Source organism: Tasmannia lanceolata, unplaced genomic scaffold (genome assembly GCF_043159265.1).
Source record: "Tasmannia lanceolata isolate RefF3 unplaced genomic scaffold, GAP_Taslan_0.1 ptg000019l, whole genome shotgun sequence".
Classification (NCBI taxonomy): domain Eukaryota; kingdom Viridiplantae; phylum Streptophyta; class Magnoliopsida; order Canellales; family Winteraceae; genus Tasmannia; species Tasmannia lanceolata.
This window is the reverse complement of record NW_027518696.1, coordinates 13,428,799-13,557,007: the sequence shown is the minus strand read 5'-3', so window position 1 is coordinate 13,557,007 and position 128,209 is coordinate 13,428,799. Positions and strand designations below refer to the sequence as shown.

General features: G+C 41.6%; 8 protein-coding genes across 12 annotated transcripts; 6 read left to right on the top strand and 2 right to left on the bottom strand.

Moving 5' to 3' along the window:
* The first annotated feature begins 6,617 nt into the window (after positions 1–6,617).
* Positions 6,618–13,033, top strand: LOC143852332 (exocyst complex component SEC8-like). The gene is made up of 4 exons (XM_077361719.1): positions 6,618–6,680; positions 12,276–12,371; positions 12,455–12,504; positions 12,584–13,033. Exons 1-4 carry the CDS (start codon positions 6,618–6,620, stop codon positions 12,672–12,674), a joined length of 300 nt encoding a protein of 99 aa, XP_077217834.1. The 3' UTR covers positions 12,675–13,033.
* Positions 13,034–14,272: 1,239 nt separating this feature from the next.
* LOC143852666 (uncharacterized) lies at positions 14,273–64,335 on the top strand. 4 transcript variants are annotated; one of them, XR_013236825.1, is made up of 5 exons: positions 14,273–16,259; positions 16,373–16,682; positions 19,706–19,956; positions 20,041–20,808; positions 23,092–23,230. XR_013236825.1 is itself a non-coding variant. In XM_077362184.1 (3 exons), the coding sequence occupies exons 1-3, from the start codon at positions 14,543–14,545 to the stop codon at positions 24,200–24,202; spliced, it is 3,138 nt and encodes a 1,045-aa protein (XP_077218299.1). In that variant the 5' UTR covers positions 14,285–14,542; the 3' UTR covers positions 24,203–24,466. The 4 variants fall into 4 exon arrangements, 1 of the variants encoding a protein (XP_077218299.1); XR_013236823.1 differs by lacking the exons at positions 19,706–19,956; positions 20,041–20,808 and adding exons at positions 25,064–25,355; positions 64,202–64,335 and having other exon boundaries at positions 14,285–16,259; positions 23,092–24,273; XR_013236824.1 differs by having other exon boundaries at positions 19,706–20,808.
* Positions 63,669–71,151, top strand: LOC143852667 (uncharacterized). Of its 2 annotated transcripts, XM_077362186.1 has the most exons (4): positions 63,669–65,509; positions 65,624–65,936; positions 69,592–69,682; positions 69,713–71,151. In XM_077362186.1, the coding sequence occupies exons 1-4, from the start codon at positions 63,871–63,873 to the stop codon at positions 70,709–70,711; spliced, it is 3,042 nt and encodes a 1,013-aa protein (XP_077218301.1). In that variant the 5' UTR covers positions 63,669–63,870; the 3' UTR covers positions 70,712–71,151. The 2 variants fall into 2 exon arrangements, with proteins under 2 accessions (XP_077218301.1, XP_077218300.1); XM_077362185.1 differs by having other exon boundaries at positions 63,681–65,509; positions 69,592–71,151.
* Positions 71,152–81,115: 9,964 nt separating this feature from the next.
* Positions 81,116–92,197, top strand: LOC143852744 (putative glycosyltransferase STELLO1). Its single transcript, XM_077362320.1, has 3 exons — positions 81,116–83,413; positions 91,250–91,376; positions 91,465–92,197. Exons 1-3 carry the CDS (start codon positions 81,720–81,722, stop codon positions 91,936–91,938), a joined length of 2,295 nt encoding a protein of 764 aa, XP_077218435.1. The 5' UTR covers positions 81,116–81,719; the 3' UTR covers positions 91,939–92,197.
* Positions 92,198–94,079: 1,882 nt separating this feature from the next.
* GUN5 (magnesium-chelatase subunit chlH, chloroplast, putative / Mg-protoporphyrin IX chelatase, putative (CHLH)) lies at positions 94,080–101,072 on the top strand. The gene is made up of 4 exons (XM_077362252.1): positions 94,080–95,608; positions 95,861–95,943; positions 97,876–99,678; positions 100,087–101,072. Exons 1-4 carry the CDS (start codon positions 94,207–94,209, stop codon positions 100,939–100,941), a joined length of 4,143 nt encoding a protein of 1,380 aa, XP_077218367.1. The 5' UTR covers positions 94,080–94,206; the 3' UTR covers positions 100,942–101,072.
* A 1,568-nt stretch (positions 101,073–102,640) lies between these two features.
* Positions 102,641–111,526, bottom strand: LOC143852922 (small COPII coat GTPase SAR1A-like). Its single transcript, XM_077362576.1, has 3 exons — positions 111,338–111,526; positions 110,517–110,648; positions 102,641–103,305 (listed from the first exon to the last, which is right to left on the bottom strand). The coding sequence occupies exons 1-3, from the start codon at positions 111,509–111,511 to the stop codon at positions 102,985–102,987; spliced, it is 627 nt and encodes a 208-aa protein (XP_077218691.1). The 5' UTR covers positions 111,512–111,526; the 3' UTR covers positions 102,641–102,984.
* A 2,538-nt stretch (positions 111,527–114,064) lies between these two features.
* LOC143853520 (putative 3-ketoacyl-CoA synthase 21) lies at positions 114,065–115,618 on the bottom strand. Its single transcript, XM_077363318.1, has one exon. It carries the CDS (start codon positions 115,486–115,488, stop codon positions 114,133–114,135), a length of 1,356 nt encoding a protein of 451 aa, XP_077219433.1. The 5' UTR covers positions 115,489–115,618; the 3' UTR covers positions 114,065–114,132.
* A 590-nt stretch (positions 115,619–116,208) lies between these two features.
* KCS7 (3-ketoacyl-CoA synthase 7) lies at positions 116,209–118,626 on the top strand. The gene is made up of 2 exons (XM_077363280.1): positions 116,209–117,264; positions 117,738–118,626. Exons 1-2 carry the CDS (start codon positions 116,462–116,464, stop codon positions 118,309–118,311), a joined length of 1,377 nt encoding a protein of 458 aa, XP_077219395.1. The 5' UTR covers positions 116,209–116,461; the 3' UTR covers positions 118,312–118,626.
* The last annotated feature ends 9,583 nt before the right edge of the window (positions 118,627–128,209 follow it).

The following is a 128,209-nucleotide window of genomic DNA, read 5'->3' as shown; positions in this document are numbered from 1 at the left end:
AGGGTATCGGTAGCAGTTACAACACTGTCAATAGTAGATTGGATTCCATCTAATTGAGGATTTGTGTCATTGGATTGGATTTCATATACTTTAATTGTGGTTGATGATTATTGGAATAGTGCTTAAAACTGTGTAAGTAGTGATTGAAAATGTATCAATAATAGTTGTAGCACTATCAGTAGTAGTTAATGTGTGTAATGAGTTGTTCAAACTCTTCCCAAACTGGTTCATGGTTGTTAAATGTTGTTCATTAGATTGAATTCTATCTAATTGAGGGTTTGTGTCATTGGATTGGATTTCATCTACTTTAATAGTGGTTGATGATTATTGGAATAATACCTAAAACTATGTAAGTAGTGGTTGAAAAAGTATCAATAGTAGTTGTTGCACTGTCACTAGTAATCAATGTGTGTAAGGAGTTGTTCAAATTCTTTCCAAACCGGTTCATGGTTGTTCAAATGTTGTTCATTAGATTGGATTCCATCTAATTGAGGGTTTGTGTCATTGGATTGGATTTCCTATACTTTAATAGTGGTTGATGATTATTGGAATAGTGCTTAAAACTGTGTAAGTAGTAGTTGAAAAGGTATCAATAGTAGTTGTAGCACTGTCAGTAGTGGTTAATGTGTGTAAGGAGCTGTTCAAACTCTTCCCAAACTGGTTCATGGTTGTTAAATGTTGTTCATTAGATTGAATTCTATCTAATTGAGGGTTTGTGTCATTAGATTGGATTTCATCTACTTTAATAGTGGTTGATGATTATTGGAACAGTGCTTAAAATTGTGTAAATAGTGGTTGAAAAGGTATCAATAGTAGTTGTAGCACTGTCAATAGTGGTTCATATGTGTAAGGAGTTGTTCAAACTCTTTCCAAACTGGTTCATGGTTTTTCAAATATTGTTCATTAGATTGGATTCCATCTAATTGAGGATTTGTGTCATTGGATTGGATTTCATATACTTTAATAGTGGTTGATGATTATTGGAATAGTGCTTAAAACTGTGTAAGTAGTGGTTGAAAAGGTATCAATAGTAGTTGTAGCACTGTCAGTAGTGGTTAATGTGTGTAAGGAGTTGTTCAAACTCTTCTCACACTGGTTCGTGTTTATTCAAATGAACAACATTTCAAGGGGAAGAAATTCTACTTCAAATTCTGTCTGAATTACATTATAACAAAGTGATTCGTTTACAATGTCAGTTACATTTCCTAATTATGATGCACTTGATATATATATGAGAAGAAAACAGTGAACTTTACATTAAAAAGCATATATAAGTAGTTAAATTACATACAACAACGAACCACATGTTCTTTAATAACAAATAGCCCAAACTGGTCATGGTTGTTAAATGTTGTTCATTAGATTGGATTCTATCTAATTGAGGGTTTGTGTCATTGGATTGGATTTCATCTACTTTAATAGTGGTTGATGATTATTAGAATAATACCTAAAACTATGTAAGTAGTGGTTGAAAAGGTATCAATAGTAGTTGTTGCACTGTCACTAGTAATTAATGTGTGTAAGGAGTTGTTCAAACTCTTTCCAAACCGGTTCATGGTTGTTCAAATGTTGTTCATTAGATTGGATTCCATCTAGTTAAGGGTTTATGTCATTGGATTGAATTTCATCTACTTTAATAGTGGTTGATGATTGTTGGAATAGAGGTTAAAATTGTGTAACTAGTAGTTGAAAGGGTATTATTAGTAGTTTCAACACTGTCATTAGTGGTTAATGTGTGTAAGGAGTTGTTCAAACTCTTCCTAAACTGGTTCATGGTTGTTCAAATGTTGTTCATTGGATTGGATTCCATCTAGTCGAGGGTTTCTGTCATTGGATTGGATTTCATCTAATTTAATAATGGTTTATGATTGTTGGAATAGTGGTTAAAACTGTGTAATTAGTTGTTGAAAATGTATCAATAGTGGTTGCAACACTGTCGATAGTGGTTAATGTGTGTAAGGAGTTGTTCAAACTCTTCTCACACTGGTTCGTGTTTATTCAAATGAACAACATTTCAAGGGGAAGAAATTCTACTTCAAATTCTGTCTGAATTACATTATAACAAAGTGATTCGTTTACAATGTCAGTTACATTTCCTAATTATGATGCACTTGATATATATATGAGAAGAAAACAGTGAACTTTACATTAAAAAGCATATATAAGTAGTTAAATTACATACAACAACGAACCACATGTTCTTTAATAACAAATAGCCCAAGGTTGGCAAAGTCTTATACATTCACACGCCCATACACACCCTCTAAGAATTCATTGAGCAGAGTTCTTCTCATAGCAATAATATCACCATGCCAGAAGTCCAAAGCTCCATCTCTGCTGAGGCAATTCATTTCCTTAATAACAAATAGCCCACAGTCAAACCTGCAAGAAGGTAAGATTAGATGAAGTTAGAACTGGCCGAATTTCATAGTTATAGTGACCAATTCAAATTTGGTTACATCACCGGTTTTTTTTAATGGGCCGATGAGTAGGTTCAACCACTTGAAATATATCTACATTTTGATTGTGCTGATAAGTAAGTTCAATAAGTACAGAGTTGAACCACTATTTAGATAATTTCAACCACTATTTACATAATTTCAAACAATAAGTACAGAGTTCAACCACTATTTTAACCAATTTCAACCATTAAAACAGAGTTCAACCACTATCTTTACCAATTTCAACCACTACTAACAGATTTGAACCATTATTTCCACCAATTTCAACCACATAAACTGATTCCAACCACTATTTCAACCAAAATTTTATAGATTTCAAGCCCATTTCAAACAACAAGTACAGTGTTTGACCACTATTTAGATAATTTCAACTATTATTTAAATAATTTCAAAAAGTAAGTTCAGAGTTTCAACCACTATTTCTTTATTGAGTTTTTATATAATGTAAGGCCTTAAAGTCCATTATTTTTCAAAAAGTACCGTACGGCCACACCATAGGATGATCCAAACCGTCCATAAGATGGGACACAACCTAAATAGGTTGTGCCCCACAAATCATTTCCATAGGTTGATCCTAACCTTCCGATCTATGATCAACCCTCTAATGTGCAGTCCCTCTATAGATCGGATGGTTATGATCAACCTATGGAAATGATTTTTGGGGCACAAGCTATTTAGGTTGTGTCCCATCTTATGGACGGTTTGGATCATCCTATGGTGCTGCCGTACAGTACTTGTTGAAAAATAATGGACTTTAAGGCCTTTTATTATATAAAAACTCTTCTTTATTCAAAAAAACTATGCGATGAGAGAGAAATGTCACTTTCAAAGGAGAGAAAATTGACAGAGAAACGTCACTTTCAAAACTAAAGGTAAAACTAAAAAAATTATTTCTTTATTCAATAGGATGAAGGGTAAAAGGGTCCTAAAAAACATGAAAAGTGAAAAGAACTGCTTTTTGGTTGTTTTCAACTTGAAATTGCTTTAGCGTCAATAGTGTTAGAAAGAGCTTTTTTTAGGTCATTTTCCCAAATAAAACTTGGTTTGATGGGAGTGATAACCCAAACTGGTTAAAAAAAAGAGTAATGGTAAGGAGACCGAGAGTCCCATGGAACAGGGGACCTAACAAATGGTTTATTGCCACAATTTCACAAATGACGTAATCCAACCCTTAAGTTTAGGAAAATAACTCAAAAGTAAAATTTTGTTGGACACATGGCATATTTTTATTGTAGCCATGGAAAAAAAACTTGCCATAACTCAAGAGCCCTGACTTGTAGCCATGGAAAAATGATTCTAGATTTCTGGTAGGGTCCATTTGCATGTACCAAAAAGTCAGAAAATGATAATAAAAATATACATTTTTCATTTCCTAGCATTGTTCGGTGTGGGCCCCGATCTGAGAGAATAGTGCTGAGGGACGCGAGATCCCCCGGCAATCCTCAAAGATCTCCACAATGTGAAGGAGAGCTCTACCAAGGAACTTTCGAAGCGGTTGCCACCCTCATAGCATAGCACGAGTGGCGATATAAAATGAATGAGATACCTTTCGATTCAGGAACAAGTCCAGATTCGAGACATACCTAAATAAACTCAGAGTTGCCATCCATGGATACGCCATGGAACCAAAAATAAACAAATGCTCTATTTGCAACTGATAACCAGAGATACAAAAGGGCTCGTGCCTGATTACGAATGGAGAAGGTCCGAAGAGCACCCCCAATTCGCCCTAGTGCGAACACTTGGTCTCTTATGCCATTTTTATTAACTCCAAAGAATTCTGGACGAAAATCATGTGAAATGGGAACGGAATATCCCCGAGGAAAACGTCTACCTAATCATGCATGACTCGGGGATGAAAGAATAAGCACACACAAAATAAATGGATGAAGTGTTACCTAAGCATTACTAGGTTATGAGTGACATGCCTAACTGGTGTCTAAGTTCTGGTGGATAAACACATGCATGCTACAGCTAAAGGTATAAGGTCTGCACAGGATGAGAAATCTAAAACTAGCAATTAATCATGAAATGAATTAAGATACAGTAAACGAAATAAAGAATAAACAGAAATACAGGCAGATAAAAGAATAAGCATGTGAGTAAGCCAAGAAATAAACACACACTATCATGATCCTATGCAAAAGTCATAATCGATATACAAACACAAGCCCTAAGTGCTAACAACAGACCCTAAGACTCTAATGCTTAAGTCTGAGTCTTTAGATGATCTGATGTTCATCCAAAGAAGCCTACGTATCCCCGCCTCTACGAGAATCAAGGCAACATAATTCTTCGCACCTATTCTAAACTAGATGCCTAAGACATCTAGACCTCTATCCTAGACTCGACCTAAAAGACCGGACTAGTTATTAAAGCTTCTTGTGCGATTATTTAAATCCCAGTGGATTGTGTATTCAATTCTTGACTAAGGAGATCCCCTGATGAATGACTTGCAATTCTAAAGCTACAATCTTTCCAGATTCAATTTTTATGGACAATAAACCATGAACATTACCCTTCGAATCTCTGATTATTCCCCCTAGGCTTGCACCATTAGATTCACAAGAGGCGTCACTATTAAGCTTGAAATGTTCCTCCTCTGGTTTTGTCCATTTGCATTTTTTTCTTCTCTCTTTGGAGACAACCGGAAATGACTCCCATTGTTGAAAAACTTCTTGTAGCCATGGTTTTAAATTTTTCCAAAACGACCGGAATGTTTCTTTGTCCATCCCCATTGAAACAAAATCTCAATGAATTCCTTCCACGTCATGATTTCCCCGAAATTTCGAACAAAATTATCGAAATTCGACCAAAATGGTCAGAACGAGATGCCATGATCTGCATTTCATTTCATTCCATTAATGTAGAAAATAATATTTGGTAGGCATCTTTGAACTGCATAGCAAAGTAACTGTGTCTTATGCATGCGATGTTTTAGATTGGCATGGGGCCAATAATACCTCGTAACTCTATGTGGTATTGACATAGAGTTGGGGTCCTTGGAGGGGAGACTGGTCATTGCACTTTCTTATGCTTTATTACATTGTACTTCTTTATTGACTTTACTGGTCTAGACATATGCGACAATACATGTCACTGGGTGTTCAATGTTATTAAACCCAAGGTTTTAAATTTTAGTTTTGGAGGTAATTTCGGGGGTAACCGAAACCGAAATTTCAACCGAAATCCCAAAATTTCAGCCGAAATTCGGTAAAGGCACATGAAATGTCGTTCTTTTGGGCTATAATTTCAGCTGAAATTTGGTAAAGGAATAAAAAATTAATATTTTATAAAAAAATTGGCCGAAATTTCTCAAATTTTGACCAAAATTTGGTAAATTTCGGTTTCGGTCCTTACCGAAACCCAAAATTTCGGATTTCGGATTTCGGCCGAAATTTAAAACCTTGATTAAGCCATTATGAATGGTTTTCTTTCTTATGCGATGGTTTTTAAGTATGTATTTGTGCTTCTTTTAGCATTTCCCAAAGTTCCATCTTAAAATTTCATCATTTGAATATGTTTCTATAGGTTTTCGTAACTTTACAAAAAATTACCGAAATTTTCACTGAAACCAAAATGTTTCTGTTTCCGTACCGACCAAAACCGAAATTTAAAACCGTGCCTATAGTGGCTCATCAACTTGGTTGCTTCTATTCGGCATGTTCAATTGGATTCATATGATATGCTGCCAAGTTAGGCGATGGCGATCCGGACATCAAGTCAATGACATGTACATCATGCATAGGGGATTTGGCATTTTATCGGGAATCACAGCGGCGAAGTCGGATAATACTTCAATAGCTGCTCGGATAATGGTTCACTAACTTTGGGAGCCACTTCCAGTTGTTTCCCTTTGTCAGTTATTTTAACTTGGCGATCACAGTGACGATCAGCCCATTCTCCTTTCTAGACTTCCAACAAGTTAAATCATAACATGTGGGCTCTTTATAACTTAACCAAATTAAAAAAACACTAATCTAGAATAAGCCCCACTTAAAACTCACAAAAAAAACCCTACTTGTGGTGGAGCATAATAGGCCCCACAAGTAGACTCCATCTCAACTTTGAAATTACAAAGTTTTGAATTGACTATTCTGCGCTTTTTTGTTCTTCCCATTATAGGTCTTAATTTGATCCCTATCACCTGACTATATGAAAGTTATCAACCTTTTTGGGGTCGAGCAGATATGCCGAAATTCGATTGCATTGGAACAGGTTTGCACTATATATATTTTTTTGAAAATTAGGTTTGCACTATATATCAATAGTCTTTGCAATATTGTATTGGATATATCCAATACAATTTCACATAACCATTTTACTTAGAAGTAAATATATTTGTTGATAGAGGTTTAGCATCTTAATGTAAAATTGATATGCTAAAATTCTACACATCTAAAATCTTGGACAATGTATAATTATTAATTTTTGATCTGTTTTCCATTCTACAAAAGATATTATTGCACTATAAGGTATATTCTGTGAAACTTTCACTTTCTAAATATGGAATTAGTAGATATCATCAATTGAAATAGAGAATAATTAGGAACAACATTCTTCAAGATTAGGAAAATTTAATTATCTGTTCTTACATTGTTACTACCAAATGAATGGCATTGAATGCACATGAATGTCCATGCCTCGTACCTAGAATTTTATGGACCATCCACGGTTCCTCTATCGGATATCTTCCTTATAGCGTGTTCAAGGAACATGATATTTCTAATATTGTATTTATGGATTAGTACTCTCATTATTGATTATGATATTATATATATATATATATATATATATATCGAGGAACGTGTTGGTGAGCTTAAGCTCACCAAACTTATGGTGAGCTTAAGCGCCCCAATCACATGGGTCCCACATTTTCTGTGGTGATTCAAATCATTCATTTGCAAGGCCCTATCATAGATAGGGTGTGTACCAAAAATCAGCTCCATAGGATCATCATAACCCCTCCATTTGTGGAGGACAAAAATGGGCAGATTTGTGGACAAATAATGTCTGTCCATTTTGACCTCCACAAATGGATGGGTTAGGATGATCCGATGGAGCTGATTTTTGGTACACACCCCATCTATGTAAGGGCCTTTCAAATGAATGATTTGGATCATCCTAACAAAGTAGGCCCCAATGTGATTGGGCGCTTTGGTGAGCTTAAGCTCACCAACACTTTCCTCATATATATATATATATATATATATATATATATATGCTAGAAATAGAGTTAGGGTTAGAGCGAGGAAGAAGAAGAGGAGTAGAGATATGGAGAGCCTCCACTAAGGAGCTCCTCATGTAAATGATGTGTATATAGGCCCCAATTAAGGCAACAATGTACAATGAGTGTAATACCCCGAAGACTATAAGTAATGACTAAACTGCCCTAAATACATGTTATTCAACACTTTCCCTCAAGCTAGATTGTATATACTATGGAACTCCAGCTTGCTACAAAGGAGACTACAACAACCAACTACAAATAACAAAAAATACAGTAAGCTCATACACACATCCAGCTTGGTTGATCACTCCTCAAGTTGGTGTGGCGAATACATAATGAAATACGTAATAATAAAAGACGACGACCACAATGAGAGTACAATCGTCGAGATCAGCATCCACTAAAAAGGAACAGCTCCCCCTTAAGCAACACCACGGCGAGAGCGATCAGAATAAGGCCTCCCACTGAATAAGAGGTCGGCGAATAAATCTGCAAACCTCGAAGGATCGAACAGAGACACCTCGGCAGGGAAATAACAACAAGCACCACGAGCAGGAACACCAGCTAAGTAGCACAACGCCAGTAGAAGAAGAACAAGAGATGGGGAAACCATCGGAGACAAGGTCGACGGGGAAATGTCGCATAGAGATAAGGAGACGAAAACTAACTAACAATGGGGAAACCATTGGCTAGATAGAAGGTCGGCGGCATTAACATCGTTGCTTGAAGAGAGGTCGGGTAAACCGTCGCCTGAAGAGAGAACCAACCAACGATGGGGACACCATCTTTTGGAAAGAAGGTCGACGGCATGAACTTCGTCGCCTAATGAGAAGTCGACGGGGAAACCGTAACCTGAGGAGAGCCAACCAATGATGGGGACACCATCGTCTGGAAAGAAGGTTGCCGGGGACACCGTCGCTTGTGAACCGACCAACGATGGGGAAACCATCGCCCGGTGAACCGACCAATGATGGGAAACCATCGCCCTGTGAGACTAGGTCGACGGGGACACCGTCACCCGTGAGCCGACCAATGATGGGAAACCATCACCCGGTGACTAATAAGGCATAAAGCCGGACAATAATGCGTAAACCTACGCAAGAGAAGACATCAAAGAGGAAACAATGAACAAGAAAAATTGGCACAATGGAAGAACAGCCACACAGGAGACGGACGAAGAACATAAAGAGAAGAAGAAACTCACATTACGAAGGAATGGTGAAATACATTAAAGAGGAGACATCATGAAGAAGGACGAAGAACAGAATCACCATTAATACTCCCCCTCAAGTGAGACTACATGAGCCCGGAGACAACAACACAAGAAAAGATGACAGGAGACAACAAAAGAGGACAACAACAAGAAAAAGAACAACATAACAACGCTAGAACATGACAAAAAGAGAAAATAAAGAGATTTGGAAATGGAAAAGGATTTTGGGGAGTAGATCTACAAAAGAGAAGAATAAAGGAATTTGGAGTTGGGATTGGGATGCCTAAAAGGGATTTGGGAAGAATATTTTGAATTCAAAAGAGAAATAAAGGAAAGATTTGGAGTTTTGGGTGGAGATTTGGAGATGCCGAAAGGCCTTCAAATTTAATTCAAAAGAGAAAGAAAGGGAAGATTTTAAGGATTGGAGATTCGGGATTTAGTTTTGGATTTGGGGTTGAATATGGAGGATTGAGATTATAGATCTGGGGTTACTGCAATCAAGAACTGAGATTTTTTTGGTTGGAACTTACGACAAAGGGGACGGACATAGATATTGCACAAGAGTGGAGGATTTTGGCTGTGCGATTACATGAAACACAAAGTGATCGCATCATTAAAGAAAGTAAAAAGGGATCGCATCGTGAAAGCAAGTAAGAGTAATCGCATGATCTATAATCACAAGAGCAGAAACTTGCGATTAAGAAAGTTAATTGCAACTTGCTCGGGTAATCGCAAGAAAATTTGAGGGATTGAGAGGATGTGCTGATTCGTTAATACCAGTTGGGTCCGGGGAGAAATTTTAGGATTTAGAGATAAATTTTTGAGGGACGAGTATTCGCATGTTTTTATGTTATTATACGGCGTGAATGGAGAGAGATTCTAGGGATAGGGAGAGATTTTAGGAGAAAAAGATCTGACAGAGAGATTGTAGGGATTTTCCGAAAACAAAAAAGAAGTTGCTGTGCGCAAACAAGGAGAGTGAGAGAGAGAGAGAGACACATGCGAGAATGAGAGAGATTTTAAGGATAAGGAAAGAGAATATAGGTTACTCTCAAATACGCAATGCCCTGGAAAAAAAAGAGAGAAGGGATTACGTTTCTGCAAATAAAAAAGGGTGCGAGAGTGGTTTCCGAGAGAGAGAGAGAGAGAGAGAGAGAGAGAGAGAGAGAGAGAGAGCTTGGGATTGCGCTTCTTCTTTCTTCTTCCTTGGATCTCAGCTCTGATACCATGTTAGAAATGGACTTAGGGTTAGAGAGAGGAAGAAGGAGGAGTAGATATATGGAGTCTCCACTAGGGAGCTCCTCATGTTAATGATGTATATATAGGCCCCAAATAGGGCAACAATGTACAATGACTGTAATAATCCTAAAACTACAAGTAATGGCTAAACTACTCTAAATACATGTTATTCATCAATATATATAGAGAGAAAAATGTTTGTGCACTCGAGCGCATATAGGCTTATATGCGCTCGAGTGCACAAATAGCATGGGCCCACATTTTCCCGATGATCCAAAGCATTCATTTGAAAGACCCTTACATAGATAGGGTGTGTACAAAAAATCAGCTCCATAGGATCATCCTAGTCCATCCATTTGTGGAGGTCAAAATGGATGTCCATACATCCATTTTGACCTCCACAAATGGATGGGTTAGGATGATCCTATGGAACTGATCTTTGGTACACACCCTATCTATGTAAGGGCCTTTCAAATGAATGCTTTGGATCATCATCCTTACAATGTGGGCCAACATGAGTTTTGTGCACTCAGACGCATATAAGCTATATGCGCTCGAGCGCACAAACGTTTTTCTCTCTCACACACACAGATATATATATATATATATATATATATATATATATATATATATATATATATATATATATTGTACGCGCGAGCATCCACATGTATGATTTACATGCCATATGAAATCATCCATACTTGGGTGAACTCTTTTCACACATGTTTTCAATTATTACATACATTATTCATATCAATGTATATATATACACAACTATTTTGTGTACAGTGTACCTAGATCCATACATAGATGTGTGCGTTATTAAGAAAGGAAGGGGTCTCCTTTTTCTTTTTCTGCTCATATTCAGTAATCCATATAATATTCTAAAGGTTGCTGATTGGCCTCTCTCTCTCTCTCTCTCTCTCTCTCTACTTTGTTACTGTTCCTACTCCTTTACTGGCTTCTAGTGGAAAGTGCTGACCATGAATCAAAACAACAGTGCCAATTCAAAATATCCTCTTGCTTATGTTAAAAAATTCCTAGCTGGGATAAGGATTGATTTTTTATTTTTTTATTTCCGAATTCTTTATGCACTCTCAATGGATTTCAAATCCATGACTTTGGTCGTCTTCTACTCTAGGCTTGGATTACCTCTTGGCAAGAGGATTTTTTTTTTTTTTTGGGGGGGGGGGGGGGGGGGGAGGGGGGGGAATAGGGTACATGGGTGATTTGGTAGAATGATGCCACAAGTGATGAAGATGTCGAGTTTCTTTGATCCTGCCAAGGGTTGGGATTTTCCTCCATGGGCATCAGTAATTCTCATTAATGACATTCACTGCATAGAGTGAATCCGATTCTTTCCAAACATTTGCGATTCTCATTTTCTTGACTAAGAAGATCCCCTGATGAATGACCTGCAATTCTAAAGCTACAATCTTTCCAGATTCAATTTTTATGGACAATAAACCATGAACATTACCCTTCGAATCTCTGATTATTCCCCCTAGGCTTGCACCATTAGATTCACTGAAACTGAAATGTTTCCGTTTCCGTACCGACCGGAACCGAAATTTAAAACCGTGCCTATAGTACTCATCAACTTGGTTGCTTCTATTCGGCATGTTCAATTGGATTCATATGATATGCTGCCAAGTTAGGCGATGGCGATCCGGACATCAAGTCAATGACATGTACATCATGCATAGGGGATTTGGCACTTTATCGGGAATCACAGCGGCGAAGTTGGATAATACTTCAATAACTGCTCGGATAATGGTTCACTAACTTCGGGAGCCACTTCCGGTTGTTTACCTTTCAGTTATTTTAACTTGGCGATCACAGTGACGATCAGCCCATTCTCCTTTCTAGACTTCCAACAAGTTAAATCATAACATGTGGGCTCTTTATAACTTAACCGAATTAAAAAACACTAATCTAGAATAAGCCCCACTTAAAACTCACAAAAAAAACCCTACTTAAAACAGTCGTGGAGCATAATAGGCTCCACAAGTAGACTCCATCTCAACTTTGAAATTACAAAGTTTTGAATTGACTATTCTGCCTTTTTTTGTTCTTCCCATTATAGGTCATAATTTGATCCCTATCACCTGACCATATGATGTTGCAGGCTTTGGCAGCCATCCCATCAATCAACAACGAGGCCATCCAGCAGAGATTGGATCGCGTCCGGACTTTCTATGAACTTTTAAATTTGCCATACGAGGCAATTCATCTTACTTTGACTGTGTCCTTATATCTTATTCTTCCCTTCCGATCATTTTGATAGATGATATTCTTCTGTTGCAGGCCTTACTTGCCTTCATGAAAGAACATGAGTACTTATTTACGACTGCCGAGTAAGTAAATATGCACTTTATCATCTTGTTGATTTTCATAAATGAGGAAACAGCTTACAGCTGAGCATTGGTTTGGCAGGTATTCTAGTCTTCTAAAAGTGAAGGTCCCAGGCAGAGAGATCCCTATTGATGATCCAGAACAGTTGGTAGCTGAGATATTGTCCCATTAACATTTTGATGAAAGCTCAATCTGGAGAAATATGAAACTTCAACAATTTTCAGCTATTACTGTCATTGCAGTTTTGTCAAAGAGAGTGCAGAAAGGATGTTGGAAGAAAAGATGGTGGACCAGAAAGCCTGTGAAGGAATCAAAAGCTCTGCTCTGTTTAGAGAGAATAATAGTAGGACGAGAGACTCTTTTTCTTGTTATTATCATTTGTTTGAAATATCCTCTTCCATTTCTTTGTATTTAATCTTTCATGGATACATACATCTGTTAAGAACAGAGTGGTGGATCAAGAAAAGAAGAAAGTCTGATGTATTCTAAACATGAAGCAAACAACTAATGCTCTTAGGTGATTTCTAAAAACAGCTTTCTTATGTAAGAGTCCTCAACACCTGTCATTTTGGATCCTAGCTTTATCTAGGCTAGAATGGCTCTGCAGCCTGATATATGGGCCAGATGATAAATAAGAGAATACTAAAGATTCGAGCCATAGAATTTCTCAATTCTGACACAAGATGCTTATTAGATAGTAATAGAATTATTTCGCCATTAATGTTTGCCATACTGGTCGATATGTTTTAACAGTCAAGTCTATCTGCTGAAATTGGCAACATATGCCTCTTTCAGTTTAAATAGTCAAGCCTTAAACTGTGTCATTGTGTCCACTGAAATCATGCAAAAAAGGTATAGTGGGGCCACCTATTTGGATGATCTAAACCATTTAGATAGGTCTTCCCTCAAAGATTTTCTTCATATGATGATCACGACCCTTAAAATTGTCGAGGTGTCTGTAATATTGTTTTCTAACAGCAGCAAGGAGCCATCATTAAAAAGTGCATTTATTATTCCTTAACTGCTACATTTTTTCAGTTCTTTTATAAATGCACTGAGGGGATGTGATCCAATGGTGGCACCCACGCCACTGATTTTTGCAAGAGCGCCCTTCAGTTTAGCATTCCTTTAGTCTTTTTTTATGAATAAATGTGATACACTTTGCAAAATGGGGATTTAGAGGTGGAAAATTTATGGTGTGTTGGCCCACCATAGGTATAAAATTGATCGGGGCAGTTGAATTGGATGATTCTAAGCTTTTGACCGTTAATTATATGAAGACTTTGATGAAAGGTTCTGATTAAAAATCTTACTCGTCCTATCTATGTGCCACGTGTACGGCTACAATTAATTAAAATAAAAATTAGGAAAATGCCTTACCATGATTAAAGGGGAACGAAGAGAAATAACACGCTTAGTCGCTTACTGTGTTTGATTTTTCTGCTATTAAAAACAAAAAAAAAAACAAAACACTTGGTTTGATTTTTCCACACATAATTCAACAGCCTCGACTTGTAGTCATGGAAAAATAATAAAAATATACATTGTTCATTTCCTAGCATTGTTCGGTTGTCATTTTCTATTCACATGACAAAAGTTAATACATTTTTGGGGAATGCTAAATTGAAAGGTGGCCTTGCAAAAATCAGCAGTAGGGGCGCCATCATTAGCATTTGATTTTTTTGCAAGAGTGTCCTTGACTTTAGCATTCCTCCTACCTCTCTTATAACTAAATTGGTGATTTTGTGTTGACCCACCACAGGTACAAATGCCATACCGTACCTGAATGAACAGGAGAAGAAACCTCCACGAAAACGCAGTCTGTTAGATTTTCCACACGTCATCGTGGAAAAAACATCTCTCTACATTACTGGTTCCTTCTTTTATAGAGGACATGGAAGAGAATGGATGGACAGTTCAAAACAAAAAAAAGATATTAGATGGTGTTTTTGCAAGAGAGATTTGCATTCGACCAAGGAATCTCTAGTAAAATGGCGATTAGATTCTGGGAGTTTTAGGGGATGATTGGTGTTTGATGCTATGGAGGAAATCCAAGTGTACCCAATCGGATCTGGGTCCGAGACAAATGCCATATGGAAGAAGAAGAAGAAGCAGAGATTCCAATGGAGAGCAGTCTCTGATGAGAATAGAAAGGAGTCCACAAAGAAGTGGGTCATTCGAACTTTTTATCCAAACAACACCTCTGAGAAAACCCACTCCAAATCTTTTGCTCTCTCTGATCATCAAACCACAAGCTCCCATCATCATTCACTTGCTGCTCATCCTATTTTGACAGATACTTGTCATCTACCCAATTGTCAAAATCCTTCAATTAATTCACCATCCATGTCTTATGCAGAAGCCTTCTTCCAGAGGAATCAGAGTAATTGGTATCGAAAAAGGGCGGAGAATAGGAAGAAGGAACCTAAGCTTCCTCCTCCTCCAAAGACTTCGCTTTACGCAGGTGAGCCCGCGATTTACTTTGATGAATCAGTTATCAATGCAAAAGCTGAGAAATTCAAATACTGTCTTGTTGGGAAGTTCCCCTACTCATTTCCAAGCTTGACACAGATTAGAGAGTGGGTTGCTAGAGAATGGAAACTCAGAGGGGATTGGTCTGTTACCTTACTGGATTTTAACCACATTTTCATTAGGTTAGACAATGAATCGGACATGATCCGGTTGTGGGTCAGCAATAGATGGTGGATTAATGGCCATTTGATGAAGGTTTTTAAATGGACTCCTCAATTCCGAGCAGGAAATGGGGAACCCTCTTCTGCTGCTGTTTGGATTGCACTCCCTCGTCTCCCTGTTGTTTTCTTTGAAGAAGATGTCTTATTCTCTATTTCATCTCTAGTTGGAAAACCACTTGCAATTGATGTTCCAACAAAGATTCTGTCTCGAACCAATGTTGCACGAATCTGTGTAGAAGTTGATCTTCTCGTAGAGTTCCCTCGTCGAGTATGGATTGGAATTGGAGAAGGAGGCTTTTGGCAACGCATATACTATGAGAAGTTACCTTCCTACTGTCTTAACTGCAACCGCCAAGGGCATTCTACAAAGATCTGCAAGTTCAATACAAGCAATTCCGTAATTCGCAATTCTAGTGGCAAGGTAACAAACTCCGTCCGGGAAATCTTAAAGGCTGAAATAAATCAACCCACCAAACAGGATAGTTGTGGGACTTTTGATCCAAATAGAGGATATAAGGCTGCTTCTAAATCTTTGATTGATGATGAACCTCGCTATGGTTCTCATAATCCGGGAAGTCAACATACCGATGTTAAAGATCTTCGGAAGACTCAGATAGATGTATTCAACTCTGACGAATTCAGATCAGACATCAAGTCCCTTGTTAGCATTCGATCGTCTGAGAAGTTGGGAGATCATCATTCAGTTGATGAAGTGACCAGGTCCAAGTCAGCTGATCTCAAATTCTCAAGTAACTGGATAGTAGATTGGCACGCCGAAGAAGAATATAGAACATCTAAGCCTTCTGTCCACAAATCTATGGAAGGAGAGAGCAGCGAGATAAAGCATGATCAAATATGTGACCTAAGTAAAGATAGAGAGGGACGTAATCAGCTTATCGCAGAGGCTCCATCTCTACTACCATCAAGTCCAAGTCTTGCATTTCAACATAGAGCTGGACATAGTGTGCCTATCATTAAGGATTCTTCTCAGCTACCATCGAACCGGGTTACAATTGTCGAAGCAATGACCAGAAGCTTAGGAACTACGGAAAACATCAAAACAGGTAAGAATAAGGGTAGGGAAGTAACTGATCTGAAACCATAGAATGGTATTATTTTCCAATCATTGAAAAAAAATCTTAACCTCACTATTTTTCTTCCTTTTTTCTTTTGGTAGGTAGACAGGGTTTTGGTGGAACTTTTTCTACTTTATCGATGATGAATGCAACATTTCTTTGTACCTCAACAAATCATGCCAGGGATGATGGGAATAAAATAGAGAAAGAAGTAATGCATGTGCTAAAAGTGGGAACAGAGCGAGCAAATTTAGATGAAGAAATCATTCGGGTTGGTAGAAGCATCTTAGAAGAAGAAGAAGAAAAGAAATTTCAAAGCCATCTAACCGATCAGCATAAGCCACAAGAACTACAGCATTCGAAGAACAATAAAAGTAAGAAAAGCCTGATAAAGCAAACTCCTCCCACCAGGTATGCTGCATTACCTTTGTTTAAATGACTTCAAAAATGTTTTAAAAAAAAATATTACTGTGATTAGCAATGACTCATCTAGAAGATATCTAGAGTCCATGCTTAGAGAACAAAATCTAGGAACACTTGGTATAGTAGAACCAAAGATTTCCTCTTTACTGATTAGCAACACAAGGTTGGTGATCTTGGTTTATAGAATTGCTTCACTAGAAATAGAAAAACAATCACTCTGATTATCTTACCAAAACATTGAATATTATAGGGATTAGCAACAACCACTCTAGATGATATCTGGACTCCATGCCTAGAGAAGAAAATCTAAAGATTCTTATTAGGGCGATGATATTTTCACTCGCCCTTGCATTATGCATTCGCCTCCCTAATAAAGTGATTTGACGTCAAGAAGCGTTAAAGTTGCCCACTTTCACGTCAAATCACGTTTTAAGGGGAGTGCATGCGTAATGCAGGGGGAGTGAAAATATCATCTCCCTTCTTATTATAGCAGAACCAAAGATTTCCTCTTTACATACGAGGAAAACACAGTGGGTTCAAGAATTGGTTGATTACACATATGACAAACTCTCATAATCAAGTATTTTACACATGTTGAATGAAATTTTATCTCTAGGGCATGGGTTGAGAATAGAGCGTACAGATCTGGAGTCTTTAACATCATTGCTGTTTGCTTAAACTAGGGCCCATGCTGGTTGCCTACTGATTCTGCTCTTCAACGTGAACTTATCTCGGAATGCATCAATTTACATATGATTTCCAAACAGGGACTTTCATGTGTTGTTTAACCAAATAGATGCAAAGAATAACCTAGAATTTTTTTTTGTTCATAACCTTAATTTCTAGAGTGACCATAATCTAGAGGTACTGAAGGTTTGTTTGATCAGGTTGTGTGATTAGATTACAAGTTGAAGAATTTGTTGGATCAGGTTGTGTGATTTGATTACAAGCTGAAGAATCTGTTGGTGTAGGTCTTCAAAACTCGGTCTAACATCTTTATTCCTCTTTAGTGAAGGAAGCTTCAGTAATGATTATTAACCTTGATTTTCTAAATTATCAATTATATCGTACTCAAGCCCTGGCGCAACGGTAAGGTTGCTCCATTGTGACCTGGTGGTCACGGGTTCGAGTCATGGAAACAGCCTCTCTGCAAAGCAGGGGTAAGGCTGCGTACATCTAGCCCTCCCCATACGCCGCAATTGCGGGAGCCTCGTGCACTGGGCCGCACTTTTTGTCGTACTTGTGCACTCTCTTATGATTTCTAAAAGCTAATACTTGATGGAATGCTATTGGTTTCTACCATGGTTTTAACGAAAAGGCACCGAAACCGAAATTCCCAAAATTTACCAAATTTCGTTCGAAATTTCGAAAATTTTGGTACTTTCGATTGAAATTTCGTCCTAAAAATCCGGCTTTTCGTTCGCCAGTACCAAATTTCACCGGAAATTTTGGGATTTAGGCTGAAATTTCGGTTTCAGATAAGTCCGAAATTTTAGCCGAAACCGAAATTTAAAACCATGGTTTCTACTTTCTTTTTGTTTGTTGATTTACAAGGAAGTGGAAGAAAGAATTACATAAACAAATTCATTTTCTTTTAATATGTTTTTAGACCTTGGTTATTTTAATTAATACCGGTTATGATTATGTAAATTTGCATTTTTCTTGGAAACTTTAAAGAGAATATATTCATTTTCGTGAATGTTGTTGTTCTTACACTGTTTTCCCAATACACTGTACTTTCAATCTCCTTAAAGAAATGTTTTAATTATGAAAAATGAAAGAATATCATTTTTCTACCTCCACTATTCAGTTTTAACGGAGCTCTTCGAGTGGCATAGTTTTTTTTTCCCTTGAATGAGAATAAATTCATTAATGGCTGTAATCGGAATACATCAACGGGACTAGGCGTCCCACCAATGCAAACAACACTTGTACAGCAACAATCTAAAAAACTCTAATCAAAACCCATTGAAAAATTTAATAGTTTAAGTAAATATAATTTTTTATTTTTATATATAAAACTAAGGACGGATAAAACTCAAAACATATGGTGTTTGCAAAGTTGTGGTAGTAGTATTCAGAAAAAACAAGAAACCAGGAAGTGTCCCCATGAATCATGAAGTATTGGATTCCAAGACATGTCTGACATAGGTACGTCTCCCATTCAGAAGAATCCGTGTAACATAGGCCCCATCTCAGCTAACAAAGCAAAGTTCAGTTCTGTTCAGAACTTCAGATACATTGCAACAACATAGACCCATATTGTATCTGAGCAAAAATGCAGGAGCATCCTCATTCCAGCACCCGTTTGACTCACTTATATCAATCATTAATGCTCCTAAAACAAAGGTACCTACACCATAATCCGTGTTAATTCCACATCCAAGCATATTGCTGCCATCAGTCAATGATCCTCCACTAGGAGGAGATTGTGAATCGAAGAGCGGATCATAATATCTCCTTTGGTCATGTAAGGAGATCAGCAAACAGCGATGGATAGACTCACTAGGATGGGAGTACAGAGACAAATCTTGGAAATTTTCGATTTTCTTCCTCATTAGATTCCCATTTTGTTTTCTCTTTTCTTGCTTTTGTATAATGACCATCTAGGTCGGATGTTCTTTTCTTCTTAATATATTCATTCACCATTCAAAAAAAAAGTCATGAACCTCTTCTACCAGCCAGTGATTTCATTAACAGACAGATCATTCTTGGCTTGAGATATCTGTATTGCACCTCTAACCCAGGTTGGCACCAATTTGCGTCCGAACATTCGCAACCAGTATGGATTGTCAATTTTTGGCTAATATTTCCATTCCATGTGAACTTTTTGGTGCAGGTTCAGATTTCATATTCCTTAGATTGAGCCTCTCAAATGCTTAAAAAGACTTTCAATTCCAAAAATATCATCCCTTCCACTCCTGATTTAATTACTTTCTATCTTTAATGTGCATTAATTCCTGATGGTTTGATGGCAATAAAAAAAAATTCTAATCTTATTCTTTCTACAGAATGAAATTGTCATTGATGAATCCTATCTTCATTTGGAAGAAGAAAAGGGAGAATATTCAAACTCAGGAGATTTTAGACAATTATATGTACTACCTCGCCAAAAAAATATACAAATATTCAGATATCAAGGCCATGACCATGTCTTTTAGGGATAAAATTGGCATAGGAGGTTTTGGTCCTGTGTTTAAAGGGATGCTTCCTGACGGCCGGCTGGTTGCAGTTAAGGTCCTAGACAGAGAGTCACGTCAAGGTGAAATTCAGTTCCTTAATGAAGTTGAAATCCTAAAGAGGGCTGACCATGTTAATATTATTAGTCTCCTTGGTTTCTGTTCAGAGAAGTCCAAAAGAGCTCTGATATATGAGTTCATGCCCAATGGATCTCTTGATAAGTTCATCTTCGGCATGGAACCAACAGGAGCCCGTCCTCTAGGATGGGAAACACTACACAAAATTGCAGTTGGCATTCTCGAGGGCTCGAGTACTTACACTGTTGGTGCAGAATGCATATTTTGCATCAGGATATAAAACCGTGTAACATTCTTCTAGGTCAAGGCTTTTGTCCAAAGATATCTGACTTCGGGCTTGCGAAGGTGTGTCCTACAGAAGAGGGTTACTGGACGGATGATTGTGTCTGTGGGACTCTAGGTTATATTGCACCTGAATGTTTTAGGGCATACATGGTCTCTAACAAGTCGGATGTTTATGGCTATGGAGTGACATCGCTAGAAATGGTTGGAGGAAGAAGGTACGAAACATTTCTGAGATAGGCTTAGGCAGCTTGCTTTATAACCGTCTTGATCTAAAAGGTTTAGGACTGGAAGGGCTTACTGGGGTTGCAGAGGAAGAGATTGCAAGGAAGATGATCTTGGTTGGTCTGTGGTGTACACAGTACGAGGCTGCAAATCGTCCTTCAATGAGGAGGGTAGTGGAGATGTTGGAAGGAAGCATTGACAACTTGCAAATGCCTCCTATGCATTCATTGGCATATGAGGACTTACATAGCTCAGCAGATTCTGTAGATGTGGATTCTGGAGCTGCAGATGTTGATCTGGTTTGCGGTGCAAAGACAAAATCATAAGATCAACCATAAGCAACTACGATGGTACATGTTGAAGTTGGGATTTATTTACAAATAATCTCATTTTACCATCAAACATATTTGCAAATAGGATATTTTGCGTCCATGAGTGTGATTAATATTATCATTGGAAGATAGGTTTTTACTCTTGCCGTAATTATCTGTAAATGAGATTATTTCTGCTTTTTGAGCAACTTATTACTCCTTCCTCTCAACACTTGTCCTCTTTTCGCCGACCCCCAACTCTTCGCTTATCCTTGATTTTTATCATTTTGGGATTTTTTATTCTCTTCTCCTTGGATCTAAAATCCGTATAAACATTTTGTTTCTTTGCAAACCATCTTTTCTCCATGCTATTTCCAAATCTCAACAGCTTTTCGTCTCTCTTCTTTTTGTTATATTTTACATATTTTCAGCATGATTTTTTTGTAGTTGATTTTCAAAAGAGAAGATGAGAGTGACACATTCTTTCTCTTAGCACCCAACATTAAGAGGGAAGCTCGCCAAGTAATTCGACAAAATTCTAAAGTCAGTATTGGTATCAATTCTTCATTTTTATCTAATTTTTCTTCATGTGTTTTTGCTTGATAGAGGTGGTCAACTCAAAAAGGGAATAGAAGCAGTAACAATCTTTTGGGATTTGGGATTTGGGATTTTTTTTATCATTTGAAGATGATATTCACGTAGACATGTAAATTATCATTTGGTAAGATGATCTATCTTACCAAAAATTTGAATATTATAGGGATTAGCAACAACCCCTCTAGATAAACTAGAGTCCATGCTTAGAGAACAAAATCTGTGAATTCTTATTATAGCAAAACCAAAGATTTCCACTTTAAATCTGAGGAAAATACAGTGGGTTCAAGAATTTGTTTATTTCACATATAACAAACTCTCAAAATCCAGTATTTTACACATTTGAATGCAATTCAATCTCTAGGGCATGGGTCGAGAATAGAGCCTACAATGCAAACAACACTTGTGAGTACAATGGGTATCAAGTGCCTCAATCCTTGGTGCTGTAATCGGAATACATCAACGGGGACTAGGCGTCCCACGAATGCAAACAACACTTGTACAACAAAAACCTAACAAACTCTAATCAAAACCCATTGATACACCCCAACCTATGTTGCATCAGTGTGAGTACAATGGGTATCAAGTGTCAGATCCGGCAACTATCAAAATGAAAAATTCATGGATTCTACAAAACAATTTAAGAAATTTTCAAATTTTAATTATAACAATTAGTATATTTAAAATTTTAATAGTTTAAGTAAATAAAATGTTTTATTTTTATATAAAAAGCTAAGGACGGATAAAACTCAAAACATATGGTATTTATAAAGTTGTGGTCGTAGTATTCAGAAAAAACAAGTAAAAGAGACCTAGAAGAGTCTCCATGAATCATGAAGTAATGGATTCTGAGACATGTCTGACATAGGTACCTCTCTCATTCAGAAGAGTCCGTGTAACGTAGGCCCCATCTTAGCTAACCAAGCAAATTTCAGTTCTGTTCAGATACATTGCAACAACACAGACCTATATTGTATCTGAGCAGAAATGGAGTCCTCATTCCAGCACCTATTTGACTCACCTATATCAGTCATTAATGCTCCTAAAAAAAAGGTGCCTACACCATAATCTGTGTTAATTCCACATCCAAGCATATTGCTACCATCAGTCAACGATCCTCCACTAGGAGGAGATTATGAATTCTAGGAGCGGATCATAATATCTCCTTTGGTCATGTAAGGAGATCAGCAAACAGCAAGGTGGATAGACTCACTAGGATGGGACCACAGAGACAAATCTTGGAAATTTTCGATTATCTTCCTCATTAGATTCCCATTTTATATTTTTTTTTCTCTTTTCTTGCTTTTGTATAATGACCATCTAGGTCGGTTGTTCTTATCTTCTTAATATATTCATTCACCATTCAAAAAAAAGAGTCAATGAGCTTCATCTACCAGCCAGAGATTTCATTAGCAGAACATTCTTGGCCTGCGATATCTGTAATTTTGCACCCCTAACCCAGGTTGGCACCAATTTGCGTCCGAACATTCGCAACCAGTATGCATTGTCAATTTCTGGCTAATATTTCCATTGCATGTGAACTTTTTGGTGCAGGTTCAGATTTCATGTTCTTTAGATTGACCCTCTCAAATGCTTAAAAGACTTCCAATTCCCAAAATATCATCCCTTCCACTCATGATTTAATTACTTGCTTTCTTTAATGTGCATTATTTCGTAATGGTTTGATCGCAATAAATAAATTATTCTAATCTTATTCTTTCTCTACAGAATGAAATTCTCATTGATGAATCCTATCTTCATTTGGAAGAAGAAAACGAAGAATACTCAAACTCAGGAGGAGCTTTTAGAGAATTATTTGTACTACCTTGCTCCAATAGGATACAGCTATTCAGATATCAATGCCATGACCATGTCTTTTAGGGACAAAATTGGTGAAGGAGGTTTTGGCGGTGTGTTTAGAGGGATGCTCCCTGACGGCCAGCCGGTTGCCATTAAGGTCTTAAACAATCCACCATTCTTTCAAGGTGAACGTGAGTTCAAAAGTGAACTTCAAACCTTGCAGGGGACCAGACATGTTAATATTATAAGTCTCCTTGGTTTCTGTTCAGAGGGATCCAATAGAGCGCTGGTATACGAGTTCATGCCCAGTGGATCTCTTGATAAGTTCATCTTCGGCATGGAACCTGGAGGATCCCATCCTCTACGATGCGGTGGATGGGAAACACTACACAAAATTGCACTTGAAATTGCTCGAGGGCTCGAGTACCTACACTATGGGTGCAGCATGCATATTTTGCATCGGGATATAAAACCGTCTAACATTCTTCTAGATCAAGACTTTTGTCCAAAGATCTCTGACTTCGGGTTGGCGGGGCTGTGGCCTAGCAAAGAGAGTTACTTGGTAGATCGTGTCTGTGGGACTTGTGCTTATATGGCACCTGAATATGTTATGGAAGGCAGGGTCTCTGACAAGTTGGATGTTTATGGCTATGGAATGACACTGCTAGAAATGGCTGGTGGAAGAAGGCACTTTGATCATCTTGGAATAGACTGTTGCGAGATATGCTTAGGTTGGTTGCTTAATAAGCATCAGCGTCTTGACCAAAGAGATTTAGGGCAGGAAGGGTTTGCTGAGGTTGCAGAGGAAGAGATGGCAAGGAAGATGATCTTGGTTGGTCTGTGGTGTACACAGTACGAGGCTGCAAATCGGCCTTCAATGAGGAGGGTAGTGGAGATGTTGGAAGGAAGCATTGACAACATTCAAATCCCTCCTCTGCATGCATTGGCATTTGAGCACTTCCATTGCTCATCAGATTCTGTAGATGCAGAATCTGGAACTGCAGATTCTTCTTATACAGACTCGTTGGACGGACGATGATCTTGGTCAGGTTTGTGGTACAAAGACGGAATAGTAAGATCAACCTTAAAGCGACTGCTGCGACTAGGATGGTAGGCATGTTGAAGTCGGGAAATATTTACAAATAATCTCATTTTAGCATCAAACATATTTGCAAATAGGATATTGTATTTTGCCACCATGAGTGTGATTAATACTATCATTTGAAGATAGGTTTTTTTACTCTTGTAGCAATTATTTGTAAATGAGATTTTTTCTTGAGCAGCTTATTACTCTCCTTCCTCTCGTGACTTTGTTTTTTTCTTTTCGCATACACTCAATTCTTCCCCTCGCCTTGATTAATATTATCATTTTCATAAAGTATGGTGCGGCCCACTCCGTAGGATGATCCAAACCGTCTGTTTGTTGGGCCACAGTGCAAATAGGCTGTGCCCCAAAAATCATTTCCATAGGATGATCATAACCCTCGGATCTATAGAGGGACTGCTCATTAGCGAAACTTTTATAGATCAGAGGGTTAGGAACATTCTATGGGAATGTTTTTCTGGGGCACAACCTATTTACATTGTCGCCCAATAAATGGACGGTTTGGATCATCCTATGGAGTGGGCCGTACCGTACTTTTTAAAAGTGAACTTGTGTGGTTGCTCTCTCATAGAACAGCCAGCCCCGAAATGTCTTTTTGCGAAAGTCCATAGCAAATCCCTCATATAAGATTATATGAAAATAGTTTCTAGTGGCATCCAATGAGGCCCTAAGGCTTGCAAGTGCCTCTTGAGCCTTTCATATCGGTCTGTTCAAGATAAAAAAATGTTCATTTCGAAAGATAGTGACTTGGATTCTACGCTGAAGCTGTGATTCTCTTAACCACATTTTCATCAGGTTAGAGAATGAATCGGACATGCTCCGGCTGTGGGTCAGGAATAGATGGTGGATTAAAGGCCATTCAATGAAGCTTTTTAGATTGACTCCTCAATTCCCAGCAGGAAATGGGGAACCCTCTACGGCTGCTGTAGGAAGAAGAAGAAGAAGAAGAACTGGAAGAAGAATTACAAGAGGAAAAAAATAAATTTCAAAGTCATGTGACTTATCAGCAGAAGCAGCAAGAACTACAGCAGCAACTGAAGAAAAATAAAAGTAAGAAAGGCCAGATAAAGCAAACTCCTCCGACCAGGTACTACAGCACTAGTCGTGTTAAATTTTAAGGTGTATTTTATTTTTATTTTGAGAGATGTAGTGAGTTTAATATTGTAATTTTGTGTCCATGGGCATTGTTATGGTCAAAATCTAGTAGATGCTGAGCTAGGGGCAAGGAAAGCTCATTTGTTCTTCAGTGCACAATTAGAAGTTCAAAGCAGAAGTGTTTCACAATCCAGTCTATTACCATAACAACAGATATTCAAAATCCCAAGAATATAGTAAGTTTTCTTTTGAGAAAATGTCTCTCTTACATAGGAGTTATTGCCCGCTATTTATAGTGAATAAAGGATAGAGGGGCATAATGTAATTTCCCTTTCAAGCGTATTACCATATTACCCCTGATGTGTGGAGGTCCCTGATTGGTTATGGTTACTTTTCAGGTATTCCAGCTTAGGAGGGGAAATTACTTGGATGCCCTTGTGTTTAGCAAATACTTTCATGACAGATGTCTACAGCTCATTTGGCCGTTGTTCCTATCCCCAACAGTTGCCTCCCACTGCCCTAAGCCGTACTGGGGTTAGGGAAGTAGAGTTTTCATCCTTTTGGGCATTTTCCCGGTGGCCTTTCGGGGTTTTACGCCCCTCCTTTTTAGGCCTGTTCATAGACCCGAGGCCGGTTCGTAGTGGGCGACCTAAGCTCATTGGATGTCCTGCCACGATGCGAGTTAGAGGGGGACCCACAACCTCCCACGTCGGCCTTGTTTGGATGAACTGGGTTTTTTGTAAATCTCTAGAATGTTTGCTCTATATTTAGAACGGTCTTTACGAGATGATCTCCGAAAATTTCATGTCATATTTAGGTCAGTTTAATCGATATCTACGATTTCACCGATCTACAACTTGGAAGTTTTCCGTACCTCAAAAACATTGTGAAATAGTCAGGACGTCCATTTTCGGATGAGCTCCCAATCAATCCCGCTCAGATCATTCTTTTGAAGACGATGTGGGATTTTATTGATCTACAACTTAAGAGATTTCTGGGGCCTCAAAACGTTGCAAAATAATCAGGTCATCCATCTTTAGACGAGCTCCCAATCAATCCTGCTTAGATCATTCTTTTGAAGACGATGTGGGATTTTATTGATCTACAACTTAAGAGATTTCTGGGGCCTCAAAACGTTGCAAAATAATCAGGTCATCCATCTTTGGACGTGCTCCCAATCTTTGCGCTATTTTAGGCTATTTTTGGAGGGGCTAAGATTTTGTGCCTGGCCTGGAGTAGTCTCCGGCTTTAGGCCAGTCCAGCCTGAGTTAGGACTTGGGCTTCTCGGACTTGAGTGGGTGTAACCGAGTGGATCAGTTTTGTGTCTGACCTGGAGTAATATCCGGCTTTAGGCCGGTCCAGCCCGAGTTAAGACTTGGGCTTCTTGGACTTGGCAATTCTTTGTTGATATGCCGCTGTTAGGCCTAAAATCGGTAACAGGTTATGGTAGGGCTGGGTGGTCCGACTGAGGGGCTGGTTGAGTCCTGCGCTGCACAAGAGTACAGACAAGAGAAAGAAAAGAGTCAGAGGACCAACCCGGAGTGATACTCCGGACGGACGCTTCGACACTCAAGTCAGTATGAGCAGGAGTGCAGAGCAATGTCAGAGCAAAAGCTTAGAGTTTTGGTTCTCAGATTTTCCAGGACCCTCACCTTAGTACAAGTGAAGGCTATTTATAGTGATTCTGAGCCACCTGTCTAGGACAGGTGGTAGTTCTGAGCCAGGTGGTGGCCTCTGTATGGACCAGGTCTCATACCTAAGGAGGGCAGGTGGAGGTCCCTGATTGGTCCAGGTGCCACACCTAGTGGAGACAGGTGTTGGCCTTCCAACGGTCCTTGTGAGGGCCACGTGCCAGCAGCTAATTGGATGCTGAGTCCGGATTCCCTCAGTGCTGAGTCCGGATTCCCTCAGTGCTGAGTCCGGATTCCCTCAGTGCTGAGTCCGGACCCCATCAGTTGCCCCCTGGTTCTTCAAGCCATGAAAGTGGCTAGAAGAAGCAAAGAGAAGGTAAAGACAGCGTCGGGCCGGCCTTAAGGCCTCCAGGCAGCTTAGGCCGGCCTCAGACTCAGCTAGGAGAAATAGTGGCCGGATAGGAGACTCCGGGCGCCCTGGCCTGGCCTTGAAGTTTGGCCTGAATGAATAAGGCCGGGCAGAAGGCATTCGGCTATCCAGCACGGCTAAATTTTTGACCAGAGGTCTGGGCGGCCAGGCTTCCTGGACGTCCTTGGTTCGGGAGGTTATGTGGTCCTGTTCGGCTAAGGCTGTGAACGGCCAGCCGGGCAGGTGTTTGCTTGTAAAGCTTTTTGTCGTCTAGCGCTTTTGTCGTCTAGCGAACGCGTCATATCCTGTCCGGACAGCCGGACAGGTCTTTTGTCGTCTAGCGCTTTTGTCGTCTAGCGAACGCGCCATATCCTGTCCGGACAGCCGGACAGGTCTTTTGTCGTCTAGCGCTTTTGTCGTCTAGCGAACGCGCCATATCCTGTCCGGACAGCCGGACAGGTCTTTTGTCGTCTAGCGCTTTTGTCGTCTAGCGAACGCGCCATATCCTGTTGTGGAACCCGATCCGAGAGAGGCGGGGGGACGTGCCCCCACGCGAGTCTCGGGATCATCCACGTGAAGGAGAGCTCCACCAAGGAACTCTCGAAAGAGTGCCCCTCACAGCATGAGCGGCGATGTCAAGTGAGATACCTCTCGATTCGGGGACCAGCCCAGATTCGAGACGCACCTTAAACAAAGAAAGAGTCGCCATCCAAGGAAGTAGGCCCTGGATCCCATGCTGTGCTCTGTCGCAACAGATAACCAGAGATATAAAAGGTCCGTGCCTGATGACGAATGGGGAAGGGATTAGGCGCCCCCGATTCGCCCAAGTGCGAGCACCTGGTCTCTTATGCCATTTATTATTAACTTTGAAGAGTTTTGGGTAAAAATCATGTGAAATGGGAACGAATATCCCCGAGGTAACGTCTAGCTAATCATGCATGTCTCGGAGATGAATAAGAAGCACACACAAAAAGAAATGAAAGATGTCACCTAAGAATAGCTAGATTATGAGTGCCATGCCTAATTGGTGTCTAAGTTCTGGTGGGCACACACATGCATGCTACATCTAAAGGTATAGGATCTGTACATGAAAGTAAGAAAACACAGCAAAACATACAGCACAACCAATGACTCGACACGACACACCCTAAACTCTAAGGTGATAATTGACTCGGACCAAGATGGCCATACATCTTAGCTGCACTACGTATCCCAGCCTCGGGAAGAATCAGAGCCAACGTAGTTCGGCGACCTATGCTAAACTACAATGCCTAACCCTCTAGAACCGCTATCCTAGACTCGATTAACTAGACCCGACTAGTTTTTAAAGCTTCTTGCGACATTACTTAAGTTCAAGTGAATGGTGATTTTAGGACTCCCTGTATGCCCTAACTAATGCCAGTGAACCCTACACCCTAGGTGTGACTAGGCTGTGTGTCCTAAGGAAAACCGTGGGCTATCTAAGCGCGTTCTAGTCTAGCCATCGGCTCGACTAAGTGTCTAACCGACCACGACCTGAGGCCTCCTAACTCTAGGGACACTCACATGACCGGACATGACAAAGCAACACGATCAGGACAGACTCCCCACTCTACGACACCCCCAAACGCCTAGGACTGACTCCTAACTCTATGGGAGGATCTTTTGAAAATTGTTGGTAAAGTTATTTTGAAGAATTTTTGTAGTTTTGGAAGGTTTTGAAGTTGTGAAAGTTATGAAGTTGTGGGAAATATTTGCAAAATGGTGTAAAAAGAGTGGAAAAAATAATGGTGACTGAACTCAGGGTGCCAGCAGCACGCCTGAGCTGCCTACGTACCCCTCAGCTAGGGATCAAGCCATCCGTAGTTCGGACGGAAAGGTGAGAAATAATGGTAAAGTGGTGTGTAAAGGGTGAAAGAGTGTAAAAAATGGTGACTGAACTCAGGGTGCCAGCAGCACGCCTGAGCTGCCTACGTACCCCTCAGCTAGGGATCAAGCCATCCGTAGTTCGGACGGAAAGGTGAGAAATAATGGTAAAGTGGTGTGTAAAGGGTGAAAGAGTGTAAAAAATGGTGACTGAACTCAGGGTGCCAGCAGCACGCCTGAGCTGCCTACGTACCCCTCAGCTAGGGATCAAGCCATCCGTAGTTCGGACGGAAAGGTGAGAAATAATGGTAAAGTGGTGTGTAAAGGGTGAAAGAGTGTAAAAAATGGTGACTGAACTCAGGGTGCCAGCAGCACGCCTGAGCTGCCTACGTACCCCTCAGCTAGGGATCAAGCCATCCGTAGTTCGGAACAGATTTTCCTAACTACACTCTAATGACTCGAGATTTTTGAGATTTTTGATTTTTCAGATGTTTTTGATTTTTTCGACACAAGAGGACAGAATCCTATCATCACAAGGGGAGGACAGACTCCTGATATCCCGCAAAGGTTGGACAGCATCCTATGCTTTGCGGGGGGAATGAACAGAATCACGACTCTGCAAGGGTTGGACAACATCCTATACCTTGCAAGAGCAGATAGAAGAATATGATCTGATAAAGGGTTGGCTGGAATCCTAACCCCTATGATGATAGGACAAGCTTCAGAAAGACTGAAGGACTGACTCCTGTGCTAACGACTGTTATAATTACTATTCATAATTACTATTCACAATACTATTCATGATTACTATTTAAAACTACTATTCACAGTAGGACCCACCAAGTACTATTCATACCTCAGCGGGCTCCACACCAGCGGGCCCCACATCAGCGGGCCCCACGTCAGCAGGCCCCACATCAGCGGGCCCCACATCAGCGGGCCTCACACCAGCGGGTCCCACCACCAGCGGGCCCCACACAAGCGGGCCCCACACCAGCGGGCCCCACACAAGCGGGTCCCACATCTGCCTAAAGAACCCACAACCATTGACCTATAGACAAGTGCGACAAATGGTAAACAGAGATGGAAATTTACAGACAGATTTAAGAGCAGCATGCCAAAGCGAGATCTGAGACTAGGTGCAGCTTTACCTTAGATTGAATCCTGATCGATTGATGCCTTTGATCCCCTTTGATTTTTCTTTTAGCTTCAAGCAGCTGATCTTTGCAAAATTCTCAAAATGGGTTGAAAATGAGAGGAAGAACGATGATGACGATCGGACCTCCGGTCAATTTGCCGGAGATGGAGATAATGGAAAATGCTGATTTTGGGTTAGAAGTGAAGGTGGAAGGAAGGTGATGGTGGTTGAAGTGAAAATGAAATGGGTTTGTTGGTAGAAAATGGGGAAAATCAAAATGAGATGGGTTTTAGACCTAGGGACCAAGGAGATGGGTAAGATGGAGGAGGGTGGTCGGTGGCGGTGGAATGGGATGGAGATGAAGGTGGAGGAAAAGAAATGGGGGGGGGGTGCTGTGGATGGGATTCGGTGAAAAACCGAATGATTTTTTTTTTTTTTTTTTTTTTTTTGAAGTGGGTTTTGCTCAAACATGGGTTTTGGGTAGAGATGGGGATGGAGGGGGGTTTGGAGGTGAAAATAGGGGGGAGTAGAATGGGGGAGGTGGCGGCTCGGATTCCGGTGAGTTGCCGGCCGGAGATGGGTTTGGCCTCGCCGGATTCCGGCTGGCCGTGGTGGTGGAGAGGGTGGCTCGGTCGGATTCCGACCGGGTGGGTGTTTTGGGTGGGGTTCGGTGGTGGAGAAAATGGGGGAAGAAGAGGTGGAGAAAAGGAAGAGTGGAGAAAGTGGGGGTGGGAGGCGGCTTGCCGGATTCCGGCAAGCTTGCAGGAGAAGATGGTGTTGGCTGCCCCTCTTTTTTTTTCTTTTTTTTGGAATGGGTTTTGTGAGTTTGGTTGGAATCGGTTTTGGGGAAGAAGGCTAGGTGGTGGCTGGTGGCGGTGGGGAGTGGCTATGGAGGAAGATTTTCGAGGTGGGTTTTGGGGGAAAATGGGTTTGGGTTTCGGTGGTGGAGGAAGGTGTAGGTGGAGGACGGTGGGGGATTTTCGAGGGGTTGGGCGGTGGTGGAGCCGGAGGTAGGGGGTGGCTGTGGTGGTGCCGGATTTTCAAAATGCCGAAATGGGTTTCGGTTTTTGGGGTTGGGGAAAATGGGTTTGGGTTTCGGTGGTGGAGGAAGGTGTAGGTGGAGGACGGTGGGGGATTTTCGAGGGGTTGGGCGGTGGTGGAGCCGGAGGTAGGGGGTGGCTGTGGTGGTGCCGGATTTAATGGAGCTCGCCGGATTCCGGTGGTGCTTGCCGGAATCAATGGCAAAGGGAAGAAAAGTGGTCGGTGGAAAAGAAGGTGGGATGGGATTAGAGTTGGGGAAGAGATGGGTTTGATCTTGGGGTTGCAATGGAGGAGGGTTTGGGCGAATATGGAGGTTGGATCTCCGGCGAGACCGCCGGAGAAGATGACCGGAGTGGTCTCTCTCCCTCTCTCTCTCTCTCTCTCTCTCTCTCCCTCTCTCTCTCTCTCTAGGTTTTTTTTTTTTTTTTCACAGCAGATGCTAGCCCCCCCTCCATTTTGCCATCATTCGATGGTTATGTAAATGGGAATGATATTTTCGCCCCCCCCTTTTGCTCCATGGGCAGCCCTCTCTTGTGCACTTGTGACTACTTTTGTACCCTATAGGGGGGGTGTCTAGGTTAAAAAAAGATGGGAAATCAAAAGGGCAATGATAAACTTGACCTTGCTTTTGCTATGGACAGCCACCTCATTAGTGAATTTACCTTATTTTCGATTGGGAAGGATGGTCCATAAAAAAAAAATGTTCAATGAAAATTTCGAATATTTATTAGACCCTTTAGTTTCCCGCAGGTAACCCTTTTCTGCGAAAATAGCCTAATTAGAACACCTCCTAACTAGATAAATCGCTCTTCTCTCAGGATACATTCACCCCCCTTTCTGGTTTACACTACGCACATTATCTTGGCTCGTTCGCTAGGCAAACGCGCTCGGATTTCGACGGAATTTTGCAGGGGCCTTGGTGGGACCCAAAGCTAGCCTAGGGTTAAGTTTGGGACCCTAGCTCATTGATTTGGTGGGGTTTTGCACAAAATTGGAAGGTTTAAGGCACGGTCAAAATGGGGTGTCTACAGATGCCCCTCTTTGGCAGAGCGTGATTGTCGCGCGAATGTCAAAGCTGAACAGACAACACATTTTGACGGGCCCAAGATTTCGAACAGAAGGGATGCAAAGGGTGACGAGATGGATCGACGAGACAGATTCTCATCGAGAAGGAATGATAAGATGAATTAACGAGACAGAATCTCAAAAAGAAAACTGAGGTGGACTCTCAAGCGGTAATGAGACAGACTCTCACACAATGCAGAATGGAATGATTAGACAGCATCTAATTAAGCCACTCAGGGATTTGGAGATTGTAAAGCGGAATGATTAGACAGCATCTTGATCAAACCTAAATTGGGATCTGAGAAGACAGCATCTTGACAGATGAACAGGGCGGAATGATTAGACAGGTATCATGATCAAACCTGAATTGGGATCTGAGAAGACAGCATCTTGACAGATGAACACGGCGGAATGATTAGACAGCATCATGATCAAACCTGAATTGGGATCTGAGAAGACAGCATCTTGACAGACGAACGTTGCGGAATGATTAGACAGTTATCATGATCAAACCTGAATCGGGATCTGAGAAGACAGCATCTTGACAGATGAACACAGCGGAATGATTAGACAGCATCATGATCAAACCTGAATCGGGATCTGAGAAGACAGCATCTTGACAGATGAATATAGCGGAATGATTAGACAGTTATCATGATCAAACCGGGATTGAGATCTGAGAAGACAGCATCTTGACAGACGAACGTTGCGGAATGATTAGACAGTTATCATGATCAAACCTGAATTGGGATCTGAGAAGACAGCATCTTGACAGATGAACACAGCAGAATGATTAGACAGTTATCATGATCAAACCGGGATTGGGATCTGAGAAGACAGCATCTTGACAGATGAACGAAGCGGAATGATTAGACAGTTATCATGATCAAACCTGGGATCTGAGAAGACAGCATCTTGACAGATGAACGAAGCGGAATGATTAGACAGTTATCATGATCAAACCGGGATTGAGATCTGAGAAGACAGCATCTTGACAGACGAACGTTGCGGAATGATTAGACAGTTATCATGATCAAACCTGAATTGGGATCTGAGAAGACAGCATCTTGACAGATGAACACAGCAGAATGATTAGACAGCATCATGATCAAACCTGAATCGGGATCTGAGAAGACAGCATCTTGACAGATGAACACAGCGGAATGATTAGACAGCATCATGATCAAACCTGAATCGGGATCTGAAAAGACAGCATCTTGACAGATTGACAACAGCGGAATGGGTGCTCTAAGGGAGACTTTAGTGAGGTGCTCTCAGGGAGACTTTGGTTGGGTGCTCTCAGGGAGACTTTGGTGAGGTGCTCTCAGGGAGACTTTAGTGAGGTGCTCTCAGGGAGACTTTAGTTGGATGCTCTCAGGGAGACTTTGGTGGGTGCTCTCAGGGAGACTTTAGTGAGGTGCTCTCAGGGAGACTTTGGTTGGGTGCTCTCAGGGAGACTTTGGTGGGTGCTCTCAGGGAGACTTTAGTGAGGTGCTCTCAGGGAGACTTTGGTTGGATGCTCTCAGGGAGACTTTAGTGCGGTGCTCTCAGGGAGACTTTAGTTGGGTGCTCTCAGAGAGACTTTGGTTGGGTGCTCTCAGGGAGACTTTAGTTGGGTGCTCTCAGGGAGACTTTGGTTGGATGCTCTCAGGGAGACTTTAGTGAGGTGCTCTCAGGGAGACTTTGGTTGGATGCTCTCAGGGAGACTTACACGGATGATGCCTCAGGGGTCTTACACAGATGGGATGCCTCAGGGGTCTTACACGGATAGGATGCCTCAGGGGTCTTACACAGATGATGCCTCAGGGGTCTTACACGGATGATGCCTCAGGGGTCTTACACAGATGGGATGCCTCAGGGGTCTTACACGGATGGGATGCCTCAGGGGTCTTACACGGATGGAATGCCTCAGGGGTCTTACACGTATGGGATGCCTCAGGGGACTTTGGAAGGGATTGATATTTCTTTTGATTTTGATTGATTGATTTATTGATTCAGATTGATTCCTTTGAAAATTATTTTGTCTCTTGCCGAGAAAATGGGAGTGCGAGTTCTTTACTGAGGACCAGGCTCACATGATCTGCTGAGGTTCTGAGTATTGACCACTTCTTCTGAGAGAACTGAATTCTGCTGGAGATTGAAGGCTGCGTGAGCACATTCTAGACTTCGCTAGGGAAACTGATTTTCTTGGAGAATTGACTCTTCTGAAGAGTGGAATCAACTGAGGAGTTTAGAGGTTTGGCTTGAGATGTGCTCGTACCCATCTTATCTTAACTTGCTGGAGGCCTTATTACTGATTGCCTTTGTGTGCTTGACATCTTTTATGACGCGAGTCATAAAAGATGCCCCTAGTATATTGTGTTTCCATGACAGGAGTTTTAAGGAGGCAGGACAATGATGGTTGAAGAAAAGATGTTTCATTTCATGAAGGCTTGAGGTTGCACAGTTTTTTTTTTTTTTTGTATGGAGAGAGTAGGACAATCACCATGATGGCCGAGTCTGAGAATCCCTTCTTTCGTATTGCTAACTTTTGGAGGCTTAAGGTCTCTGGTAGGTTTGAATAAGATGTCTCTCGCCCCTTCTGATACCTAAACCAGGATTTACTCTGAATTTTCTTTGCATTTTGGAAGACACGCTCCCATTCTTCCAGCACCCGACAGTTTGGACTTTGCAAGGAAAGGGAACACAAATATGAAGGAGGAACAGATTTCCAAGGACTCAATCAAAGAAGACTCTTTTTGCTTTAAGGACTCGACTCGCTTTCGACTCACTCTTGGATCTGATGTGTTATTTTTCAAGGGTATGGCTTAGCCACTCTTAGAGTATTTCGAAGACCATGTCAAGAGGCACTACTCTCCTCTTTCGGTGTTTCCGTCATGGTTATTATCCCTTTCGGATTGCTCGGTTTCAATGCCCCTAGTTTAGAGGAATGTTAAAGTAATCTTGCTGGCACTACTTGGACTCCGAGATTTTGCCCTGGTTGAAGACTGTTTCTCCATCTTGATGATTCGCTTTTTCGTTGGAAGTCATTGCCATTGACCAGATTGCCTTTTCAGGTTTTCAATCTGACGGACCGCTTGCCCTAACTTTTGCCTGGTTCGCCCTTTCGGGTTTTCAATCCAGCGGGCTTGATACCCTAATTTTTGCCTAAGCCGACTTTTCAGTTGTCAACTTAGCGGGTGAATGACCCTAAATTTTGCCTAGACCGCCCTCTCGGGTTTTCAGCCTAGCGGGTCTTCAGACTCCATCGTTTTTTTTTTTTTTGACTTTGAACCTCTGCTTGTTCACCAGAAGGACTTTCTAGGCGGGATTGGGTTCAAAAGGGTTGGATATTTCCTTTGGATTTCAAAGTTTCAACCGAACCTGGATTGGTCAGGTTGCCTAAGTACCCCAAAAATGGAGGATCAGGTCCGCGTAGTTTGCTGGGGTTTGCAACACAATGATTTGGCTTTAAGCTCAAAAGTTGAAAGGGAATAATTTGATTTTTATTCCAAAGGTTGAAAGGGAATAATTTGACTTTTATTCCAAAGGTTGAAAGGGAATAATTTGACTTTTATTCCAAAGGTTGACCGAACCTGAATTGATCAGGTTGCCTACGTACCCTATAGAAAGGGATCAGGTCAGACGTAGTTCGAACATAAATGCCCCTGGTTTGAGGGTGTTTGAAAAGAATGTTTGATTTTGTTGAGGCTCGAAGGTGTTTGCAAAAGGATTTTTTTTTAAACTTGGGATTTTTGGCGTTTAAAGCGCAGGCGTCCAAGGATGGCCTTCTGGTGTTTTGGCATATAAGCTTCTTGAATGGCCAAGGTTCAATGGCTTTGAACTTTTTCTCTTGTTCTCTATTTTTTTTTTGAGGAGTCTGGCGGCATTTCCTGGCAAGACTTCATCTGCACTGTGCAAACTAGACTGATTGAATTCCCACTTTTTCTTTGGGATCTCGCACTGATATTCGGGATTCTACGACTCTGGGTCCTCTCTGAATGCTGAAGATTTTGAAATCTTTCAATCTATTTATCAGCTCTGCTTTTTGAGATTCTGACGTTCTTGAGGAGTTGACGTGGGGCATGCTCCCTTCTTCTTTCTTCTCGGGATTCTATCTTTTTTTTATTGGATGTCGGGGAGGCCCCTACTCCTTGAATGTTCTAACTTGAAATTCCATCGGAATGTATAGCCCAAGTATTCTTTTTGGGGTTCATGTTCTATGCTCATGACTTTGTTGTCCGAAAGTCTTCTCTCAATTTTTCATTAACTTCACTTGATGTCTGGTATTCTTCGTTTGAAATTTTCACTTTTTCGACCCGATGTCTGAAGCTGAGGGTGACTTACGTTGAACAGTGCCAAGGCATGCTTCTGGTTTATCCTCATAGGACCAAGCAACACTTATTTGAACCCTCTAAATAGGTTTATCGATTCTTTGCGCTCTTCGGGAGATTTTGCCAATCCTTATTTCCCGAGTTTCGGATTTGGATACCACTATCCACGGTATCGATTTCATCTTCGAGTGGCTTTGCTCGACGCTCTTCCCCTCGTTTGATCAGCTTTCAAATCTCGAGGAGAATTTCATCGGCATCCTCGTCTGAGGAGGGTGTCTTAATTTGTTTATTAACATTAGATCCAAGAGTGAACATATACAAGAATAATGACGACACTGGAATCAAATGTTCGTTGCATTGAATGTTTGAAGTACATACATTGATTTTTGACGCGCCACGATAGGCTTTCCATCAAATTCAACAAAAGATTGGACATTGGTTCACAATGAGAGAGACCAATAAACACAACGTACGTAGAATTGATATTGACATGGTTAGGCTTACCAACTTTGACAGGAGGGTTGGTATACACTCTTCCAAACAAATTTCAAAGATGAGACACTTCATCGGAGGCAACGGATTGGCGCTGAAAGTTCAAGGACAACGTGCTTTCATTGATAATGATTGGAGAGAGCAATCCTGGAGTTAGAATCTCAGAAGAGAGGGCCTCTTTGGTTTCTGTTGATCCAGCTCAAATTGTCCTTTAGCACCTGACAATGGCAAGGCTTTCTCTGGTATAATGTTTTCAAGGAGTTCAAGCTCTGACATTTTTCTTTTCCCTTCCTAATCATTTTCCAGCCCAGAGGTGGTATAGGTAGAGGTGGTAAGATCTGTGAAGGGTTGAATGAGTTGAATGGTTCCCATGGTGGGTGAAAGAAGTGCAACACGGTTATGTGCAGGGTTCTCAGAAGCATTTGAGTTCGAGAAGACTGAGGGGATCCCCGTCTATCAGGTCATGGATGTCATCACCATCTCTCTCATTTCTCTCAAGACGAGACTTTCAGCATACTCAGCCATCTGGGCAATGTGAGAGGAAAAAGGTATAGCGGGCTAGACCAAGCGAGTTTAGAGATGAAAGCTTTTTGGGGTTGATGGTAGACGAGTGACTAAGACTCCTTTCATGGACACCACAAACACTAAGCTCAATGAGAATTAATCACATGGCAATGCAATGCGCAAGTTGAGACAAAAGGTAGCACAAACACATCCTTCCCCTTGGATAAAAATCCTACAGCATAACAACTGTACATGAAGATGTAGTACGGCAAGTACATGGTTCGTCAACAAGCCTAAAAGGATGATGACCACACTCAAGGTATTTGGAAAAAATTCGGCAGCATAACGGCCATACTAGGAGGGTCTCAGCAACTAAATATGAAGAGTATGCCGTCATGGTCAAGATAAAGCAGGGCTCTCAGCAAGAACACATTCCGGTAATGATAATGGCAAGATAGACTCATAACCGACATGCGGAGTACATCTGATCAGGATCAATCAAATGATCAAGCACATGGGAGATAGATCATGGCTAAAAGAGCCAAGCATCTGATGATAATCCATAAAATGGAGAGAGAGGAATAATTGATTAGATTATGAAGGAAAACTTAACTAGGAAGTAAACCCTAATCTAATAACAAATATGTATACATATATATACATCCTAACCAGGGGCACCAACCCTAGTCTAATCTAGCGGAGCCAAGGAGGTCTCGACTCGAAAATGTCTGTGAGTGTACTAGACAACGCGGCGAGTAATCACAGTGTGACTTACCCTTCTACACTACATGGGTAGGCTGACTTCTATCCTAGGCTCACACATGCTGGTCGCACATGTTCGTCCTATATGAGTACATATATATAGTGTCCTAGCAAGGGTTCCCTAATTTTGGTTCTAAAGGGAGCAACTAATATATATATACATAATATAATGAAATGAAAGTAGGGCCCAGGCATTTCTGCAGGGTACTATGCCTATGACCATACCCTTGATGTATAACGCCAGCACACCCAGCATTATACAGAGTATGTTCATTGCTCATCGGCTGCTGTAGAACACCAGCACACCCAGTGTCTACGGCTGCAGCTCTGGCGCATAGCTCGGAAATAGATACAACGGCTCCCATCTGGTGCGCGTCATATCTATTCCCTGAGGCCAATAATGAAAATAATGAAAGAAATAAAGAATATGACAATGCATGATGTGCAGTGTGTGAATCCCTTGTTTTATTTACGCACCTAATTGGTGCCCCTGGATTTCTAACGATAAAGTTCCCATTTAACTTGGTTTTGACCCAAATTTCTTCAAAATTAATAAAAATGGCATTTTCACAGAGTTAGGCAATGTTTCAAAAAATCCCCAGCAGAGTCGCCAGTCTGTGGACCCCGATCCGGGACGGGCGTGAGGGGACGGGCCCCCGCGCGAGTCTCTCTAGATCGTCCACGTGAAGGAGAGCCCCACCAAGGAACTCTCGAAAGAGTGCCCCTCACAGCATGAGCGGCGATGTAAAGTGAGATACCTCTCGATTCGGGGACTAGCCCAGATTCGAGGCGTACCTTAAACAAAGAAGAGTCGCCATCCAAGGAAGTAGGCCCTGGATCCCATGCTGTGCTCTGTCGCAACAGATAACCAGAGATATAAAAGGTCCGTGCCTGATGACGAATGGGGAAGGGATTAGGCGCCCCCGATTCGCCCAAGTGCGAGCACCTGGTCTCTTATGCCATTTATTATTAACTTTGAAGAGTTTTGGGTAAAAATCATGTGAAATGGGAACGAATATCCCCGAGGTAACGTCTAGCTAATCATGCATGTCTCGGAGATGAATAAGAAGCACACACAAAAAGAAATGAAAGATGTCACCTAAGAATAGCTAGATTATGAGTGCCATGCCTAATTGGTGTCTAAGTTCTGGTGGGCACACACATGCATGCTACATCTAAAGGTATAGGATCTGTACATGAAAGTAAGAAAACACAGCAAAACATACAGCACAACCAATGACTCGACACGACACACCCTAAACTCTAAGGTGATAATTGACTCGGACCAAGATGGCCATACATCTTAGCTGCACTACGTATCCCAGCCTCGGGAAGAATCAGAGCCAACGTAGTTCGGCGACCTATGCTAAACTACAATGCCTAACCCTCTAGAACCGCTATCCTAGACTCGATTAACTAGACCCGACTAGTTTTTAAAGCTTCTTGCGACATTACTTAAGTTCAAGTGAATGGTGATTTTAGGACTCCCTGTATGCCCTAACTAATGCCAGTGAACCCTACACCCTAGGTGTGACTAGGCTGTGTGTCCTAAGGAAAACCGTGGGCTATCTAAGCGCGTTCTAGTCTAGCCATCGGCTCGACTAAGTGTCTAACCGACCACGACCTGAGGCCTCCTAACTCTAGGGACACTCACATGACCGGACATGACAAAGCAACACGATCAGGACAGACTCCCCACTCTACGACACCCCCAAACGCCTAGGACTGACTCCTAACTCTATGGGAGGATCTTTTGAAAATTGTTGGTAAAGTTATTTTGAAGAATTTTTGTAGTTTTGGAAGGTTTTGAAGTTGTGAAAGTTATGAAGTTGTGGGAAATATTTGCAAAATGGTGTAAAAAGAGTGGAAAAAATAATGGTGACTGAACTCAGGGTGCCAGCAGCACGCCTGAGCTGCCTACGTACCCCTCAGCTAGGGATCAAGCCATCCGTAGTTCGGACGGAAAGGTGAGAAATAATGGTAAAGTGGTGTGTAAAGGGTGAAAGAGTGTAAAAAATGGTGACTGAACTCAGGGTGCCAGCAGCACGCCTGAGCTGCCTACGTACCCCTCAGCTAGGGATCAAGCCATCCGTAGTTCGGACGGAAAGGTGAGAAATAATGGTAAAGTGGTGTGTAAAGGGTGAAAGAGTGTAAAAAATGGTGACTGAACTCAGGGTGCCAGCAGCACGCCTGAGCTGCCTACGTACCCCTCAGCTAGGGATCAAGCCATCCGTAGTTCGGACGGAAAGGTGAGAAATAATGGTAAAGTGGTGTGTAAAGGGTGAAAGAGTGTAAAAAATGGTGACTGAACTCAGGGTGCCAGCAGCACGCCTGAGCTGCCTACGTACCCCTCAGCTAGGGATCAAGCCATCCGTAGTTCGGAACAGATTTTCCTAACTACACTCTAATGACTCGAGATTTTTGAGATTTTTGATTTTTCAGATGTTTTTGATTTTTTCGACACAAGAGGACAGAATCCTATCATCACAAGGGGAGGACAGACTCCTGATATCCCGCAAAGGTTGGACAGCATCCTATGCTTTGCGGGGGGAATGAACAGAATCACGACTCTGCAAGGGTTGGACAACATCCTATACCTTGCAAGAGCAGATAGAAGAATATGATCTGATAAAGGGTTGGCTGGAATCCTAACCCCTATGATGATAGGACAAGCTTCAGAAAGACTGAAGGACTGACTCCTGTGCTAACGACTGTTATAATTACTATTCATAATTACTATTCACAATACTATTCATGATTACTATTTAAAACTACTATTCACAGTAGGACCCACCAAGTACTATTCATACCTCAGCGGGCTCCACACCAGCGGGCCCCACATCAGCGGGCCCCACGTCAGCGGGCCCCACGTCAGCAGGCCCCACATCAGCGGGCCCCACATCAGCGGGCCCCACACCAGCGGGTCCCACCACCAGCGGGCCCCACACAAGCGGGCCCCACACCAGCGGGCCCCACACAAGCGGGTCCCACATCTGCCTAAAGAACCCACAACCATTGACCTATAGACAAGTGCGACAAATGGTAAACAGAGATGGAAATTTACAGACAGATTTAAGAGCAGCATGCCAAAGCGAGATCTGAGACTAGGTGCAGCTTTACCTTAGATTGAATCCTGATCGATTGATGCCTTTGATCCCCTTTGATTTTTCTTTTAGCTTCAAGCAGCTGATCTTTGCAAAATTCTCAAAATGGGTTGAAAATGAGAGGAAGAACGATGATGACGATCGGACCTCCGGTCAATTTGCCGGAGATGGAGATAATGGAAAATGCTGATTTTGGGTTAGAAGTGAAGGTGGAAGGAAGGTGATGGTGGTTGAAGTGAAAATGAAATGGGTTTGTTGGTAGAAAATGGGGAAAATCAAAATGAGATGGGTTTTAGACCTAGGGACCAAGGAGATGGGTAAGATGGAGGAGGGTGGTCGGTGGCGGTGGAATGGGATGGAGATGAAGGTGGAGGAAAAGAAATGGGGGGGGGTGCTGTGGATGGGATTCGGTGAAAAACCGAATGATTTTTTTTTTTTTTTTTTTTTTTTGAAGTGGGTTTTGCTCAAACATGGGTTTTGGGTAGAGATGGGGATGGAGGGGGGTTTGGAGGTGAAAATAGGGGGGAGTAGAATGGGGGAGGTGGCGGCTCGGATTCCGGTGAGTTGCCGGCCGGAGATGGGTTTGGCCTCGCCGGATTCCGGCTGGCCGTGGTGGTGGAGAGGGTGGCTCGGTCGGATTCCGACCGGGTGGGTGTTTTGGGTGGGGTTCGGTGGTGGAGAAAATGGGGGAAGAAGAGGTGGAGAAAAGGAAGAGTGGAGAAAGTGGGGGTGGGAGGCGGCTTGCCGGATTCCGGCAAGCTTGCAGGAGAAGATGGTGTTGGCTGCCCCTCTTTTTTTTTCTTTTTTTTGGAATGGGTTTTGTGAGTTTGGTTGGAATCGGTTTTGGGGAAGAAGGCTAGGTGGTGGCTGGTGGCGGTGGGGAGTGGCTATGGAGGAAGATTTTCGAGGTGGGTTTTGGGGGAAAATGGGTTTGGGTTTCGGTGGTGGAGGAAGGTGTAGGTGGAGGACGGTGGGGGATTTTCGAGGGGTTGGGCGGTGGTGGAGCCGGAGGTAGGGGGTGGCTGTGGTGGTGCCGGATTTTCAAAATGCCGAAATGGGTTTCGGTTTTTGGGGTTGGGGAAAATGGGTTTGGGTTTCGGTGGTGGAGGAAGGTGTAGGTGGAGGACGGTGGGGGATTTTCGAGGGGTTGGGCGGTGGTGGAGCCGGAGGTAGGGGGTGGCTGTGGTGGTGCCGGATTTAATGGAGCTCGCCGGATTCCGGTGGTGCTTGCCGGAATCAATGGCAAAGGGAAGAAAAGTGGTCGGTGGAAAAGAAGGTGGGATGGGATTAGAGTTGGGGAAGAGATGGGTTTGATCTTGGGGTTGCAATGGAGGAGGGTTTGGGCGAATATGGAGGTTGGATCTCCGGCGAGACCGCCGGAGAAGATGACCGGAGTGGTCTCTCTCCCTCTCTCTCTCTCTCTCTCTCTCTCTCCCTCTCTCTCTCTCTCTAGGTTTTTTTTTTTTTTTTCACAGCAGATGCTAGCCCCCCCTCCATTTTGCCATCATTCGATGGTTATGTAAATGGGAATGATATTTTCGCCCCCCCCTTTTGCTCCATGGGCAGCCCTCTCTTGTGCACTTGTGACTACTTTTGTACCCTATAGGGGGGGTGTCTAGGTTAAAAAAAGATGGGAAATCAAAAGGGCAATGATAAACTTGACCTTGCTTTTGCTATGGACAGCCACCTCATTAGTGAATTTACCTTATTTTCGATTGGGAAGGATGGTCCATAAAAAAAAAATGTTCAATGAAAATTTCGAATATTTATTAGACCCTTTAGTTTCCCGCAGGTAACCCTTTTCTGCGAAAATAGCCTAATTAGAACACCTCCTAACTAGATAAATCGCTCTTCTCTCAGGATACATTCACCCCCCTTTCTGGTTTACACTACGCACATTATCTTGGCTCGTTCGCTAGGCAAACGCGCTCGGATTTCGACGGAATTTTGCAGGGGCCTTGGTGGGACCCAAAGCTAGCCTAGGGTTAAGTTTGGGACCCTAGCTCATTGATTTGGTGGGGTTTTGCACAAAATTGGAAGGTTTAAGGCACGGTCAAAATGGGGTGTCTACACCTGTCCGGACAGCCGGACAGGTCTTTTGTCTTCTAGCGCTTTTGTCGTCTAGCGAACGCGCCATATCCTGTCCGGACAGCCGGACAGGTCTTTTGTCGTCTAGCGCTTTTGTCGTCTAGCGAACGCGCCATATCCTGTCCGGACAGCCGGACAGGTCTTTTGTCGTCTAGCGCTTTTGTCGTCTAGCGAACGCGCCATATCCTGTCCGGACAGCCGGACAGGTCTTTTGTCGTCTAGCGCTTTTGTCGTCTAGCGAACGCGCCATATCCTGTCCGGATAGCCGGACAGGTCTTTTGTCTTCTAGCGCTTTTGTCGTCTAGCGAACGCGCCATATCCTGTCCGGACAGCCGGACAGGTCTTTTGTCGTCTAGCGCTTTTGTCGTCTAGCGAACGCGCCATATCCTGTCCGGAGAGACGGACAGGTCTTTTGTCTTCTGAATGCGTCATATCCTGTCCGGACAGCCGGACAGGTCTTTTGTCGTCTAGCGCTTTTGTCGTCTAGCGAACGCGCCATATCCTGTCCGGACAGCCGGACAGGTCTTTTGTCGTCTAGCGAACGCGCCATATCCTGTCCGGACAGCCGGACAGGTCTTTTGTCTTCTAGCGCTTTGGGACCTGTGCCTTGTATTTAATGCAGGCGGCGCATTTAATGCGGTCGGCGCATTTAATGCGAACGGCGCATTTAATGCGGAAGGCGACGTGGCGCACTTCGGCTGGCGGAAAGGGGCGGGATTTTTCCCGCTCTTCCCAGCCTCTCTATAAATACTGAAGTTTACTCTTCATTTCTTACTTTTCATCTTTTACTCTCCTCCTCTTCTGTTCGGCTACTCAAGTTTTCTGCCCGCTTCGGATCAGTGAGCCCGGAGGTCCTCGTCCAACACTTCAGTTCGGTAATCTTTTTTAGCTTTTAGCTTTTCTTTTCTTCCTTTTTTATGTCTAGCACTAGTTCGGAGACGGACTCCAGCTCAAAGGAGTCCGGTTCGACCAGTACCACCACGGGGTCCGGGGCGTCGGAGAGGGCGGTGCCGGCCTCACCTATAGTGGAGGCCGGTGTTGAGGGCGAAGAGCTAGTGATCGTAATAGACGAGGAGAGCGGTGAGGAAATGAGTGTGGACTTAGACACAATCCCGGCCTGTGGGGACGGACCGGACCGGGTAGAAACCAGCGACGATGATGAGGACGTCGAAGCGGCAGTTCCTCAATCGTCGCGCATGCCAGTCGAGGTGATAGCGGAGGCACAGATGGAAGCCAACCCACAGTATAACATCGGGGCCCTATACGAGGTGAACCATCTGTGGCCGAACAGGCTTCAGATCGTCAGGGACAAATACTGTATTCCTAGCCGGTACATTCTGAGGGCGGCTGTCGAAGGGGATCGGGCCAGCAACGATAGTGCAGACCTCTGCGTATATGAAGAGGCCTTACGGGCCGGGCTTAGGCTCCCCTTCCACCCCTTTTTTGCGGACGTACTGAATTATTACGGGCTGGCGGTTACACAGGTCGTCCCAAACTCTTGGAGAACGCTGATCGGCTTCTTGTACCTTCTTGAAGTCCGGCTCCGTAGGAACCCCACCGTGCCCGTCTTCAGGATGTGTGCGCACCTGAAGAGGCATAAGGACGGCGGCTGGATCTACATTAGCCAGAGGCCTGAAATGAAAATGATCACTGGGATACCTTCTTCCATTCACACATGGAAGAACAGGTTCTTCTATGTAAAGGACACCGTGCCGGGCTCGCACTGGCCGTTCTCATTACAATGGAGAACGCCGGACACTCGCCGCCTTAGTAAAAAACCAGCCCTCGAGGACTATGACCATATGACCTTCGCTCTGATCAAAGAAGAGCTCAAGCGAGGTCCAATACACTGCTCAGAGTTCGAAGAAGAGGCCGAGCTGGTCGCACTCGGGGTCAGTCGTGCGACGCCGGCACGTACGTAGATCTTTTAGGATAACATTTTGTTTTTCTGAAGTGTTCTTCAATTTTCACATTTCTGACTGCGCTCCGTTCTCTTTTGCAGAAATGGTGAAGCAGATGTCCCTTTTAGACAGAATCAAGCAGACCTCGGGCGCGTCCCCAGCGCAGGAGCAGCCCCAAACAAAGGGCAAGAAGAGGAAGGTGCCGGAGTCGACCCCGCCGATGGTCGCACTGGCTAAGCCTCTGAAAAGCAGCCGGGCGACGCATAAGCTTGCCCTATCGAGCCGGGCAGATACCCCGGCTCAGAGCTCAAAGTCCGGAGCGGCGACAGGGCCAAAACACGGCGGGGCAGTACTGGGTATTCCGGCCGCCGCATCAGTTGGAGGCGACAACGTCTTCCGCCCGAACTGGGCCGTGCAGAAAACGGACACCGGTCTGGGGGATACCCGGGTGGCCACAGAGTTGATGTACAAGGGCGTCCTCCCACGCGACCGGTTAGAAGTCGAAAAAGAGGTGCCGGAGACCTGCGAACCGGCAATCAGCTCCGCCCTCTATCAACTCCAGGTCTACTCAAGGGATATGGCTAAGAAGCGATATCTCTTCTCTGAGACGATCACAAGGATCGAGTCTGAAAAGGCCCAACTCCAGAAGGAGAACGGCGAGCTCAATGAAGCCGTCCAGATCAAAGAGGCCGAACTCAACAGCTTACAGGACGAACTGCAGAGGGTCAAAAACCAGGCCGTGCAGGATCTCCTAAGTTCGGCAGAGAGGGCCGGAAGGAAGGAGAAGGCGGCCGTGGAGAAGGCCGTGAAGGAAACCGAGGAGAGGAAGGAGGCCCAGCACTTCGACTTAGGCCTCCAGGCTTACAGGGCGGGTTTCCTTCTCTGCTCCGAGCAGGTGAAGAGGCTTCACCCCGGCATCTCCTTGGACGGGCTAACCGTCCCGTATGCACCTCCGGAGGAGGAGGAAGATGAGGAGGAAGACGAACCAGACTCCTCCCGGCCTATTGAAGTAGATGCGGAGGTGACTGTGGCCGCCGTCTCCTCTGCGGAGGGCGGCGAGCTTGCAGCCCTCACTCCCACAGAGGTCGTCACCGAGGTGGTGGCAGACGAGGAGGCCTGAGTAGCAGCCTTCTTTCTTTTTGGTAATATGTTTTTTTGCACAGTTTGTAATGCCCATTCTTTGTAAGCCAGCTCGGCGAAGAGAGCAATTTTGTAATATGAATACTGAATACAAATACATTTTTGTTCAACTGTCTGTACGGCATTCTTATTTTTTGTACGCATTATTTCTGTGCTGCGTCGAGAACCGAGCTGGAAGCTTGGTACTCAAACACTTAGGAAATATTTGAAGGTGGTTTCCACTACGGGCGTCCAGGCTGGAACTGATCTCCAAGCCACTAGGATGAGCCGGAGTGCACCACTACTGCTCGTCCTAAGTCTGCGAGAACCGAGCTGGAAGCTTGGTACTCAAACACTTAGAAAATATTTGAAGGTGGTTTCCACTACGGGCGTCCTGGCTGGAACTGATCTCCGAGCCACTAGGATGAGCCGGAGTGCACCACTACTGCTCGTCCTAAGTCTGCGAGAACCGAGCTGGAAGCTTGGTACTCAAACACTTAGGAAATATTTGAAGTGGTTTCCACTGCGGGCGTCCTGGCTGGAACTGATCTCCGAGCCACTAGGATGAGCCGGAGTGCACCACTACTGCTCGTCCTAAGTCTGCGAGAACCGAGCTGGAAGCTTGGTACTCAAACACTCAGGAAATATTTGAAGTGGTTTCCACTGCGGGCGTCCTGGCTGGAACTGATCTCCGAGCCACTAGGATGAGCCGGAGTGCACCACTACTGCTCGTCCTAAGTCTGCGAGAACCGAGCTGGAAGCTTGGTACTCAAACACTTAGGAAATATTTGAAGGTGGTTTCCACTGCGGGCGTCCTGGCTGGAACTGATCTCCGAGCCACTAGGATGAGCCGGAGTGCACCACTACTGCTCGTCCTAAGTCTGCGAGAACCGAGCTGGAAGCTTGGTACTCAAACACTTAGGAAATATTTGAAGTGGTTTCCACTGCGGGCGTCCTGGCTGGAACTGATCTCCGAGCCACTAGGATGAGCCGGAGTGCACCACTACTGCTCGTCCTAAGTCTGCGAGAACCGAGCTGGAAGCTTGGTACTCAAACACTCAGGAAATATTTGAAGTGGTTTCCACTGCGGGCGTCCTGGCTGGAACTGATCTCCGAGCCACTAGGATGAGCCGGAGTGCACCACTACTGCTCGTCCTAAGTCTGCGAGAACCGAGCTGGAAGCTTGGTACTCAAACACTTAGGAAATATTTGAAGTGGTTTCCACTGCGGGCGTCCTGGCTGGAACTGATCTCCGAGCCACTAGGATGAGCCGGAGTGCACCACTACTGCTCGTCCTAAGTCTGCGAGAACCGAGCTGGAAGCTTGGTACTCAAACACTTAGGAAATATTTGAAGTGTTTTCCACTGCGGGCGTCCTGGCTGGAACTGATCTCCGAGCCACTAGGATGAGCCGGAGTGCACCACTACTGCTCGTCCTAAGTCTGCGAGAACCGAGCTGGAAGCTTGGTACTCAAACACTCAGGAAATATTTGAAGTGGTTTCCACTGCGGGCGTCCTGGCTGGAACTGATCTCCGAGCCACTAGGATGAGCCGGAGTGCACCACTACTGCTCGTCCTAAGTCTGCGAGAACCGAGCTGGAAGCTTGGTACTCAAACACTCAGGAAATATTTGAAGTGGTTTCCACTGCGGGCGTCCTGGCTGGAACTGATCTCCGAGCCACTATGATGAGCCGGAGTGCACCACTACTGCTCGTCCTAAGTCTGCGAGAACCGAGCTGGAAGCTTGGTACTCAAACACTCAGGAAATATTTGAAGTGGTTTCCACTGCGGGCGTCCTGGCTGGAACTGATCTCCGAGCCACTAGGATGAGCCGGAGTGCACCACTACTGCTATATGCTGATGTCTACATAAGTTACTCAAAGAGGGACACTTGTTCGGGAAACTTATTTTATTCATTCCAGAACTTGGATGATTACAGCAGTTCTTTACAAGCCTATGAAGGCAAACAAAATTACTGATAGTAGATCCGAAGATTTCTAGAATTCCAGGCGTGTGGTAGCATGTGTTCGTCGAGGGACTCTAACCGATAGCTTCCTGGGCGGATGACTTCTTTGATTCGGTACGGTCCTTCCCAGGTCGGAGAGAGCTTGCCCACGCTTCTTGGCTGGGAAACGGAGGCTTTCCTCAGGACTAGGTGGCCGGCACGGAATTCCCTTGGTCGGATCTTGACGTCATGATATCTGGATACTTTCTGCTTATAGGCCGCCGCCCTGATCTGAGATTCCTCACAGACTTCTTCAAGCAAGTCAAGGTTGGCACGGAGTCCGTCCCCGTTGAGCTGCTCACTGAAATGGACGATCCTTGGGGAGGGGACGCCGATGTCAACCGGGATCACTGCTTCTGTTCCGAAGGAGAGATTGAAGGGTGATTCGCCTGTGGCCGTACGCGGAGTAGTCCGATACGCCCAGAGCACATGATACAGTTCATCCGCCCAACGTCCGGCCTTGCCATCCAGTCTCTTCTTTATCCCCTGCAAGAGGGTCCTGTTCGTCACCTTTGTTTGCCCATTAGTCTGAGGATGTGCCACAGATGTGAATCTCTGCTCTATGTGCAGGTCAGAACAAAACTTTCGGAAGTTCCTCGAGTCGAACTGCTTGCCATTGTCCGTTATGAGGACCCTGGGGATTCCGAACCTGCACACCACTGATTTCCAGAAGAAGTTCTGTACATTCTGCTCTGTGATCTTGGCCAGAGGCTCTGCTTCTACCCATTTGGTGAAATAATCAATGGTGACAACGACGAACTCACGGCCTCCCGAGGCCGGCGGAAAGGGGCCCAGAATATCCATTCCCCATACTGCGAAGGGAAGAGGACTGATGATCGGGGCCATCGGAACGGGTGGCTGGTGGACGGTCGGAGAGAACTTCTGGCACTTCTCGCACTTTTTCACAAGGCTGAGCGCGTCCTTCCTCAATGTAGGCCAGTACAGACCTCTCAGGAGGATTTTAATGGCCAGGGCCTTGCCCCCGAGGTGCTCTCCGCAGATTCCTTCATGGGTTTCCTGAAGGGCTAACAAGGCATCACTGGGGCGAAGACACTTCAGATACGGGAGGGTATACGACCTCTTGTATAGAGTCTCGCCATCCAGTGAAAACCTCGCTGCCCTCTGCGTGACCTTACGGGCCTCCTTTCTCTCTCCCGGGAGCTCTCCGCTGCGCAGATACCTGATTATCTCATCCATCCAGCACGGTTCATCGTCAATCTGCATCACCACGACGGACTGGGCATCGATACTGGACCTCTTCAGAAACTCCATGCGAATTTCTCTGAGGGCGGTGTAACCCGATTCCGCAAGCTTTGATAGCACATCTGCCTTTACATTCTCTGCTCGGGGGATTCTGACGACCTCAAAGCGCTTGAAATGAACGGCCAGACTGCGGACCCTTCCCAAGTACTTGATCATTCGCTCTTCACGGGCTTCATATACTCCCTGGATCTGACAGACGACCAGCTGTGAATCGCAGTACGCCCGTAACCTCTGAGCACGGGTCTGCACAGCGAGATTCATCCCGGCTATGAGCGCTTCATATTCTGCTTCGTTGTTGGACGCACGGAAACCAAACCTCAGGGCATAGTTCAGGACGAAGTCCTCTGGTCCAGTGAGAACTAGTCCTGCACCACACCCTGTCTTGTTCGATGACCCGTCCACATAAACTTCCCAGAGCGGCTCTTCATCAAAAACTGGGTGCGCGATGACGGACTCAGTCCCGGGGGGTGGTGATGCTCTGGAAACGACTCGAGGCTCCGGTAGAGCCAGCTCTGCTTCTGGAGACGGAACTGCTACCAGCCCGGGGTCTGGGTCCGGAACTGTGCACTCGGCTATGAAGTCAGCGAGAATCTGAGCTTTGATCGCCGGCCTGGGTAGATACTTGATATCAAACTCACTGAGCTCCACGGCCCACTTGACAAGTCGGCCCGAAGTGTCTGGTCGGTGGAGGATCTGTCTGAGAGGCTGCCCTGTCAAGACCTTGATTGTGTGCGCCTGGAAGTACGGCCTTAGCTTCCGGGCCGCCATAATGAGGGCGCACACGAGCTTCTCTACTCGCTGATATCTGGTCTCTGCATCGTGGAGGACCTTACTGAAATAGTAGATCGGCTTTTGCTGGTTAGACTCTTCTTTGATCAGTACTGCTGCAACTGCCAAGGGTCCCGCTGAGAGGTACAGAATCAGCTCTTCTCCTGGCTCCGGCGTGGACAACAAGGGGGGGAGGATAAGTACTGCTTCAGCTCCTCGAACGCTGCTTGACATTCCGGAGTCCAGGGCGCGGTTTTTATACCTTTGATAGCATTGAAGAACGGGAGGCATCTCTCGGCGGATTTAGAAATAAACCGCCCCAGAGCTGCCACCAGTCCGGTCAGCCGCTGTACTTCTCTGATAGTGTTGGGAGGAGTCAGCTCCATTACTGCCTTGATCTTCTCCGGATTCGCCTCTATTCCTCTCTGGCTTACCATGAAGCCCAGGAATTTGCCTGCTCCGACGCCAAACGTACATTTGGTCGGATTAAGCTTCATGTTGTGTTCCCTCAAGACTTGGAAGGCCTCTTCGAGGTCGGAGACGTGGTTGGAAGCACTTCTGCTCTTCACTAGCATATCATCAACGTAGACCTCCATGTTCCGACCGATCTGATTTCTGAACAGCTTGTTGACGAGACGCTGGTAAGTGGCTCCTGCATTCTTCAGTCCGAAAGGCATCACCCGATAGCAATAAGTCCCCTGGTCGGTAACAAATGATGTCTTCGGGATGTCTGACTCGTACATTCTGATTTGATTGTATCCTGAGAAAGCATCCATGAAACTGAGCAGCTCGTGACCTGCTGTAGCGTCAATGAGCTGGTCTATTTTTGGGAGTGGGTAGCTGTCCTTTGGGCAGGCCTTGTTCAGGTCTGTGAAGTCTATACAGGTCCTCCACTTCCCATTGGACTTTTTCACCATCACCACATTCGCGAGCCAGTCCGGATACTGGATCTCACGGATGAAATCGGCCTTCAAAAGCCTCTCCACCTCTTCTCTGATGGCTCTCCGCCTTTCTGGTGCAAAGTGTCTCCGCTTCTGCTTCACGGGCTTGCATGTCTGATCGACACCGAGCTCGTGGGTGCTAATCGATGGGTCAATGCCGGGCATGTCTGAAGGAGTCCAGGCAAAGACATCTGCATTGGCTCTGAGGAACTGAACGAGATCCTGCTGCGCGGCCTCTGGCAGGGCAGAGCCGATCTGGACAACCCTCTGTTCGTCATCGATGTTCAATTGAATAGAGATGAGGTCCTCTGCGGGCTCGTTGACTGTGACCTGCGCTTCGTCTCTCAGATCGTACAGCTCGATTGGAAGAGACTCAGACGCATTCTTCCCTCTCAGCGCTGCCGCATAGCATTGTCTTGATTGGGGCTGATCCCCTCTGACTTCACCTACGCCTCCTGGCGTAATGAACTTCATCTTCTGATGATAAGCGGAGGGAATAGCTCGGAGGAGGTTCTGGCCAGGGCGTCCTAGAATGGCATTATAGGCCAACTTGGCCTTAACCACCAGGAAGGTCACCATAGCGAAGGACTGGCGGGGAGGCTCCCCGATAAGAACTGGAAGCTCAATCTGCCCTTCGACCTTGACAACTTCTCCCGAGAACCCGAACAGATCTGAGTTGGCCGGCTTCAGACGGTCAGCTCCGATCATCATCTGTTCGAAGGCGTGATAGTAGAGGATGTCGGCGGAGCTCCCGTTGTCGACCAGGATCTTCTTCATTTCCCAGTTCGCCACTAGCATGGTGACGACCAGGGCATCATCGTGCGGGAGGATCAGACCGTCAAGATCTGCCTCCGAAAAGGATATCTCATTTTCTGGCTCGGCCCTCTTGCTGCAGGCATGGACGGCGTTGACCTGCCGGGCATAGGTCCTGCGGGCCGATGAAGAGGTCCCTCCCGCGGTCGGCCCTCCTGAAATGGTACCAATAACACCATGAGGTTGAGGTTGAGGTTGAGGTACCTGAGGAGGGAGAACGGCCGGGGCAGGAGCCTGGATGCGGTCGCCCAGAGGTTGGGCGTCTCGAGGGCTTCTGTCTCTGGGCCTCGGGTTGTCCTGGCGCTCCCTTCTGTTGTCATTGTTTTTTAAGTACCTCCCGAGGTACCCTCTGCTTATCAGCTGCTCGATCTCCTCCTTGAGATGAATGCAGGCATTGGTGTCGTGGCCGTGGCTCTTATGGAACCGGCAATACCTGGACATATCTTGCGTGCCCGCCTCTGGTGTCTGCTTCTTCGGCCATCGGATGAAATCTTCTTTCCGAATGGCTGCCAAAATTTGAGCCCTGGATGCGGTGAGCGGCGTGTAGCGCTCCCTCGTCGGGGGGCTCCTCTCCTTTCGAGGCCGGGGGGAGCTCCTTTCCTTCCGGGACGGACTGCTCTCCTTCCTCTGGGGCCTGTCGTCCCTACGTTGCTTGGCGGAGTTCTTCTCCTCTGGTCTTCTCTTGCTGACGGAATCCAGGGCAGCGAGAGTTTCCTCGACGGAAATGTACTCTTCCGCCCCGGTCATCAGATCTGCCAAGGACTGCGGATTGCGTCGAGCGACTGCTCTTCTGAAGTCGGTGGACCGGGCTCCGGCCAGAAGAGCATTCGTTGCCGCGGAGGGATCCAGGTTGGGTACCTGCAGGGCCTCCCTGTTGAACCGGCCAACGAACGCTTTTAAGGCCTCACCGTCTTCCTGCCTCAGGGCCATCAGTGAAGCCGTTGTCTTTCGAGGTCTTCTGCTGCTCATGAAATGCCGGGCCAGGTCGTCCCCGAAGTCGTCGAAATTGTCCACAGACTTGGGCTTCAGCCGTGAGTACCAGTCTCTCGCGGCTCCAGTTAATGTGGTGGGGAGTGCCCTGCAAAGGAACCCGTCCGACGCCCCGTGGAGAAGCATCGTGGTCCTGAAGGTCTGCAGATGATCCACGGGATCGGTGGTCCCATCGTACTGCGGGATCTGCGGCATCTTGAAGCCCAAGGGGACTGCCGCACCGAGTACCCTGTCTGTGAAAGGGGGATTGCTACTGAAGATCCTTGAAGCAGGGCGGCCATGATCTCTAGCCAGCTCTTCGATTCTATTATCGATCTTCTGGATTCTCAGTAACATCGGATCATCCCTCTGTTCGGCCAGACGGGCAGGTCTACTCCTTACGGCTGATGGGCTCCTTGCGGATCCGGACTGGCTGAGGGGACTCCTTCGCCGGTGCCGCGATCCCTCTCCTTGCATAGGGTCTCTCTTGCTGCCACGTTTCTGCACGGAGGGAGATCGTGACCGGTGATGCTGACGAGGCTCAGGGCGCACGTTCCTGTCCCGCGAGCGGTGGTCTCTTCTTGTGGAGTGACGAGTTTGGTCCCGGGGTGGAGACGCGCGTTCTCTGCGGGAGCTTTCTCCCCTCTGAACGGGTCGAGAAACCTCGACTGGGTGTTGCTGGAGTGCGGGGGCCGCATTCCTGAACTGCGCAACTACAGCAGTCATTTCTTGAAAAAGGGCCCGCATCTCCCTTGGGGTCGGGGTAGGGTCTGAACGGTCCGAGTGGGGCGAAGTCCGCTCCACGGCCGCCCCGACCTCCACCTGTGAGGCCAGCCGCTCACTTCGTCCTTCACGGGGGGCCGTAGCCCGGGTAGCCCGGGAAGTCGGAGGTGCTCGCTTGCCGGTCTGTCCTACCATTTTTATCTGAGTGAGATTTCGAACAGCCTTTTGTTGCGTAGTCCCACGGATGGCGCCAAATCTGTTAGGCCTAAAATCGGTAACAGGTTATGGTAGGGCTGGGTGGTCCGACTGAGGGGCTGGTTGAGTCCTGCGCTGCACAAGAGTACAGACAAGAGAAAGAAAAGAGTCAGAGGACCAACCCGGAGTGATACTCCGGACGGGCGCTTCGACACTCAAGTCAGTATGAGCAGGAGTGCAGAGCAATGCCAGAGCAAAAGCTTAGAGTTTTGGTTCTCAGATTTTCCAGGACCCTCACCTTAGTACAAGTGAAGGCTATTTATAGTGATTCTGAGCCACCTGTCTAGGACAGGTGGTAGTTCTGAGCCAGGTGGTGGCCTCTGTATGGACCAGGTCTCATACCTAAGGAGGGCAGGTGGAGGTCCCTGATTGGTCCAGGTGCCACACCTAGTGGAGACAGGTGTTGGCCTTCCAACGGTCCTTGTGAGGGCCACGTGCCAGCAGCTAATTGGATGCTGAGTTCGGACCCCTCAGTGCTGAGTCCGGATTCCCTCAGTGCTGAGTCCGGATTCCCTCAGTGCTGAGTCCGGACCCCATCAGCCGCCATCTGGATCTGGCCCTTTCTCTCGCCTCTTCAAGCAGGTCGAGGTTCGTCCTTAGCCCTTCCCTGTTATGCTGCTCATTGAAGTTTTCGAGTCTCTCTCCTTTCTTCGTCCCGTTCTTCAGATATCTCACGATGTCATCCATCCAGCATGGCTCCGGTTCTACCTGCAGAACTGTAGCCTCATTGGAGTCGATGCTCGCTTGTTTGAGCGCCTCGGGCATCTGCTTTCGCATTTTCAGTTCGCGGCAGCCTGATGATTTCGAACTCTTCAAATCTTTTCACTAGGGCTCTTGCCTTCTCTAGATATTTTGCCACTCGGGCTTCTTTGGCGTCATATTCACCCTTCAGTTGGCTTATGACTAACTGGGAGCTGATTTTTGCAAGGACGCCCTTCATTCATTCCTCCCATTTTTTCCACTTAAAAAATGGGCATAAAATTTGTTTAACACCAATTTACATAGAAAGAAACAGAGCCTTAACTGTGTCGTAGTGTCCACTGAAAACATGCAAAAAAGGTATGGTGGGGCCACCTATTTGGATGATCTAAACCAGTCTTGCCTCAAAAATTTTCTTCATATGATGATCACAACCCTTAAAATTGTCGAGGTGTCGGTGATATTGTTTTTGAACTTAGCATTTCCGTTAGGGCCCGTTTGGATGCCGAGAAGATTTTGATTTGGATTTCTCACATTTGCAGCCCTTTTTGCATTGTAATATGGATCGGATCAAATTCTTGGATTTCTAATTCAGCAGCTGACAGTGAAAAAAATCAGATTTCTAAGTTTGCTGTGGAAATAAGAAATTGGAAATCCATAGATCTGGCAGTTTCCTTCACCCTCTTTGCTCCTCAACCTCTCCCCTCCACTAGGAAGTACCCCCTTCCCTCTCTGTCTCCCTCTACATGAGCTGCCGGATCTATTCAATTTGTATTCAAAACTTAATTCCAAATCCAAATACAAAATGGGAGGTATCCAAACGGACCCTTAACCCTGATTTTGGCTCCGTTGACATTTCCTCTGGTTTGGTTAGGGCTAGGGATGGGTAAAGGCAAACCAAATTACTTTTGGTTTGGGTTAGGGTTGAGGCCTTGGCAACTCGACCCAACCTCCATCCTTTAATTTTATCATGATTTTGTTTGGGTTATGTTTCTATTTTGTATTTTTTTTTCCTGTGCCCTAGGTTAACCCGGACACAACCCGTGTCAACCCGACCCAGTTTCAGTTAAGATGGGTTGGGTTAGGGTTGAGAGAATTAGAGGTGGGTTGGGTTAGGGTTGACCATCCTCAACCTGAGGCTCGAGTTGGGTCGGGTTAGGGTTGAGGGAATGCTAACTCAGGTTGGACCAGGGTTGGCGTCAACCCGATCCAACCCGACCCGAGTTGCACCCCTAGGTGCGGCTGGTTGCCATTATTGGTAATCACACCCTCTGCGCAAGCAAACACTTACCACTATTCTCTGAGGTAATTCCAGGCAAAGGGATTGTCTATTCTTTGGCAGCAGGAAAAAAACCAATAAAATATATATTTTATAAAAAATATTCCATGCTCTACCGAGGTCGAAATTATCTTAGAAAATAGAAAAAAAAATTGATGTTGAAAATAATCAATGGAAAATGAGTTAGCCTAACATTGAAAACCTTTTCTACAGCCAAAATTGTATGGTGTACTCACGTAGCTGTTGGCCCGTTGTCGGATCAAATATGGCACACTGTTCACGCCACAAAACACCTATATATTGATTCCAGGAATCCAAATAATTCCCACAAGTTAATAATTTTTTGGGGAGTGCTAAACTGAAGGCTGCCCTTTCAAAAAATCAGCAGCAAGGAGCCACCATTGGATGGACATTTATTCCTTAACTTCTACATTTTTCAGTTCTTTTATAAATGCACTGAGGGGATGTGATCCAATGGTGGCGCCCACGTGACTGATTTTTGCAAGAGCGCCCTTCAGTTAAGCATTCCTCTATATTTTTCATGAATAATTGTGGTTGCAAAATGGGGATTTATAGGTGGAAAATTTATGGTGTTGGGCCACCATAGGTATAAAAATTGATCGGGGCAGTTGAATTGGATGATTCTAAGCTTCTGACCATTAATTATGTGAAGATCTTGATCAAGAGTTATGATCATCCAATCATGGTGGAATCAACAACATTTCCTAGCATTTTCTACTCATAAGGTACACATAGTATCTGGACTGTTGAATTGGATGATTCTAAGCTTTTGACCATTAATTATATGAAGAACTTAATCAAGGGTTATGATCATCCAATCGTTGTGGGATTAAAAACAAGGAAAAATTGTCAATTGGTGACACAAAAATGACAAAATAGTGGATGGGTGACACCCTTTTAAAAACTTATGAACGGAGGTCAAAACACCTTTTACGTACATGGCCTTTTACATAAATGCCCCTGAGGGCAAAAAAAACCCATCGTTTTAACTTTTCTTCATCTTTAACTGTTGAGAAGCTTTTATTTTTCACTTTTACTCTCTCCTTTTTTCATTTTTAGCCACCTGCAACTCATCTTCTCTGGCGTGAAGTGGTGACCGGCGTGAAAATCAACCCATTTTCTCTGACGTGAGGTGGGTTCCTGCGCTACTCTGACGTCTCTTCTCCGTTCTCAACCATATTCCGGCATGGGCTTCATTTTTTCCGGCGTGTTCCCCATCCCCATCGTCTCAACGATGGTAGGGTGTCATGTTTCATTTTTTTTTTACTTTTATTTTCCTTCTATTAAGTTACTTTTGTGGTATATTGTTTCATTTTCACTATTTGGAAGCCTTTACACATCTAGGGCTTTATTTTTTTATTTTTTTCCCTATTAAGTTGGCTTTGATGAAAAACCGTTGACATGTACTGTTTCATTTTCACTGTAGAGCCCTTTTAATAATCTCTCATTTTCAGTGTTGAGAACCCCTTATCCCCTTTTCACTGTTGATAACCCCGTCTTGTGATTGATAATCTCCCTTTTCCAGTGCTTAGAACTCCCTCTAGGTGGTTCATAATCCCCTATTTCCAGTGTTGGGAACCCCCTTTTGAGGTTGATAATCCTCAATTTTCAGTGTTGAGAACCCCTCCAGGTAGATTGATAATCCCCCATTTATAGTGTTGAGAACCCTCTTTTGAGATTGATAATCCCCAATTTCCAATGTTGAGAACCCTCTCAAGGAATAGTTGATAATCCTCCATTTCCAGTGTTGAGAACCCCCTCATTTCTAGTGTTGGTAACCCTCTCTAGGATGTTGATAATCCCCCATTGCCAGTATTGAGAACCCCCTCTAGCTAGATTGATAATCCCCCATTTGTAGTGTTGAGAACCCCCTTTTGATATTGATAATCCCCCATTTCCAGTGTTTTGATAATCCCCGATTTTCAGTTTTTAGAACCCCCTGTAGGTAGATTGATAATCCCCCATTTTTAGTGTTGAGAACCCCCTTTTGAGATTGATATTCCATAATTTCCAATGTTGAGAACCCTCTCTAGGTAGTTGATAATCCCATATTTCCAGTGTTGAGAATCCCCTCATTTCCAATGTTGGTAACCCTCTCTAGGTAGTTGATAATCCCCGATTGCCAGTGCTGATAATCCCCCATTTCTTGCGAAATTCTGTAGGAAAACCTTTTAATGTTCACAGATGTTTGTTTTTTATGATGATTGTGTCAAAAACTTTATTTTTTAATGGAGATTGGTAGAAACTATGGCAGGGGAGCTGTTAAATGGTAGGGGAAGTTGTTTGTGAATGGCTAGGGAATTTGTAAAATTTAAACAGGTTTTATGGTGTGTGTTTGTGTATGTATTTCAATTTGAACAAGTGAAGTTGTTTGTAAATAGGTGGAGAACTTGTAAATTTAAACAGGTTTTATGGAAGTGTGTTTATGTTTGTGAATGGGTGAAGAACTTGTAAATTGAAACAGGTTTTATGGAAGTGTGTTTTTGTTTGTGAATGGGTGGAGAACTTGTACATTGAAACAGGTTTTATGGAAGTGTGTTTGTGTTTGTGAATAGGTGGAGAACTTGTACATTTAAACAGGTTTTATGGAAATGTGTTTTTGTTTGATCATGGGTGGAGAACTTCTAAATGTAAACAGGTTTTATAGAATTGTGTTTGTGTTTGTGTTTAAATTTGAACATTGGAACTTGTTTGTGAATGAGTGGAGAACTTGTAAATTTAAACAGGTTTTAGACAATTGTGTTTGTGTTTGTGTTTCAAGTTGAAATGTGTATTTTTTTGGTTAAAATGCTTACAGGTTAAGTACACAGTTTTCTATGGTCCTATGATGTGTTTCTGAGACCAGTAGCTTTATCTACCTTGGTATATGGTTGGTGACCCATTTTTTGGGTGGATAACCCACTTTAGAAGGTCAATCACCCAAAAAAATGGGAGATTGGTAAGCCTAAATTTCAATTTCATTAGCTTTATCTACCCTGGTAAATGGTTGGTGACTCATTTTTGGGTGATAACCCACTTTACAAGGTCAATGACCCCAAAAAATGGGAGGTTGATAAGCCTAAATTTCAATTCTAGTAGCTTTACCTACCCGAGTAAATGGTTGGTGACCCACTTTTGGGTTGATAACCCACTCTAGAAGGTCAATCATCGCAAAAAAATGGGAGGTTAGAAAGCCTAAATTTTAATTCCAGTAGCTTTACCTACTCGGGTAAATGGTTGGTGACCCACTTTTGGGTTGATAACCCACTTTAAAAGGTCAATCACCCCAAAAAATGGGAGGTTGGTAAGCCTAAATTTCAATTCCAGTAGCTTTACCTACCCTGGTAAATGGTTGGTGACCCATTTTTGAGTTGATAACCCACTTTACAAGGTCAATCACCCCAAAAAATGGGAGGTTGGTAAGCCTAAATTTCATTTCCAGAAGCTTTATCTACCTGGTTAATAGTTGGTAACCCATTTTTTGAGTCGATCACCCACTTCCGAATGTTGGTAACCTCGTTTTGAGGTAGTCAATAATCCGGAATCGCTCATTAGCTTTAATACCCAGTGAATGGGTTGATAACCCATTCTCTCTGTCGGTGACCCACTTCCGAATGTTGGTAACCCAAAAAAGTGGGAGTCGATAACCCGGTTTGTCAATTCCAGTAGTTTTATCAACACAGGGATCTGGATGATAACCCAATTTTTGTGTCGGTAACCCACTTCTGAATCTTGATAACCCAATGACAATCATTCTTTACAAAATAAAAAGAAGTCATCACAATATCTAAGTACATTCAAAAAATTCAATTACTCCCTTACACGAAGAAGGGAGTTTGGCAAGGTACGCCCGAAATACTGAGTATGGGTGCAGAAGGCCCAATAGCAGTTTGGTCAACTTGTTGTCTTACCACGGGAGGTTCTTTGTAACTTCTTTTATTGTAGCTAAGTTGTCGACATCAGGTGCAGTTGTAATGTAATCTACCTTTCAATTCGCGATCTGTTCTTCTCGTACGCGGCCTTCCTGGTGGTCGCTTTGCAATCGGCGGTAATATTGTCATCAAGGATTCTGGATTTAATTCCCATTGGGTCCTGTCTAACGTCGGGTGCGAAACCTCAACGTACGTACCCCGATATCTCTCTACATGAAACCATTTCTCGCAGTAATCGTACGCATCGAATTATGTTATGCCAATGGCTGCCAATGGTGAATTTGTTCATCTCCGCTACCAATACGTACTGCCTCAGCAACATAAAAAACCACCCCCAACTATCTTCGTTCTCCGTCTCAACAACCCCAAATGCTAATGGATATAAACTGTTGTTACCATTGACCCCGATTGTAATCAATAAGATTCCTACATACTTCCCTCGCAGATGTGTCACATGAACCAAAATTATAGGCCTGAGTGTTCGATGAAAAGACCGTATGCTGGGACCAAATGTCCAAAATAAGAGAACAAATCTATCATCTCCCCTAGGTCGTAAAGCGCTCGCTCTAAAAACACGCATATAGGTGCCGGGATTTCTTCTCATCATCTGAACTGCAAGTGCAGGCAATATTCGATATGAGTCCTCCACATTCCCACACTTAATCTCAAGTATGATGTTCATCGCGTTGTACGCTTTCCAATAGCTTATACTTATACCTCAATGCATCTTGATATATTCTCGTATGATCCTTGTCCTCACATCATCTGGGCGAGCGAATAAGTGTAAACATGTCTGAGCTACCCAAGCTGCTGTGGCAAGAGGGTGATCCTTGCCCTTTAATTGAGTTGTACACGTATGGTCGGGGACAAACGACTTCACTAACACACAAGTCGTATGATTAGTGCCCGTTATACACCATTTGCAACCTTCTACCTTGCATCGAACGGCATACTTCTTCGGTGTTGACTTTGACCTAACGAACATAAACTCTTTCACAACCTTCTTGAAGTGTTGCATATTAGAAAATATTGTCCCACCCGTTAACCACTCAAACTGAAGATTATTGGCATCTACATGATGGGCCCCAACAAACATCCAATCTGCTTCCATTGGCCGACTACTGTCAGTCGGAACCAGTTGAGAACCCCCTCTGATAGGAGAATCCGCACTAATAGGCTGAGTGCATGGACTAACACCGATCTTTCCATGATCGTCATCCTCATCCTCCTCCTCCTCCTCCTCCTCCCCATCATCATCGTAATCATCATCACTACCATTGCCATTATCATCATCATTTATTTCTTCTTCTAAATCTAAACCCCCCACACAGAAACCATCTTAAAAAATATTACTGAAGTCCACTTCAACATCTCCCACATTTTGGAAGTCATCGATACCTGGTTGGCATGCAAACCACTTGCCAATGTTTCATTTAAGTCAATTTGAGACCTGCATAGTTCGACAATATATAATCAGTTTCAATCCATATGATTAATTCATAAATTGAAATATGAAAGTCTTGAAAGATTTTCAAATAACTACAACACCTTACGCCGGGTTCTGCTGGAGCACCTCCCATCTCTTCACTTACATATCTCCCATCAAATTCACTTTCGTAGTCTTTTTGCAAGTCCACTTCAAAACGCGGACATTTTTTAAACGGAATCGAAGTAGAAGGAATGCTACGATTAAGAGAGGGTCTACTAGTACAAATATTGTTTGGGGGAAGCATTAACGAATTCAAAGAATTAATACCATTGTCAATTATGCTCTTCATTATGTATATCATCACAAAATTGAACATGTATCTGTCAAACATCCTCAACATTGTTTGGAGGACATCATCGTCATCGACATCAATTAAGGTGCCTATATATGGATCGACAACATATCGACATTTTATTGATAGTGAAACCTGTCTTTTTGTAACGCCAATTCTTTTTTGGATTGCACCTTCAAATTCGTAGAAATTGATTCCGCGGGTGACCGATAACAATATCTTCTTCCCCCCGACATATTCCCAAGAAACATCATCCTTCAAATCCCCATCGAAGTGTAAACGAAGAGAAACCATTATTTCGGACATTTTTTCTAAAATTGTATAGGGGTTCTAAACGAAGTTTATCAAGCCTCTGAAAGGGGTTATCAAGTTGTTGCTAAAGGGCCTTCTCATCTCTCCTTGAGGGCTATTCAAGTGTACACAATGGGTTACCAAGTTCATAAATGGGGTTATGGACTCTAAAGGGGGGTTTCACTACCTCAATGGGGGTTTGCAAGTCAATACAGAAGGTTTTCTAAGGGGATTATCAGGTCCCTAAGGGGGTTTCAAGTAGTCAATTAGGGGTTTTCAATTATCTACGCAAGGGGGTTTTCAAGTACCTAAAGGGATTACCAAGTAAGTAAAAGAGAAATTACCAAGAATGTACAAGGGCTTTTCAACGCCCTCCAATGGGGTTAACAAGCCTCTCCGAGGTGTATCAAGTGTCAAAACAAGTTTATCTGGTAAATATATGAGACTTACCAACAGCAAATAAGGGATTATCAAGTGCAAAAAATTATGATTCTTGTACAAAAGGGTTTACATAAACCATCTATATTCGGGTCATCAAACACTAGTACCAACTTTATTAGCAGTGTACCAACTCTAGAAGTGATTCAACTCACTTGTAGAAACTCTATAAGAACGGTTTCAGAGATAATAGAAGCACAAGCCCTAATTCACCATTTTAAAAGGGTTATAATCTAGGGTTATCGATCACAATAAAGACAGGGTTATCACACACAATACAGACATGGTTATTATCACACACTAAAGACAGGGTTAAAACGCATTAATAGAAGCACAAATCCTAAGAAAGTAGATAAGCTACTAACCTTCACTTACACTTTATGTGTTTCAGGCGTTAATGGAGAAATTTACAAGAGGTTGGCGGTAAATTTTGGTAGGTCAAAAGTAAGAGAGAAAAAAATCTACTCTAACGTGTTCTTTTTGCCATGAGGGGTATTTGGGTAAAAGGCCATGTCAGAAAAAGGTGTTTTGACCTCCGTTCACAAGCTTGTGTCACCCATCCACTATTTTGGCATTTTTGTGTGACCAATTGACAATTTTTCCTAAAAACAATGTAGCAAAGCAAAAGTCTAAGGTCAACAATCTTATTCACCCGAGATTTATTTGCCACGTTTACGGCTACAATCAGATTAGGAAAATTCCATAGTCTGACTTGACTGAAGAAGAGGAGAAACATCTTAACGCGCGTAGTTTGTTAGATTTTCGACACGTCATCTCTCTGTACATTACATATCTGGTTCCTTCTTTTATAGAGGACATGCAAGAGTTGAAAACAAAAAAAGACACTAGATGGTGTTTTTGCAAGAGAGATTTGTATTCGATCAAGGAATCTTTAGTAAAATGGTAATTAGATTCAGGGGATGATAGGTGTTTGAAGCTATGGAGGAAATCCAACCGTACCCAATCGGATCTGGGTCCGAGACAAAATCCACAAAATCCACATGGAAGAAGAAGAAGAAGAAGCAGAGATTCCAATGGAGAGCAGTCTCTGATGAGAATAGAAAGGAGTCCACAAAGAAGTGGGTCATTCGAAATTTCTATTCAAACAACACCACTGACAAAATCCACTCCAAATCTGCTCTCTCTGATTATCAAACCACAAGCTCCCATCATCATTCAGTTGCTGCTGCTCATCCTATTTTGACAGATACTTGTACTCTACCCAATTGTCAAAATCCTTCAATTAATTCACCATCCATGTCTTATGCAGAAGCCCTCTTCCAGAGGAATACAAGTGATGGATATCGAAAAACGACGGAAAATGGGAAGAAGGAACGTAAGCTTCCTCCTCCAAAGATTTCGCTTTACGGAGGTGAGCCTGCGATTTCCTTTGATGAATCAGTTATCAATGCAAAAGCTGAGAAATTCAAATACTGTCTTGTTGGGAAGTTCCCCTACTCATTTCCAAGCTTGACACAGATTAGGGAGTGGGTTGGTAGGGAATGGAAACTTAAAGGCGATTGGGCAGTTACCTTACTGGATTTTAACCACATTTTCATTAGGTTAGACAATGAATTGGACATGATCCGGTTGTGGGTCAGGAATAGATGGTGGATTAATGGCCATTTGATCAAGGTTTTTAAATGGACTCCTCAATTCCGAGCAGGAAATGGGGAACCCTCTACGGTTGCTGTATGGATTGCACTCCCTCGTCTCCCTGTTGTTTTCTTTGAAGAAGATGTCTTATTCTCTATTGCATCTCTAGTTGGAAAACCACTTGCAATTGATGTTCCAACAAAGATTCTGTCTCGAACCAATGTTGCACGAATCTGTGTAGAAGTTAATCTTCTCGTAGAGTTCCCTCGTCGAGTATGGATTGGAATTGGGGAAGGAGGCTTTTGGCAACGCATATACTATGAGAAGTTACCTTCCTACTGTCTTAACTGCAACCGGCAAGGGCATTCCACAAAGATCTGCAAGTTCAATGGAAGCAATTCCATAATTCGCAATTCATGTGACAAGGTAACAAACTCTGTCCAGGAAATCTTGAAGACTGAAATAAATCAACCCATCAAACAGGATAGTTGTGGAACTTTTGATCCAAATAGAGGATATAACGCTGCTTCTAAATCTTTGATTGACGATGTACCTCGCCATGGTTCTCATAATCCGGGAAGTCAACATACCGATGTTAAAAATCTCCGGAAGTCTCAGATAGATATGTTCAACTCTGACGAATGTAGATCAGACATCAAGTCCCTTGTTAAAATTCGATCTCCTGAGAACACCCAAAAAGAATATAGGACATCCAAATCTTCTGTCCACAAACCTATGGAAGGAGAAAGCAGAAAGACAAAGCATGATCAAATATGTGACCCAAGTCAAGATAGAGAGGGACATAATCAGCTTATCACAGAGGCTTCATCTCAACTACCATCAAGTCCACCTCTTACAATTCAACATAGAGCTGGAAATAGTATGCCTATCATTAAGGATTCTTCTCAGCTACCATCGAACCGGGTTACTATTGTCGAAGCAGTGACCAGAAGTATAGGAAATATGAAAAACATCAAAACAGGTAAGAATATGGGTAGGGAAGTAACTGAACTGAAACTAGCATACAAGGCTATTATTTGCTAATCACTGGAAAAAATCGTAGCCTCACTATTTTTTTTTCGTTTTCTTTTGGTAGGTAAGCAGGGTTTTGGTGCAACCTTTTCCACATTATTGATAGTGAATGAAACATCTCTTCGTACCTCATCAAATTATGCCATGGATGATAGGAATAAAATAGAGAAAGAAGTAACGCATGTGCCAAAAGTGGGAAGAGAGCGAGCAATTTTAGATGAAGAAAGCCTCTGGGTTGGTAAAAGCCTCTTTGAAGAAGAAGATGAAGAAAAGAAATTTCAAAGTCATCTAACTGATCAGCAGAAGCAGCAAGAACTACAGCAGCTGAAGAACAGTAGAAGTAAGAAAATCCAGAAAATGCAAATTACTCTGACCAGGTATGCTAATTTATCTTTGTTAAAAGGACTTCAAAAATGTTCTTGTTGAGTATTAAAGGATTAGCAATGACTCATCTAGAAGATATGTAGAGTCCATGCTTAGGGAACAAAATCTAGAAGTACTTAGTATGGTAGAACCAAAGATTTATAATGTTACTGATGAGCAAAACAAGGGTAGAGATCTTGGTTTCTAGAATTGCTTCACTACAAATAGAAAAAACTATCACTCTGATTTATCTTGCCAAAAAATTAAATATTATAGGGATTAGCTACAACTGCTCTAGAAGATCTCTAGAGTTCAAGCTTAGAGAACAAAATCTAGAAATTCTTAGTATAGCAGAACCAAATATTTCCACTTTACATCTGAGGAAAACACAGTGAGATCTTGGGTTTAAGAATTGGTTTACTACACATATAGCACTCTCAAAATCCAGTACTTTACACATGTTGAATGGAAAACGATCTCTAGGGCTTGGGTCGCGAATAGAGCCTACCGATCTGGAGTCTTTCACATCATTTTTGTTTGCTTATTAGCTTTGACAAGGATCCATGTTTGTTGCCTATTGATTCTGCTCTTCAACAAGAACTTATAATGAAATGCATCAATTTACATATTAATTCCAAAGGGACTTTTATGTGTTGTTACGACAAGAGAAGCAGAGAATAACCCAGAATTTCATTTTTTTTTTCAATTACCTTAATTTCTGGAATGACCATAATCTAGAGGCACTGAAGTTTTGTTGGATGAGTGTGTGATTACATTACAAGTTGAAGAATATGTGGGTATAGGTCTTCAAAACTTCGGTCTAACGTCTTTACCCCTTCTGAAGTGAAGGAAGCTTCAGTAAGGATTATTAACCTTGATTTTCTAAATTAGCCATAAAATTGCTATTATATCGTACTTGTGCACTCTATTACGACTTCTAGAAGCTAATACTTGAGGGAATGCCATTTGTATCTACTCTTTTCTTGTTTGTTGATCTACAAGGAAGTGGAAGAAAGAAATAGAGAAACGAGGTCATGTTCTTGTCACATGTTTGTAGACCTTGTTTATTTTAGTTGATATAGGTGTTATGATTGTGTAAATTTCAATTTTGCTCGCAAAATTTAAAGAGAATATATTCATTTTCGTGAATGTTGTTGTTCTTACCGTATTTTCCGGCACATTGTCCTTGCAATCTCCTTAAAGAAATGATTTAATTATGGAAATGAAAGCACATCATTTCTCTACCTCTAATATCCAGTTTTAACGGAGTTATTTGAGTAGCATAGTTTTTTTTATTTTTCCTTTCTGAAAGATAACAAATTTATTAATGGCTATAATAATCCTATGATTTAGCCGACACTTTGAATTTATTGCCGACACACGTGTCCTGCCGTGTCCAACACGACACGCGCGTCCACATGTGTCGACACTCCTTTGCACACTTTTTTTTTTGAAAGAATACCATATTTATATTAGTACAAATTATGATAGTAATAGGCAATTTTATGTGTATGTACGTGTCACTATTTTTAGATTTTTAGATGTTGCCATGTCAGACAACTCGTATCCGTGTCGAAACCCGACACACGAATCCGTATCTACAATCATGTTATAGATACATTGTATTTTAGCATGTCCCCGTTTCTAAATTTTGGGGGTTTCCCGTATCCTATGAAGCATGGGTATGGGTACGACACGACACAAGTACATTGGTACGTGATTTTCCAAAAAAAACAGGATGCGGGTACGTTCGGGTACGCCGAATATAATAATATATTTTAATATTTTATTATATATTTATAAAAATTAAAAAAATAAATAATTAGAAAGCAATCAAATAACAATAACATCACCAAAATGGAAAATTCTAATATTACTCTTCATTTCATAAGTGATTAAGTTCCATATTTCATAATATGACGCATCAATACATCATTCATTAGAAAAAAAGTCTGTCGCAAGTGTGTTGACCGGTGCCTGACAAGATGAATTATTTTTAGAGACCAAATTATGAGATTTTTTATACCAGACTTTTGGGATTTAATAATGTTTGGACATGATAGATTTTATGAATTTTTAAAATTTGAAAAATACCCCACCGTTTGGAAGTTAAGAAAGTTAAAATTTTGACCCGACCCTTTTTCTTTGGATTTCGTTCTAGAACAGGAGAGTTGACTTTTTTTTCTTTCAGATTTGGGTCTTGAAACTATTTTTAATAAATCCAAATGGGGGGTATTCCGTTATTTATATGTAAACCATTTAAGTAAATGGAAAATCTTAAGTAAATGGACAATAAAGTTAAGTAAATGGACAACAAAATAGTAACTTTATTGTCCATTTACATGTAAATACTAAGTACAGGAGAGGAGAGAGAAGAAGCACAGGAAGGATTTACACCAGATAAGAGAAGCAGGAGGTGTCGGGTACGCGTGGGTACGCACCCTAAACGCACCCGACACGCACCCATTTTAAAAAAAAAAATTGGGATACGTACCCAGGACGTACCCGAACGTACCCGCACCCCATACGTGTCGGATACGGGTACGGGAGCCCCGGGAGAGTACCCGTGCTTCCTAGGCCGTATCCGACACTCTGTGTCCGTGTCGACACTTGACAGTCGACGTGTAACACTAGTGTCCGTGTCCACAAATCATAGCTATAATCGGAATACATCAATGAGGACTAGGCGTCATCCCACCAATGCAAACAACACGTGTACGGCAAAAACCAACAAACTCTAATCGAAATCCATTTATATATGGCACAGCTAGCCTGGTAAAGTTCGGTTCTATTTAGATAAATTGCAATATCACAGACCCATATTGTATCCGAGCCTATGATTTGTGGACACGGGCGTCGACATTGACACGGAGTGTGGACACGGCAAACCCCCAAAATTTAGAAACGGGACCACGGCTAAAGCATAAAGTATATATAATCATGATTTGTTGATATGGATTCGTATGTCGAGTTTTGACACGAATACGAGTTGTCTAACATGGCAATATCTAAAAATCTAGAAATATAACATGTACATACACATAAAATTATTTACTACTCCACAAAAATGTGTCAACATGACCACATTAAGTCTAGCACTCATAGTATTATCTTTGAAAGTGTCCAAAGGAGTATCAACACATGTGGACACGCGTGTCATGTCGGACATGGCATGACACGTGTATCAGCAATAAATTCAAAGGGTTGGCTAAATCATAGATCTGACCAGAAATTCAGGAAAGCTTCCTCATTCCATCACCTGTTTGACTTTCTTATATTAGACATTGAAGCTCCCACAACAAAGGTACCTACACTATAATCTGCATTAATTCTGCATTCAAGCGTATAGCTGCCGTCAGTCAACAGTCTTCCTCTATCAGCCAGCAATTTCATGAATAGACAGATCATTCTTGGCTTGAGATATCTGTAATTTTGCACCTCTAACCTGGGTTGGCACCAATTTGCATCCTAACATTTTCAACCAATATGAATTGTCAATTTTTTACTAATACTTCAATTGCACGTGAACTTTTTAATACAGATTCATCTTCTTTAAGATAGAGCCTACAAAGACTTCCAATGCCAAAACTATCATCCCTTCCACTCATGATCTAATTACTTGCTTTCTTTATCGTGCATTCAATAGAAAAAATTATTCTTTCTCTACAGGATGAAATTATTATTGATGAATACGTTCTTCGTTCGGAAGAAGAATAAGAAGAATACTCAAACTCAGCAGGAGCTTTTAGAGAATTATGGGACTCAGCAGGAGCTTTTAGAGAATTATGGGTACAACCTCTCTAAAATAAGATACAGCTATTCAGATGTCGAGGCCATGACCATGTCTTTTATGGATAAACTTGGCGAAGGAGGTTTTGGTGCTGTGTTTAAAGGGACGCTCCCTGATGGCCGGCTGGTTGCCGTTAAGTTCCTAAACAGTGAGTCCCATCAAGGTGAAATTGAGTTCAATCATGAAGTTGAAACCCTACGGAGGACTGACCATGTTAATATTGTTAGTCTCCTTGGTTTCTGTTCAGAGGACTCCAAGAGAGCTCTGATATACGAGTTCATGCCCGGTGGGTCTCTTGATAGGTTCATCTTCGGCATGGAACCAAGAGGAGCGCGTCCTCTAGGATGGGAAACACTACACAAAATTGCAGTTGGCATTGCTCGAGGGCTCGAGTACCTACACTATGGGTGCAGCATGCATATTTTGCATCTGGATGTAAAACCATCAAACATTCTTCTTGACCAAGACTTTTGTCCAAAGATCTCTGACTTCGGGTTGGCGGAGCTGTGGCCTATAGAAGAGAGTTACGTGGTAGATCATCTATGTGGGACTTACGGTTATATGGCACCTGAATATGTTGGGCAAGGCAGGGTCTCCGACAAGACAGATGTCTATGGCTATGGAATGACACTGCTACAAATGGTTGGAGGAAGAAAGCTCTCGGATCCAGTTGCAATAAACAATTCCGAGATACACATATGTGATTTGTTTAATATGCTTCTTGGTACAAGACATTTAGGACTGGAAGCGTGGTTTGCTGGGGTTGCAGAGGAAGAGATTGCAAGGAAGATGATCTTGGTTAGTCTGTGGTGTACACAGGGTGACGCTGCAAATCGGCCTTCAATGAGGAGGGTAGTGGAGATGTTGGAAGGAAGCATTGACAACTTGCAAATGCCTAGTGGGTTCATTCGGAGCACACAGAGCCTGAGGTGCTTCAAGCGAGCATCCATGATCTACATCAAAAAGGAGGCAAAATATCCTATTTGCAAATCAGTTTGATGGTAAAATGAGATAATTTGTAAATAAAGTCCCAACTTCAACATAACTACAATCCTAGTCGCTTAGGGTTGATCTTACGATTCTATCTTTGCACCACAAACCTGACCATGATCATCTTCCTTCTGACAAGTCCATATATGAACCTGCAGCTCCAGAATCCGCAGCACCAGAATCCATGGATGAGTAAGTCATAGCATATGGAAGGGAAGGCTGAACGTGCCGCTGACTGATTCATGTGCAAAATATTCCTTAAGTATCACCTCCACTAGGGACTGGACGTCGTGCAACCTTGACATGAGAGTGTCGCGGGTCCATGAGTGTGATTAATATTATCATTTGAAGATAGGTTTTTACTCTTGTAGCAATTATTTGTAAATGTTTTTACTCTTGTAGTAATTATTTGTTTTGTAAATGAGATTATTTCTTCTTCTTGAGCAACTTATTCTCTCTTTCCTCTAAACACTTAGTTCTCTTTTTGCTGACTCAATTCTTTCATTCGCCTTGATTCTCATCCCTTTGTGGGATTTTTTCTTTTCTTCTCCTTGGATCTAAAATCCGTATGAACATTGTGTTTCTTTGCAAACCATCTTTTCTTCATGCCATTTCCAAATCTCAACAGTTTTTTTCGCTCTTCTTTTATAATAGTTTATATATTCTCAGCATGATTTTTTTTTGTAGTGATTTTCAGTAGCAGAGAAGTTGAGAGAGATGCGTTCTAGCTCTTAGAGCCCAACATTAAGAGGGAAGCTCAGCGAGTAATTCAACCAAATCCTAAAGTCAATATTGGTATCTCTTCATTTTTATCTGATTTTTCTTCTTGTTATATTGCTTGATAGAGGTGATCAACTCAAAAGTCAATAGATAGAAGCAGTAACAATCCTTTTGGGAATTGGGATTTTTTTTTTCATGTGAAGATGATATATCCAAATAGACATGTAAATTATTATTAACATAATGTGCAAATAATAAAGGCTTGCGAGTGCCTCTTGAGCCTTTCCTATTGGTCTGTTCAAGATCAGAAGGTTCATTTGGAAAGATAGTCATGTGACCTTTACCCAAAAAAATACACCACACCATTTCTGTAAGTTGTGATTCACTTGGTGTATGTTTAACCTTTACTGGCAAGTTTCACAACAGTCCCATCAGTTAGGATCCTCCACTTACCACTATTTCTTAAGCTATGGCGCTCACTGTGAAATATTAGCAACATTTTCATTCAAATAGAGAGAAATATTCCTGAAATGCGTTCTAAGGCTCAGTTTGATTGCAGCTATTTACCTAGTAGAGTAGTGGTGTATGGAGGAAGCAAGCTTTGGATTTAGCTGGAAATTACCTAGTAGAATTGTGGTAAGTAATCAACCCATGGTGGTAAGGAGTGTCATTACCAATATATAGATGGAGAGCATCATTCCCAAGAAATCCAAGCAAAAAACACCTTTTTTGTGGCTTTTAGCTTGGATTTCTTTGGAAGGAGACAATGGGAACACATCAGCAGTAAACTTGAAATGATTAACCAGGAGACATCCCTGGTAGTCTCCAGGAATTTCAATGCTATATTGGCAACCAAAGAAAGGGTTTTGTTGATGTGGCACCCAAATGCCAAGCAAACCCCTAGGTCACTCCAGCTTTTGTGCAACCAAACAGACTATAGTTTTTGTGGTAGAAAACTATGAGAATGATGACCTTGAAAAAATGTTCATTTCCAAATAGGTGTCAAAACCACCTCTAAATCGTGATGGTTTCTATCACGAAACCAATCATGAAAATAATTCTTTCAAATTTCAACAAATCTATCAAACACCACCATGTGTCACGGATGTTCTTCACAGCCCATTGCAAATAATTTTCTTGCTCGAATCTATATAAAGTATGAGAAAACGGTTTCTACACACAAGTGTAGATAAGTTACCTACACACTAGCTTAAATACAGTCGAGGGCATATTGTTTGGGTGATCCAAACCATTCGTTTGATTGGCCCTCACAGAGATAGGGTGTCCTCAAAAAATCCGCTCCATAGGATCATCCCAACCCTACGATTTCTGGAGGTAAAATAGACGTGTATAAACCTTCACAAATCTGTCCATTTTTTGTCCTCCACGGTTCGAAGGGTTAGGATGATCCTATGAAGCTAATTTTTTGGGCACACCCTATCTATATGAGGGCCCATCAAATGAATGCCTTGGATCACTCAAACAATGTGGGCCCCCACTGTATTTTAAGCTAGTGTTTAGATAACTTATCTACACTTGTGTGTAGAAACCGTTTTCTCATAAAGTATATGCTGATCTTTCTTGACTTTTCTCACACGTGCCAAAATTATGATAAAAATGTGTCTGTTTTGCTAACATGTCTCATATATCTTTCAATTCGTGTTTTTTATAATTTTGATACCCATTTTTATATGAAAAGAAACAAACACACCCTGCTTCAACAATTTGATTTTTAAGGCTTTTAAAAGTTGTATTTCAAAATTTATAGGGAAAAGGTGTTTCAGCTGATGTTATTTCAAACTTCTCTACTTTTGCATGGAAAGTTTTCGAACTTCTCTACTTTTGCATGGAAAGTTGTTCAGCCCACAGCAATTGGGAAGACAAATTTGCCGGCTTCCTCTAGTTACACTACCTACATTGCTCAAATTCCTTCTCCATGCATAGTATGAATATATCAAGTCACCTTTCAAAAAAAAAAAATCTTTCTCCATTTGCCTCCAAACTAAATTACTTCCGTTTGCTATCCTCTATGTGCCAATGTAGAGATGAATTTCACTTGTTGTAAGCAAAGAGCACAACATGTCTAGTCTCGACAATACGTACACCATGAGTTGAATAGTACACCTAAAACTCTTTAAATCCCTTAAGATAACCTATGAAATAGCAACCTTCGGCATTAGGGTCTAATTTCTTTATTTGCTGGTTATAAACCTTTGTAAACCTTTGCTTCAACTAAATAACCCTAAAAGTGCAAGTATCCTAGCTTCAATTTCTTTGTGGCCTAGAACTCATAGGGGTTTTTTTGCATAGCCTTACATGGAATGCAAATCATAATATGCACTATTATGTAAGAGTTTCACCCTACAAAGACTCGGGCAATGATGAGTGGTACAATATGTTCCCCATAATTTCTATACGAGTACGATTTCACCTCTCAGCTGCAATATTCTCGATATTATAGTGAGCAATGATGCCATTCTCTTGTAGATATAATACGAATGCACTTAGATCGGCCGGTTTTTTAGCATTTTCGGTATACTCATTATCTCTATCAGACCTCTCCACTTTAATCTTAAAGTCAAGTTGGAGCTCAACTTCAACCTTATAGATCTTAACCATATACCTTAAACGCTAATAATTGTACTAGAACTTTAATCATAATATTGATTTTTAACTATTAGGGGGAAATTAAAAGGAATGTGTAACATGCTTTATTGTTGAACACACATTTTCCTTAGGTTACTATTGGAAAATCACGCCCATGGATTCATACATCCTAAAGGGCAAGAAGATATGATATTCAACTCATTGTAACCCTAAAGCATTCACAATTGGGGTTGGGACTTGACCTCTTGGCAGCCCCAAGGTTCACTAATCATTTCTGTTAAGTACCAGTTTATTTCCTTATCTTTGTCAAGTAGCGATCAAGATACTTAAGATATTTTGTTCATCCCAGGGAAGAAAGGGAGCGGATATCTCGTTTCCCTTAAAAAACACACTCACACCATATAATTTCTCCCAATAAACTATAGAAACACATGACCAAGAGCTAATGGAATCAAAAGGAAAGTAACCCTCCCTAAAATGTCTCTTTATTCTTCATTCTTTGTCAAATTTAAAACCTGCAAGCAGGGGCGACGCCAAAAATTTTGCACAAGGGGGGCAAAAATTATAGTAATTTTTTTGGTCGAGGGTACCGGAAGGGAATCCATGGGACCACACACAAAATTAAGCCTCTGCAATCATCTACAATAAAGACCGACTCCCTTTCATTTCAATTACTTCCATGGTGTCGTTCCCTTGAACTTTCTTAGGTGTCTTGGTCCTATATCAAAAGGATATCTCATCCATAAGACACGGCTTACAAAAATTCAATGGTTTAACTTATCTTGGATTAAAGATAATTGACGATTAATGGATCTAGGGGCCAGGATCATCCAATCAATGTGGGTGCAATGGGAATGGGCCATATTCGTGAGCCGATCAGATCAATGGATCCAATCCCATACTACACATAGTGAGAGGCCAGAAGCTATATGTTAGTTTGGATGTTGGTGGGTCCCGTAAAGATAATCCCAATCTTCTCTCTCAGGCGAAGATGTAGTTAAAGCTTATCCCAATCAATCTCTCACTGCATTGCAACTAAAAAATTGACTTATCGGCGTTAAAGCTAACTTATTAAAGAGGAAAACCGTCTAACTAGGGATTCTTTATTGGAACGAAAAAATAGCATATAGATAACTGATAAAAGAGGGAAAGCGACAAATTAGGGATTTTTCTTTAACTCAAGTTAAAGAGACGGATTTTATTGCAAGAAAAATGCCAGCTCGGCGAATTTGTAACCAATCAGATCCAGAGTATATTCAAGCGGCTAATTAGCCACTTGATGTTCCTCTAAAAAATAAAGGTATATATTTTTTTCCTAAAAATTAAGGGGGGCAATTGTCCCCTTTCCCTTTCATGTGCCATCGCCCCTGCCTGCAAGGAAGATCTGTGAATGGAGAATAGAGGAGAGTAGAGAAAAGTGGTTGCGCAGGGTGTGGCTCAGAGAGCAAAAGAATAAGAAGTCAATAAGGAAGAGACAAGCATTTGATTTCTCTAGAAGAATAGCAGAATTGTGGTATGTAGTGTTTGATTGCGTTGCAGTTCTCTAAGAGAGTAGTGGAAAAGGCAAGGGTGTCATTAACAAAAAACAAAAGGAGAGTGAAGAGGGAGAAAGGGAAAAGAGAGAAAGCTAGAAAAGATGAAACCTTTTTCCACTTTTCTGTTACCAAAAATTTAACATTTTGGTAGAATTTGGTTGGAAGATGAGCAGAAGAGACATTAGAGCCACATGAGTGCCACATGTGCAAAAAACAATAATGATGTATGGAACATGTCGGGGAGTCAAATGAAAATTCAATGCAATATTGGCAACCAAACAATGAATCAACATTAATTGGCATTTGAAATTCCAATGAAAGCTGAGGGTTGAGTTGAATTTCTCGGGCAACCTGAGGAAATGACGTGACCAAAAGAAACAGAAAAAAAAAATGATGTTCAAAAAAGGAAATAACTAAAGAAAAATGAATGTTTTGTACAGATCACGAGAGCATGGAGTAAGATTTCCATGCATTTTCTGTATCAGAAGATGAAAAGGCTCTCGGATGCCACGTCGGCTAGTCAGCTAATTGATAGTTTTAACAGAAAACACTAGGATTCCAACGTGGCATAGAGACGGCAACCAAACACGCAGTCAAGCGAAAATAAACTCTCATCTCGTGTTTTTTTTTCCTCGACAAGTGCCGCAAGTGAACGGCTCCTTAGACATGGGTTGTGAAGGCAAAGAAAACAAAAGAAAAGGTGGGGTTCATTATCCCTTAGTTGTAGAGTGGAAATTAAGTTACATTTTTTTTTTCTTTGGCAGAAAAAAGGTAGGCAAGGCGTTTGGTGGTTTTTCCTTGAATGACACTACTCGTCACCAAACAACCGAGGCATATGCTCTCTTCATGATATAAAGGTTAAAATGACAACACAACCTCTATGATAAAAAAATGAAGAAAATGCTGAAAATCCTAAAAGATAGTTAGCCACTTCCAAAGAAAGGAAAAACACCAAAGTCTCCTTTCAGTGATGGTTTGCAAGATCAAAGTCTTAGAGTCATCTCTCATAGGGTTTACTTTACTACTTCCTATGAGCTAATTAATATTTAGCTTTATTAATCAAGATTTTAGTTAATAAAGTTAATCCCATTACGAGTCGAAAGTTAGAAAGGAATCTTGCATTGAGAGACCTAATCCAAAACCCATTATAATAAATACTTCTCTTAGCTTAATCTACCAAGGCAAGCCTAAGATGCCATTGATCTTAGTGTCAAGGCTTGGCTAGATTGAAAGGTATCATTTTAGTGATTGGTGTAAAATGGGCTTAATTAAAAAAAAATTTACATTAAGTGGGGAACGGGCGTAAAATTTGTTTTAGGCCCATTTTAAGTCGAAAAAATGGAGCCATAGGGAACGAGAGTGTCTTTAACAATTGGATTGATTGGATGACAGAGCATATCATGTATGATCCATTCCTCACTTTCTATTTTGATTATTGTTAAGATTGATCTCATACTGTACCTTATAAGAGCAAACATTGATGCATATTTTGCATCTTGATGTAAAACCATGTAACATTCTTCTTGGAGTTCTTATATGGTGCACGACCGTCAAAATCCAAGGGCCAGGTGGTGTTTTGACCAGATCAAAATCCAAGGGCCAGGTGGTTTGCCACCTAGCCCGTCTGATTTTGATCGGGCATCATATAAATTCTCTTCTTCTTGACCAAGACTTTTGTCCTAAGATCTCTGACTTAGGGTTTACAGAGCTGTGGCCTACATAAGAGAATTACTTTGTGGATCGTATCTATGGGACTTACAAGTTATATGGCACCTGATATGCATTGCAGCAGATGTTTATGGCTATGGAGTGGCACTGCTAGAAATGGTTGGAAGAAGACACTTTGTCCCATTCCGTACCTTATAAGACAAACATTGATGTGTAGCAATATCCATCTGTAGGAGAAAAAACAAAAAACAAAAAACAAAAACCAAAAAAAAAAAAAAAGAGAGAAGAAAAAACAAATGTAAATGAGGTGGTTTGCCAAAAATGAAAGGAAATGATGGTTTGTTGAAAATGGATGGCAGTTACTTGCTGCGAAAATTCTTCGAAGCAGGAGGTGTTAAATTTGAATTTATTAAGGTTAAAATGCTTAGGTAAAACTTATAAGAGCAATAAAAACTACTTAAGCACAATAAGGTAAAACATTATCGTAGGCAAAAAATTAGCTCGATAAAAAATAATTAAAAGCGGTAAATTTGCTCTTTAACGGCAATGTGCATTCATGTTTTTTAGTGTGACACATATTGTATAAGTGCCGTAAAAAATAGCGCGGTAAAAAAATAAATTAATAGCGGTAAAATTTTATTTTAGAACCATTATGTATCCATGGATTTTAAGAAAGACAAAAGACGAATAAGAGCGGTAAAATATTTCACATGGTTAAAAGTTAATGATGCAGCCACATCTCTTGAAATGGAAAGTCTTATTCCAAAACAGCAAGTAGCAAAAGATTCTTAGGAAACCTTAGTTTTTTTTAGCAAATAAAACTCTTGTTTAGAAATTCTAGAATGTCTATGGAGATACCTACTTTTATTATAAGTCTAAAATAGGTATCTTGTCAGTGGATTAGTTTTAGAATGTTGCTGGTATGAGAATTCTTATTATAAACGATGTATGAGACATTTGAAAAGGGGACTTGTACTTGATTTTATGAAATAATATAGAGAAAGGAAAAATGTGGACATTTTCCTTTTATCTTTTTTCTCCGTTTTGCCCTAGTAGGTGTGATTTGTCGTTTATCCTTGGTAAAACGTCCACACACGCATAGCCTAACTACATCAGCTGGTATCAGAGCTTGAGTTCTGTGAAACATATGGCCCGAGTAACGGTTCAAGGGGTGTTGGAAGAATCTCGAGGAGAGATCACGACGTTGAGAAGGAAGGTGAAGAAACTCACAGAGTAGTTGAGATATGTTAAGACTTCTTCCGTAGTGGGGGGATGGGGGATTAAACGTCGACACTGTAACAGGGTTATCCGTCGCGACGACCAACGAGAGTTGAGGCTACTCGAGGTAATTCTAAGCATTGTAAATCATGTATCGTGGTTTAGAAGGTAACACGAGACTTGAAACCATTCTATTGCTACTCAAAGCAAATAATCGTAGATTGGGAGTCACCACCAATATAGGACAACTGTTTGGACAATGGATATTTAATAATTGCTGAAAGCTTAAGTATTGTGTATGCACTAGTGAGTACAAGGAAAGAGGTATTTGAAGAAATTCCAAAGTTGGTGATGCCCTTGGTTTAGGAATTCTCTGATGTTTTCCTAGATGGCCTACTATATGATTTACCATCAATGAGAGATATGTTGAGCACATATCCATCCTTTAGGATAGTTTTAAAGGAGATCATGACATGACAACAGACAAAGTTGATGATCATTCTTTGATACTTCAAAACTCGATGACGGATTTTTTTGAATCATGGGAAAACGATGCCAACGGAAATTACTAAGAACATATGCTCTTTAGAAGTCTAAAATAGGTATCTTGCTATATGTCAGTGGATTAGTTTTAGAATGTTGTTGGTATGGGAATTCTTATTATAAAAGATATATGGGACATTTGAAATGGGAATTTTATTTGATTTTATGAAATAATATAGAGGAGGGAAAAACGTGGATGTTTTCCTCTTTATCTTTTTCTGTAAATCTGCTATATGTCAGTGGATTAGTTTTAGAATGTTGTTGGTATGGGAATTCTTATTATAAAAGATATATGGGACATTTGAAATGAAAATTTTATTTGATTTTATAAAATAATACAGAGAAGGGAAAAACGTGGATGTTTTCCTTTTATCTTTGTCTCGGATTTGCACTAGTCGGTGTGATTGCCATTTATCCTTAGTAAAACGTCCACACATGCGTTGCCAGTAGGGGTGCAAGTTTGGCCCTGTTAGCCCTGGCCCGCCCTGAGCCCAAACAGGGTCAGGGCTGGATTTTCCAACCCCGAGGGCGGGTCAGGGTTCATTTTTTTAGACCCTGACTTAGGTCGGGTCGGGTTCTGGGTTAATGCCTCGGGTCACCCTGACCCGGCCCGACCCTAAGCTTTCTATTATAGAATTGAACCATCTGTGCATGTTTCTTTAGCTAATGTTTTCTATTATCTTGGATTGATGTTTCTTTAAATTATTATTATTAATTGTCTCTGTTACCCGTCATGTTGTTGAATTCATATTGTCTTATTTTGTTCCCTTTCTCTGTTTATTGATCATTTTGTTCTATATGATATGTGGTTGCTTTATTTTTTGCACTCTTAACAGGTATTTGCACTAGGGTCAATCTGGGCCGGCCCTGCCCAATCAGGGCCAATCAGGGCAGGGCAGGGCCGCACTGAGCCTTGTAGGGCGTTTTTCGGCCCTAACTCAGGGTCAGGGCGGGTCAAGGCCTAGATAATGGGATCCAGGGTTGGGATAGGGTTTTGAAAAACCCGACCCCGTTGCAGCCCTAGTTGCTAAGTTACATCTGTTAATTAAGTGCAACAAATTTATTCTTTTAGCAACAATGCATATTCTTAGTTTGGAAAACACTTTGAAAACGGGATTCCGTGTGGGAATGAAAACGGGAGTGATGTGAGCATTGATTTGACCTTTTTCAATATGTATTTATTGCTTTTATGGAGATTTGAGATCCCTTATTTTGTCTTTCAGTGGACGTGGCTCTGATGAATGCTGCCTGTTTTTTTCTCAAAACGGATTATTGTTTCCTAGCAGTGCTCTCTTAGTTTTTAAGAGTGGTAGCATGTAAATAAGAACAATGATAAATTTAGAACGGCAAAACTTGTTTTGCGCAACAAATCTTTTCCAAAATATTTTGTTTATCTTTTTTTTTTCTTTTTGGTCCTCTCTGTTATACTTATTCGTCTTCTCTTCTATTTTTTTGAATGCTTATTCTTCATCTTCTTTCACTCTATTATTTTTAAGTTTTATTTTGCTTCGAATTTTTCTTCTTGCTCTATCGTTAACGATATTTTGTAAAGCTAAGTTCTTAATATTTTCTTCCTTTTTAACGACATAAAACGACCATGAGACGTCCTCTTTGTGAGCGTTCAAAACCAATGTACTTCAAAAAAGAAGGGGATACAAGAGGAGGGAGAGAAGAAGATGATGATGAAGGGGAAGCGGAAAAGGAAGAGGAAGATGAGGAACATAAGGAGAGAGAGAGAGAGAGGGTAATAGTAAACCTCTTTGTGAGCCTTCAAGACCAATGTACTTCAAAAAAGAAGGGGATACAGGAGGAGGGAGAGAAGAAGATGATGATGAAGGGGAAGAGCAAAAGGAAGAGGAAGATGAGGAACATAAGGAGGGAGAGAGAGAGAGAGAGAGGTAATAGTAAAATTTTGTTTTTAAAAAAATAAAAAGAAAGGGGGAGGTGTAATAGTAAAATTGAGGCGTAATAGTAAAATTTTGTTTTTAAAATAAAATAAAAAGAAAGGTGGAAATATCATCTCCTTTAAAATTTGGCAAATTGATAAGAGTGGAAGTCCCTAACTTTATAGATGGCAATTCTAGCCACCAATCTCAAATCTCTGCTTTCTACACAAGTCACCCCCACCACAACCACAACTACAACTACGGCCATTTCCTCACTTTACAAAACACAGTCTGATTTTTCCTTTTTACTGTTCAAAATAAAATTAAGAATGAAACGCAAACAACCCACCACCAACAGCTAGTAGTAGTTGTCAACTAGTCATTAAAGAATAACTAAAATTTTATTTCAGAAAAAGGAAAGAAAGAAGAAGGTCTTCAATATTGTCGGCAGCAAAGCAAAAACAGAGCCAGAGAGAGAGGGAGAGAGCTCTTTGAATTACCTCTGAAAATGGTCTTTTGATTTCTTGGGAGCAAAGCCAAAGGGGAGACAGATCTTTCAGCAGCCAAACCCAGGCAGGTAATTCTTTCCAAACCAAGATCTTTCTCATCTCACATCTAAGTATTTTTTCAAAGAGAAGAAAATAAGAGAAAAACAAAAACATAGAGAGAAAGATCTTTCTCATTTCACATCTACTTAGGTGTTGAGGGTTTGAAAGAGAAGAAAATAAGAGAAAAACAAAAACATAGAGAGAAAGATCTTTCTCATTTCACATCTAATTAGGTGTTAAGGGAGTAAAAAAGAACAAAACCAGAGAAGGGTTTTCTTTGATTTTGGGTACAATGTTAGTCCAAGACCGTTCTACCCCAAAACCCTCAAAACCCATCTCTCGAACTAGTACTACTTCATCTCACCATCGATTTTCCGAGCCCAAAAACCTAGATTTTTCCACATGGGTCTCCGAAAATCTGTACAAAATAGTCGCAATTTCGCTCCTTATCTCCACAGTCGCCGCCATCTTCCTCTTCCGAAATGTGGGCGACACCGCCGCCCTCCTATGCTTTGAAACCAAAACCAAAGAGCTTGAAACCATCCCTTACCCTAAAATCAATTGGCATTCAATCCCCCAAATCCCTGATCTATCCTCCCCTTACGCCTCCTTCCGATCTGACCGTTGGATCGTCATCTCCGTCTCATCCCAACCGTCCGATTCCCTCCGCCACCTCGTCAAGATCAGGGGCTGGCAAGTCCTAGCTGTCGGCGATTCCCAAGCCCCCTCTGATTGGAATCTCAAAGGCGCAATTTTCCTCTCTCTAGAACAACAATCCACTCTAGGGTTTCGAATTATCGATCAATTGCCCTATAATTCGTACGTCCGGAAGAGCGTAGGGTATCTCTTCGCGATCCAGCACGGGGCGAAGAAGATCTTCGATGCTGACGATCGGGGCAATGTGATTGATGGTGATCTTGCAAAGCATTTCGATCTCGAATTGATCGGTGAGGAGGCGAGGAGACAGACAATCTTACAGTATAGTCATGACAATCCTAATAGAACTGTTGTGAATCCTTATGTGCATTTTGGACAGAGGTCTGTTTGGCCTAGAGGTTTGCCTTTGGAGAATGTGGGGGAATTAGGGCATGAAGAGTTCTACACTGAGATTTACAGTGGGAAGCAATTCATCCAACAAGGATTATCCAACGGCCTCCCCGATGTCGATTCGGTTTTCTATTTAACGCGAAAATCCGGTCTCGAAGCATTCGATATTAGGTTTGATGATGATGCTCCTAGGGTTGCACTCCCTCAAGGTATGATGGTTCCAATCAATTCCTTCAATACAATTTTCCATTCACCGTCGTTTTGGGGTCTTATGCTACCAGTTTCAGTTAGTACCATGGCTTCAGATGTGTTAAGGGGGTATTGGGCACAGAGGATTCTATGGGAGATTGGAGGATTTGTTGTGGTTTATCCTCCCACGGTTCATCGTTTTGATAGGATAGAGAGTTACCCATTTTCAGAAGAGAAAGATCTTCATGTGAATGTGGGAAGGCTGATTAAATTCTTGGTTTCGTGGAGGTCTACGAAACCGACATTGTTTGAGAAGATCTTGCATTTGAGTTATTCAATGGCGGAGGAGGGGTTTTGGACTGAGCAGGATGTGAGGTTCACTGCTGCTTGGTTGCAGGACTTGTTGGCTGTGGGGTATCAGCAGCCGAGGCTAATGTCGTTAGAATTGGATCGGCAAAGGGCAACGATTGGTCATGGGGATAGAATGGAGTTTATCCCTCGAAAGCTTCCCTCTATTCATCTTGGGGTTGAGGAGGCTGGGATGGTGAATTACGAGATAGGAAACCTCATTCGATGGAGGAAGAATTTCGGTAATGTTGTACTCATCATGTATTGCAGTGGGCCGGTTGATCGTACGGCTTTGGAGTGGAGATTGCTTTATGGGCGGATATTCAAGACCGTGGTTATTCTCTCTGAACAGAAGAATCCAGATCTCGTGGTCGAGTATGGCCAGTTGTGGCAAGCATACAAGTAAGTTAAATTACAGAACAAATTTCCTTCTAGTGAATATCACAATAGCAGCAATTGCATGTTATCCTATTTTTTTCTCAGTATTTCTTATCCATTGTAGATTTGCCGATTGTTTGCATCATAGGACAATGCTTACAGTAGTCTGAGTAGTGTCACCGGTGCCCATCTTTACATGTGTTAAGTTGCATGACTTTGTGCTCACCGTAAGTATTGTAATCTGAATAAGAGGGTTTGGCAATATGGCTGTTAAAATCTTGATTTGTTCAAAAAATCTTGATTTGAAAAGGATGCAATACTTGAAGTGAAGTAGCTTTTGGGGTAAACCATGGCGAATAACATGTAATATGAAGGGACGTTCTTTAGACTGCCTTGAAAGAAAAGAAAAATCGTCTACGTGGAGCCAATATTTGTTTCTCGAGGAAGTTTCCAGAGATATGAACTTCTGTTGAACATCTTGGCTAATGTTTTTTTTTTTATTTTTATTTTTTTAACGGTATCTTGGCTAATGTTTGTTAAGGCATATTTATTTAAAAATCGAAGTAAAAAAAGGGGCCTTGCTGGTGCAGTCATCATTCAAAGCACTGCATCAGCAAGTGGGTTGGCATTCTGGCTAGTTTATCTGCAGTACCTCCTTCCTATTAGCTCAGTATAAATTAGCATAGTTCTGGTTTGGCTGCCTCCTCCTTTGGATCCAACTACGTCTTTGAAACCATTATCTGTGATCTTTGTGTTAATGCCCCCTCCATTCTTTATTGTACTATATTTGATTGTTTCAAATTTGGACTAAATACTCAGATTTAGTAGTTGCTAAAGTTAATCAGAGCCAAGCACCAAAAATGTATATACCGAGACAATCTTTTGTATCTTCAGAACAGTTTGTTTTATGAAAAGGGGCAACCAAGAACGATTTTTTATTTGTTATTTCCTATTTTCCAAGCTATGCTTTCCATTGTTTCAGAGTTCTGACTGGTTTTTCCACCAACTAAACAAAGCTTGTGATTTTTTTGAAAAAAAATCATCCAAGTTGAACTTGGATATTGATAGATTAATTTCCATGCCAACTTTCAGTTTTTAACATTGAGTTCTGTTCTCAAACTTGAAATATGCGTTATCCATATGATATGCAGGATCAACAAAAGTGAAGCATTCCATGGAACAAGCTAGATGACTATGTGAATGAAATATGTTATTTATTTTGAGATACTGAGCATAGAAACCCATTTAAATTAATTTGTCTTTTGAGATATACAAGGATTTGGTAGGTTCATTGAAATTATGACATGATGTCATATATCATTTTTCCAGTATATGATAGCATACTGTTTTATAAGTTCTGTGGATGTCAGTGCAGAAAGAAAACATGATTGAAGAGTTATTTATTATACATTTCTATGATAAGTCTATGGGGGTGGTTCTTGTTGAAGTTTCTTTCTATTACGTCATCTTTATTGTTTATAGTCTTTTCTTATATTTTTCACTCATAAGTAGCACTTCTGTAATGTTCATTAAAAGAGATATATCCGCCCCTTTTGATTACTTTGGACACCCAGCTGAAGTGTACGTGGCAATCAACTCCATTGATTCCTTCTGATATGAAGTACATCAGCTGGGTGTCCCAAGTAATAAAAAAGGGCAGATATATCACTTCCCATCTTCTTTTAGTAATGGATATGAAAAAAGTTGTGAGATACAATCAATGCAATTCATTTTAATTCATTAACCTCAGAACTTTCCTCCGCTCTCTTGTCCATCCGTTCTCCTCCCTCCCCCCCCCCCCCCTCTCTTCTCTTTTCTTTAATGGTTGCAATTTCATTTCATTCAATAAGAAAAAGGAGGACTGAGGTGGTCAACCATAAAGAACAAAGGGAAGCCCCACAGAAGATATAAAGATACATAGGAGAAAATAAATAGAAGAAAGGATCTGTGTGTGTGGGGGGGGGGGAGGGGATCAAACATCTCCATCCCTTGCTTTACAATGCCATCTCGAGCCAGTCTATCTGCCACCCTATTAGCTGATCTTCTGATGTGTTTAAAAATGATTGATGACCCTTCCACCCGATCTCGGATCTCGTCAAAGTACTGAGCGAATCTCCAAGGAGGGATAACCGATCCACTTAGCCATTGAATGACATTCCTGGAGTCTCACTCGACTATAACCGTATCCATTCATTCTTTATGGACAGCTGCTACCTTCGCTTGCTTCCATTTGCACTTCCAATAGAGCCTGAGAAAGCCCAAATAACACTGCGACTAGAGCTTCTTAGAACACGCTTCTTTCCCTTTTTTCTCCCCTTTCCAACTTTTTTTTTTAACAACAATTCCAACTTCTATTCGTATTCTCTCTCTCTCTATCTATCTATATATAGAAAGAGATAGAGAGATAGTTAGAGATTATACAGACACAAACACACTCAAATACACACATACATCTCTTTGGAAACCCTAGATTTGTCCTATGTTGATTCAACCACAAGATGTAGTGTTTTCCATCCCTTATGTGCAAAATCCCATGTAGTTATTTGTATGTGGGTATGTTAGAGTGATTTTATTCCTCTTTTGTTAGGTCAAATCAAAGAGGAATAGTGATAGAACGCTATCTTATTAGTGATGGTATGTTCAAACAGCTATGGAAACTTGTCTAATGATCAAGTGTGAAGAGTGTAGTTGTTGATCAGAATCTAGATATGTTTTCTGAAACTTTAATATTATATTTTTCTGAAATTTATGTAATTAAAAACAATTTCAGATCTGTAATTTTGGATCTTCTCCACATCATTGGTCATGAATCTTCAAAATAATAAAGAAATGAATTAGGTATTTACCTCACTCAAGCAGTTCAAGTGCACTGCCTCTTGCGATTCACTCTTTCAAGTCTCTCTCTCTCTCTATTTTTTTTTTTTTGAATGGTTCACTCTTTCAATTCTTTCTTCCACCTTTTCTAAGGTGAGCTCCAAATTTTTTTGGAGATGATGCCCCCCCAAAAGTTCATCCTCTTTGTCTATTATAGCTCTAGGGTTTCAAAAGGCCTAGGTTGACTTGGATATGGTAGGGTCATCTAGCTTTAGTTGTATTTAGTAATTTAGTTAGCTTTCTGGGAATCTCATTCTCTACAAACTCCTTTTGATTAAATAATTATTAACTAGGACTTCTGCAGTTACATTGATGTTCATCAACACAATATAAGTAAACCTCCAAAGTCTAGAAGATTACGAGCAAGTCCCTTCCTACATATAAAGTTCATTTAATTAAAGAATATTTTCACACACACACATCTCTCTCTCTCTCTCTCTCTCTCTCTCTATATATATATATATATATATATATATACTAATTTTGAATGTGTGTGTGAACCGTCCATGTTTGGGGTTTATCTGATCTTGTATATAGAAGAACATGAATGAAATGACAGTTATCCTTCCATTTGGTTTGGGTGTCCTATATATGATCCTATTTTGTATATATACATATCATATGTACCCATATATATCTAGGGTTGCAACTCGGGTCGGGCAGGTCGGGGTTTCTAGAACCCTACCCTACCTGAGAAATTATCTCGGGTCGGGCAGGTCGGGGTTTCTAGAACCCTACCCTACTTGAGAAATTATCTCGGGTCGGGTCGGGTTTCCTTTGAGAAAACCCTAGATGCCTACCCGAGAAATTATCTCGGGTCGGGTCGGGTTTTCTTTGAGAAAACCCTAGATTCATAAACTTGACCTTACCCAAGATAGTTTATCGGGTTGTTTCAGGTCGGGTTGGGTTTTTATTATTTAGCGTAGGATAATGGCTAATTTCAAAAATTGAAGAAAATGACAAATATCCACGCCAAAAATCTCTAGATTTATATCATCTACTCTATAAATTTAAGAAAGAAAATATTTTTTTCACATCACAAACATGATCAGCCCAATGAAAATAATTATATCAATATATTAGAAAATAATTCTCCATGTTATTTTAGGGATATTTAAGAAAGTCATAGTACACCAATAAGAGTTGGATCGGGTTTCGGGTTTCAGTTTTGTTTTCTTCTTTAAACCCTACCTGACCCATGATTGAGTTGGGATTTTCAATCTAAAACCCTACCCAACCCAGGACCCATGAATTCTGAACCCAACCCGGGTTATATTCGGGTTGGGTCAATGCGGGTCGGGTAAAACTTGACCCAACATTACATATTCTTCCTAGACTCTCTACCTAGATGACCGAGATAAGTCACCCTATCATATAAAAGCAAGATGTGTGCTTATTATAAATTAGATGAGATGTCCAATCATCATCATAGGCTAAGAGCTATTTTAGGTCAATAAGGAAAATGAGACTCCATATTTCCTGCTAATGATCCTCTAGTCACAAGCATAGTGTCTCTATGATGCTCTACCTAAGGTACCTAATGTCAAATACATATATAATATTATAATTACATGCCCATAATAAACTTACCAAACATATGTTGGAGATGAGCAAAGTGATTGGATTGTCTTTTGCTGGTTTAGAGAAGGAAGCTAGGTGCATCATGCCTCGTGTAAAGAAGAAAAAATAATTTTGTTAATTTTCAAAAAAAAAAGAAAAAAGAAGGAAGCTAGGGCTACCATTCAAAAAAACAAGGAAGCTAGGTCTTTCTTTCTTTCAGTCAAGCTACAAGATTTCCAGGGATTCTCTCTCGCAAAAAGGTCTACGAGCAGTTAAGCTTCTTAGATGGAGAGGGAGATGGCAAGATTAGAATTCAACGTGAACCGCAAGGGATGCACATGAAGTAGAGTGTCGGGACAGACCTAGAAGGTGCAGTAATAGTGTTGGGGGGGAGTCCTTCACCGGGCTCTCCATGAAAATCCTTGTGTGGAACATTTGTGGCTTGGGCTCTTTAACCTAAAAAGCTTATGTGAAGGTGAAGAATAAAATCTCCATCTTCTCCCTGCAGGTGACTAAGATCGAAGATTTCACGAACTCAGATCTTGGAGGCATTGGATGCTCCTCTACTTTCCGCCTCACAACTCTCAACTCTAGGGAGCGTGCATGGGGAGGAGATGGATTCCTTGTTGCTTGGTATGGAGTACGAAGCTACGCTAGCTTTGGAGGAAGTTATCTCATCCTACTCAGTTTTGGTGAAATTGAGAAGAGTTGAGGATAATTTGCTTTGAGCCTTTTCTATGATTTGTGGGCTTATTGTTGGTTTCCTCCATGATTATATGTGGATTGAGCTTAACTATGTTAGGGATAGACGCTTCCTCCTTTGGTGTATCGGGGGAGTATTTCAGTGTCACTCACTTTCTAGGGGGATAGAGTTGACGACACACTTATGTTTATTGAGGATGATGAAGCATCGATTGCAAACTCAAAAAGGGTCTTCTGTTGGTTTGAATTTGCTTTGGGGTTGAAGATTAACTTCTCTAAGAGTGCAATAGCAGGCATCGATGTGGAACAAGTGGTGGTGAATAGAGACGATCAAAGTATTGGATGCAGAGAGGAGAGTTTGCCAATTACTTATTTGGGTCTACCATTGGGTTATGGGGTACCAAAAGCATCACAGTGGGACCCGGTCGTGGAAAGAATTGAAAGAAAGTTGGCCACCACGAAAAAGAAATACATTTCTCTAGGCGGTAGGATTACTTTGATCAAAGCCGCTCTTGCGCACATGCCGGTATATTTTATGTCTCTTTATAAGCTCCTGGCAAAGATTGCACAAAGAATTGAAAAGTTGCAGAGAGATTTTCTGTGGGAGGGGGTTGGTAAGAACGAAAGATCTAAACATCTGATATGCTGGGAAGTTGAAGAACCATGGTGGTTTGAGCATAGGCAAGATCAAATTGCGTAATAGAGCGCTTCTGGGAAAATGGTTGTGGTGTTATGGAGAGGAAAAGGATTCTCTATGGCACAAAATTACCAGGGATAAGTATGGAAATAATTGGGGTGACTGGATGGCAAAAAACCCGGCAAGAGGAAAATGGTCTGCGGGTTGGAGGTCTATTTGCACTGCGTGATCAATTCGAATCATTCATTTGCTTTAATGCCGGGAAGGGAAATAATGTCAGATTTTGGTTAGATCTATGGGTAGTGGACTCTCCATTATATCTGAAATTTCCAAACGTTGCGATTAATGGCGAATCAAGAATCTCGGAATACCTTATTAGGGAGGCAGATGAAGGGAGGGGTTTTTGGAATATTAGATTACGAAGGAATCTCAAAGATGGGGAAGTTGTTAGCTTCACAGAGCTGCTTCAGATCCTTAACTCCTTTTACAGCTCAACCTTCGTGCCGGATGACAGAGTTTGGGTTCCCGATCTGGAAGGTAGTTTCTCGGTGAAATCATTCTTTTCTGCCCTTAACAATGGGAGTAGAAAAGCAAAGGGACGAGCTATTATTTGGAAGTCATGTGCTCCCCCAAGAGTAAAAGCCTTCGCTTGGTCTGTCTGTGTATAAAAGCATTAATACATGCGAAAGACATAAAAGAAGGCAGCTCTAATTAGCCAGTTGGTGCGTTCTTTGCGAACAAGCGGAGGAGGGTATCGATCACTTGTTGCTACATTGCTCATTCTCATATTGTTTGTGGACGATGTTGTTGAGATCATCTGGCATGATGTGGGCTTTTCAGAAAGGCATCAGATCGATCATATTGAACTGGTGTGGGGGAGTGTTTGGCAGCACAGGGCAAGCCTTGGCGAAACAATAAGGTTGCTCCATTGTGACCTGGTGATCACAGGTTCAAGTCCCGGAAACAGCCTCTCTGCAAAGCAGGGGTAAGGCTGCGTACATCTAGCCTTCCCCAGACCCCCGCCAATTTTTTTTTAATTTTTTAATTTTTTTTTATTTTTTTATTTTTTTTTATTTTTTTATTTTTTATATTGGATCAGAGCAAGGGAGGACAACCACTATGATACAGGGGAGATACTTAGAAATTGGAAGGAGGTAATATGGGAAAGGAAAATCAAGGAAAAGAAGATGCCAAAATGGAAGCCGCTACGATGTGGATGGCTGAAATTAAATTTTGATGTGAGCTCGATTGGCAATCTGGGTAAGGCTGGAGTTGGTGGAGTGATTCAGGATTCAAATGGGACGATTATAATGTCATACCCTGGACCGGCGGGTGTTTGTGATGCGAATGAGGTGGAGGTGAGGGCGCTGCTCTTTGGACTCAAGTGGTATGCTTCGAACAAATCTGGTCCGCTTATTATCGAGGGAGACTCATCGAATACTATAACCTGGGCATCTAGTAATTCAAAAGGACCTTGGAGGATTCTTCAACTCGTTACAGAAATCAAGGATCTGGTACGCGTGATCAAACCCACCATCAAGCATAGGAGGAGATCAGCTAACGAACTGGCAGATCAGCTCGCTAAGGAAGGCTTCCTACTGGAATCTATGTCTGTTCATATCGTATCTGATATTGTGGAATAGGAAGGGTCTATGTTTTTTATTGTGTTGTACTCTTTTTGGATGCTGTAAGCACAGGTTTTGGGGACATCTTGTCCCCTGCTTGTTGCTCTTTTTATCAATAAAGTCATCTTTCAAAAAAAATGTTGAAGATAAAAGTTGGGTTCTAAACATTGATATTTGGTTTGCTATTCACTCGTTTGTTTTTACTTGGGTGGAAGATGAGATTTTGGCATACTTGCACTCTGAAATTACATATTTCTATGCGTCATGACCATTTTCCTAGAAATATGCAAATATCCCACATCATTCACCTTGAACTCATTATGGGGGTTGGGGAATGTTTATTATGAGGATGTTTAATCATTGGAACTGCAAACTTGCTAAAATCATTTGACAGTTAAACCTTGTTAAAAGATACATGTGTGTATCTGATAATATTCTCATCATTACACTCTGATTTAACAGGTATTTGCCCAAGGTATTTGACCGGTTTACAAGTGTGGAAGGATTTCTGTTCCTGCAGGATGACACAATTCTTAACTACTGGAATCTACTACAAGCAAACAAGACTAAGCTGTGGATTACTGACAAGGTAATCTGTTAATGTATATATCCTCCTCCTTTTCTCAATATTTTGTTGTGCTGACACAATTTGAATGTTTGTGTTTTGTTTCATTAAGGTATCTGAGTCTTGGATGACTCTCCCTACTAATGCCAACAGCTCAGAATGGTTTTCAACACAAGCAGAATTAGTAAAGGGGGTAGTGAGGACTTTACCTGCTCATTTTCAGGTCACTTACAAGGACAATGTCGATAAACATAGTCTCACCTTTTGCGGTTCTGAAATTTTCTACATTCCTCAAAACTTTGTGGGTGACTTCGTAGACCTTGTGGGTCTTGTTGGCGATTTAGAAATTCATCAAAAGTTTGCGATACCCATGTTTTTTATGGCAATGGATTCACGGAGTAATTTCGATTCTGATGCACTCGGGACGATGGTCTATAAGACGGGCGTATCACGGAATGATTCTTCAACTTATTATTCGCCCAAAGTACCTGCGGTATATCCATGGAATGTGTCCACCGAGTCGGATTTTGCGAAGCTGATACGAGCCATGGCGTTGGGGGACCCCCTTCTGATGGAAATGGTATGAATGCTGAGAAACATTTGCCACATACATTGTCTTCACACGTAAGATTTTGCTCTGGGATGGGAGGAGGAAAGGGGAAGGTGGGGATTCTGTTATTATTTTTTTGTAGATGTATGTTGTAATATTCATTTACTGGATGGGGAAATCTTTTTCACAGCTGGGATTATCTTAGTTTGTACTGAGAAGAGAAACCTCTTCTCCAATCATTATGAACAAATTCCTTTCATATATGAAGATGAAGGCCCCACATTTTTCTACAGAACATTGTTATCATGACCAAGCTCCCCAATAAGGTTTTCTTCATAGCTCAAATATGTAGTACTGTAGTAGTGTTTTCATCACCATTGTTGACCTGCCCAGAAAAATCTGATTAAAGGGAATAAATTTGAAGGGGAGCTGATATTGCCACTCCAAAGAATTAGGCAGTTACACCCTTTCTTTACCAAGATGACTAAAGGCTAGAGGGGACCCATGAGCGAAAACGATAAGAAGACAATGGATAGGGGGGTTTGTGGTGTAGCAGGGAAGAGGTGAGTCCAGCAATGGGTGAAGCCAGCACTATGTGAAGAGGAAGTGATCCCGGCAATAGGTGAAGCAACAAGTGCCTACGTCCTCCCTCTTCAGTATGTAAACTGAAATGCATGCACTTAGTAAAATGAAATACATGATGAGCCCAGCTCAGTGTCACACTTATCAAATAAAATACATGACAATATACAATATTTGTTAAATGAGATACATGTACCCCCCTGCCGCTTGTCATGTGTTAGGGGTGCAACTTGCCTTGGGCTCAACCCGTTCCACCCGATTTTGGCATAGGTTGGGTTGGCATTTGCTCAGGTTGGGTGGGGTTAGGGTTGGGAAAAGCCAACCCGATTTAATATCGGGTTGGGTTAAGGTTGAGAACCCAACCTTAGAGCTATGCCTTTTCCTTATATTTTTCTATTTGGCCCTAGGTGAACCCAAACCCAACCCGACTCAACCTGACCCGATTTGGAAAAAAAAAAAAACAGGTTAGATGGGTTGTTTTAGGGTCGAGAGATTTAGAGGCGGATTGGGTTGAGAGATTTAGGGTCAGGTTGGGTTTCGTTAGGGTTGAGGGAAAGCTATCTTGGGTTGGGCTAGAGTTGGCCTCAACCCAATCCAACCTGACACCGAGTTGCACCCCTAATATGTTTGAACTTGCATTCAAAGACTAAACAACACACAAAGGGTACCCTGTTGATGAGGCACACTTTTAAAATAAGAGTACCCTTAGGTCCTGTTTGGTCATGGGTGACTAATCTTCGTATCCTAAACAACACACAAATAGTTGAACACAGAGCTATAAATGCGGCATGATGCTCAAGCAGGCATGCCCTCAACCTAATGACCTTGGGTGCAACTTGCGCTTAATGACTCAATGACAATTCACGCCAAGCAATGCATTTTGCTACTTTCTTCATCTATTTAAGTGCAGAGGTAAAATAAAAGTACCTTTAAGGGCCCTATTTGGATTGCAAGAATTATTTAGGAAAAGTTTGGAAAGGAAAAATATTTCTAAATGTTGTTACATTTTTTTACACACGGAAAAAAAAGAAGATAAATTGAACCACCTTATTCAATTTGTACGTAGACGAACCTTCAATTTATGATAATATCCTTCTAAATTAACCATAATCATATCATTATCCTCTAAATTGTGGAAGGGCTTAAATCATAGAAATAATTTTCCATCAGAAATATTTTTCTTGTAATACATAAATGGCCTTAAGGTAGAATCCAAAATATCAAGATTCCTACGCATGTGAGTCAGAAACATAGAAATTTTTTAAAAAAACTCTTGTCTCCTTTATTTTGAGAAAACAGAAGGTAAGATATTTTCATTGTCCACTCAGCTCCCTCACTCACTTGGCTTGGGAATCCAAATCGACCAATGGGAAGCCAAGAAACTTCATCTCACAATCTGATAACAACACTCCTTTTCGATAAAACCAAAACCCAAAATCCAAAAAAGCTCAATGAGAGGCCTACAATCATAAATCCCTCTTCACCTCCTCCTCATCCACGTGTAATCCACTCCACCACCAGAACAATGACACAAGTGTCATGGCTCAAAACCTCTCAACTCTCCCCACACGAACTATACATACACAGAGAGCCATCTCTATCCTCTTCAAAGTCTCTCAACCAAGAGAAAACACAAAAAAGAAAAAAAAACCCAGAACAAAAAACAGCATAGAAGAAGACTCATCTCCTCCTTTCTAAGGAAAATCAGCTTTTTGTTCTTCAATGGCATCTCTAATATCATCTCCCTTCACCTTACCCTGCTCCAAAACAGAGCACCTCTGTTCCTCTCTAACCCAAAAACATTTGTTCCTACAGTCCTCCCTACCCAAAAAACTCAAACCCAGTAGAACTGTTTTTAAATTTAGATGTAATGCAATTGGCAATGGTTTGTTCACCCAAACCACGCCAGAAGTTAGAAGGATCCTCCCTGATAATTTCAATGGCCTTCCCACAGTTAAAGTAGTCTACGTAGTCCTTGAAGCTCAATACCAGTCCTCCCTCTCTGAAGCTGTCAAAAACCTCAATAGAGATGGACGCTATGCGTCCTTCGAAGTCGTGGGTTACTTAGTAGAAGAGCTTAGAGATGAGGCAACTTACAAGACATTCTGTAAAGATCTTGAGGATGCCAATATCTTTATTGGGTCTCTTATTTTTGTCGAAGAGCTTGCGCAGAAGGTTAAGAGTGCTGTTGAGAAAGAGAGAGATAGGATGGATGCAGTACTAGTCTTTCCATCGATGCCCGAGGTAATGAGATTAAATAAGCTTGGTTCTTTTAGTATGTCACAACTTGGGCAATCCAAAAGCCCCCTTTTTCAGCTTTTTAAGAGGAAGAAACAGTCTGCGGGGTTCGCAGAGAGTATGTTAAAGCTTGTAAGAACTTTGCCTAAGGTTCTTAAGTACTTACCAAGTGATAAGGCTCAAGATGCTAGACTGTATATACTTAGTCTGCAATTTTGGCTAGGTGGGTCACCTGAAAATCTACAGAATTTTCTTAAAATGATTTCGGGTTCTTATGTTCCTGCACTGAAAAGTACTAAGATTGAGTATTCGGACCCGGTCCTGTTCTTAGACACTGGGATATGGCACCCTTTGGCTCCTTGTATGTACGATGATGTGAAGGAGTATTTGAATTGGTACGGAACAAGGAGGGATGCCAATGAGAAGTTAAAGAACCCGAATGCACCAGTGATTGGGTTGGTTTTACAGAGAAGCCATATCGTTACAGGCGATGAGAGTCATTATGTGGCTGTTATCATGGAGTTGGAGGCAAGAGGCGCCAAGGTGATACCTATATTTTCGGGTGGTCTTGATTTTTCGGGGCCAGTGGATAGGTATTTGATTGATCCAGTTAGTAGGAAACCATTTGTGCAAGCGGTGGTGTCTCTTACTGGTTTCGCTCTTGTGGGTGGGCCTGCAAGGCAGGATCACCCAAAGGCCATTGAGGCATTGATGAAGCTTGATGTGCCTTATATTGTGGCATTGCCTTTGGTGTTTCAAACAACTGAGGAGTGGCTAATTAGTAGCTTGGGTTTGCACCCTATTCAGGTGGCTTTGCAGGTGGCTCTTCCAGAGCTTGATGGAGGGATGGAGCCTATTGTTTTCTCAGGACGGGATGGACGGACAGGTAAATGAAGCTCAGTTCTCCATAGTCTTTTCTCTTGTTTCGTTGCCTATGCTTTCTGATTTCGTTGGTTTTACTTTTCTGTTCTATTTTCATACCCTCTCTTTGGATATTTTGAATGTATTGAAATAAGTTTATGAGTTTTCTTTGTTGAGTTGATGTTTCTGGTTCCTAGAGCTGATAATTGGCTCCATATGTCTTATGGTGTTTTACGTTATGGTTAGAATTTAAATAAATGGATGGTTTTATGTGCAGGAAAGTCGCATGCCCTTCATAAGAGAGTGGAGCAGCTCTGCACTAGGGCTATCAGATGGGCTGAACTAAAACGAAAAACAAAGGTATCCTCTTTTATTTTTATTTTTTTGAAACAGATACCAATTTTATTATAAAAGAAAGGATTGCATGTGCACTTCGGTGGGTAAACTGATAAAGATTGCCCCAATATAAAAGGAGGTGTTAGTTGTTTTTGATGTGGCCAGTCGATTGGCCAAAACTTTGGTGATTATAGGATTGAGAGAAAAAGAGAGCATGATACAAACAAAGATCTTTAATCTCATCCATGAGATTGGCTAGTATCCACGTCCTGTCACAAATCCCTCTTGCTCACAAAATTGTGTTAAGGAATCAAATTCCACTTCAAAATCAAATTGCCCTCCATCGGGTGACAAAAATAGTCAATAACTGGTGAAGAGCACAGACCTCAGCTTCTGTAGAGTCGGTGATGCCAGTAGGGCCTGCAAAGGAGTAGATGCTGTCGTCCTAAGAAATCCTAAAAATGCCTCTAATAGCTTCCTTGCTTGGGTTACTAAGGGAGCAACCTTCGACATTGAGTATGATGGTATTTCTAAGAGGAGTTTTCCATCTCGCTACCACTTTGTGTCATAATCTCTAATGATGATGTATACCGAATATCCTGAAAAAGAGTGGTATTTAAAAGCCCAAGAGACTGTTGTTGATCTGATATTCAAAACCATCTGATCAAGAGAGGATCTTCCGCCCTAAATGCGAGAATTCCTCTCCTTCCAAATAATCCAAAATATAGAAAAGGTGTGAGGAGCCATAGTGTTAGACTGAGAGAGCCAAAACCTTTTATTCCACTGCTCCACAATATCTCTAGGATCGAATTCAAAAATACCCAGTTGATCTCATTCCAATTGAGAACCTAGTCCCAAATGAGAGAAGCCAATCTCCAATGAATGAAAAAATGAGAAGGGGATTCCCCGTCCAGATCACAAAGATAACACTTGTTTGCCAAATGAAGCTGATCAAGAGAGGATCTTTTAGCCTAACCTGCGTGTTGATACTGTTAAGAGTTTTCGTCCAGCAAAAGGCTCTCTCAGCAGAACAAGAACAAGGGGCTTCCCAATTTTCTACCAAGTAAAGGAATAAATTGAAGGATTGCCCAAAAATCTAAATAGCGATTTAACTAAGAATACAAACTAGATTATAGGCCCAAAGTCTGCGATCTGACTGATCCAATATAGATCAACTCCAACCTGCAAAGAAGGTTAGTATAGCAAATAAGCTCATGGCCTGTAAGGTTCGCAGACAATTCACTTATTGGATTAGTGACAATAAGTATCCCAGAATTTATATTTCCTCTCAAGGAAATGTTCATACATCCCCAAGAGCAATATAATTGCTGAAAGTACTGATGGCAACGATGATTAGTAGAATGTCATCTATTACCCTTATGAATACAACAAGATAATCATTTATTCATGATAACTTTAAATAATGGCATATTGGGATGTCACTTTGGTTGAGAAGAAATGCCCTTTCTTTTCCAAGTCTCACGTTTCTCTGAATGTATGCACTTTTTTATATTCTGAATCATTGATAAGTTCTGTACATGGAATCAACTTGCATTTTGGAGATCTAGAGTTTCATTTTGTTTCTGTTGTGTTTTTTTGGGTTGAGTCTGCCTTAGTGTTTGCATCATTGAGATCATGGGTCTGGTCCCATGGATCAACAAACTCAACCTACATCGTGGGAACATGCATTTCGAATCTCTTGTCCATTTTGTTTGCTGATAACAACATTGAGATCATGGGTGTGGTCCCATGGATCACCAAATAGAGCATGCATTTTTGGATTTCTAGACCAATTTGTTTCCTGTTCTGTTGCAAGTTCTATTTTCCTTTTTATTGTGTTTTTTGGGTTAATTCTGTCCTAACAGTTGTAACATTGAGATCATGGATCTGGTCCCATGGATCAACATAGTCAGCATTCATTGAAAGTTTTCTAACACTGGGTTATTTTGAATACAGGAGGAAAAGAAGTTAGCAATCACTGTCTTTAGCTTCCCACCAGACAAGGGCAATGTTGGAACAGCTGCCTACCTCAATGTCTTTGCCTCCATATTCTCTGTGCTAAAAGAGCTCCAAAGAGACGGATACAACCTTGAAGGCCTGCCAGAAACATCAGAAGCCCTGATTGAAGACATCATCCACGATAAGGAAGCGAAATTCAGCAGCCCAAATCTCAACATTGCCTACAAGATGAACGTTCGAGAGTACCAACGTCTCACACCCTATGCCTCCGCGCTAGAAGAAAGCTGGGGCAAAGCGCCTGGCAACTTAAATTCAGATGGTGAAAACCTATTAGTCTACGGCAAGCAGTACGGCAATGTCTTCATTGGGGTGCAACCCACGTTCGGATATGAAGGTGATCCGATGCGCCTCCTCTTCTCCAAGTCGGCAAGCCCCCACCATGGTTTTGCCGCCTACTACTCCTTTGTTGAGAAGATCTTCAAAGCAGATGCTGTCCTTCACTTTGGCACTCATGGTTCACTAGAATTCATGCCAGGGAAACAAGTTGGTATGAGTGATGTTTGCTACCCAGACAGTCTTATTGGAAACATTCCAAACATCTACTACTATGCCGCCAACAACCCATCTGAAGCAACGATTGCCAAGCGCCGAAGCTATGCTAACACCATTAGCTATCTGACACCGCCCGCAGAGAATGCAGGTCTCTACAAGGGACTTAAGCAACTAAGCGAGCTAATCTCCTCCTACCAGTCGCTCAAAGACACTGGTCGTGGGCCTCAGATTGTAAACTCGATCATTAGCACTGCGAAACAATGCAATCTCGACAAGGATGTTAGTATTCCAGAAGAAGGTGTGGAACTATCGAGACAAGAACAAGATCTCGTCGTCGGAAAGGTTTATGCCAAAATCATGGAAATAGAATCCCGGTTATTACCGTGCGGGCTTCATGTCATTGGAGAGCCCCCGTCGGCCATGGAGGCAGTTGCGACATTGGTCAACATTGCGGCTCTTGATCGCCCTGAAGATAATTTATACTCACTGCCAGGAATTTTGGCTGAGACAGTAGGAAGGAGCATTGAAGATGTATACAGAGGGAGTGACAAGGGTATCTTGGCTGACGTGGAGCTGCTTAGGCAGATAACGGAGGCATCACGTGGAGCCATATCAGCCTTTGTGGAAAGGACGACCAATAGAAAAGGTCAGGTAGTTGATGTGGCGGAGAAGTTGGGTTCAATACTTGGATTCGGAGTGATGGAGCCATGGGTACAGTACATGTCAGACACAAAGTTTTACAGAGCTGACAGGGAGAAGCTTCGAAATTTGTTTGTGTTCTTAGGAGAATGTTTGAAACTAGTGGTGGCTGATAATGAACTGGGGAGCTTGAAACAAGCTTTGGAGGGTAGTTATGTGGAACCGGGTCCCGGAGGAGATCCAATTCGGAATCCAAAGGTGTTACCTACTGGTAAGAACATACATGCACTAGACCCTCAGGCGATACCGACAGAGGCAGCACTGCAGAGTGCAAAGGTGGTTGTAGATCGGCTATTAGAGCGACAGAAAGCCGACAATGGCGGGAAATACCCCGAAACAGTTGCCCTTGTATTGTGGGGTACTGATAACATAAAGACATATGGTGAATCATTGGCTCAGGTGCTTTGGATGATAGGAGTTAGACCTGTTGCAGACACTTTTGGGCGTGTCAACAGAGTAGAATCCGTAAGCCTCGAAGAACTTGGACGGCCTAGAATCGATGTCGTGGTGAATTGCTCTGGAGTCTTTAGAGATCTCTTCATCAATCAGGTACTTCACTAGTTCATTCACAACTCTTCAGCATATATACATTCTCCAAGCAATCAAGATATCCCTTTTTAACCAAATTTGTATTGGGTATTTTCAAAATATTAGCTCTTTAGTATATATGCATTGTCCAAGCAATCAACATAGCCCTTTTCAACCAAATTTGTATCGGGTATTTTCAAATATTAGTTGTTTTCTAAATATTCAAACTTGCTTTCATGTCTTTGCACTTTGCAGAACAGAGGCTAAGGGTCTCATTTGCAAAGGTTTTAGAGTTGTGTAGGATATCTAGAGTTGTTTTCTCCCTTCTCTCTTTATATATATTCCATCTAAATTATGGGTATTTTTTCGAGTTATTATACTACCTGTCCCCAACAATGTCTACTCATAAAAAAAAAACAATGTCTACAGATGAACCTCCTTGATCGGGGTGTGAAGATGGTGGCTGAGCTGGACGAGCCCGATGACCAAAACTATGTCAGAAAGCACGCGCTGCAACAAGCTCAAGATCTAGGTGTCCCAGTGCGTGAGGCTGCTACTCGAATCTTCTCCAATGCCTCTGGCTCTTACTCCTCCAACGTCAACCTTGCCGTGGAGAACTCCTCTTGGAATGATGAGAAGCAACTACAAGACATGTACTTGAGCCGCAAGTCATTTGCTTTCGACTGTGATGCCCCCGGTGCAGGAATGACTGAGAAACGCAAGGTGTTTGAGCTAGCTCTAAGCACGGCGGACGCTACCTTTCAAAACCTTGACTCTTCTGAGATCTCCCTCACCGATGTGAGCCACTACTTCGACTCGGATCCCACCAACTTGGTTCAGACACTACGCAAAGATGGCAAGAAACCAAGTGCATACGTTGCTGACACTACCACGGCCAATGCCCAAGTGAGGACACTCTCTGAGACAGTGCGTTTGGATGCCCGGACTAAGTTGTTGAATCCCAAGTGGTATGAAGGGATGATGGCTAGTGGGTATGAGGGAGTGCGTGAGATTGAGAAGCGATTGACTAATACAGTTGGGTGGAGTGCAACGTCGGGGCAAGTGGATAATTGGGTGTACGAGGAGGCGAACACGACCTTCATTCAAGACGAGGAGATGCTTAAGAGGCTCATGGACACTAACCCAAACTCATTTAGGAAACTGGTGCAGACTTTCTTAGAGGCTAATGGACGTGGGTATTGGGAGACGTCGGAGCAAAACATAGAGAAGCTGAGGGAGTTGTACTCTGAAGTTGAAGACAAGATTGAAGGAATCGACCGGTAGATCACCATTGCATTCATTCAAACATGTACATCTTCTTCTTCATGTTCTTCTCTTTCTCTCTTGCAATGGACTTTTTGCAAGTAATTTTCAATTGTAAGGTAATTTTTTATGTTATATCTTTGTTGCTCACAGATTCCTTCCTTCATAGTTCTTGGACTTGAATGGATGGTGAATATGAGAATATGTGATAGACGGAGGTGGGGACTGGGGACTATCCATTGAGTCAAGGTGTCCGATTTTAAACCAGTGTTTAAAAACTTGGCCTCACATGAGAACTCAGACAAGGGAAGCCTGAGTGACTCGGATCAACTGTTGACGTGGTCAATTTTTCAATAAATTGGGCAATTACGATTTATTGGCCCAAAAAATCAAACTCCATGGATTTGTAAAGTTGTAAATTTTTTTTAAAAAAATAACAAACTTGGACAAGAAGTTGGCCAAGGGAAAAAGAAATGAGTCGACTCAGTGGAGTTACTAAACAGTGCTTCAAACAACTTGTCCATGGTTGTCCTGCAAAAACTAATATACAAGTCATGTTTTGAAAATGAGTAAAATCGTCAAGGCAGTGATAAATTCACCCCCTTGAAAGAGGAATACACCCCCGTATTTCTGTTAAGGGGGGTGTATTCTTCTTTTACCCCGGGGGTGGTTCGTATTCTTCTTTCGAGAGGGTGAATTTATCACTGCCCAATTGTCTTCTCCAACTGACTTTTTATACCCTATCTAAAGCTAAAAGCTTAAGATTGTTAGAGAAGTTACTTCTCAATGTATTGTGTTTCACTAACTCACCCAGCCATGATCAAAGTTCCACTGTGGGCACACATCAAAGTTTAGAATCTTAAGAACACGACTAATCCCAGGGTGCAATTCTATAATTGTTGGAAATCACTACGAAAGATTAACATAGATAAGAAGACTAAACAATGGTGACATTTTGCTACGGACCTATATCTGAACAAGCACAACTTCTTTTTTTTGATGATTAAGCTGGGGTTAGGCAAGACCCCCACCAGATATATTAAAAGAAAATGAGAAATACAGAGAACGGGCCACGAAGGACCTAACTTAGCATGCTGCTACAAGCCACCAAGGGCTAATGAAAACCAACAATAAACAAACTACCAGAGATCACCAATCCTAAACAGAGAAATACAGAAAAGAGGATTGTGCAGACAGCGAATTCACTGAGGCCACAACTTTGAACAACAAGCAGGGGCATCTTCTTCCAACACTTTTCATTTCCTAGCAAAACTGGCAGAAGAGAATATGGTGAAGCGACTCCACTTTGCTCCCAGAATTTGTTGCAGCAGCCAAAAATAAAAGAAACGAGCAGAATAGGTTAGTGTTGAAGAACCCCATTCTCATTTTTTTCCCTTTCTCCACAATAAAAGACCACCAAAAAAACTGCCATAAAAGGTTATGGAAGGAATGTAACCTACTTTAACCCTTCAGCCCTTCTGCACTTTTTCGTTGCCGCGAATGGAAAGAATGAAGAAAACCAGAGAACGGCAATGGCCAAACCCAGCTTGTTCTGCCCATTTCTCTAAATCACTGGTTCCCAACGATTAAAACCAGTGTTTTTTCGGATCAAACGATTCTAATCTGCCAGTTTCGCCTGCTTTGGAAATTGGAGAAGAGAGGCGAAAATGCAGCCGAATGCTGATAACAGGCCATATGATAATAAACCCAATAGAAGAAGTGGTAAAGAGTTGTACCTATATGATGTAAAAACAAACCACAAATGTGCAGTACAACACCAACTACCTTTCACCAGTCAAAACCCCAAAAAATTAGCAAAACATCTGAAAGGCCTGTAAATTATGCTGTAGTAACCAAAATAATGGTCCAAAATCCAATAAATTAACAACACTACCAATCCCATTTTTTTTTAATGGACCATTCCCGTTATTACTAGTAATCCCTACTTTTCTATGGCAAAACAAAAATAATGTCAAGACCACCAAACCTGATTAAGATGATACCAATCCTTCAACAGCAATGAAAGTAAAAACATGTTCTGACCAAGTCTAGACAATGGAAGGCCTACTTAATGTACTGGGAGAGCCACTTGAAGCCGTCACCATAACCCATCTTGCGGACAATGCTGCACATGAAGACCTCGAGGGGCCGGACATTGGAATCTGTCAAGCTAACCTTCCCCTTCCCGGTGGTGAAGTTGCTAAGTCCAAGGTGGTAGCGGAGCTCCTCTTCTGAGGCTGCATATGGGATATCGATTTTATTACCGAGTATGAGGAACGGAACATTCGCCAGAGCATCATCCGAAAGGAGGGCGTCCAGCTCCTTTTTCGACTCTGCAAACCTCTCCTTGTCAAAAGCATCCACTAGGTAAACTACTGCATCCACCTGCGAAATTTGCATCGCACTCACGTTTTAACAGAATATGATACAAATATGAAAAGGAACGGTAAAATTATAAAAGTAATGCTGGTAGACATCACATAACTATTAACCTAGAAAATCATGATAGGAGTGACTCATGAAACTCAATCTAACATGAACCCTAGACAGAAACTCTAGCTAAATCAAGCCTTTTAGAAGTGAGCCACAGAAATGAAGTCCCACAGGTGAGGTTTCAGAAGCAAACCCAAACTAATTAGACAACCATTGCAACACCAACATTAAAAAATGTCTCTCCCTCAATGGACGCCTCCTTGGATCTGCAATGATCCCCGACTGCAAGTTACATTGTCCTAATAGCATGTATTTACTTTCTTTTAATAACAGTTTCCCCAATGGCGTTGTACTCAACATGCACAAGCTAACATCTTAACACCCTATTTTGGTAAACATGCCCAACAGGAGAACATTTGAAGTAATCCAAGTCCGTATGATGAGAACACTTTATGAATTATAGGCTGACAAAAATAGATAGGAATTTAATGTCACAATTCCGCAAAGGGAAGTGATATTTACGCCCCTTTTGATCACCAGGGACACCCGGCGCCAGTGTATCAATGACTAAAGTGGGGCAAATGTACTTGACGTCAAAAAATCCAGTGGGTTTGATTGCCACGTACACTGGCGCCGGGTGTCCCTGGTGATCAAAATGGGTGTAAATATCACTTCCCTTCCACAAAATGGATGACAACAGTGTTAAAATGATGTAAATAGCATCTTGAAAGTGAATAGGCTCCTGAAAGTGAAAAACTATTAGCCAGTGGATTCATATTAAATATTGAAGGATTCAGGTGGCATCCGATGTGGGTTCGAGTCACTCAACAAGGGAGACAAGGTTTATGGATTCTTCTCACAGTATTGAAATCATATGCTAATATATCGATAATAAAAGTAGGCATGGAGACCATAAGATGCAGAAGTAAAAATGCATCTCTTTTTTTTCTTTTTTCTTTTTTTTAAAAAAAATTGACATTTATCATTCCAAAGAGTGCCAAATAAGGGACAAGTTGTCCCCTAACAAGCTACAACAGCACCACCCTCTACATACAGTAGAAATATCTATTGTATGCTACCCATTCCATTCCCCACTACATTACCCAATAGCCCAACTTGTATCGAATCCAACAAAAGTGCCATATTTATGGGGCCCCACCAAGGCAGGATGCGTGTTTGCCATGCCTCACAGACTTCACCACATTCTAGCTGGCAGATTCAATTCTCAAAAATCCCGCTCGAGGACCTGGAGCTATTGTGCGCCCTTAACCGTGCACGATAGCCATATCGTACGCCAGGCCATCATTTTCAGGTGTTGTATCACAGAGAAAGATTGGGCCGTTGGTCTTCTCCGGCAAGCCTCCCCGCCGACGACCACCTCCTCCACGGTCACCACCTCCAGTCCCTCCTACATCTCCACGAAAAACCATTTCCGCTGGAGGAATCTCAACCACCACCACCGTCTTTAAGAATCCGGCAACCTCCATTGCCATTGGCCACCAAGTCCATGCTCAGGCCATCACCCACAATCTTGATTCCGAAGACCACAGCCTCCTACAACCAGACCCGGCAACCCCATTGCTAAATCCGACAACCACAGCCACCCACGTCCCCCACGACCTCCAAATCCGACAACCCACGGCCTCGCACTGCCTATAGCCGGCTTTCCACGGCTCTAGACCCGACAACCCAAGGCCTTCCACAGCCTCTGGCAACCTCCACAGTTCCCCACGGCTCCAGATCCAGCTTCACGGCATCTGCGGCTCCAGATCTAGCCTCCACGGCCCAAGATCTGGCCTCCACGGAAGAGCCACACTCCAGATCCGGCCTCCACGGTTTCAGATCCGACCCCTACGGCTCAACATTTTCCAACAAAGGGGAGAGAGAGAGAGGGCGAGACTCGAGAGATAGAGAGGAAAAGAGAGGGAGAGAGAGAGAGCGAAAGGGCGAGACGAGAGAGAGAGAGAGAGAGAGGAACCCGCCTCCCTCCCTAGGGCTTCTGTCGACCTAAATCGTCTTCAAAATCGGACTTCTGTCGACCTAGACAAACCATCTTCAATATCCAGAAGTAAAATGCATCTTTATTAACAACCTGCACATTACAAGCTTCTATAATTACAGGAGAATGCTATCCACACTCCCTTATTTGAGAATGGCATTTCCTCACTTTATTAAACACTCGTGTGATTATAGATAATTTTTGGGGAATTGCAAAAGCCTTGATGGCTAATCAGACAAGTGCAATCCCTCTGGTGTGATTATAGATAATTTTTGGGGAATTGCAAAAGCCTTGATGGGTAATCAGACAAGTGCAATCTCTCTACGGTCCCATCGGGATTTATGGATCCAAAGAAGCGGAAGCATGAGCATTGCTATGTGGCTTAAAATGTTTCGCGAATTGTTTGAATGGCCCTCTTATTGTAGAGGAGATCCGGAATGCTTTAGCAAGCGTGTCAAACAAAGAACCATGTCCATGGCAACTGACGGATGTAATATTGGAGATCCGTGATTTATGCTTGCTCATCCTCCCGACGTTCAGTCACAGGAAGCGTTCAGAAATAAAGATGCAGAAAAACTGGCAAATGAGGGATTAGAAAAGGAAGGGATTGCGTTTACAGGTCCCTTAGCTGAATAGTACGGTTGTCTTGCTGCGAGTGAACTACCTAAGGTCCGTCAATGTCGGTGAAGGGATGTAGAAAGTATGGGATCACACTTTCTGGTCCTTTATTTTATTACCTTTCAGAAAAGAGACTCATACCAGATACTATGGATAATTTTTCAAATGACTATGGATACTTTTGTTTCGTCGAATAAACTTTTTGTATTCGGGTTAATAAACTTTTTTGTGTTTAACTTTTTTTCTTTTGAAAGGTAACAATTTTCATTCCAAGTATTTCTTTTAATTCCAGATTTCTCTACGTGTCTCTCTTCTAAGCTTACATACCTTTAACCCTAATTCAATCAACCAGTTTTAAAATTCCTACCGTACAGGCTCATAATTTATAACCATCTTCATATTTATCTTTCAAAATTTAAATACATCAAAAAGTAGTAATTTCAAACGATCTTCATTTTCATGCCCTTATTCCTCGTGCCATCTGACAGCGCCTTTGTGCTTGCTCAAATGAAGTACTTTAAAGAGTTGGAGGAGTTTGATACAAGGAACTTAGCGATGGTGGGACTGATGGAGTAATAGAAACAAGTACTGTGGAGAATGACATCATTAATAGGATTGTTATCATCATCTCAACATCTGATAATGGTTCTCTTTTACCTCTATTGTAACGATATATTTCTCAATATTGTCATCATTTGGATAAACATCCCAATTTTTATAGGCTGCTTCATAATGCTCCCGAAATCTTGACAACAAACTTTGATTCTAATGCACAAAAAACAAGTTTTCAGCACGGTTCATATTTAATCAATTCGCACGGTCCATATTTAATCAATTCCTTTTTACGCTGTGAATATAAGAATAAGGACTTCAACGCCTTTTGGCACAAGATGTGTTAACACTACGCGACAAAATTTTAATTGCTAGAGAATATAAGTTGGGAGCTGCTCCGCCGTATAATTGCCACTAGGAAAGGGTTGCCATTGTTTTCCTATCATTCTCATAGATTGTGGTTGTGCAAAAACGCCTTTATTGCTTACAAAATCATTAATTTGTTGTCATATTAAATCAGCTTCTGATGGTTCATGAATCATCATATCAAGTGCCTCAAGATAGCCTCTTTGTACCTAGTATCAAAATGAGGTTTTTGCCTTTTCGCACCACTTGGAACATGTGGTGGAGAAAAACGAAGAGGGTACTTAGAGTCGTGAAGCCTATTTACACGATGTTGAGATTTTCAGATGGATACAATGTTGTGGTGGAAAGATGGGCAAACATGAACATACCATAACAATATCTGGCTTACATGCTTGCCCCAAATACTATAAAAATTCTTAGCTTTCAAAACACGTCCCATGTGGTGTGAAGAGGACAAAACCTCATTTTGATATTGAGGTGCAAAGAGGCTCTGTTGAGGCACTTGATAGATGATTCATTAACTACCAGAAGCTGCTTTAATAAGACATCAAATCAATGATTTTATCCGCAATAAAGGCATTTTTGTACAGCCACAACCTGTGACCGATAGGGAGATAATGGCAACACTTTCATAGTGGCACTTTTATGGCAGAGCAACCTCCAAATTATATTCTCTAGCAGTTAAAGTTTTGTCACAGAGAGTTAATACCTCTTGTGCTGGAAGGTGTTGGAGCACTTATTCTTATATTCATAACATAAAAAAGGAATCAAATAAATCTGAACTATGCTAAAAATACTTATTTTTGTGCATTACAATCAAAGATTGTTGTCAGGATTTCGGAAGGATTATAAAGCAACCTATAAAAATTGAGGTGCTTATCCAAATAAGATTGTTGTCAGGATTTTGGGAGCATCACAAAGCAACCTATAAAAATTGGGGTGCTTATCCAAATAATGACAATAATGAGGAAGATATCATAACAATGGAAGCAAGAGAGAAACCATTATTAGACGATGATGAATATAACAACCCTATTGAAGATGACATTCTCTCTATACCTCCTACTCTCATTACTCCATAAGTCCTACCATCATCAACTTCCTTGCATCAAACTCCTCCAACACTTCAAAATACTTCATTGGAGCAAGAAGAAAGGCGTCTTCATACTGCATGAGGGAACAAGGCATGAAAATGAAGATGGTTAGAAATTACTACCTTTTGATGTACTAAAATTTTGAAAGATATACGAATCTGGAAGTGGAGCACTTCGGGCTTATTCTCAGTCAAATCCTTTTATCATCAAATGATCCCTCATTCAGCGGAGCCCTTTTTATCCTCAGTTTGGAATTTTTCCTGTCCACCGAGAATTGCCTTCTTTGGGTGGTCTGTTTGTTGTGGTCGTATCCAGACAATGGATTTTCTGAGGAATCGAGGAATGCGGCTGGTCGATTACTGCCCTCTCTATTTATCCGCTGGCGAATCTATTGATCACCTTTTCATCCACTGCAAGGTTGCTCACGTTCTATGGGGTCTTATTTTCACTCGCTTTGGCATCTCTTGGGTTCCTTCCAAACCTATGGTAGATTTCATTCGGAGCTGGGATTCGATTCCTTGGAGAAAGAAAGGCAAGATCCTTTGGAAGATGTGTCTTCTATCAGTGTAGTGGTTCTTTTGGAAAGAGAGGAATGCGCGAGCCTTTGCAAGAAAGTCTAGATCTTCCTATGGAATTTATGTAAAGCTGATCGCTGCGGTTATATCTTGGGCTCGAAGTCTTCCTTTGTTTCGTTTTGTCTCAGCCTTCGATCTCTGGGAAGGATGGGCAATCATCTGTATGGAAGGGGTTAGCAAAGTGACAATCAGGCAATCCTGGATTCCGCCTTCTCAGGAGCTAATGAAGCTTAATTTCGATGGTTCGTCTCTTGGTAATCCGGGCGACGCCGGAATTGGGGGTCTATGTAGAAACAACAATGGGGAAGTCCTTTGGGCTTTCTCGGGTCCTATTGGAGTAGCCGACTCGAATGAAGCAGAGGTTAGAGCCGTACATCGAAGGATTAAGTTAATGGATTCTCAGGCTTTCGACAAAACTATAGTTGAAGGGGATTCCTTAAATGTTATTCGATGGCTTTCGGGTGAGGCGATTCCTCCCTGGAGATTTTTGCCTCTCTTTGAGGAAATTGAGGATCTGACTCAGGGCACTTCCATTGCGTTCGGTCATTTTAGGAGGTCAGCCAATGCTGAAGCAGATGCTCTAGCCAGAGGAGGTGTCTATAGGACAGCTTTAGAATTTTTTGATTACCTCCCTCCTTGATTGTAATTTTTTCTTTATTTCCTTGTTTCTTCAGGACCACCTCGGTTTTGTTTATTCAATATCATTCTGCCCTTTTCAAAAAAAAAAATTGAAAGATAAATACGAAGATGGTTAGAAATTACTAGTTTTTGATGTCCATATATTTGAAAGACATAAAGAAAATATTACATAAACACTCCCAGGTGCTCCCAACATTAGACTCTTCTAAACCCCATGCTTCCTCGCCCTCGCACCCGCTTCGTGCTTCTACGCATAAAACCTTACAAATCTGTCTTTTACCAACTCAGTTAGTCTTCAACCTGTTCTAAAACCCCTCCTTTCATAAACCTAATTAGGCCATCAGGCTTTTAGTAAATCTGTAACCTCTACCTGTGCTAAACAGTTCTTTCTTTAAGTCTCTTACAGACCTCAAAGGAACTGTTATGTTCAGTCCAACCTTTCAGCCTAAAACCATCATCATACACCTGCCTAACGCCTTTAACACTGTCAAAGCTCTAGCTATATACCTAGTCACCTTGTTCACACTATACGCATTAGGGAAAAAAGGTTGGAAATTAGTGTTTTACCTAGTTTTCTGTATTAGTAAAAATGTAGATATTGGGCCCACCTAGATGTAATGAGTATGATATGAAAAGTCATCTAGTCATGGGAAATGTGTGGCCCAAAATTCGATTGGAAAATCCAGACCACTAGACTGATTGATAGCCTGCAAATGGAAAATTTGCAAATGCACGAAATAATTGCTTTGATAGGATTATGCTAGTCATTTACCTATATTTTCTTTTGATCATCCAATTGTTCACTCTAACTTAGACAGCTAGGATCTTATGATCAAAGCGATTTTTCAGCCATGGTCCACGGGAAAGTTGATCGAGGTGTCCCATATTTATGCTAGGCGGTTGGGATTTCCAAATAGGTGTGATCATTCTACTGTAGTGGTAATATACTAGACGTATAATTGGTAATGTACTAGGAACAAGCTCTTCATTTTTGTAAGTTCAGAAAGGCATCCAGAAATAGGGTTAACCAAACAAACATACAACAATCCTGTTTTCAAATCATCTTGTTTCGACAGGGTATCCAAACAACACAAATGTCGCAAATGATAATCATATTTAACATCAGAACCATGTTTGCAAATCATTTTAAGAAGGTAACCAAGACTCTAAAACTACCAAAACAATTGTTCATGAAAAACATTAAACTTGTTAATTAAACTGATCACTCAACTCAATTAGCTTAAAAACCATAGCTATAAACAGATCCAGATATTGCAGTAACAAACCCTAGATCTGTCAAACAAAAACAAGATAACTGACCTTGGCATAATAATCTTTCCAAACTCTTCGAGCGATCTGATGCCCACCCAAATCAAAAGCCTTGAACTTGATTTTCCCAATACTCAATTCTTCCGACGTTGGATACTGCGTCGGCTGATGTTGAACTAACCTCTACAGAAATTCAACAGAAAAAATACGAAATTATAGTTTATGCTAAACAAATTCACAAAACTAAAATGAAGTTTACTTAGAAATTACTAACGAAAATCGCAGAAATTCAAGAAATCTCTAAAAAGAAATATCAAGATCGAGAGCAGACCTCAAGAAATTCAAAGTTTAAGAACAAATTAACAAAACTAAAATGAAGTTTACTTAGAAATTACTTATGAACATCTCACAAAGTAAAGAAAACCTCAAAAAAAAAGAAAATTTCAAGATCGAGAGCAGACCTCAAGAAATTTATAGTATAAGAACAAATTCAAAAAAAAAAAAAAAACTAAAATGAAGTTTACTTAGAAAATTACTTACGAAAATCGAAGAAATTCGAGAAAATCTCAGAAAAGAAAAATAAAGATCTAGAACAGACCTCAAGAAATTTAAAGTTTAAACTAAGCTACACAAATCCACAAAACTAAAATTAAGTTTACTTAGAAATTACTTATGAAAATCGCAGAAATTCGTTAAAATCTCAAAAAAAAAAATCAAGATCTAGAGCAGACCTCAAGAAATTTAAAGTTTCAGCTAAGCTACACAAATTCACAAAACTAAAATTAAGTTTAATTAAAATTTTAAAATTACTGATGAAAATCGCAGAAATTCGAGAAAAACTCAAAAAACAAAAATAAAGATCGAGAGCAGACCTCGTCTTTTAACATATGAAGCAACGTGGTTTTTCCAGCGTTATCGAGCCCTAAAAACAGAATCTTGGCCTCTTTCTGCCAAAGACCGAGAGAGGAGAGGACTCCATATAGCCAATCTAGAAGAAACATGATTTTCCTGCAAATTTCCTGAGCTATTATTAGGTTTATTATCATTATTAGATTATTATTATTATTATGATATTTAGGTCGCTGATATTGGCACTACCGTGTTTTAATAATTACAGTAACTCATCTCGTCTTTTATTATTTAAACTGTCCAAAAACTATCAGAAGTTCTATAGTAAAGAAAAGACAAGCAGAGTTTATGAAATGAGAAAACGGTTTCTACACACAAGTGTAGATAGCTTAAAATACAGTGGGGGCCCACATTGTTTGGGTGATCCAAAGCATTCATTTGATGGGCCCTCACATAGATAGGGTGTGCCAAAAAAATCAGCTTCAGAGCATCATCTTAGCCCTTCGAACCGTGGAAGCAAATAATTGGGCAGATTTGTGAAGGTTTGTACACGTCCATTTTACTTCCACAAATCGTAGGGTTGGGATGATCCTATGGAGCTGATTTTTTGTGGACTCCCTATCTATGTGAGGGCCAATCAAATGAATGGTTTGGATCACCCAAACAATATGCCATCTACTGTATGTTAAGCTAGTGTGTAGATAACTTATCTACACTTGTGTGTAGAAACCGTTTTCTCAAATGAAATTCTCAAAACATTTTAATGTCGATATCTTTAGCTTATATTTGGTAGATGATAAATTCGCACCCCCTGTAGGATGATTCACACCTCTTTCATGTGAATTGCCGTCAAAAAGTGTCACACTTTAACACTTTTTGACGTTGATTCACGTGATATGGTGCGAACAATCCTACAGAAGGAGCAAATTATCACCACCCTATTTCTTATCAGGGAGATGATTCTTTCGCCTCATGTAGGATTATGCATCCCCTTTTAACTGACTTGACGTCAATTTACGTTCATGAGGGTGTTGCGTAATCCTTGGGCAAAAAAATCATTTGCATGAGAGTGCAGCCACCTCAGATGAATAAATGAATAAGACAAAAATCTGAGCCTATGTGGTTGCACTCTAACACAACAACAGGCATTCTGCGAAATACCTTATGCGATGGTCCCTAGTAAATCCGGGCTACTAATATTCCCCCTCATGTGTTTTGATAATGAGACGAACTCATCTCATCTTTCAGGTCAATTAATTGGTGACTAGATTTTATTGAAGAATAAGAATCATTCTATACTTCACCGCTGACGCTTATAAAGAAGTAAAGGAAGCATATAAGGCCGATAAATTGATTACTTAACTAGTCTTTTCGGCTTTTAGATTCTATACATAGATCACTACCTAGAAGCTTCATAAAATCTTTGCTTTCCCTTCTCTTTTACTCTCAGACTATGGAGCTGGGGCAGGGCCATAAAGAAGGCAATCATAACTCTCTCTATTTAACCACTCACCTAGAAGAAGCTTTGCTTCCTTCTCCCTCTTCTTCTCCTTGGACTATGGAGCTGAGCCGGGCCGGGCCGGGCCAGTAGGCAAACATCTCTCTCTCTCTCTCATCTAGACGTTTTGTGGAAGCTTTGCTTCCTCTTCTTCTCCTAAGACTACCGAGTCGGGTTAGGCCAGAAAGAAGTTTATGCTTGCTTGCTTGCTTGCTTGCTTGGGGGAAGTAATTTTTAGTTATGACTGACTTGTAGAACTAATCGAACCTCCATGTCACATTCTTTTTTCTTTTCTTTTTTGGTAGGTAAGTTGGGGTTAGGCACTCCTTGTCACATTCTATCCCACTTACTAGTATATGCCATGCCTACCACAAAAACAATTCGGGCTTACTTCTTTCTTCTTAGAGTTTTTGCCTTAACTGGTGGAATTGAAAGTATGTGGTTTGCACCTCCTAGTCTCAAACATGGTGAATTCGGAAAGGTTGGGCTTGCTCATCTATATCTATATATATGGATAAGCAATGATTGGTAAGCGCTTCGATGTAGCCAAGTGAAAATTTTTATTTGTCAATAACTTTAGACCAATTAATTGTATATTGATTAATAGATAATCGATCAAAGACTACTTGAAAACGCCACTTCTACTCGTGAACAAAATGTTCCAAATGTTCTTGAAAGTTCTTGCTCCCCCCATTGGACCATTTGTATGTATACATGAGGATTTTGATTCATGGATTTTTTTGGTTCGAGAAATAAGAGGATTGAACCAAAAAGCTCTGAACATCCAATTAAAAAAGGAAATGACAAGGTGAGTTCGTCTCATTGTCAAAACATGGTTGTGCAAATATCATTAGCCTTTGTTAAAACATATAAGGATATGTCAATAGAAAATGATACTTAAGGCATTGCTCGGCAAGGAGGCCTGTTGCGAAGCTTCGTGATACAGTTGTCTCTTGATTGCGTTGAGATTATGATTGATTGAGCTTGCTCAACAAATGTACGTGAAATTGTTCATTAATGCTCTGTTTCTTTTGACGTAAAAATGGACGTAAAATTTGTTTTATGTTGTTTAACATAAAACAAATTTTCCGTTTCTTTAGACGTAAACACGGACGTAAAATTTATTTTATGTTAATAAGTTTTACGTTGAAAGAAACGGAGCCTAAGATTCAACTCCAACTATGCAATTGCATGGCCAGCAAATGAAAAACACAACGCAACACAACACAAATTACAGAAAACAAACAAAACAAGAGAGAGAGCTTTTCTTTTCTTCTTTATTTTGATTGGAATAAAACCAGGGTCAAAACCCATATATCTTCAATCTATCTTGATAGCATCAGGTACATCCGCAGGATACAAATGAATCCTATCCATCCATGCATTTTCAACCTGAGATCTAACATCTGAAATACACTTCCAAACAGCACTATTACACTTAAATCCACTTCCAAAGGCAATTTGCCAAATCCTATCTCCCTTTTTCACTCTCCCCTTGGCTTCTATGTAGCAGAGCTCATACCAAATTGAAGAAGAGGATGTATTCCCAAACCTATACAATGTCATCTTAGAAGCCTCTACATCTTCCTCATTCAACCCAAGTTTCTCTTCAATTGCTTGAATCACAGATCTCCCCCCTGCGTGAATACAAAAGTGCTCGAATGCCTGCTTGAAATTTGGCACGTAAATGCCAGTATTAGTCGCCGGTCTCAAAATTTTCCGGCGAATTATAGATAACCCATATCGAAATTGCTCAGAAAATGGCAGTACCATGGGACCCAATGTGGCTATGTTCATTTTCAAAGAGTCCCCGGCCACATGTAATATGTCCTTAGAGAGAGACACCCCTACCTTTCCTTCTAAGTCCGTGTCTTGGAACACACAAGTATAAGATCGGTCATTGCACGCATTATTCGTGCGTACAACATGTTGTAACTCATACTTGGCCTTGTTCTTATCTTGGTTTCTACTTGACATTAAGATCGCGGCCCCACCGGTGCGAAAGATGCAATTGGTTAACAGCATCGAACGATTTTTCCCGGTGTACCAGTTAAGTGTCAGCATCTCTGTGCTCACTAGGAGAGCTAGAGAATTTCGATGGACCTTCAACAAATCTCCGGCTAAGCCCACCGATATAACGCCAGCACTGCATCCCATTCCTGATAGATTAAAGCTCTTGACATTACTTCGCAATTGGAACTTGTTAATGATCATGGAAGTGAGGGAGGGAGTGGGAGAAAACATGCTACTGTTTAAAATTAGGATATCAATTGTCTTGGGATCTATGTGGGTTTTCTCTAGTAGGTCTCTAATGATGGACAAGATTATGGTTTCGGCCTCATCTAAGGTAGACAAAAGAGATGTATTAGCAGGTAGTTCAGTTAATGGCAGAGAGATGTGGGTCTCTTGGCCGAAGCCTGACTTTTCAAGAATTTTGATTTGGAACTCAACGCTCTTGGAATCGAAGGATCCAGAAATTGTAGTGTGCTCTCTAAACATGGACATGGGTAGTCTGCAATTATCGGGAGGGCGGTAGCACTCAAAGTCTAACAGGTAAACAGTGCATCTTCTTCTAGATATGAGGTAAATTGCAGCTGCGATGGGGATAATGATGGTTAAAAAATGAAGGTGAGTAATAGATAGCATGAACTCTATAATATCAAGGAATTTGATCATGACTTAGAGCAAGAGTATGAAGAAGAAGAGATATGAATCTGGTAATACATATAGGTATGGGAGGGGCTTGTTTTCGCATATCCAAACCTTTTATTTTGAATTTCTACATGCATAGCTTGCTGGGTTTAACTATGATGTTTGTGTTTCCTTTCATCCTTTGGAGAAGCTGAAATCATGGGGCGTGACAAGAAGGCAGTTGGATATCATCAAAAGGAGATGAGAAAATGTTAGAAGTTGGAGTGGCGTGGGGTCTGATTCCTCTCATCACATACCATGTTGCATTTGAATTCATAGAAATTCCAGTAATAATTGGATTGATAAGAACACCCTAGTAATTGGATTTTCCGTCCATACTAAGGACCAACATCCAAGTCTCATTTATGATTATCCAAGTCTAAATGAGAGATTTACAGTACAGTTTTCAGTCACTTTCCCAATAAAATAATTTCAAATAAAAAAGAGGGAGTGCATCAACCAAAACAAGGGGGGTGTAAATATGATTTCCTTCTCTATAGATGCAAGAAATTCAATGAGATATCCTATCTCCCTTAACATGTGAATCATCCCTTTCAATTTCTGTTTGGCAAAGAGCACAACCCACTTCGGATGACGCACCTAACTTTCCGTCTGTTATGCTCAAATAATGGAGCATCCGTTCAACACTCCCCAAAAATTATAAACTTATCTTTTCATCTTACTTAACTACCCTAAGCACACAGAGAGAGTGTGTGTTCTAACTTCTAAGAGTGCCTTGTTCCAGTAGATCTCCTTAAAGTAGATGTTAGAGAGTGTTACAAGAGTACCTTATCCCAGTATATCCTCTTCAATTTACCTACATGTTAGAGAGACAAAGAGTGTTTAAAGACTGCTTTATCACACTATATTTCCTTCATTTCACCTATAACTGAAACCCATATAAATTCAACACTCTAATGCCCATTGCACTTAACATCTAGAGGACGTTTCACCAGCAATGGCGGTACCGGAGATACCTCTTCTAAATCTAGCCGGACGGATCACCCAGGGCCAGATCCCCCTCACCTCTCTCTATCTCTTAGCAGCAACCTTTCTCACCTTAGTAGCACTCTATTTCCTCTCTAGACCAAACCCACTCTACATCATAGACTTCTCTTGTTACAAGGCGCCGGACTCTAATCGTGTTACCATTGCCAATTTCCTCGAACACTCTGTAATCGAAAATCTCTTCACCGATGAAGTATTCGAATTCCAAGCAAAAGTCCTTGAACGAGGCGGCATTGGGGAGGAGACGTGCATGCCTCTAAAAGTACACCAACTCCCTGTCGATAGCTCCATTAGCTCTTCCATAGAAGAGATTGAAACTGTACTGTTTGCCATGGTCCAAGACCTCTTTGCCAAACATAACATTAACCCGCGAACCATCGACATCCTTATCTCAAATTGTAGCCTTTTCTGTCCAACCCCTTCAATTTCTTCCATGATCATTAACAAGTTCAACTTCAGAAGTAATGTTCTAAGCTTCAATCTTTCTGGAATGGGTTGCAGCGCTGGTATTCTTTCAATAAGTTTGGCAAGAGACCTTCTCAAAGTTCATAAAAACTCCTTGGCCTTAGTCCTTAGTATGGAGGCTGTGAGCCCCAATGGCTATGCAGGAAAAATCAAGTCTATGATTCTACCCAATTGCTTGTTTCGGATGGGCGGGGCTGCGATCCTACTATCCAATAGAAAGCAAGACAAGAAAAAGGCTAAATACATGCTCCAACACCTTATTCGTATGCATCTCGGATCCGAAGACAGGTCATTATAGTAACAAGTTTCTTGTATATTGGTCACATATCATAAGGGATTTGCTATGCAATTTCGGGCTCACTTTTTTGGCAGAGCTTGTCTAATTCATTTAATTCATCTGAGGTGGCTTTTCTCTCCTGAATAAAGTGAGCCACTAATTGGCTTTCCTTGAAATTGCATAGAAAATTCCATATCATAGTAGATTTTTTTTTATTAAATAAGAACAGATTACAATTGCACTTCAGGGGTAAGGATTGCCCCATATAAAATGATCCGCTAGAAGCTCCTGATTTGGTAAACGATCAACCAAATTATTGGTACTTCTAGGAATGAGAGAAAAAGAGCAAACACCAAACAAACACATCTTTTATTCCTATGAAAGTTTGATAAAGACTAAAAATAGACAAATTAATCGATTTCTAGATATATGATAAGTTTACAGATAAATTCCTGATAAACTTCTTATCTGACTATATATGCAGATCATACAAGTGTGTTTTCCAAGAACAAGATAGTGATGGGTGGGTAGGAGTGTCTCTCTCGAGGGAGATCATAAACGTGGCAAGTAGGGCACTGAAGATAAACATTGCCTCATTGGGGCCATTGATCTTACCTTACTCCGAGCAGTTTCGATATGGGTTTTCAGTGATCCGACAGAAGGTTTGGGCTCCGATGGGAAGGACGGACGGTGTTTATGTTCCGAACTTCAGAAAGGCGTTCAAGCATTTTTGCATCCATGCAGGAGGACGGGCGGTGATCGAAGGGATAAAGGAAAAACTTGGGTTAAGTGAGGAGGATGTGGAGGCTTCAAAGATGACATTATATAGGTTTGGAAATACATCATCATCTTCAATATGGTATGAGCTTTGTTATCTGGAAGCTAAAGGGAGAGTGAAGAGGGGAGATAGAGTTTGGCAGATCAGTTTTGGGAGTGGGTTCAAGTGCAATAGTGCAGTGTGGAAGTGCATTTCAGAGTTCCCACCACAAGTTGACAATGCATGGTCTGATAGAATTCAACTCTACCCTGTGGAGGTACCAGAAGTGTTAGACCATTGAAGAATGTAGCTATTCAATGGATACAAATACTAGATCATCCATATGAACTTTTTTAGATTTTTTTTTGTAATTGGGTTGTTTTCACTTATTTATTTCTGGTGGGGCTCTTGTTAGGACTGGAGCTAGGATGCAAATCTCAAAATACAGACAACTGAGAAGAAGATAATGAGAAGAGAAGTCTCCAGTAGTATAGTGAACCACATTCGATCTAGCCTTACTCCTCTGAGCGCACAGACAAAATTATGTAAAGGAGAGTTAAAATGCATTTGGTTCATTCAGCATCCTAAACTATTATGCAAAACTTGGTACAGAAAAGCTTTGAGAAGAAATGAATTAGCTTTCTATCGCAAACTGTAGGCCAAATGTAATGATTGTTGGGGTTCCACACAAAAGCAAATAGTCCCACATCGGATAAAGTGAAATGGATGTGGTTGGGTTGGAAGGGAATGGGCACCCTCCCTCTAATTGCTAGCTTTTGGGGGTGAGTTCTCCCCGGTTAAATTCCCAATTGGTATCAGAGCTCAGGGTGTGGTAACCTCGGTTTGCCTCCGAGGGCGAGAATGTCCCTCAGGGAAGACATCAGAAACCCCGGTGTAGTATCTTGTAGTTCTCACATTGCCACCGCGTGGAGGGTCGAGATTGTCCACGTTGCTTCCGCGTGGAGGGGGATATTCTTGGGGTTGCACACGAAAGCAAATAGTCCCACATCGGATAAAGTGAAATGGATGTGGTTAGGTTATGAGGGAATGGCCACCCTTCTAATGGCTAGCTTTTAGGGGTGAGTTCTACCCGGTTAAATTCCCTACAAAACTGTTACCACTAGTCTCTCTCTCTCTCTCTCTCTCTCTCTCTCTCTCTCTCTCTCTCTCTCTCTCTCTCTCTCACACACACACACACACATTCAGGATGACTCTAGTCATTGTAATCCAACAGTTTCGTTTACTAAACTTAATCTTGATATAGTTGGCAACACTCCTCCTTATTTAGACCCATTTCTTTTGGATTTTGGAACCTATTATGAGCCCAAAACTTATTATCGGACTCAAAATTATGTTTAGGCACTGTTTGATTTGGATTTTAAGAATCTATTCAGTCAAGAACTGATTATTGGGCTCAAAATTGAAGTAATTTTAAGTCCAATAATAAGTTTTGAACCCAAAATTGATTCTCGAAATCCAAAACAAACAAGCCTCAGGCCAATAATCAGTTTTGGATTCACAGTCAGTTTCAAAATCCAAAACACACAGGGCCTGACCAACATTCTTGACTTAGTTTGAGTATTGCTAAGTATATTGAGATCTGTAATTCAGTATTGCTAAGTCTACTGAGATATGTAATTCATTCTTTCTATATCCACTCTTTCATTTCTAGTAGGATTTCCTAAATCAGAGAAACTATGCTAGGAAAACGGTAATCCGTTTTGGGAAAAAAAAAAACAAGCATAATTCATTGGGGCTATGTCCACTAAAATACAGGAGGGAGATCAAATCCTCATAAGAGCAATAAATACATCTTGAAAAGGTCAAATCAACTGTCATGTCACATCCAGCCTGTTTCTATATTCAATACGGAATCCCGTTTTCAAAGTGTTTTTCTTTCGGTAATGTATCAAATTCTGTAAATAAATACAACCTATCACTCCCTTCATCATCTTCCGTGAAACAACCAATTACTCCAAAAGCTTAAGCTGTTAGAGTTGGTGTTATTTAATCATTAATACTTCAACACTCCTCAAGTGTGGCCCCTTCTTTTGGTTGGCTTTGCACATGGATTTTTAATAATAAGGAGTTCTTGGGTTTTGAACTCAAGACGTGTCGTGAGGCAGCTTGGCAGCTCTGACATCATGTGAAACAACCAATTACTCCAAAAGCTTAAGCTGTTAGAGTTGGTGCTATTTAATCATTTATACTTCAACACTTGGGAGGAAGCTTCTAACCGTCTTCAATGTGGACCTTGTTGGAAAAAATTGAGGATACTATTGTTGATAGAAAACAGAAACTTGTTGCTTCAAGGCGTGATATCACTTTCCTTAAGACAAGATTCGCCCCCACTAATAGTGTGCAAAGGGGATCCGCGAATTGCCTCCAAGATACAATGAAGCCTAGTAGGGAAGCCCTACTAGTGTTTGATGACGCGTAGCACTAGCGGAATCAAACCCGAAATGCCCTTCCGAAATTTCAAGCCTTAGAGAAATTTCTAGATAATGATTCTGCAGAAAAACAGTATCTAGAACAGTAAACAAAAGAAAAACAGTATGTAGAAATACTTGGGGATTTTGTAGGAGTATAGAAGAGAGTGTAAAGTCTGTCACAATTGCCAATTCGTTTTCCTATCTGAAATGACCGAATTCTGCACATTTTGTAGACCACCTGGTGTCTTTTCAGTGTGAAAAATACCTCTACAGGGCACCTTTCCAGAATGTTTGAAATCTGACCGTTAGATCGCACCCATTGATATTGAACGGTCCTAATCGATCCTAGAGGTGACTGTTGGTTTGAGTAAAACCTCTCTCCAACCCAGTCATCGTTAGATCAACCATTTATGGTGTGGATCGCACTCTCTTGGCACTTGACCGTTGGGGGAAGGGACACAACTCATTTGATCACACTCTTTGACCATTAGAGTTATGGGCCCGTTGGGCCGACCATTAAGCCCAAACCGAAGCCCAACTCATCCGAACCATTCGGCTTGATGGGCCTACGAACCATTTGACCCATCCATCCGACCGGTCCACCTTCATCTTGATCCAACGGTGCAGATCAAATCTGAAAAAATTAAAGTGCGCCTAAAAAAGCGCCACTATGCTCCCTATAGCCCATTGCCGGGCAATGCCCACTGCCCACGCCGCGCGTGCACGTGCGCGTATGCGAACGGTGCGTTGCACCGTCCCGTGGGTCCAATCATGGGTTCAACCCAATGTGCAATCAAACAAGTAATAGAAAAGTGTAGTGCTTTATAAGCCCTTCTCTTTCTTTTCTCTCATCCGGTACGGTACTATCTTTTCAACTACACTTCTACATCATTTTGTAAAAGCAAATCTTTCCAAGAAAACTTTTTTTTTTCCCAAACGCTTTTGATAAAACATTTTCCAAAACACTAAAACATGCAAAATACATGATTTTGAAAATCCAAAATCACTCACAATCTTGATTTCCATGGGGTTCGGCGAAGACAATCCTTGGGTCGGCTTGGCGACATGCTGAATATTGGGCACGATGACTTCCTCCCATAGGTTCTCTGGTTGGGACGAGTGATGCCTTGCTACGCAGATTAAACAAAGGATCCTAACGGGAGATGAAAATCAAATCCCGACACATATAACAACAGCACCAAGATGACAAAGAAATGACGGTAACTAGTGGGAAACCATGAAACAAGAAGCAAGGCGCGGAAGACGATGATGCTCGAGCAGCGATGAATCGTAGGCGGTCATGGTTTTCCAGGTTCCGAAGGCATGGTAAGGAGAAAAAATATAAAATAAATGAGGTTTTACAATGGAAGGTGGTGGTTGGACTACTAGATCTAATAGGACAATGTGGACAGCTTGATCCACCGGAGAATGGCATTACTTGGGTTGTGCTCAGGGCGAGGTCAGATCTTGTGAGAGAGTGGATTTACTATGGGCGAGTGACGTAGAATGAAGCAGTGGGTGTTGTGGTCATGCCTAGGTCAATCGGATTAGGGGATTGAGTATGATCAAGAAACAGAGTTTGAATCAAGTTTGCTGAAACTATGACAACTCCTAGGAGGAGCTAGGTCTAATGTAGCCTATCGCTAGATCGGCCATCTGCCGGAGTACGGTGTTCCTATAGTTGTGCTTAGGGCGTAGTCGGATCGACCCGCTCTGATACCATGTAAAATAATGCTTCGTTTGGTTGCCGGGTTTTTTTTTTTTTTTTCCCTGGGATTTATGTGAGTAAAGGTAGAGAAAGATATTATGATGAGTGGAGAAAGAGGGTAAAGAGAGAAAGAGAGATCACCATTTTCAAGACAAGATTTTGCTGATGTCGCAAAGAAAAAGCTGATGTGACCACTAAATATTCTCCCACATATATTGATTATTACAATTAAGCCTTGACCCTTGATTAGTGTTTATATAAAATACTCAAAGCGAAAAACATAAAAAGATTAAGCTAGTTACCTAATCAAGCATAATTCACAATCTAATAACATATCATCTAACGGTCAGATCTTGTGATATCTGATCTTATTCTCTAACACTACATACCAACATATGTTAGCTATACAATTTGACGTACCCATTTATAGTGCCTGATTGGGCTGTGATGCACCCATTTATAGTGCCTGATTGGGCATACTAGTCGGTACCATCAAAGATGTAGAGTGGGCCCACAAAGTGACACTACCCTTCAGGTCTAGGGATGCATTGCACCATGTATATGGAATACCCTTTGCTTATATAAAACTTTTCCACAAGTTAGCCTAAGTGTGCAAACTTCTTTTATCACACTCATTTGCATATTGAATGAAACAAGCCATCGTACTTCAATGTAGAGTCTTGGCTCGTGACGGGATTAAATGTCGAATCATCTTCAACTGTGAACTATTTTAGGTCTTTAAGTAACTGAAATATCATATCTCCCTGCCTTTAGAGTTTATAATATGTAAATCTTTAGCATATTCTTACAAAACCGAAATTTCATTTTTCGCCATTTACCAATGGACCGAAATCTCGTTTAAATGCCATTATTTCTTTTTTTTAAAAAAGTGTTACAAAATTTTGGTCCGAAATTTCGGAATTTCAGTCCGGAATTTCAAACCAAATTACAAAATTTCTAACCGAAATTTCGGATTTCGCTGAAATTTTGGTTTTCGGTGAGGTCTGAAACTGAAATTTTAAACCATGGTTTTAATCATATAACACATTCAAGTATTACCAACAATAGTTTTAAAATGTTAGAGACAATACCATAAAATACAATCAACATAGGATCGATAAACATAAAAAAATATACAGATACTTGCTTTTAAGGCACATACTCCAAGGACATGTCCGGAATGCTGTAATCGGGAGTCAGCATCTGATTTTGACTCCCCCGATTTCCAGCGTTTGGTTTGTCTTTGTTGTAACTTGTAAACAGAAAACCCAAGCGGAAAAAATGCTAAATTTCGGACATGTCTGATTTTTGTAAACAGCATCTGATTTTGACTCCCCCGAATTTTGTTACCACCCATCTGAAAAGGTTGCTCTCTCTCTCTCTCTCTCTCTCTCTCTCTCTCTCCAAATCTAGAAGGATGAAGCTGATGTGACACTATTAGTGAGGTGTTAATTAGAAGATTCTTGATTAATTGCTTTTATGGAGTTAAATGCCTAAATACGATGATGATAACATTATAAGTTATTTTATATTATTTCTTGAGCCAAATAAGAGTCTTGATATTTTTATTTTTATTTGGTTTTTTTTTTTTTTTTTTGGCTTCGAACATGCTCCAGTTATAATAGGAATGCTAAACTCAGGGGCACCCTTGCAAAAATAGGGTGAAAGGGCACCCCATTGGCTGCCCGTCACAATTGTGCATTTAATACTGGCTGACTTGCAGCCTTATAAATGCATGACGGTGATGAGCAGCCAATGGGGGCACCCTTTCACCCCATTTTTGCAAGGGCGAGCTTGAGTTTAGCATACCTCTTGTTTATAATTATAATTTTCTAAAAGGGATTTACTAGGATCCATCACAAAAGGCATTTCGTAGCTGGTCTATCGCAACCAGCCACCTCGCGAATGAAGACAACAGCTTTTGTTTCCATTCACGAGGTGGCTGGTCTGACATGCGACAGACTAACCGTGAAATGCCTTTTGCGATGGACGCTAACAATTTCTAAGACCCTCTTAGAAATTGTTGCTTAGGATAAAATTGAACAGTTGAGAACCATTTTGAAAGTGTTACAAATATTTGTAGGGAAATGATTTCAGTGCTCCATTGTTTTGATAAACTCCGCGCATGTTTGTCGTGTAGCATCTAAGGTCTTTAAGAGCTTTTTGAGAACCGTAATATTCCTTTGACACCCCTTTAAATACTACACGATAAAAATTGGAGCGCCTGTTTATCAAAATATTGGAGTGCAGAAATCATTTCCCTATTTTTAAATCTAATTTAAATTCATAGATGGAGCCTTAGCACTCTCAACCTAACTTACTAGAAATAAATAAAAAGGAACTCCGTCTCCATCCTTGCCTTGCGCGTGTTGCCAGTTGATGTATATACATATACCTCATAGAACCTTAAGAAACAAGGGTTGTCTACCAAAGAAAGTAACCTCTGAATACTTGCTTAGCGTGTAGAGAAGAGACGTGCATGTCTCTTGAGTATATAATCTTCTCATAAATAAACATAAACAAGGAAAGATCATATATTTGTTCTTTTATGGTCCATGGGCCACCCGCTTGTGGTGTAAAAGGGGAGCCATAAATACACTAGAGGAGCTGGCTTGGGGGGGGAAAAAGGGGGAATATATCACTTCCCTAAACAAAGATGGTGTAAAATTTGGTTTGCCATTAAAAAACAAAGAGGGTCTCACCTCGAGGACCGTGCATTGCTTGTTCAACTATACATTCTTCTCTGTCACGCTGCCATTATTCTCCCTTCATTACTTCTCCTAGTTCCAATACCCGATTCACCTGCAAAAAAATAGAAACAAAAGAAGAAAACCAAGCTACACCCCCTCCAAATCTCCAATTACACCCCATTCACTGTCCAAGCAAGGCAAGCTATTGAACTCTGTGCATATGATACAGAATGTAATACTTAAACCAAACCCACGAAAAAAAACATACTGCAATGGGAAATTATTAGAAAAGAATGGGGATTGGATGATGGGTTTACTTCTTTTAGCTAGTGTGTGTAGTATAGTTTTTTTCTGGACTGATATTTCCATCTTAACTTGGTACCTTCTACACTCCTCTATGCTCAAATGTACGTCAAATCATTTTCCATATGAAGTGCATTTTTTCTCTTAAAAATGGGTTTGTATTAATTCTTAAAATGGTTGCAGGAGTAAAATTTGTTCATGCCCTTTTACGCAGTGAAAAATAGGCACAAAATTGGTGAGATTTTTGAGATAATAAATTTGTTCATGCCCTGTTCAATCCAAACAGGGCCTTAAATGATCTACGTAAATTAAAAGGGTGATGATAAATTCGCACCCCTACAGGATAATTCGCACACCTCTTAACGTGAACTGTAGCAGACCTTAAACGTTAAAAGTGGTGAGATTTTTCCTACCAGGGATGCGAATTTTACATCGCCCAATAAAAAAAAGGCATGCACCACGAAAAACAGAGAGAGCTAATGCCAAATGCTAAGATAAAGACGGGCTTAGAAAGCAGTGGTCACTGATGAAGGACAAATAATGAGAAAATAAATAGGAAGATGGTGTAAAGTTTATAACGTATCATGATATCATCAATCACCGATACGAATGGGTATATGTGATTTGACCGAAACTAGCACAAGTAACATCATTCCAGGACGAATTTAGGACAATCTCACCCCGATATTGATATGTTTAGGCAATAAGAGATGTGAAAGAAGCATAATAATTAAGAAATCAGAAAGGGAAGGAAGAAATTAAGAGGGTAATGATACATACACTGCTTTAGTTCTGAGAAAACGAGAGAGACAGAGAGATAGGTGAGGAATCCATGTTGGAGAAGAAGAGCACGTGCAAAAGTTATGGGGACCTTTGAGGAAGAGAGGGGGTGTTTTTTGCACGTACCCTGCTTCTCCAACAAGGGCTTGCTCACCCAATATAAAACCATGCCCTGGTAATTCCCGTGGTATGAAAGAGGAAGAAAGCATCTATTTATAGTTTTGGAGAGAGAGATCATGTTGGTATCTTGAAGTCCTTTCAAAATGACTACGCAACGTACGCGTGGAGAGCAGCTATCTTAACAAAACATTTCTCGTGAAGTGATGAGCCCTAACCATGCTATGCATGAGGTATAAAAACTAAAAAATTCACCGTAGATAAAATTCTTTGAGAAAAGTACGGAATGGGGGTCTAAGTTTTGTGAAATTACGGATTTCGTGTACTGTTAAAACAAGCATCAAACACGGGTGATTTATCAAAATCAGGTGGGAAAAAGACCCCAGTGCCCATCTGACATCAACAGAAACGTCCTTCAGCTTCCTTTCTTATTACTGCCCATTAAATTGGCGTGCTTCAAAAGGCTTCTTTTGGTTCATCTGAATGTGTATTTGAACCGACATAACCTTGGGTTTGTTTCTTTCTTGGCCGTCGGAAATAATCATAGACGGATGGATACATGTGTTAATTTTTTTTCTTGGAACGCTGGCACCTCTGTACACAGCTGGTTTGGTTTGGATTTGAAATTTTCCTTTGAACTTAGAGTCCCTTGGGTTCGCTTAAATCTTGGTTGTCGCCAATATGCATAGACGGTCGGATCCACGACACGTGGACATCAATATGGAACGGTGGCGTCTTCTAACAATACCGCCATCTCTTTGTATGAGATTGCGCAGGCGTACCCATTATCTCCGTCGGCGTACCCCTGAATTCCGCCGGCATACACTTTATTTCTGCCAACGTACTCTAGAATCCAGCGACATACTCGATACGTTTGAGACACATGTTTAAACCCAGAAAATCCGCTAGTGTACTCGGTATTCCGGCAGCGTACTCTAGAATCCGACAGCGTTCTTAGCCAAAAAAGATGTGAGAAATAATAAAATATTTAATAACGTTGCCGTTCTCAACCAAAAGAGATGTGTAAAACAGAATCCTGGAGGATGTGGGTGCGCCACGTGGCACCTCAAAAAACATAAAACTCATGGTCCCCCCCGCCACCGGGGTCTCTGAAGCTCAATTTTGACGGTTCCTCTATCGGTAACCCAGGGGCGGCTGGAGTGGGGGGGTTATGTCGGAATCACAAAGGGGAAGTCATTTGGGCCTATTCAGGGCCTCTTGGATTTGCCGACTCGTCTGAGGCGGAGGTTCGAGCCGTTCACAGTGGGATTCTTTCCATGCCTCGCTTGGAGTGCGACAGTCTGATAGTCGAAGGCGATTCCGTAAATGTTATTCGCTGGCTTTCGGGAGATGCTTCTCCCCCTTGGAGATTTGTGCCTTTCTTTGAGGAGATAGAGGATAGAGGAAAGGGCTACTCCATGGTCTTTCAGCATGTCCGGAGATCGGCCAATGTGGCAGCCGACTCTCTGGCTAAAAGTGGTGTTTCTCGGGCCGAAATGGAGTGTTTTGACTATCTCCCCCCTTGAGTCATTGTCTTGCTATTTTATTTGCTCATTGTTCCGACAGGACCATCTCGGTTCTGCTTATTCATATATATAAATATATATTCTGTTGCCTTCTTCAAAAAAAAAAGGTGATATCTTTGGTTTGTAGCAAAAATCGCACCATGTCCCACGTTTTTAGCAAAATTGATTCTATTATTCAATATCCCACGTATAATCGGAAAATTGTTCTATTTATGGGAGAAAAAAACTCCACCATGTCCCATGATTTCAGCAAAATTGTTTCTATCTCTCAATATTCTACCTATATTAGCAAAATTTTGGCGAATTAGTTATATTTTGCCCCATGCATCACACGGGTTATCCACTAGTATTCAATAACGTAGCCGTTTTCACCCAAATGATAAGTGAGAAATCACCTGTGTTTGATGCTTGTTTTAAAAAGTATGCAAAATCGGTAATTTCTCAAAACTCTTCTTACCCATTTCGTACTTTTCTCAAATTCCAGTAAAATAAAAACATTTCAAATAATTTTTTTCCATGAAAATAAAAGAACCACAGAAAAAAAGGAAAAGGAAAGAAACACATTCAGCTTAGGGAAGATCATTTTAGTGTATTTATGACTACTCTATTACACATTCGTCCCCTTTTCTTCATTGGGCACCAC

What these genes read in the sequence shown, in the direction of transcription:
- LOC143852667 (XM_077362185.1), top strand. Translation starts at nt 63,871, where the DNA reads ATGGAGGAAATCCAACCGTACCCAATCGGATCTGGGTCCGAGACAAAA. An exon ending in TATGAAAAACATCAAAACAG is followed by an intron (nt 65,510 to 65,623) that starts GTAAGAATATGG and finishes TTCTTTTGGTAG; the next exon opens with GTAAGCAGGGTTTTGGTGCA. An exon ending in ATGCAAATTACTCTGACCAG is followed by an intron (nt 65,937 to 69,591) that starts GTATGCTAATTT and finishes CTTTCTCTACAG; the next exon opens with GATGAAATTATTATTGATGA.
- LOC143853520 (XM_077363318.1), bottom strand. Translation starts at nt 115,488, where the DNA reads ATGATCAAATTCCTTGATATTATAGAGTTCATGCTATCTATTACTCAC.
- GUN5 (XM_077362252.1), top strand. Translation starts at nt 94,207, where the DNA reads ATGGCATCTCTAATATCATCTCCCTTCACCTTACCCTGCTCCAAAACA. An exon ending in AGGACGGGATGGACGGACAG is followed by an intron (nt 95,609 to 95,860) that starts GTAAATGAAGCT and finishes TTTTATGTGCAG; the next exon opens with GAAAGTCGCATGCCCTTCAT. An exon ending in GAGATCTCTTCATCAATCAG is followed by an intron (nt 99,679 to 100,086) that starts GTACTTCACTAG and finishes CAATGTCTACAG; the next exon opens with ATGAACCTCCTTGATCGGGG.
- LOC143852744 (XM_077362320.1), top strand. Translation starts at nt 81,720, where the DNA reads ATGTTAGTCCAAGACCGTTCTACCCCAAAACCCTCAAAACCCATCTCT. An exon ending in CAGTTGTGGCAAGCATACAA is followed by an intron (nt 83,414 to 91,249) that starts GTAAGTTAAATT and finishes CTGATTTAACAG; the next exon opens with GTATTTGCCCAAGGTATTTG. An exon ending in AGCTGTGGATTACTGACAAG is followed by an intron (nt 91,377 to 91,464) that starts GTAATCTGTTAA and finishes TGTTTCATTAAG; the next exon opens with GTATCTGAGTCTTGGATGAC.
- LOC143852666 (XM_077362184.1), top strand. Translation starts at nt 14,543, where the DNA reads ATGGAGGAAATCCAAGTGTACCCAATCGGATCTGGGTCCGAGACAAAT. An exon ending in TACGGAAAACATCAAAACAG is followed by an intron (nt 16,260 to 16,372) that starts GTAAGAATAAGG and finishes TTCTTTTGGTAG; the next exon opens with GTAGACAGGGTTTTGGTGGA. An exon ending in AAGCAAACTCCTCCCACCAG is followed by an intron (nt 16,683 to 23,091) that starts GTATGCTGCATT and finishes CTTTCTCTACAG; the next exon opens with AATGAAATTCTCATTGATGA.
- LOC143852922 (XM_077362576.1), bottom strand. Translation starts at nt 111,511, where the DNA reads ATGATAATAAACCTAATAATAGCTCAGGAAATTTGCAGGAAAATCATG. An exon ending in TTCATATGTTAAAAGACGAG is followed by an intron (nt 110,649 to 111,337) that starts GTCTGCTCTCGA and finishes GAATTTCTGTAG; the next exon opens with AGGTTAGTTCAACATCAGCC. An exon ending in GGAAAGATTATTATGCCAAG is followed by an intron (nt 103,306 to 110,516) that starts GTCAGTTATCTT and finishes CAAATTTCGCAG; the next exon opens with GTGGATGCAGTAGTTTACCT.
- KCS7 (XM_077363280.1), top strand. Translation starts at nt 116,462, where the DNA reads ATGGCGGTACCGGAGATACCTCTTCTAAATCTAGCCGGACGGATCACC. An exon ending in CATCTCGGATCCGAAGACAG is followed by an intron (nt 117,265 to 117,737) that starts GTCATTATAGTA and finishes CTATATATGCAG; the next exon opens with ATCATACAAGTGTGTTTTCC.
- LOC143852332 (XM_077361719.1), top strand. Translation starts at nt 6,618, where the DNA reads ATGAAAGTTATCAACCTTTTTGGGGTCGAGCAGATATGCCGAAATTCG. An exon ending in ATTCGATTGCATTGGAACAG is followed by an intron (nt 6,681 to 12,275) that starts GTTTGCACTATA and finishes ATGATGTTGCAG; the next exon opens with GCTTTGGCAGCCATCCCATC. An exon ending in TACTTATTTACGACTGCCGA is followed by an intron (nt 12,505 to 12,583) that starts GTAAGTAAATAT and finishes TTGGTTTGGCAG; the next exon opens with GTATTCTAGTCTTCTAAAAG.